This window comes from Indicator indicator, chromosome 17, assembly GCF_027791375.1.
Source record: "Indicator indicator isolate 239-I01 chromosome 17, UM_Iind_1.1, whole genome shotgun sequence".
NCBI classification, from domain to species: Eukaryota; Metazoa; Chordata; class Aves; order Piciformes; family Indicatoridae; genus Indicator; species Indicator indicator.
Window position 1 is genome coordinate 21,412,887 of NC_072026.1, and position 141,373 is coordinate 21,554,259.

General features: G+C 51.2%; 3 protein-coding genes across 3 annotated transcripts; 2 read left to right on the forward strand and 1 right to left on the reverse strand.

Moving 5' to 3' along the window:
* Window positions 1-6,066: 6,066 nt before the first annotated feature.
* RAP2C (RAP2C, member of RAS oncogene family) lies at window positions 6,067-16,160 on the forward strand. The gene is made up of 3 exons (XM_054388889.1): window positions 6,067-6,339; window positions 8,112-8,431; window positions 15,915-16,160. The coding sequence occupies exons 1-2, from the start codon at window positions 6,067-6,069 to the stop codon at window positions 8,388-8,390; spliced, it is 552 nt and encodes a 183-aa protein (XP_054244864.1). The 3' UTR covers window positions 8,391-8,431; window positions 15,915-16,160.
* A 19,618-nt stretch (window positions 16,161-35,778) lies between these two features.
* FRMD7 (FERM domain containing 7) lies at window positions 35,779-52,912 on the forward strand. The gene is made up of 12 exons (XM_054388724.1): window positions 35,779-35,835; window positions 43,453-43,557; window positions 43,860-43,902; window positions 46,280-46,358; window positions 47,085-47,182; window positions 47,329-47,443; window positions 48,156-48,303; window positions 50,503-50,598; window positions 50,850-51,013; window positions 51,441-51,509; window positions 51,590-51,665; window positions 51,884-52,912. Exons 1-12 carry the CDS (start codon window positions 35,779-35,781, stop codon window positions 52,910-52,912), a joined length of 2,079 nt encoding a protein of 692 aa, XP_054244699.1.
* Window positions 52,913-61,405: 8,493 nt separating this feature from the next.
* On the reverse strand, window positions 61,406-102,847 carry STK26 (serine/threonine kinase 26). Its single transcript, XM_054388434.1, has 10 exons — window positions 102,816-102,847; window positions 80,754-80,984; window positions 73,624-73,680; window positions 70,450-70,558; window positions 70,199-70,356; window positions 67,054-67,202; window positions 65,644-65,737; window positions 64,197-64,259; window positions 63,968-64,104; window positions 61,406-61,885 (listed from the first exon to the last, which is right to left on the reverse strand). The coding sequence occupies exons 1-10, from the start codon at window positions 102,819-102,821 to the stop codon at window positions 61,861-61,863; spliced, it is 1,029 nt and encodes a 342-aa protein (XP_054244409.1). The 5' UTR covers window positions 102,822-102,847; the 3' UTR covers window positions 61,406-61,860.
* Window positions 102,848-141,373: the final 38,526 nt, after the last annotated feature.

The following is a 141,373-nucleotide window of genomic DNA, read 5'->3' on the forward strand; positions in this document are numbered from 1 at the left end:
TGGTACCAGAGCTCTTCCCAAGACCAGCACAAGCACAAGAGGAAGCTTTGGGAATTTCCAGCCCAGGCAAGGTGGTACCCCCAAAACTCCTGGGGCTCTGTGCTGGTGGCCAGGGCCTGCACAAGAGGGACCACAACATTCAGGGTGCCACCTTCCCTGTGGGCACAGGTGCTTGATGCTCCCAGTTTGGGTCAGCACCAGAGCCCTCCCCAGGGCCAAGCCAAGCAGAAGATGAAGCATTGGGGGTTCCCCACCCGAGGCAAGGTGATACCCCCAAGACTCCTGGGGCTCTGAGCTGGTGGCCAGGGCTTCCACAGGAAGGACCACAGCATTCAGGGTGGTCCTATCCTCCTGACACACACCCTTTAAGTATTGATCAGCGTTGATGAGAGCCCCCTCAGGCTGCTCTTCTCCAGGCTAACCAGTCCCAGCACTCTCAACCTCTCCTCATCAGAGCTGTTCCAGTCCCCTCAGCACTTTTGGAGCCCTTTGCTGTACCCTCTCCAGCAGGTCCCTGTCCCTCTTGAACTGGACACAGTATTCCAGACGTGGCCTCCCGAGCAGAGTGGGAGGAGAACAGGACAGACAGAACCCAGACAGACAGCAGTGTCTGCTTCACTCAGGCTGTCAATCAAGCAGGAGATGCAGACAGGAACAGGACCAATCCTGCATCTCACACGTGCCTGCTGCAATCCTGCAGACACTAAGAAGCAGCAGCCTGGTGCCCAGAAATAAATTGGGCTGTGTTAGAGGGCAGCCTCCCCTCTGGGTGGGAATGCTTGATGCAGACCAGCATCCAAGACAGCCAGCATGGCCTTACTAGGGGCAGGTCCTGCCTGACTAACCCTGTAGCCTTCTATGATAGAGTGACTATGGCAGTAGATCAGGGAGGACCTCTGGATGTGATCTCTCTGGCTTTTGACTCTGTCCCCACAGCATCCTGCTGCCCAGGTTGCAGAGATGTGGATTTGCTGGGTGGATGCTCAGTGGATAAGGAACTGGCTGGATGGTCACATCCAGAGGGTGGTGCTCAGTGGCTTGAAGTCCAGCTGGAGAGCAGTGACAGTGATGTCCCTCAGGGGTACCATGGGACCTGTACCATTCCATATTTCTATCAGGGCTATAGACAGAGGGATCCAGGCACCATCAGCACATGACCCCAAGCTGAGTGGTGCTGTTGATACACCAGAGGGACAGGAGGGCATCCAGAGGGACCTGGACAGGCTGCACAGGTGGTGCCCAGGTGAAGCTCCTGAGGTTCAACAAGAGCAAGGGCAGGGTTCTGCCCCTGGGCTGGAACAATCCTCACTGTCAATACAGACTGGGGGAGGAGGGGAGAGAAACAGCCCTGAGGAAAAGGACTTGGGGGTGCTGGTGGGGGAGAAGCTGGCCAGGAGCAGGCAGTGTGAGACTGCAGCACAGAAGGCAAATCACAGCCTGGGCTGCATCCAAAGCAGCACTGCCAGAGAGCCAGAGAGGTGATTCTGCCACTTTGCTCTGCTCTGCTGAGACCTCCCCTGGAGTGCTGTGTGCAGGTCTGGAGCCCTCAATACAGGAAGGACCTGGACCTGATGGAGAGGGTCCAGAGGAGGCCACAAAATGCTCAGGGGGTTGGAGCAGCTCTGCTCTGAGGACAGGCTGAGGGAGCTGGGGGTGTTCAGAATGGAGAGGAGAAGGCTCCAGGTAGACCTCAGAGCAGCCTGCCTGAAGGGGCTACAAGAAGGCTGCAGAGGGACTGTTTGCAAAGGCCTGCAGGGACAGGACCAGGAGCAATTGTTTGAAATGAGAGTAGAGCAGATTGAGATTGGATGTGAGGAACAAGTTCTGCACCAGGAGGCTGCTGGAACACTGCAACAGGTTGCCCAGGGAGGTGGTTGAGGCTCCATCCCTGGCAATCTTCAAGGTGAGGCTGGACAGGGCTCTGGGCAACCTGATCCAGTGGAGGATGTCCCTGCTGAGTGCAGAGGGGTCGGACTGGATGACGTTTGGAGGTTCCTTCCGTCCCGGACCATTCTTTGATGCCATGACCACCGCGACACCCGAGCTCGTCCCGGCGGCTCCTGCTCCGCGCTCGGTCCCCTGCTGACCTCTGCTGTCGGGCGGCAGGACCGAGCGAGCCGCACGGGGCCGCCGCGCATTGCTTCATCGGCTGGAGGAGTCAGCGTCGCTCCTCGGAGGCTTTTCCCAGTGCTGAGAGCCCCGAAGGAAAGCAAACTGCAGGCAGAGGCTGTGCAGGAGCACAGCCAAGCAGGCTGGAGCGAGCCTGCACACTGCCACAAGCAGCCACCGGGAGCCAGCAATGTCACCTCGTGGCCAGAAAGGACAACGCTGTTCGGGGCGGGGCATGAAGAAGAGTGTGGACAGCAGGTCAAGGGAGGTTCTCATCCCTCTCTACTCTGCCTTGGTGAGGCCATACCTGGAGTATTGTGTCCAGTTCTGGGCTTCCCCGTTCAAGAGGGACAGGGAGCTGCTGGAGAGAGTCCAATGGAGGGCCCCAAAGAGGGGCCTGGAGCATCTCTCTTACAAGCAAAGGCTGAGAGACCTGGGGATGTTTAGCCTGGAGAAGAACAGCCTGAGAGGGGATGTGATCAATGCTGATCAATAGCTACAGGGTGGGGGTCAGGAAGATGAAGCCAGGCTCTTCTCAGCAGTGCCCAGTGACAATGGCAATGGACACAAACTGGAACCCAGGAGGAAAAAACTTCACTTTGAGGGTGGCAGAGCACTGGACCAGGCTGCCCAGAGAGATTGTGGAGTCTCCTTCTCTGGAGGCATTCAACCTGGATGTGTTCCTGTGTGGTTCACTCTGGATGATCCTGCTTTAAGCAGGGGAGATGGACTGGATGATCTGCAGAGGTCCCTGCCAGCTCTTACCATTCTGTGGGCTCTGCTGCCTTGCTGCAGCCAGGAAGGTCTGCAGGGCAAAGTCTGTAAGCAGAGGCAACATCTTTTATGAGACCTCTTTATCCAGAGCAGACTCTCAGGTATGTACAACCATGCATGTTCCCTCCCCACCCTCCCTGCCACACTGTGCCCCAGGCTGTCTCCCTACCCTGGCAGAGCCTCCCCACCAGCCCTGCCTGCAGAGTGCCCCAGCCAGCAGGCTCTGCCCGGCAGGGAGCTCAGATGGTAGCTCTCCAGTTTGCAAGTGCTGAGCAGGGGCTGCCCAGTCCACTCCCCAAGGGAATTCCCTTTTTTTTTTTCTTTTTCTGGAACCTCTGCCATGAGCCAAAATGATCTATTATTTGGGATGATTTCTTACTTATTCTGCTCTGTGATGGTATTGGTGAATTTAATTTACTTTCCTAGTCACTGTATCAATCAAAATTTTAGATTAGTAGACCTCACCCAGGCTTGCAACCAAGGAAATTAAATATTTTGCCTGTTTTTGATTTCCACCGAGACCCCTGGAGCAGGCTGCCTGCAGCAGAGAGGTTGTGGAGTTTCCTTCTCTGGACACATTCAAAACCTGCTTGGATGCATTCCTGTGTGGACTACCCTGGGTGATCCTGCTTTGGCAGGGGGGTTGGACTGGATGATCTCTGGAGGTCCCTTCCAACCTCTAATGTTCTGTGATTCTGTGATTTATATGCTGGGAGGCTCCAATTAGGCTCCAGTGTCACCTGAGCCCAGAAGCAGCTCAGTCCCACAGCAGGTGAGCAGCAGCTAGCTGAGCCTGACTAGCCACAGCATGAGCAGAGGGCTGGAGCTGCTCTGCTCTGGAGACAGCCTGAGATAGTTGGGTTTGTGCAGGCTGGAGAAGAGAAGGCTCCAGGGAGACCTTCTTGTGGCCTTCCAGGATCTGAAGGGGGCTACAAGAAAGCTGGGGAGGGACTTTTGAGGGTGTCAGGGAGGACTGGGAGGAATGGAGCAAAACTAGAAGTGGAGAGATTCAGATTGGATGTTATGAAGAAGTTCTTCCCCATGAGAGTAGTGAGACACTGGCAGAGGTTGCCCAGGGAGGTGGTGGAAGCCTCATGCCTGGAGGTTTTTGCAGCCAGGCTGGATGTGGCTGTGAGCAACCTGCTCTAATGTGAGGTGTCCCTGCCCATGGCAGGGGGGTTGGAACTGGCTGATTCTTGAGGTCCCTTCCAACCCTGACAATTCTATGATTCCATGCTCAGGTGGATGCCTGCTCTGAGACCAAGCGGGGAGGAGAAGCAGCTGAGGGGATAGGGGGTTGTTTAGCCTGGTGATGCAGTGAGGTGGGGTTGGTCTCTTCTCCCTAAGCAACAAGTAGTAGGACAAGAGGAAACGGCCTCAAGTTGCCCCAGGGGAGGTTTAGGTTGGATATTAGAAGAAACTTCTTCACCGAAAGGATTCTCAAAGCCTGGCACAGGCTGCCCAGGGAGGTGGCTGAATCCCCAGGCGTGGAGGTGTTTCAGAGAGGCTGAGATGTGTGCTGAGGGCCATGGCTTAGCCCCAGGCATGGCAGTCAGGGAAGGGTTGGGCTGTGAGGAAGGTTCCGCCACTAGAGGGCGGTGCTCACACAGCAGACAGAGGAGAATCACAGCACCACAGAACTAACCAGGCTGGGAAAGACCTTCGAGCTCACCGAGTCCGACCGATCACTCAACACCATCTGATCAGCTAAACCATGGCACCAAGTGCCTCAGCCAGTCTTATTTTAAACACTTCCAGGGTCGGTGACTCCACCACCTCCCTGGGCAAATCTCTCTTTCTGGGAAGAATTTATTTGTTACATTCAGTCCAAACCTCCCCTGGAGCAGCTTGAGGCTGTGTTCTCTCCCTCTGTCACTGGGTGCCTGGGAGAAGAGACCAACCCCCCCCGGCTACAACCTCCCTTCAGGGAGTTGTAGAAAGCAATGAGGTCTGCCCTGAGCCTCCTCTTCTCCAGGCTGAACACCCCCAGCTCCCTCAGCCTCTCCTCATAGGGCACAGCAGTCCTGCAGAGCTCGATTCGAGGCAAGGCAGAGTCCATGGGCAGATCCCTGTGGTTCTCACATCGCCTCCTTTTATTCTCAGCCCCCGGTCCCAAGCGACTCTCGTCCTTTCCTCGTTGGTACTCAGAACGTACAGACTACCCAGGCCACCTACTCCATGTCCCCCCTACACGTGCACCCCTCTGTATCATACATCACACATTCACTGAAGTGAGGCTTTTACCCCTCTCTGGGCACACAAGTCGGTATTTATTGGCCTGTTTGGCTTGAACACTATCCTAAAAGTTCCAAAGTTGTAGCGGTGTCCAGCGGTTTCTGCTTTCTTCCAACGTCACTTGTTAGCTTAAGGAAAGAGAAATGGGGAAGTTTCAGAGATGAGATGCAGCGACTCTTTGGTAGTCACAGGCCACAAGGATGAGGTCAAACTGCTGAGACAACCCCAGCCGTCCTAGCCCAGCTTCCCCATAAACTGCTACTTGCAAGGCTACCTCCTGGTCCTCCCTGTGTTATCTCAATTCTCGTCAGCATCATGCCCATTTGCAGAGCCACAGTCTACGTCTGCCCCATGAACTTGATGATCTTAAAGGCCTTTTCCAGCCGAAACGGTTCTCTGGCGCCAGACTCAAACCTGGCTGTCACCCTATGACAGCCGGCGGCGGAGCTTCCCCGGTGCCACACCTAAAGCAGTCCCCCCCACGCTGCTTTGGCGCCGCACTAAGCGCCCGGGCACTGCGTGAGCGGGCGGTGACGCAGCACGTCGGCAGTGACGCGACACGTCGCGGGCGTGCTCAGCCCGCGCTGCCGGAGCCCCGCCCCGGAAGTGCCCGGGGAGAACGGCGGGGAGGGGCGCGCCTCCGGGTGCCGCAGCATAACCCTTCCGGGCGGGGGCGGCCGCTGCCGGGCGGTTCCCGCGGCCGAGGCGCGGCGGGATGAAGTGAGAGGCGACGGTAAGAAGCGGTGCGGTGAGCAGCGCGGCGGGGCCGAGCCGAGCCGGGCCTTAACAGCTGTTTCTCTCCCTTCAGGACGGCGCGGGAGCAGTAGGGCCTCGCCCTTCTCCTCAGACGGGCCGGGGCTATGCACGGGCCGCGCTGCCGCCTGCCCTAGGCCCGGGCCGCGGTGGCGGCGGGCCCGGCGGGGGAGCAGCGAGTGGCTACGGGGCCCGATGCGGGAGTACAAAGTGGTGGTGCTGGGTAGCGGGGGGGTGGGGAAGTCCGCCCTGACGGTGCAGTTCGTCACCGGGACCTTCATCGAGAAGTACGACCCCACCATCGAGGACTTCTACCGCAAGGAGATCGAGGTGGACTCGTCCCCTTCGGTGCTGGAGATCCTCGACACGGCGGGTACCGAGCAGTTCGCCTCCATGCGCGATCTCTACATCAAAAACGGCCAGGGCTTCATCCTCGTCTACAGCCTGGTCAACCAGCAATCCTTCCAGGTAACCTCGCCCCGGCCCTGGGCGGGGGCGGCAGCTCGGTGGGGCGGGGAGGTGGCTGGCCCCGGCATCCCCTCTTCAGAGGAAGCCGTTCCTGGCCTGGGGAAGGCCCTGGGCTGAGGAGGAAGTTTTAGGGTTAGCTCTGCGTGTGTGTATAAGCCCTTTATCTCTGAAAGGGCAAAAGTTGAAATACCCTGCTGGAAAATGGATTTACCAGCCTTGCTTCCTGACGGAAAACTGCTTGCTTTGCAGGTACTTATCAGGGTGCCACCATTGTTAAGTCCCACGCAGTGGTGGAGAACAATGACCCACTCCCACTTCCCCGACAGAAATCTTTTGGCAATCCCTTTCTATGAAGAAATTACTGGATATTAGAATCGAGACTTCCCCTTCCCTCCCCTTTCCTCTTTCTTAAAAAGCTTGGTTCTGGGGTTGCTCTGAAAGAGAGTCTTATTGTTCTGCAGTTGTGCCTTGTTAAGTGAGGAACTATTTTCCACCCCTTCTCCCCCAAAACATATTCCTGTCCAGCATAAGCTCCCTGCTTTCAGGGCGTAGGTGGTGTACTAGAGAGGAGAAGCAAGCCATATGTGATAATTCATGGGTCTGGATTTCATTTCCACTATTGAAACTCTCCTGAAAAAAAAAAAAAAAGTAGTGTCAGTATCTCAGTCAGTAACTCATCTGAGATGCCTCTGCTTTATTTGTGGGGAAGGAGTGGATTTAGCAGCACTGCATGCAGCTCAGGGATTTGCAACTAATGCCTTGGCTTCAGTTGCTGAGCTGGGTGTATTCCAGCTGCTTGGCAAAACCTTGCACACCCCCACTGGAGCAGTGTGCTTACTTCTGCTGAGGCCTAAACCTTAGCTTAGCAGAGGCCTTGAAATAACTGCAGGACGAGCAGAAGACACACACTGTCTTTGGAAAACAACAGCAGTGCCATTGGGATGCTTCTCCCCTTGCTTCTGGCTTGTTTTGGGAGTTAGTCCTCCAGCCTCTTGGTAGTAAATTCTCTTTGTCTGCCTGTGGCATATTTGCTCTGAAGCCTGTAGGGGTAAACCACTCTCTGCAGCTCTTTTGCACAGCAGTGACTTCAAACACTCAGTTTGTTTTGTCTCCGAACTCTGCGAGGATTTGTAGGGCTTACTACTACTGATAGTAGCTGAAAGCACTCGGGAGGGGGCAGAGGCTGACTCAGACTTCAAGTGTAACCGCTTGTTAGCTCAGCCTTGAGTAAGTGCATCTCTAGGTAACAAAATCTCTCTACAGCTCCTAATTTGGTTACTTACAGGTGATTAAGCGTGGTCCCCATGAATTATTCTAAGCATTCCAGGGCTGAGAAGGCTTCATTTAAATTGCTGGCTGTAAACTGAACACAAGCTCCCTAAATGATGGGGTCGTGGTGTGCTGCTGCTAATGTAGCAGCTTGGTTGACTGGAGACAATGTTTTCAGGCAGCTGAAACCAACTTCCCAAGCAGCTCTGCTGTCTCCTCCGCCTCTAGCTGAACCAAAAAGTTCCCTCATAAAGGACAGTAGTTGCTTTCTGTTTGTATAGAGGCATGCATCCTGTACTATGTGTGTGCTTCAGTGTGATTGCAGATGGGTGGCAAACTTCCTCTGGAGTTCTAGATCTGCCTGAATGTGACTTCAAGAAGCCTTCTGATGTCTTTGGAGTGTTGAGTTGCGTGGGAGAGCCACTACAATGTGTTTCTGTGGTGCTTCTTAGCAATTCCATGTGGTGGTTTCCATGCACTAACCAGCTGGATTGTTTGATCAGGACATCAAGCCCATGAGGGACCAGATTGTCCGGGTGAAGAGATACGAGAAGGTTCCTCTGATCCTAGTGGGCAATAAAGTGGATCTGGAGTCGGAGAGGGAGGTCTTATCTGCAGAAGGCAGAGCCCTGGCTCAGGAGTGGGGCTGCCCCTTCATGGAGACATCAGCCAAGAGCAAAACGATGGTGGATGAACTGTTTGCTGAGATTGTCAGACAAATGAACTATGCCTCCCTGCCTGAGAAACAAGATCAGTGTTGTACAACTTGCATCGTCCAGTGAGAGAAACTAAGGAAAACCTCAATCATGGCCATACAGAGCAGGTGGGTGGAACACTCATAACAAACTGAGGGGCATCAGCATGATGAGAGAAAGGCTGACAGGGAGCCTGAAATTAAGTAGCCTCACCTGGAGGTACTCTGAGGGAGGTGGAAGCTTGGGCATTTGGGTGAGTCAAGTGGACTTCCTGTGTTCCTTAGGTAGAGGTGGTCAGGGAACACTGCATTTACCTGCAGCAGCTTTACAGTGAGACAGATGAGATGATCTGCTGGAGAGGATCTGCTGGAGTGCAGCCCTGAGGAGAAGGAGCTGGGAGTGCTGGTGGGCAGCAAGTTCTGCATGGCACAGCAATGTGCCCTGGGGGCCAAGAAGGCCAAGGGGGTCCTGGGGGGCATTCAGAGGAGAGTGTCCAGCAGAGCCAGGGAGGTTCTCCTCCCCCTCTGCTCTGCCCTGCTGAGACCTCACCTGCAATATTGCATCCAGTTCTGGGCTCCCCAATTCAGGAGGGACAGGGATCTGCTGGAGAGAGTCCAAGGGAGGGCTCCAAGGATGCTGAAGGGCCTGGAGCACTGCCTGGGGAGGAGAGGCTGAGAGCCCTGGGGGTGTTTAGTCTGGAGAGGAGAAGGCTGAGAGGGATCTGATCAATGTCTATCAATAGCTGAGGGCTGGGGGTCAGGAGGGAGGGGACAGGGACAGGCTCTGCTCAGTTGTGCCCTGGGATAGGCCAAGGGGCAATGGATGGAAACTGCAGCACAGGAGGTTCCACCTCAACATGAGGAGGAACTTCTGCACTGGGAGGGTCCCAGAGCCCTGGAGCAGGCTGCCCAGAGAGGTTGTGGAGTCTCCTTCTCTGGAGCCTTTCCAGCCCTGTGTGGATGTGTTCCTGTGTGACCTGTGCTGGATTCTCTGCTCCTGCTCTGGCACAGGGGCTGGAATTGAGGATCTCCAGGGCTTCCTTCCAACACCTAACATCCTGGGATTCTATGATCCTGTGATGATCTCACCTGCAGCTCTTCTGCCTGTCAGGGCTGTATTTGCCATTATATTGCCCTTATAAGTGCTTTGTGACACTGCAATGGTTTCACTGTTGGTTGTAGTTGGTATCTGGATCCTTTCCAAGTAACTGGCACTACCTTGGTGTTCACTGGGACCCAATTTCCCAGAGTTTTGCTGAGAGGTCTAGGCTTGTTTAAAAACAACAAAAAAGAAAAAAGAAAGAAAAACAATTCTGTGGTGCAGAAACTTGAATGTACTTGGAGTACATTTCTGCCTTATCAGTGGAGTGAAGTGTAGGAGAACCACCCTGAGCCATGAGGAGTGGCATGGATCCCACACACACTCGTCCAGGGTGTGTGCAAAGTGATCTTCATTTCCCAAGTCCAGAGCAGAGAACACACTGCAAAATGGCTTCCCAGTGCAGGACTCTCTTCTTTCCCTGTGACTCATCCAAGGGGTGTGGCAAGAGTGTGGTGTTCAGAGGGGCTTCTCTAAAGCTTCCCTTCTCCAGGGTATTGCTTTGAGGTTTGTTTTTCCCTGCAAGGGTAGCTGCTTGGCCCTTCACACACGTGATGGGCTTTTGCAGTACTGTTGTCACCTGGTTGTGCAACTGAATCTCTGCTTCCCCTGCATCCTCTCATTCCTCTGCAAGGTGGTTTTTGAGTTCCCCCTGCTCTTGTTTCTCCACGTAGGCCTTGCAGGTCTGGTTTCACCACCAGCTTGAATCCTTGTTGCTGCAAACAGCTCTTCTACCTCACTGGTGTGCCCTGCATGCAGCCAGCTGGTCCATCAGACCTTCCCTTCTCCACTGGACCTGCCTTGGCAAGCCACTCATTGTCACCTCTGAAAATTCAGGGACAGGGACTGCCCCTCTTGACAGCTGACAGAGCTTGGGCTCTGCCTGCCACCTTAGTAACTCTTGCTGGAGCCAAAGGAGCTGTTTGTGTCTGGGTGACAAAGAGGTTATTACTGGGAGCTTGGGGCTTTAACCTTGAGGGCAAGGTCAGAGAGTGAAGTCTTAAAGCTTGGCTTTGAGATTGTTATCAGCTGCTTTGTGAATGTAAAATTGTAGGTGCTCCTGACCCTAGCACTGTGATCCTAAAGATAATACAAGGATGGGTTTGTCTCCAGTGCTGTGAACCACAGAAAGGCTGCACTCACCCTGTGAGAGGTGAGCTGAAAGAGGAGCAGATGGCTTGGGTTGGAGCAGAGAGATACAAATCTTTCCTTGTACACTAATCCCTGATACCTGCAGGACCTTACAGGAGTAGATCAAAGGAATCACTGCTTTTTAAACTGACTGCTTACAGGCTTCATTAGTGTCTTGGCTGCATCCAGCTCTGGAGCCCTCAACACAAGATGGACATGGACCTGATGGAGAGGGTCCAGAGGAGGGCATTGAAAATGCTCAGGGGGTTGGAGCAGCTCTGCTATGGGGACAGCCTGAGGGAACTGGGGGTGTTCAGCCTGGAGGAGAAAAGGCTCCAGGGAGACCTTAGAGCAGCCTGCCAGGACCTGAAGGGGCTACAAGAAGGATGGGAGAGACCTTTTACAAGGGCCTGCCATGATAGGACCAGGGGCAATGGCTTCACACTAGAGCAGCTTTGCTGTGGGGACAGGCTGAGGGAGCTGGGGGTGTTCAGCCTGGAGAGGAGAAGGCTCCAGGGAGACCTCAGAGCAGCCTGCCAGGACCTGAAGGGATCCTGCAGGAAGGCTGCAGAGAGACTGTTTGCAAAGGCCTGCAGGGACAGGTCCAGGAGCAATGGTTTGAAATGAGAGCAGAGCAGATTGAGATTGGATGTGAGGAACAAGTTCTGCAGCAGGAGGCTGCTGGAACACTGCAAGAGGTTGCCCAGGGAGGTGGTTGAGGCTCCATCCCTGGAGCTATTCAAGGTGAGGCTGGACAGGGCTCTAGGCATCTGATCCAGGGGAGGATGTCCCTGCTGAGTGCAGGGGGTTGGACTGGGTGAGCTTTGGAGGTATCTTCCAGCCCAAACCATTCTGTGATTCTGTGATCTTGAGACACTTGCAGTAAGGCAAAGCTTCAGCTAGTTCTAAGGCAGCTTCACAAGTAAGAGTATCTGAACTTAAAATACTATGGCCAGGGTTGCAGATGGTTCATCTTGTGCAGGCTGCTGTCTTCAACCCTGGCCAAATCAGTTCCTTGATGCATGAACTGTGTCCTTCCAGAACTGGTTACTTCTGAGGGAGGCTTCCTGGTGCCCTGGCTAGGTAGGATTCAAAGGAACCTCTGCCCTGTGGTTCAATTTCACCTTGAAGATGAAACTTGACATTTAAGGTTAGGGTAACACTGAGCCAGGGGCAGGGTTCCTTTGAATCCTAACTTACACCCAGATTGAATGAGTTTCCTAAGCAAGGCATCATCCTGTTTCAGAAGTAACATCTGTTGGGTGTCTTTGTGATCTCTTGAGAAGACCCCAAGCTTCTGAGGGTTTCTGAAGGAGAGATTTCCTGCCCTCCATCCTGCCTAGCTCATGAATGTCACAGCAGAATACTTCCTTACCTCTAGGAGATGCTGCTCCTGCCCAGTGTGCCCTTGCCAGCTGTGCCAAGCAAGGCTTTCCTTCCCAAGCAGCTTCCTCTTCAGTCCAGATCTTAATGTCTGGAACTTCCATTACTCATCTGGATCTTCACAGCCTTCATGCTCCCTGCCTTTCATTTCAGCCTCACACTTCTGGGATATTTTCTTCTTCCTGGCTCCCACTCTGCCCTTGCTCTTTGAGGAGGTGTAGGATCTCATTAACTTCATGATAAGCCTTTGCTACCTGCTAATTTCTGTCTGATGTGCTCCAGTGTAGGAGAGCTGCTGATGGTGTCTGCTGATAGCTGTAATCAGCTCTGTAATTCTTCTGCTTGTCTGTGATCCAGGGAACAATTGCTGCCTCTCAAAGATCTGCTGTAGCAGTGACCCCTCCTAGGTAAAGTGAAACTGAGGAAGTGGAGCTAGCTGTCTGAGAACCCAGGTGGAGGCAGTGGGCTTCAGTTACAGCTCTGTGCTCCTGTGATCACTGAGTTCTGTTGCCTGCCTGTGCCCAGGAAGAGTCTTAGCTCTGGGTCAGTTCAGAATGAAGTCTGTAGAAACAGTTTGTGTCTCTACAGCTCTGACAGAGAAGCCAAGGGGAGGTGGATTATATCCACCTGGATTTATCTAAGGCTGTTTCAGTGTCACTTTAACTCGCAGGTACCACTCACCTCCTTTTGGTACTTAGAAACATAAAATTGCTTCAGCAGGAAAAGGCCTTAGAGATCACCCAGTCCAACCAGCAACCCAACCCCACCATGGCCACCAAACCATGGCCCCAAGTGCCACAGGGTTCTGGAACACCTCCAGGGATGGGGACTCCACCACCTCCCTGGGCAGCCTCTGCCAATCCCTGACCACTCTTGCACCAAAGTCATTTGTCCTAATCTCCATCCTAACCCTCCCCTGGCACACTTTCAGGCTATGTCCTCTCCTTCTATCACCTGATCCCAGGGAGCAGAGCCCAACCCCCACCTGGCTGCAGCCTCCTCTCAGGGAGCTGTAGAGAGCAATGAGGTCTCCCTCAGCCTCCTCTTCACCAGACTGAACACCCCCAGCTCCCTCAGCTGCTCTTCTCTGTGAAGCATGATGTTGTGCAGGTGCTTCCATGGCATGTTAGAGCAGCACTTGCTTCAGTTCCTGCTCAGTCAGCCCCCTTGGGTGGAATGAAGGATGGAGCACAACTCTATCATTGGGATAACCTTATAGCTCCTCTTAAAGATGTGCATTGTTCCTGCATGCTGCTTACCCTCTCTCCTTTCCTGCTTCTGCAGTGCTCTTCTGTCCCCTCATGGCATTCAGAGGTGAGACTGCCAGCAGCTCTTCCTTGCTGTAGTATTTGTCTTGAATTATCAGTCTGACAGTGTTAAATCAGTAAACTCTGCACCTCTTACAGTGCTGGTGTGCTAAAAGCTTTCTGTAGAAGTATTAACCTTGGAATCATGGAATGGCTTGGGCTGGAAGGGAGCTCCAAAGCTCACCCAGTCCAACCCCCTGCACTCAGCAGGGACGTCCTCCACTAGATCAGGTTGCCCTGAGCCCTGTCCAGCCTCACCTTGAATAGCTCCAGGGATGGAGCCTCAGCCACCTCCCTGGGCAACCTGTTGCAGTGTTCCAGCAGCCTCCTGGTGCAGAACTTGTTCCTCACACCCAATCTCAATGTGCTGAAGTTTGAAATCAGATTTGGAACACCTGAATATTGGGGTGAGAGATTGATGTTGATGAGTGATTTCTGTCCATTCCCGAGTCATTGATTTTAGCAAGTGCTGCAGGAGTGGTCCTCTTCTCTAGGGGTAAAGCCTGATAGTCCTCTGGTCAGTGTGGCTGTGCACCACACTTTTATCCTACTAGATTGTCAGACATCCTCTTCTCTCCTGCCAGCTTGCAGAATCAGCTAGGGAGTGCTGTAGAAAGGCCATAGGAGAGTGAAGCCAGACAGGGTGCAGATCCAGGCTGGGTGAGGAGCGGTTTGAGAACAGTCTGGAAGAGAAGGCCTTGGGGGTGTCAGGTGGTGAGAAACTGCCCAGGAGCCAGCACTGGTCCCTGGCAGCCCAGCAGGCAGCTGTGTGCTGAGCTGCATCCAGAGCAGGGAGAGCAGCAGCACAGGGAGGGGATTCTGCCCCTCTGCTCTGCTCTGCTCACACCCCACCTGCAGCACTGCCTCCAGCTCTGGGGCCCCCAGCACAAGAAGGACCTGGAGCTGCTGCAGAGGCTCCAGAAGAGGCCACCAAGATGATCAGAGGCTGGAGAAGCTCCCCTGTGGGGACAGGCTGGGAGAGTTGGGGCTGTTCACAGCCTGGAGAAGAGAAGGCTGCAGGGAGACCTCAGAGCAGCCTTCCAGGACCTGAAGGGGCTCCAGGAGAGCTGGGGAGGGACTTTGGACAAGGGCTGGGAGTGCCAGGATGAGGGACAATGGCTTTGAGCTGGGAGAGGGGAGATTGAGACTGGAGATGAGGAAGAAATTGTTGAGAGTGAGGGTGGGGAGAGACTGGCACAGGTTGCCCAGGGAGGCTGTGGCTGCCTCCTCCCTGGAGGTGCTGAAGGCCAGGCTGGATGAGGCCTTGAGCAAGCTGGGCTGGGGGGAGGTGTCCCTGCCCATGGCAGGGGGTTGGAACTGGATGAGCTTTGAGGTCCCTTCCAACCCAACCCATTCTGTGACTCTGAATGCTGAGAACTCAGTTGTCAGGCCTGCATCACTTGGCTGCTCTGCCTGTTGCCAGGGCTTGTGCACAATTGCTTTAGGCTGCTGGGTGCTGTGCTGCCTCCTCACCACTGATGCCAGCCCTGTAGTGTGACTGTAGAGAATTGAAATCTCCTGGTGTTGTTCTATCTAGAAACAGTTTAGTGTCCCACAGGGACAGCTGCTACAAAGTTCATAGCAGGCTTGGGGGAGTCCTTATCCCCATGGAGCAGGACACAGAGGGTGGCTGCCAGCAGGATGGAGACTCCCTTTGTACAAGGAGTGCCATGGAACAGACAAGGGGGATGGGGACAAGTTACAGCTGGGGACATTCCCTTTGGAGTGCAGGAGAAAATGTTTGCCATGAGCACAGTCAGAGCCTGGAATCATCTCCCAGGGGCAGCAGTGGAGTGCCCTGCACTGGGCAGTTTGAGACTCAGCTTGCCAGGGTGCTGAGCCAGCTCATGGCAACTGCACTGCCACCCAGAAAGGTTGGAGCAGAGGATCCTTGGGGTCCCTTCCAGCCTGGCAGTCTGGGAGTCTGTGAGTATGTTACCTGCTGGCCTCTTGTATTAGCAAGGCTGCCCAGGAGCCAGCAATGTGCCCTTGTGGGCAAGAAGGCCAAGGGCAGCCTGGGGTGGATCAGAAGGGCTATGGTCAGTAGGTCAGAGAGGTTCTCCTGCCCCTCTGCTCTGCCCTGCTGAGGCCACAGCTGGAATATTGTGTCCAGTTCTGGGACCCTCAGGTCAAGAAGGACCTCAGGGAACTGCTTGAGAGAGTCCAGCACAGAGCTGCTGCAGGCAGTGGAACATCTCCTGTGAGGCCAGGCTGAGGCAGCTGGGGCTTGGAGCAGAGGAGCCTGAGGGCTGCCCTCATGGCTGGGGATAAAGATGTGCAGGGCTGGAGCCAGGCTCTGCTCAGGGATGGCCAAGGACAGCACAAGGGGCACTGGGGGCAAGCTGGAGCAGAGGAGGTGCCAGGGGAACAGGAGGGAAGACTTTGTCCCTGTGAGGGTGCTGGAGCCTGGAGCAGGCTGCCCAGAGAGGTTGTGGAGTCTCCTGCTCTGGAGACTTTCCAAACACATCCAGGTGGGGTTGTGTGCCCTGCCCTGGGTGAATCTGCTCTGGCAGGGGCTTGGACTTGATCTCCAGAGGCTCCTTCCATTCTGTGATGAGCAGAATTAGAGGTGAACTCCAGTGCTTTGGAGCTCAGTATTGCAGAGTTGCTGCTCCCCTCTGTGGGAGCAGCAGAGCTGCCTCTGCCTGTGTGTTGAGTCTGTCTCTCATCACTCCTTTTGTTTCAATTGCAGATATAAAACTCAGAGGAAACTTGCACAGATGCTGCTTTGGAGAACTTTCAGCCCAGGTTGCAGAGCTGAGCCTTGGTAAACCTGTCTCTATTACAGCACATTTGCCATCCATCTTAAGTGCAGAATAAGGTTGGTGGCCTGCAGGATCCACACACCTTAACCAGAATGCTTAGCATGTTTACCATAAGTTTAAAAACCTCTTCTTTCTCTATCAGTCCTTTTCTAGCTTTCTAAGTTCATCTAATGGCTAATATGCAAAAGTTCCTTTCTTTTTTTTCCTTGTTGTTCTTTTGTTTTATTTCTTTTCCTTTCTCTCTTTTTTTTTTTAATATTTTAATTGATTTCTTCAATCAATTTTTTTGAACTTGTATTTATTAAATACTTAAAACTCAGTATTACCTTACTCAATGCCTTTTAAAGAAAAAAAAAGAAAAGAAGAAGAGTTTTAATGGAGAATAAATTGAGCCTTAAAGAAATGGTTACTTCTGTCTATTACCTCGCATCAGTGCTTAGTTCTCTTTGCTAAAGTCTTCTCCTCCGATGTAGTTGGTCCCCATTTGAGACTCTCTTTGTGTTTACATGTGACAGTGTCATGCCAAGATACTGAAGGCACCTCTCTTGTCTGGATGTGGTATCCCTTTTCTGGGCAAAGGCAGCAGCTGGGCTGATGGTGTTTGTAACCTGCTCCAATCTGACACCCAAGGGGTGCCTTGGCATTGGGATCTCAAGTGCCCAGCTGCTTTGTTGCTCGCAGTCATGGGGGGGTCTCCTAAACTCACTTCATGACAACTGTAGCATGGAAAAATGGCAGCATACTTTTTGGGTTTGGGTTTGTTTGTGGTTTTTGGTTTTTTTTTTTTTTTTTTTTTTTTTTTTTTTTTTTTTTTTTTTTTTTTTTGGTCCTTCTACTGACTTCCCAAACTTTTGCTTGTTTACAAACTGGCTCCTTTCTGCCTTTTGAAAAGGGATAATTTATCCTTCAGAACGAGCTGGCTCCCTCAGCTCAAGCTTTGCCTGCCACATGGAGACATCCAGTAGACCTCTGCACATGGAAATCTAATGCAAATAAGATCACTTTACATTATTGTTTTTTCCTAGTTCCTAATATTTGTCTTTCCGAACAATATTTTAAAGCAATATTTGTTAAAGTTGGTTGGTTGGTTGTTTATTTTTTTTTTCCTTGCACTGTCACAAATTGCTTTTAGTTGTTGTTGTTGGGGTTTCTTTTCATCCTTGTTGGGGTTTCTTTTCATCCTTGTTGGGGTTTCTTTTCATCCTTGTTGGGGTTTCTTTTCATCCTTGTTGGGGTTTCTTTTCATCCTTGTTGGGGTTTCTTTTCATCCTTGTTGGTTGGTTGCTTGTTTTTTATTTCCCCAATAAACAAGTTTTAATATTTAGAGACACGTTGGTGGTAAGAAGGAGGGGAAGGAAGGAGGGAGGGGAAAACCAGCAGGTTTCAGTGATCCTAACTGCAAGTGTGCTTTTAAACAAGCCATTGCCTTTCCTTATTGTTTACCTGAGCAACAGTTTGTTTTGTTTTGTTTTCTCTGAATACTTGAAAAAAAAATAACTTGTAACAATAACACAGGTATTAAAAAACAAACAAAAAAAAAAAAGCAGAGTGGAAATGTACAAAGAACAGATTAAACCATTCTGTTGTTTGCTGTTCACTCTTGATTAACAGGAGAGCTTTTTTGTTTTCCTAGCAGTGGTTTCCAACCATGGAATTTGGTTTAGTGTTTTTTGGTTGTGGTTTTTTTTGGTTTTGTTTTTTTTTTTGGCAGAGATTTAATAACTGCAGCTCACCTACTGCACCAAAGTTCTAGGTTTGTTAGGAGCCCAGCCTAAGTCATTTGAACATGCTTCTAGAAATGGACAGTTCTTAGGGTTTTGGGTTTGATTTATATATATCTTTTATTTTTTACCCTGTAATAGCTTAAATAACTTGGAGAAAAGCTCCAGTATAAGCAGTGATGGAGATATATATATGTGAGGTTAAAGCAGTTTCAAACCACTCAGCAGTTGTATTGTGGATGATGGCATTTCAACCAATAAAAGCTCACCAGTACAGTATCACCATTAATGTGTTTTATTGGGCACAAAGCAAGGCTGACTTGGCACTCTTGGTAGCAGAAAGAAACATCCTGAGGCTGCACTCAGTCTTCAGTTGCAATCCTGAAAAGAAGAGGACACCAAGTTTTCAGCTTGGGTATTTGAAACATCTGATTTTGATTTTTCTTTTCCCCCTGGTGGGGTTACTTGAATTTTATTCTTTTTTTTTTTTTTTCTTTTCCTTTTGCCCTCTCATCCCCTATTTGTACAAAGCTTCTAAACAGGCTGAGGCTGACACTTAGGTTTGCACCTTAATAGCAAAATGAAACCAGACCTTGGATTCAAAGGAGGGGTTTGGGGGATTTTTTTAGGTGGTGGTCATTGATCTTTTTCTTTTTTTCTTGTAGGTTGTAAGGAAGTAATTTGGAATAAAAGAAATGGATAAAGAGCTTGGGACTAAAAGAAATTGGGAACAATATTGGGAATAAAAGAAATTGGGAACAGTGTGGGGACTAAACCAATTGGGAACAGTGTGGGGACTAAACCAATTGGGAACAGTGTGGGGACTAAACCAATTGGGAACAGTGTGGGGACTAAACCAATTGGGAACAGTGTGGGGACTAAACCAATTGGGAACAGTGTGGGGACTAAACCAATTGGGAACAGTGTGGGGACTAAACCAATTGGGAACAGTGTGGGGACTAAACCAATTGGGAACAGTGTGGGGACTAAACCAATTGGGAACAGTGTGGGGACTAAACCAATTGGGAAAGAGCTTGGGATTTAAAAAGTGATTGGCCAATACTTTGAGATGAAGTTATTGATCAGGAATTTGGGATTTTAAAAGTGATTGGTCAGGATCTTGGGATTAAAGGAGTGATCAAGATCTTTATTTTAAAAAGTGGTTGGCAAGATTTTGGGATTAAAAAGTGATTGATCAAGATCTGGGGATTCAAAAAGATTGGCCAGGATCTTGGGATTCTAAGAAGTGGTCAGGATTTGGGGATTAAAAGAAGTGACTGATCAATATTTTGGGATTAAAAAAGTGATTGGTAAAGATTTTGGGATTTAAGAAGAAGTGCTCAAGATCTTGGCATTAAAGTGAATGGTAAAGATTTGGGGATTAAAAAAAAGAAATTGATCAAGATCTTAGTTTTCCTTTGTGTAAGGGGGAGGGGAAAATTGGTTAATATTAAAAAATTGGTTAATATTAATAGTGATATTAATCAGTGAATATTAATCAGTGATTCATTCCTATGGGTAGTTATCAAAGCAGTTCATTTTCATTGACCTCAGCACAGACAAAAAGAAAAGGGAAAAAAAAAAAAGGAAAAAAAAAAAAAACCAGAAAAATAAAGAAGGAAAAAAAATAAAGAAAAACTGAAACTTGAAGTAGCTTAGAGTGACAGGACTGGGAAAACAAGAGATGATGGTTTCTTCAGCACACTTTTGGGGGGAAAAAAGGGACCAAAAGTTATTTTAGGCTTCCTCAATAGATTGCATGTGAAGTTGCTTATTAGAGTAAGAGGCTGATACTAAATGCAAGATGTAATTGTCTTTACTATGGCATCTGGTTAGGAGTTGTTCAAATCACTGCAGTAGGGCTCTACAAAGGACAATGTAACCTCCCATCCTCTATCTAATGTACTGTATCTCTACCAGTGAGAGGTGACATCTGGAATAACAAGTGCAAAAAAAAAAAAAAACAACCACAAAACCCCAGAATAATGACCTGTAATGCTTTGTAATAAAAAAAAAAAAAAAAGTTTTTTTCCAGTAGAATTCATTCTTGTCATTTTGTAAGACAACCCTACAGTCCACCTCTTTGTAACTTTTTTAATAAAATAGATACCTGTATTACCAAACTGGCCTCAGCTGATCTATTAACTGTCTTCCAAAGAGGGCTCAGCTCACAGGATAATGCTGCTGCTTCTTAGTCTTTGCTTTTTCCTTTCCTGTTCTTCTGTGGCCCCTTTCCTGTTCTTCTATGACCCCTTTCCCTTCTTTTGCCTTGCCTTCATCTAAGCACAGTAACCCCATCCCAGGCACAAATCTAGCCTGGGTGCTGAGTGTGTTGAGAGCAGCCCTGCAGAAAAAGCCTTGGGGGTGTTGGGTGCTGAGCAGCTCCCCAGGAGCCAGCAGTGCCCTCCTGCAGCCCAGCAGGCAGCTGTGTGCTGGCTGCAGCCAGAGGAGTGTGGGCAGCAGGGCAGGAGAGGGGATTCTGCCCCTGGGCTCTGCTCTGCTCAGACCTCACCTCCAATCCTGCCTCCAGCTCTGGGGTCCCCAGCACCAGAAGGACACAGAGCTGCTGGAGTGAGGCCAGAGGAGGCCACAAAGATGCTCCAAGGGCTGGAGCAGCTCTGCTGTGAGGCCAGGCTGAGGGAGCTGGGGGTGGAAGGGGAAGACTCCAGGGGACCTTATTGCTGCCTACCAGTACCTGAAGGGATCCTGCAGGAAGGCTGCAGAGAGACTTCTCCTGAGGGTGTCTAGAGACAGGCCAAGGGGGAATGCCTGGGGTCCAGTGACCACAAAATAATTGAGTTTTCAATATATGGTGAAACCAGGAGGGGCAGCACCAAAACCTCCACCCTGGACTTCCGAAGGGCAGACTTTGGCTTATTCAAGGAACTAACTCGGAAAGTTCCTTGGGAAACAGCCCTTAAAAACCAAGGGGTCCAGGAAGGCTGGACTGACTTCAAGGAAGAACTCCTGAAGGCAGAGGAACAGGCTGTGCCCACGTGCCGGAAGAGGAGCCGACGGGGGAGACAGCCGGACTGGATGAGCAAGGAGCTTCTAAAGGAATTAAGGGAAAAAAAGAGGGAGTATCGCCTTTGGAAAAAAGGGGAGGTATCCCAGGATGAGTTTAAGGACATTGCTAAGTCTTGTAGGAAAAAAAAATTAGAGAGGCAAAAGCCCATTTAGAACTTAGACTGGCCACGGCCGTAAAAGAGAATAAAAATTATTTCTGCAAAGATATTAATGGCAAAAGAAGAGGGAGGGACAACCTCCACTCCTTATTGGATGTGGAGGGGAATATGTTAACAAAAGATGAGGAAAAGGCAGAGGTACTCAACACCTTCTTTGCCTCAGTCTTCAATAGTGGGACAGGCTGTCTGCAGGACAACTGGCCTCCTGAACTGGCAGATGGAGTCAGGGACCAGTATAGTCCCCCTGTAATCCAGGAGGAAGCAGTAAGGGACCTGCTGAGCCACTTGGATCCTCACAAGTCCATGGGACCTGATGGGATCCATCCTAGGGTGCTGGGAGAGCTGGCAGATGAGCTGGCCAAGCCACTCTCCATCATTTATCAGCAGTCCTGGCTCACAGGTGAGGTCCCTGATGACTGGAGGCTGGCCAAGGTGATGCCCATCCACAAAAAGGGCCTGAAAGAGGAACCAGGAAATTCCAGACCTGTCAGCCTGACCTCAGTGCCAGGCAAGGTTATGGAACAGGTCACCCTGAGTGCAATCACACAGAACCTGCAGGATGGTCAGGGGATCAGGCCCAGCCAGCATGGATTCAGGAGGGGCAGGTCCTGCCTGACCAACCTGATCTGCTTTTATGATCAGGTCACTGCCTGGTGAATGCAGGGCAGGCTGTGGATGTAGTCTGCCTGGACTTCAGCAAAGGCTTTGGCACTATTTGCCACAAGAAGCTCCTGGCAAAGCTGGCAGCTCATGGTTTGGAGAGATTCACTCTGAAATGGGTCAAGAACTGGCTGGAGGGCTGGGCCCAGAGAGTGGTGGTGAACGGTGCCACATGCCAGCTGGCAGCCAGGCACTAGTGGTGTCCCCCAGGGAGCAGTGCTGGGCCCCATCCTGGTCAATATCTTTATTGATGATGGAGATGAAGGAATTGAGTCCCTCATCAGTAAGTTTGCAGATGACACCAAGTTAGGAGCAGGAGTTGATCTGTTGGAGGGTAGCAGGGCCTGCAGAGGGACCTGGCCAGGCTGGCTGGGAGGGCAGAGGCCAAGGGGATGAGATTGAACAAGGCCAAGTGCAAGGTTCTACACTTTGGCCACAACAACCCCAAGCAGTGTTACAGGCTGGGCACAGAGTGGCTGGAGAGCAGCCAGGCAGAGAGGGACCTGGGGGTGCTGACTGAACATGAGCCAGCAGTGTGCCCAGGTGGCCAGGAGAGCCAATGGCATCCTGGCCTGGATCAGGAATAGTGTGGCCAGCAGGACAAGGGAGGTTGTTCTTCCCCTGTGCTCAGCCCTGGTCAGGCCACACCTTGAGTGCTGTGTCCAGTTCTGGGCTGCTCAGTTCAAGAGAGATGTTGAGGATGCTGGAAGGTGTCCAGAGAAGAAGGCTGGGAGGGCGAGCACAAGCTGGGGAGGGGTCTGGAACACAAACCCTGTGAGGAGAGGCTGAGGGAGCTGGGGGTGTTCAGCCTGGAGAAGAGGAGGCTCAGGGCAGACCTCATTGCTCTCTACAACTGCCTGAGGGGAGGTTGTAGCCAGGTGGGGGTTGGGCTCTTCTCCCAGGCAAGCAGCAGCAGAAGAAGAGGACACAGTCTCAAGCTGTGCCAGGGGAGGTCTAGGCTGGAGATTAGGAGGAAGTTCCTCACAGAGAGGGAGATTGACCATTGGAATGTGCTGCCCAGGGAGGTGGTGGAGTCACTGTCCCTGGAGATGTTCAGGAGAGCCTGGATGAGGCACTTAGTGCCATGGTCTGGTTGATTGCTTAGGGCTGGGTGATAGGTTGGACTGGATGAGCTTGGAGGCCTCTTCCAACCTGGTTGATTCTATGATTCTATGATTCCATGATTCTATGAATGGTTTGAAGCTGAGGCAGAGCAGGGTTAGACTGGAGCTGAGGAAGAACTTCAGTGTGAGGTTGGTGAGACTCTGGCACAGGCTGCCCAGGGAGGCTGTGGATGCCTCCTGCCTGGAGTTGTTCAAGGATGAGGCCTTGACCAACCTGTTCTATTTGAGAGGCATCCCTGCCCATGGCAGGGGGTTGGAGCAGATGATCTCTGAGGTCCCTTCCAACCTGAGCCATTCTATGATCTGTGTTGTCATGCCTGACCCCTCCCAGCCTGGGGGAGCAGGGGGCAGAGCTGTGCTGGGGCTGGGTGTAAGGCTGGGTGCCTCAGGTGCTCTGAATAGGACAGCAAGGGCTGTGTGTTGCCTTCCTGTGCAAGGCTGGGACTCCTCTGGGAGCTGGAGAGCCTCTATCCTCACAGGCTGCTCTGACAAAGCTTTGTTCAAAGAAAGTATATGTGTTTGTCCTCTCCCAGTTGTAAAGTTCTTACTTTTCATGCAGGCCAGGGGGTGTGAGGGAAGGTGGAGACAGTGGCTGTGGATCCTGGCATCATCTCACAGTGTCTCTGTAGCTGCTCTCCAGCACAGTCATCCAGAGGATCATAGAACCATAAAATGTTTGGGTTGGAAGGCACCTCCAAAGGTCACCCAGTCCAAGCCCCTCTGCAGTAAGCAGGGGCATTTTCAACTAGATCAGGTTGCCCAGAGCCTTATCAAGCCTCACCTTGAATATCTGCAGGGATGGGGCTCCACCTGGGCAACCTGTGTAGGTTTACTTTATTTTTGTTTGAGTATAGTTTGGTTTAATACGAAGTTTGTTGGTTTTGCTAAGCCTCGTTTACAAAGGACTGGAAGGAAGCTGCCATCTGGGCAGGTGGGGTCTGCAGGGGACCTGCAGGCAAGCTGGGCAGGGACTGCTCAGGAGGGGCTGTGGGGAGAGGACGAGAGGCAGGGCAGGTTTAGGTTGGACATCAGGAGGAAGTTCTGCACAGCGAGGGTGTTGAGGCACTGGATCAGAGTGCTTGTGGCTGCCTCCTCCCTGGAGGTGTTCAAGGCCAGGCTGGATGAGGCCTTGGGCAACCAAGTGTAGATGAGAGGTGTCCCTGTCCATGGCAGGGGGGGTTGGAGTAGATGATTTCTTAGGTCCCTTCCAAACTGAACCATTCTGAGATTCTATGATCCACATCATGGGATGGTTTGGGCCAACCCAATGCATGCAACAGGCTGCCCAGGGAGATGGCTGAGGCCCCATCCCTGAAGACATTCAGCCTGGCTGTGTCCCTGTGCAGCCTGCTCTAGCTGGAGGTGTCCCTGCTGCCTGCAGGGGGGTTGGACAAGATGCTCTTTGAGGCTCCCTTCCAGCCCAATGCAATCTCTGAATCTTTCCACCATGCTGGCCAAGCCAAGCACTCTTGGAGCTCTGCTGCAGGAGAGACAGAAGATTTCTCTGGGAAGCCTTGACCCAAAGCTATTTGGGAGCAATGATCAGAAATGCTCAGGGAAAGCCTCGAGTTTGCAAATCCCTGGTTGTCATGGGGGTTTGTCACAGAGACTGCCTCCTTCAGAAGGTCTTGGTCCTGACCTGTAGTACTGCTCTTGCTCCTGAAGCCATCTGTTGATGTCAAATAGGGTTTCAAGTTCTCCTAAACTTGCTCCCTTAGTCCCTTCAGTCCTCAGTGAGGTGGCAAGAGGCACAGCCACCAGCACACTTAGCACCCCTCCTCCAGCTAAAAACCATCTCTGTGTGCTGCTGCTGCTGCTGCTTCCTGCTCACTCTTCCTTCCCTCAGCTGGAGGAGGAGGAGATTCTGTGAGAGGAAAATGACAGAGGCCCTCTGACCTCCTGGCTGACCTTGGGTGAAACTTCTGCTTCCCTTCCCCCTGCTGAGAGGCTGGGGGTGAAGTATGCTCTGCCCTGACTCATGTCACTGGGTGTGGGAGCAGACACCCCAGGGCTGATGTGCTGCCAGATCACTCAGCCTGGATCCTCGTGGAGTTTAAAAGAAGTGCTCTGGCAGGGGGGTTGGAGCTGATGATCTCGAGGTCCCTTCCAACCTCTGATTTACTGTGAGACTGTGTAATTCAGCAGCAATACTCCCAACCCCTTATGGCACTCAGTGTAGCCAAGCTGCTGCCTGCTCCCACCTGGAGGCTGGGCAGCAAATGCAAGCACAGCCAGTGAGTGCCTGTGGCTTTGCACCACTGCTTTCTGTTTGTCTCAAAGTGACAAGAAACCACAGCCTGGGTTGAGGGCTCTGAGGAGGTGTGTAAGAGCTGTGCTTGTACTGCACCCAGCTCCAGAGCCTACACACAGCTAGGACAGAGACCTGATGGAGCAGGTCCAGAGGAGGTCAGAGATGGACAGAGTGGATTCTGCTCCTCTGCTCTGCTCTGGGGAGACCTCACCTGCAGTGCTGTGTCCAGCTGTGGGGCCCCAACACAAGAGAGACCTGGAGCTGATGGAGAGGATCCAGGGGAAGCCACAAAGATGACAGGAGGGCTGGAGCAGCTCTGCTACAAGGACAGGCTGAGGAGCTGGGGCTGTTCAGCCTGGAGAAGAGAAGGCTCCAGGGAGACCTTAGAGCTGCCTTCTGGTACCTGAAGGGGCTACAAGAAGGCTGCAGTGGGACTGTTCCCAAAGGCCTGCAGGGACAGGATGAGGAACAATGGTTTGAAATGAGAGCAGAGCAGATTGAGATTGGATGTGAGGAGCAAGTTCTGCACCAGGAGGCTGCTGGAACACTGCAACAGGTTGCCCAGGGAGGTGGTTGAGGCTCCATCCCTGGAGATCTTCAAGGTGAGGCTGGACAGGGCAACCTGATCTAGTGGAGGATGTCCCTGCTGAGTGCAGGGGGTCCCTTCCAAGCCAGACTATTCTGTGATTCTCTGCCTGAGGCCACTGCCTTTGAACAGCCCTGGTGCTGAGTGAGCTCAGCTGCTGCTGTCCAAAGGGGGAGCAGCAGCCTTGGTGCAATAGGTGTGAGAGCATTGTGCTGCTCCCAGCCCAGGCTGTCTGAGGGCTGCACAGCCAGGGTCCCACAGGCAGCTTTCTCTCTTCTGCTGATACTGTATCACAGTACCACAGGACATCAGAGGTTGGAAGGGACCTCCAAAGATCATCAGGTCCAACCCCCCTGCCAGAGCAGGGTGACCCAGGGTTGTCTTCACAGGAACACATCCAGGTGGGTTTCGAATGCGTCCAGAGAAGGAGACTCCACAACCTCTTTACCAGTTCTTGCTGTCAAAGTGCACAGGCTCTGCAGAGAGCTCCCCAGCACCTCACTTCCCCTGTGTGTGCCCTCCCCCAAGCACTGCTGGAGAAGCAAGAGGCAACTGCAGCCCAGCCCAGAGGACTCTCCTCCCCTCCTCCCCGCTCCCATGCAGCATGGGGGACACGTCCTAAGGAGGGCAGAGGTGGCCCTGGAGGCCTGACTGTGAACCACCAAGTGCATGAACCCTGCCGTGGGGACAGCCCCAGGAGGAAGTGCAGCAGATAGCCTGCGTGGGTGGAGGGTGAACTGCTGGCCACACCCTGTGCCCTCTGCTCTGAGCTGCCCTGGGAGGCTTGGCTGTTAATTACAGTTGGAAGCTGTAAGTGGAAGTGTCTGGTCTTAATTAAAATGAGATGTGGCTGCTCAACCAAGCTGCTGACCTGCTGGAGTGATCTCTGCTGGGGAGCCAGCAGGTGCTGGTGGCTTGGTTTGCTTGGGTGAGTCACTGCTGGCTTCCCAGGCAGCTGGAGGAGATGTGTGGAGAGCTACCACAGCTACAGGCAAGTCTGCTGAGAGAGGGGAAGTGGCCCTGAGCTCTGCTCTGTAGAGGTGCAGTGATCAGAGAATCACAGAATCATGGCTCTCCACTGGACTCTCTCCAGCAGGTCTCTGTCTCTCTTGACCTGGGAAGGGAGCCTATGAAGAATGGTTTGACACAACTGCAGATCACCTTGGAGCTACATAACTGGATTTTGGCAGGCCTTGGTAGGACTGAAGGCTGAAAAAGGTCCTTTGAGGAAGAATAAAAGGAAAAGGAGCAGAGGAAGAGAGGCTGTCTGGGAGGGCAGTGTGCTAACAAAACTCAGACTCAAGATCCATGTGCTGAGATGGGTCTGAGCCTGCAGGCACCTGGGGAACAAAGGCATTTCTTTGCCTGGATGCAATCACACAGAATCATCAGCGTTGGAAGGGACCTCAAGGCTCAGCCAGTCCCAACCCCCCTGCCATGGGCAGGGACACCTCACACCACAGCAGGTTGCTCACAGCCACATCCAGCCTGGCTGCAAAAACCTCCAGGGATGAGGCTTCCACCACCTCCCTGGGCAACCTCTGCCAGTCTCTCACCACCCTCATGGGGAACAACTTCTTCCTAACATCCAATCTCAATCTCCCCACTTCTAGTTTTGCTCCATTCCCCTCAGTCTTATCACTGCCTGACACCCTCAAAAGTCCCTCCCCAGCTTTCTTGTAGCCCCCTTCAGATCCTGGAAGGCCACAAGAAGGTCTCCTGATGTTTGGGGTTTATTTAAGCAGCCAGGTTTGCCTCTGCAGGGTCCACACAGCTGCAAGGAGCAGAGAAGATGCACTTGGAGCTGTTAAGGCAGCACCAGGTTCAATGCGAAGGTCAGGTCCTGCCTGTAGTAGTTTGTTGGTGCTGCTGAGGGCAGCATTTAGCTTATGATGGTTTGGGTGGCACTGGAGAGCTACTGAGGTGCTGAGGGGACTGGAACATCTTAGCCTCAGAGGAGAGGCTGGGAGATCTGGGGCTGTTTTACCTGGAGGAGGCTGAGAGGGCATCTGAACAATGCTGCTAAAGAGCTGCATTCAGGGTGGGTGTCAGGAGGATGGAGCCAGGCTCCTCTCACTGGTCTCAGTGACAGGACAAGGGGCAACAGGCACAAGCTGGGGACAGGAGGTTCCATGGAAACATAAGGAAAAAATCTTCACTGTGAGGGTGAGAGAGCCCTGGAGCAGGCTGCCCAGAGACATCATGGAGTCTCCTTCTCTGGAGACTTTCCAACCCCACCTGGATGTGTTCTGTGTGCCCTGACCTGAGTGCCCCTGCTCTGGCAGGGGGTTGGACTGGATGATCTCTGAAGGTCCCTTCCAGCCCCTAGCATTCTGTGATTCAGTGATGGCTGCTTGCAGTGGGAGGCAAGAGCAATCACTAGAGCTTTCAGCAAGGCTGATTTCTGTTGGCAAAGAGAGACTCTTGCCAAGAGCTGGAGCAAGCTGCAGTTGTGTGGAAGTGGTGGAGAATGTTCAAAGATGACACTGGATAACCACTGCAGGAGGAAGGAGCATCTGAGGGGTGCATAGTTCCTGCACTACACTGGCTGGCCCTGTGTGATGCCCTGAAGCCCCTTGCAGCCCTGTGTCTGCCACCACCTTCACATTGGTGTTGGGTTCTATTTGATGTGCCAGGGGTAACACAGCCTTGCCAGATGCCCTCTGCCTACTGGCAGAATGCTGATGCATTTTGGAGTAGGTTAGAAGCAAGATTTTAGCCTGAGGGCCTGCCCAGTGGCAGACTGTGGTCAGAAGTGCTTTGGAGTCCCCCTGGGTTCCTTTCCTCTGCACCAAGCTGTTTCTGCAGTAGCTGTCAGCAGGGCATCTGAGGCCATCCAGCTTGTCTGAGCTTGGGGCTCAAATTCATATTTCAGAAAGGCTTTGTGAATGTATCCCTGAACCTTGGGACAGCAGGATGTAGGAATGTCTGTCTGCTAGCTACTACCATCTGCCAGAAGGCCTTGGAAGAGGAACCATGAGAGGGAAGTTTGCCTTTAATTACTACCAGCAGCACCACGCTTGCAGCTTCAGGTGGATGCTGCTCTGCTGTCACAGTGTCACAGTACACCAGAGGTTGGAAGGGACCTCCAGAGATCATCAGGTCCAACCCCCCTGCCAGAGCAGCATCACCCAGGGTAGGTCACACAGGAACACATCCAGGTGGGGTTGGAAAGTCTCCAGAGAAGGAGACTCCATGATGTCTCTGGGCAGCCTGCTCCAGGCCTCCAACACCCTCACACCAAAGAAGTTTCTCCTCATGTTGAGGTGAAATCTTCTCTGTTCAAGCTTGAACCTGTAGTTCCTTCTCTTATCACTGAGCACCACCCAAAAGAGCCTGGCCCCCTCCCCTTGACCCCCACCATCAGCTATTGATAGACATTGATCAGATCCCTCTCAGCCTTCTCTTCTCCACACTAAACAGCCCCAGGGCTCTCAGGCTCTCTTCACAGAGATGCTCAAGACCCCTAAGCATCCTCATGGCTCTCCACTGGACTCACACCAGCAGGTCTCTGTCTCTCTTGACCTGGGGAGAGAGCCTGTCCTTCACCTTGTGCTATGAAGAATGGTTTGACACAACTGCAGATCACCTTGGAGCTACATAACTGGATTTTGGCAGGCCTTGGTAGGACTGAAAGCTGAAAAAGGTCTTTTGAGGAAGAATAAAAGGAAAAGGAGTGGAGGAAGAGTTTTCTGTATCTCTCTGGCTGGCAGTGTCTGAGTGCTGTGGGGTGCCTGATGCTCTGCAGGAATCACTGCTCCCTTGGCCCCATCCATTCACAAGGCTTTCTTTTTTTCTGCCCATTTGCTTTCTTCAGAGTGATCTGTTTGAATAAAACATCACTGAGTGCTTTTTGCAGAGCTGTGCCAGCAGCAGGGCACAACTGGCACCTTCCAACTGAGGTGATGTGCTCTGGATACTACCAGGGGCTGCTCCTTATTTCATTTCCTGGGTAGCTTCATTTGCATCACCTTACACAAACTGCCCTCTTGTGAAGCCTGAGAAACAGAAGTCAAGTCACCACTCAGCATGGACCAGGCTGGGCTCTGCTGTGGCTGTGCTGAGCTGCTCATCCCCCCAGGTTTGATGTTTTCCTCCTGGGTTTGTCGTTGGGTTCAGGCACCACGAGAGGGAGTGTGGAAGCCAGGAGCTGGCCGGTCAGGGAGGCACAAATTGCTCTGGGTTAGAAGGGACCCCCCAAAGGGCATCTTGTCCAAGCCCCCTGCAGGGACACCTCCAGCTGGAGGAGATTGCTCAGGGGTAACATCAAGTCTGACTTTGAATGTCTCTATGAATGGGGCCTCAAAAACCTCCCTGGGCAACCTGTGCCAGTCTCTCCCTACCCTCACTCTCAACAATTTCTTCCTCATCTCCAGTCTCAATCTGCCCTCTCCCAGCTCAAAGCCATTGTCCTCATCCTGGCACTCCCAGCCCTTGTCCAAAGTCCCTCCCCAGCTCTCCTGGAGCTCCCTTCAGGTCCTGGAAGGCTGCTCTGAGGTCTCCCTGGAGCCTTTTCTCCAGGCTGAACAGCCACAACTCTCTCAGCCTGTCCCCATAGCAGAGGTTCTCCAGCCCTTTGATCATCTTTGTAGCTTCCTATGGACCCTCTCCATCAGCTCCATGTCCTTCCTGTGTTGGGGCCCCAGAACTGGCCCCAGCCCTGCAGGTGAGGTCTCCCCAGAGCAGAGCAGAGGGGCAGGATCCTCTCTCTCCAGCTCTGGCCACACTGCTTTGGATGCAGCCCAGGCTGCCACTGGCCATAGCCTGGCACCAGCCTTCATCCTGGGGCTGTATTCTGCCCCTGGACATCAAACATGGCTCTGCACAGGTTAAAAACTAAAAGAAAAGTGGACAAACCCCTGTCTGGCAGCATGATCTGATCTTTGGCAGCATGATCTGAGCATCTCTTAGTAGGACTTCAGGGAAGGTTGGGCACTTGCAGTGCATTTGTCTCCGGGTGCCTGCAGTGAGGGTCATAGCTGGGAGCTACTGGGCATGACTGAGCTTAGCTGAGATCTCCTGCTCTGGCCTTACAGGTGGCTAAAAAGAGTCACAATCACAAGATTTGATGTGATTCTACCTCCTTGAGCATCAGAAACTTACCAAAAGAGAAATAAACATCAGGTAATGAGCAGAGCTGGAGGCAGGATTGGAGGTGAGGTCTGAGCAGAGCAGAGCCCAGGGGCAGAATCCCCTCTCCTGCCCACACTCCTCTGGCTGCAGCCAGCACACAGCTGCCTGCTGGGCTGCAGGAGGGCACTGCTGGCTCCTGGGGAGCTGCTCAGCACCCAACACCCCCAAGGCTTTTTCTGCAGGGCTGCTCTCAACCCACTCAGCACCCAGCCTGGATTGTTGTCCTGGAATGGCCTCCATGTGTCAGGAGACCATTGCTGTTCCACTTTTATTTTCTATTTTTAAGCCAAACAAACTCAGGTCTTTCAGGCTTTGGGCTTGGGATTTTTTGTTTGTTTGTTTGGGTTGGGGGTTTTTGTTTGTTTTGTTGGGGTTTTTTCTTCAGTATCTTTTGGGGGGCATATTTTTGGGAAGGGCAACAAAGCTGGGGAAGGGTCTGGAGAACAGGGCTGGGGACAAGCAGCTGAGGGAGGTGTTTAGTCTGGAGATAAGGCTGAGAGGAGACCTCATTGCTCTCTACAGCTCCCTGAGAGGAGGCTGGAGTGAGGTGGGGTTTGATCCCTCCCTAGTAACAAGTGACAGAAAGAGAGGAAATTACCTGAAATTGTGCCAGGGGAGGGTTAGGTTAGAGATGAGGAAAAATGTCTTTGCTGCAAGAGTGGTCAGGGATCAGAACAGGCTGCCCAGGATGGAGTCCCCATGCCTGGAGGTGTTGCAGAACCCTGTGGCCATGGCACTTGGGGATGTGGCTTAATGGCCATGGAGGTGCTGGGTTGCTGGTTGGACTGGGTGAGCTTGGAGGGCTTAATGATTCTATATTCTCCCAGCAGCTTTGGCTGAGGAAGAGGAGGTGTAATGCAGATATATGGAAGGTCAGCACAAACCAAAGCCCACCTGGGTGAGTCCCTGTCTCCAGCAGCTGCTGACAGCAAATGTTCTGAATGTGGGGACCAGGGTGAGTGCTTCTGCTTCCCAGCAATCAGCCAGGTGCAAATCCTTGCACTGTGGTGTTTGAAAGCCCCTGCAGGGTCTCTGCCCCATGACCTTATCCAGCTGCCCTCTGTTCCTTTCCCTCCAACCCAATTTGAAGGTGAATAGCCAAAGCCCAGGGTACAGCAGTGTGCAGAGCTGCAGGAGGAGCATCTTACACCTCTCTTTTGCCACTTTGCTCCCTCAGAGCCTGCTCATCTCTCAGAGGTGACTCAGAGAGGGACTGAGAGGTTTAGGGCACATGTCCAGGGGGCAAAGTGAGTCCTTTTGGAGGACAGTGGCTGAACACTGCCCAGTGCCCATGGCTCACCTTCTGGGAGGCTCTGTGGAGCATAATTGCAGTGACTCAGCTCTCCCTCAGATACTCTGCATGCCACCACTTCTGGGGCCAGCAAGGGAATGAAAGAGCAAGCACTAAAAACCAGCATAGACATTAACCTTGGAACAGGGGCAACAGGAGAAGGAGGCTTCTTGTTTCTGGCTCTGCTCAGCCCATCCTGGCAAACCCCAGGGTGTTTGGGAAGCTAAAGAAGATCCTGATTCCAGGCTGTGCCATGCAGCCTAACAGGGCCAGATGCACTCAGTGGACAGAAGTCCTTCCCAGGAGAGCTGATGCAGTGCTGGATGGTCCAGAACATCACCAATCAAGGGGTGAGCTGGCTGAGCAAACAGCCCTGGTGCAGTGCTCTCATAGAATCAGCCAGGTTGGAAGAGACCCCCAAGCTCATCCAGCCCAACCTATCACCCAGCCCTAAGCAATCAACCAGACCATGGCACTGAGTGCCTCATCCAAGCTTCTGCTGAACATCTCCAGGGATGGAGACTCCACCACCTCCCTGGGCAGCACATTCCAATGGGCAATCTCCCTCTCTGTGAAGAACTTCCTCCTAACATCAGCCTATACCTCCCCTGGCACAGCTTGAGACTGTGTCCTCTTGTTCTGCTGCTGCTTGCCTGGGAGAAGAGCCCAACCCCCACCTGGCTACAGCCTCCCCTCAGGTAGTTGTAGAGAGCAATGAGGTCTGCCCTGAGCCTCCTCTTCTCCAGGCTGAACACCCCCAGCTCCCTCAGCCTCTCCTCATAGGGCTCTCTCCAGCATGCTGCTGCTCAGCCCCCACCATGCTCAGGTGCTGCTGCCCAGGGTGCCCTCCCTGCCTGCTGGGGTGGCTGCAGCTGCCCTTCACCAGCTCTGTGCTTTCCCACACCACTGTCACATTACCTGCATGGATAAGAGATGGCTGTGCCTGGCTGAGGTCAGCACTGCTTCAGGCTGGGAGGCAGGATGGCTCCTCCTGGGATGTTGCTGCTCCTTGTGTGCTGCTCCAGCCAGCCTCAGAGTCTCCTCCAGAAGGAAGGAGGTGGATGAGAGGGAGGTGAGTCTCTGGTCTGTGGAGGTGGTGGATCTCCTCTGCTCTCAGCAACAGTTCTCATGTCCCAGGTGGGCTTTGCTTGTCCCATACCTCCTCTGGTTCTCCCTTACTCTCCTATCCCCCAAAAGTCCTCATTTGCTTTGTTACCCTCCACTGGCTCCACATGAACGCTTCTGTGGCTGGTGGCCCTGGAAAACCCAACACAGTCCCCTTCCTTCACACCACAGGAGTGAAACAAACCCAACACAGTCCCCTTCCTTCACACCACAGGAGTGAAACAAACCCAACACAGTCCCCTTCCTTCACACCACAGGAGTGAAACAAACCCTTTCCTTCCACCCACAACTCAGCTAGCCAGTGCTCAGCTTCTGATAGAATCACAGAATCAACCAGGTTGGAAGAGACCTTCAAGCCCATCAAGTCCAACCAATCACCCAACCCTAACTAATCAACTCACCCATGGCACTAAGTGCCTCATCCAAGCTCTTCTTAAACATCTCCAGGGATGTCAACCCCACCACTCCCTGGGCAGCCCATTCCAAGGGGCAATCTCTCTGTCTGTGTAGAACTTCTTTCTAAGCTCAAGCCTAAACATCCCCCTGCACAGCTTGAGACTGTGTCCTCTTGTTCTGCTGCTGCTTGCCTGGGAGAAGAGAGCAACCCCCACCTGGCTACAGCCTCCCTTCAGGGAGTTGTAGAGAGCAATGAGGTCTGCCCTGAGCCTCCTCTTCTCCAGGCTGAACACCCCCAGCTCCCTCAGCTGCTCCTCATAGGGCTGTGCTCCACAGCATCCATAGGGTCCTGGGCCGGTGTCCCTGGCATGCCAGGGAAGCCTGTAGCAGGGAGTCTTGGCTTCTTCTGGGGGTCAGGGGCTCCTTCACCTCACTCCTGTGCATCCTGCCTGCTGGTCCGGGGCTCCTGCTGCCTCCCCAGCGCTGCCATGGCAGGGCTGTGCCTGTGGCATGTGAGACACGGCCAGGAGTGCTGCTCTGCTCCTTGCCGCCCACCAGTGCCTGACGGCAGGCACGTTTCAGACTGCGGAGGGGAAGTGCCCTCAGCCCTTGCGGATGGTCTGTGCGTGACGCTGCCCTTCTCCAGCCGCACGAAGAGCTCAGACCCGGGGGCCAAGGGCAGCGCTGGAACTTGGGTTGGCACACTGGCTCCAGCCAGCCCCTCCCAGCCGCTGGTGGCCGATGAGCTCAGCTGCTTTCTGGAGCAGAGTCACATGCAAAAGCAGCCTGCCTTTAACGAGTTGTTAAAAACACAGCAAGCTGGAGCAGGCTTCTCTGCTGCCCTGCTTAGCAGAAGACACCGCGGGTTGGTGTAGCTAAAGAGCTCCCGGGGTTTCCTCTCTGCACCCCGGGGGAGCAGCTGTGGGTGTGCCCTGACAGGCTGTGTCCTGACACCCCCAGCAACACTTGGGGAGTGTAAGAGGAACCACAGCAAACAGCCTGGAGTGGCATAGAGTGGATGTTTCACTGGAAGCTGGGATACAGAGCATCCAGCAAGATCTCTGCAGCTCAGATCTGCTCCTGTCGCTCTGGGTCCCACCAGCCCCCGGGGTGTGGTTGTGACTTCTTCCAGCAGGGTCCTCTAAGACAGCCCAGTGCCTGCCTTTGGGCACTCTTCAGTGCATTTATCCCTGCCCAAAGCTGCCTTCATCCAGATGCTCAGTGCAGGGGCTCTGCTGGCTGAGAGTGCCCAGAGAGGTCACACAGTGGTTGGGACAGACAAGCAGGGTGGGTACAAGCACCAAGAGTCCACCACCTGGCAGCCTGGGCTGAGCCCCAGGGAGTCTGGGGATGGGCAGCTGGCTCTGGTACACTGGAGCACATGAATATGGGCTTCTCAGGTGTGAAATGGAAACCAGGTTGTCTCAAAGGCTTGTGAGACTTCACTCAGCTGCCAAAGCAGGGTGCCAGGCAGGAATATTCCTCTCCCTCCCCAGGAAGGACTTTCTCCTGGCCTCAGGTTCAGCTGGAAGCATTTCATAGAATCATACAATGTTAGGGGTTGGAAGGGACCTCCAGAGACCATCCAGTCCAACCCCCTGCCAGAGCAGCCTCACCCAGGGCACAGCACTCAGGAACACATCCAGGTGGGGCTGGAAAGTCTCCAGAGCAGGAGACTCCAGAACCTCTCTGAGCACCCTGCTCCAGGGCTCCAGCACCCTTATAGTGAAGAAGTTTGTTCTCCTGTTGAGGTGGAACTTCTGTGTTCCAGAGCATCAGCCTGTCTGCGTGGCCCTGCTCAGCAGCTGGGACCTTATCTGCCCACCTTGTGGAGCAAGGACACCTCCCAGGTCTCTTGGTGCCCTTTAACCAGAGCAGAGAAGCAGCGATGCTCACTGCTCCACGACTTTGGCAGAAGAGCTGCTCAGCTCTTCTTCCCTGCCCCCTGGTAGGCAGTGTGGGCTTGCACTGCTCACCCCCAGCTGTAAAACCTCAGCGTTCAGCCCAGCTCCATTACTCCACTCGTGCAGAGCTGCTGCACAGCCTTTCCCCCTGCTAACAGACCCAGACCTCGCGGGGGGAAAACCTCCTTTAACGCAGTGCTGATCTTTACACCAGGGGAGGTATCAGTTTGCTGGGGGTGTTTTTTAGCTTGCTTTGAGTGGTTCAGTTCCTTTGCTGCAGCCTCTGCTGCACATCTCCATCCAGCTGAGAGGAGAATCATTATGTGTGCAAGAGGAGCCAGGGCTCCCTGCCTGGCACGCCACTCACAGCCCTAGAAGCCCTACGCCTGCTGCACGCTCAGCCACATGCTCCAGGATGCTGCATCTCAAAGTCCAGTTTCTGGATGACTCCCAGAAGATCTTTGTGGTGGATGTAAGTGGGTTTCATGTTCTTACTGGGTTTGAGGGGGTAATTGCTGAGGTGGTTGATGCTCTGGATACTTGTTTGAAGTCTTTGCTGCTCCGAAGGTCTGCGTGGCCTCTGATATCTTCTTGGTTTCGGCTTTAAACAAACAAAAAAACCCCAAAACAAAATAAAAAGCCAAGATAAAAATAAACCTCAGATCCATAACAAGAGGTTAGAGCACTGGTGGCTGGGTGTCTTTCAGCACCAACACACTCCTGCTCTCTCCTCTTATTGGCATTACTTCCAGAGAAGCAGAAATGGCTTTTGTTTGTCTGGGGTCATCTTTTGGAAGTCTGCTAACAGGACAGGATGCTCTTGACGTGTTGAGTTCTTCTCTCCTTTGTCTGGCTGTCAGTATGAGCATTGAACAAAGAAGAAAACATCTGGGGACAGGCTTAGAATTGAGTCTTTAACCAAATTACCAAACATCTGCATGCATCTCCACCTGGGCATTCAGCTGAGAAAGAAAAGCAGCTCCTGAGAACAGCTGAGGAGGAAAAAACCCTTCCTGGCTCTTGTTTTCTGCATGCTGTCATCAATCACTCACCCTTGATAACTGCTAGTTCTGAATATTTGCTGCTGAAATAGAAGTTTTTTTTAATGCAAAGAGCTTTATCTGTGGGGTAGGATACAGAGCTGTGTGTGGACTGCTGGAACTGCATCTGCACTGTGTGTTGGGACCAGCTCTTTGCACAGCTGTGACCGAGCGTTTTCTGGAGGGTACAACCTGATCATCACAGCAGCTAATTGCCTTAGATAATTTGAGGAGATCCATTCTAGCACTTGCCTGCATCTGCTCTGGGAGTTTCTTTCCTAGGGTTTGTTTTTTTGCAGGCTCTCTCAGGTTGCTCAGCCCTGGGTTGCCAGCACAGCCTGAGCACTGCCTAGTCTCAGGCGTTCTGCTCAGCAGCGATTTCACTACAGAGAGGAGAGCTCTAAAGCAATCCCATCCCTTGGCACAGGAGGGAACTCATGTGATTTACTTTAATTAATGTATCCTCAGCTTAAGAATGAGATTTGTCCTTTAAAAATGCCTTTTTTTTTTTTTCTTTCTCCATATTGATTAGCTCAGGCTACAGTGAGAGACCATTTGAGACACTGCTGGTACAATGTTGCTGCTTTCTCCTTTTCCCTTCCCATCTCTGCTTTCTTATTTGCCCCAATCACTTCCAGCACTGTGGCTCTGCAGGACAAAGAGCTTCCATTAGAGGAACTCCTGGGCATTTCCTTTCTGAGCCTGGCACAGTATTGGAAACCCCTTTCAGGCATTTCATGCATTTGCTGCAGCAAGGGTAGGATAAATGAGAGGCTGAATGAGTGACTTCTCCAGCATAAAAGGACTGCTCTGGGCAAAGTTTTGAGTGGATGTTTCAAGTCATTCTTCCTAAACCCCTCCTGACTTTGGAAAGCTCTTGTGAATGTGCAGAGCTTCAGTGTAATGGGAGGGAAAAGGACAAGAGAGACAGAAGGCAGCAGGCCTGATTCACCCTCTGCCTGTGCTTGGCACACAGTGTGGTAAGGTCCCATTGCCAGCCTGAGTCCCTCTCCTGGTGCTGGGTGCTGGCCTGGCAAGGTTTTTGCCTCCATCCTCATCCTCACCAACAGCTGGGACCTGGCACCCTCCCCACAGCCACTGAGCTCCCAGGATTTCCTTTAGCTGGTACCCAGGGTGGCACCGACAAGCCAAGTCTGAGCCCCCAGGATGAGGGAAGGTTGGCACCTCTTTGAATGTGCCCTGTGAGCCCTCTCAGCTGAACGCCCCAGAGTTGAGCCAGGGCATGGAGGGGACCTTCGGTGTAAACTTTGTCACTCTGAGGGTGCTGGAGGCCTGGAGCAGGCTGCCCAGAGAGGTTGTGGAGTCTCCTTCTCTGGAGACTTTCCAACCCCACTTGGCTGTGTTCCTCTGTGCCCTGCCCTGGGTGCCCCTGCCCTGGCAGGGGGGTTGGACTCAGGGGGGTGATCTCTGGGAGGTCCCTTCCAACCCCTGATGTTCTGTGAAACAACTGTGAAAAGACTGAGATGCTGCCAGCCACCCCAGTGAGCCCTGGGCCTTGCACCAGGATGCTCTGCCCCAGTGCCTGAGCACAGTCAGGGGTCAGCCTTTGATGGGTTTCTCTCACTGCCAGGAGATTCCTTCCCCCCACCCTGCATACCTGGAGCTCTGACCTCTCACCACAAAGTCCCTGCTCTGCTCTCTGAAAGGGTTCATACAGAGCAGCCCTGAGCCTGAGCAGCCTTGGGACCCCCCCCCCACTCCAGCAGCACAGCAAGGGTGAACCACTCTGCAGCCTGGGCAGACAAAGCCTGGATGTCTCTGCTGCTGCAGTGTGCTCCAGGGCAAGATTCAGTGGGAAGGAAAGGGAAAAAAAAAAAAAAAGAGGGAAAAAAAAAGGCAAACCAAACAAAGCCAGAAAAACTAATTGCTGGAGGGCAAAGCCTCCTGTGGTCCTGTGTCCCTTCTGGAGAACAAACATAGTGGGATTCATTGGCAGGAGATGTGCACAGCTGCCTGCACAAATGCTGGTCCCAGGGAGGGCACAAGGAGCAGGAAGGGTGGCAGCTTTTGGTGCCTGGCTTCTGGGAGATAGTCATAGAATCATAGAATCAACCAGGTTGGAAGAGGCCTCCAAGCTCATCCAGTCCAACCTATCACCCAGCCCTATCCAATCAACCAGACCATGGCACTGAGTGCCTCATCCAGGCTTCTGCTGAACATCTCCAGGGATGGTGACTCCACCACGTCCACCACCACCACCTCCACCACCACATCCCAATGGGCAATCTCCCTCTCTGTGAAGAACTTCCTCCTCACACCCAGCCTGTTCCTCCCCTGGCACAGCTTGAGGCTGTGTCCCCTCATTCTCCTGCTGGTTGCCTGGGAGAAGAGCCCAACCCCCACCTGGCTACAACCTCCCCTCAGGTAGTTGTAGACAGCAATGAGGTCTGCCCTGAGCCTCCTCTTCACCAGGTTGAACACCCCCAGCTCCCTCAGCCTCTCCTCACAGGGTTTGTGCTCCAGACCCCTCCCCAGCTTCGTTGCCCTTCTCTGGACACCTTCCAGTACCTCAACATCTCTCTTGAATTGAGGAGCCCAGAGCTGGACACAGGACTGACCAGGGCTGAGCACAGGGGAAGAATAACCTCCCTTGTCCTGCTGGCTACACTATTCCTGATCCAGGCCAGGATGCCATTGGCTCTCCTGGCCACCTGGGCACACTGCTGGCTCATGTTCAGCCTTCAGGTCACATCCTCATCCCTGGAGGTGATTCGGAGCTGCAGAGAGGAGGTGCTGAGCGCCATGGGTTAGCCCCAGCCAGAGTCAGAGGATGGTTGGGCTGGGTGATCTGAAAGGGCTTTACCAACCAGAACTGTTCCATGATTCTGTGCACTGTATGCCAGCTGCAGCCCTGCAGAAGGCACCAACTGTGGGACAAGGATTGAGAACTGGTTGAAGGGAAGAAATCAGAGAGTTGTGGTCAGTGGGACAGAGTCTAGTTGGAGGCTTGTGCCTGGTGGAGTCCCTCAGGGGTCAGTGCTGGGACCAGAGCTGTTCAATCTATTCATCAATGACCTGGATGAGGGCACAGAGAGCACTGTCAGCAAGTCTGCTGATGGCACCAAACTGGGAGCAGTGGTGACACAGGAGGGTTGTGCCAGTGAGACCTGGACAGGCTGAGAGCTGGGCAGGGAGAAATGGAATGAAGTTCAACAAGGACAAGGACAGAGTCTTGCACCTAGGAAAGAGCAACCCCATGGTCCAGTACAGGTTGGGGACAGCTGCTGGACAGCAGTGAAGGGGTAAAGGTCCTGGGGGTCCTGGTGGGTGGGAGGTTGACCATGAGCCAGCAATGTGCTCTGGTGGCCAAGAAGGCCAAGGGCAGCCTGGGGTGGATCAGAAGGGCTGTGGTGAGTAGGTCACAGAGCTTCTCCTGCCCCTCTGCTCTGCCCTGCTGAGGCCACAGCTGGAATATTGTGTCCAGTTCTGGGCCCCTCAGCTCCAGTCACAGAGCTTCTCCTGCCCCTCTGCTCTGCCCTGCTGAGGCCACACCTGGAATATTGTGTCCAGTTCTGGGCCCCTCAGCTCCAGAAGGACCTCAGGGAACTGCTTGAGAGAGTCCAGCACAGAGCCACAAAGATGCTGCAGGCAGTGGAACATCTTCCTTAGGAGGAGAGCCTGAGGGAGCTGAGGGCTCTGGAGCTTGGAGAGGAGGAGCCTGAGGGTGACCTCATTGCTGGTGCTAAAGATGTGCAGGGGGAGTGCCCAGAGGCTGGAGCCAGGCTCTGCTGGGGGGTGCCCAATGCCAGCACCAGGGGCAGTGGTGGAAGCTGAGCCATAGGAAGTGCCATGGGAACAGGAGGAAAGATTTTGTCACTGTGAGGGTGCTGGAGCCCTGGAGCAGGCTGCCCAGGGGGGTTGTGGAGTCTCCCTCTCTGGAGATATTCCAACCCCACCTGGATGTGTTCCTGTGTGAGCTGCCCTGGGTGATCCTGCTCTGCAGGGGGTTGGACTGGAGGGTCTCTCAGGGTCCCTTCCAGCCTCCAACATTCTCTGATTCTCTGATTCTGTGACATCTTCTGAGCTGGTGAGAAAAGACCACAGCAAATCCCACAGGCAGTTGCTCCCCTGTAACCCACAGTCCTGAGCACTGCAGGAAGGTGTCTGTGCCATTGGAGCTGAAGTGCTGCCTGTGTCCTGTGGGGCTGGGTGTGCACAGCCCCTGTGGCACTCACGGTGCTCTCTGCCTCTTGCTTTGCTGCCCTCCTTGCAGTCCAAGCTGTGAGCAGCGTGGGGAGGAGGAGCCAGCACACTCCCTTCTTCCCACACAGCTTTCTGCCTGGGGGTGCCAGCCTGGTGCTGCCACATCACCAAAGGCACATTTAGGGCCAGATGAGGGCTGCCCAGTCCCACACATCATGCTCCTGCCTCTCTCTCTGCCCCTCCAGCACATCCCCACTGCTCTTGCCAGCTGCTGTCCCAAGCACAGCTGTCCCCTGGTGCTTGCAGCACTGCAGGTCAGGGCCTTGAGACAGGAACCATCTTCAAACATTGGAGAGTTCCCAGCCTTTGAAGATGGGTTTGGAGTGTGGGAAAGGAAGATGGAAGAGCAGTTGGAGATAACACTGTTGTGAGGGCTTACAGATTAGAATGAGGTCTGCAGGGGCTCATGGGAACATTTCACCCAGCAGCAGCTGAGGGAATACCTCTGGTGGTTGTTCTTCTCCTACCTTGTCTCACACATGGTGACACAGCCCCAGGATGGGACACCTGCAAGCACCACTCTGCAAGAAGAAAATCTCTGCTTTTGACCCATCTTCTGCACCCCAGGGCTGTGTCTCCCCAGCCAGCAGGTTTTCCTGGGAATGGGGCTTGCTCTCTTCCCTCAATGCCTGCCCTGGGCAGTGCTGGGCTGGGAGCAGAGCAGGTTGTTCCCAGCAGACATGTGGTGGGTAATAAACCAGTAAGCAATGCTTGTCTCTCCTGGCTGCCTGACAAAGGCCAAAGCCTTTCATGCTAGGCAATGCTGAAGTCCCTCTTTGTAATAGTTTTAATCACCCTTGTGAGCTGGTGATTTCCAGGAGAAGCAGGAGTGCTGCAGAGCCAAGGCTGTTATTACTCTATCACTTCTTAGCAGCCTTTCAGGGTGGATCCAGCAATTTCACTCCAGGAGGAGCTGTGCAAGGTGGTTATTAGTGTGCAGCAGCAGTAGCCAGGCTGCTCTCATCATCCTTGGGCTGCTTTGCATGAGCTGATAAAAGGGGGCAGCAGGGCTGATGCTGGGGTAGGACACAGAATCAGAGAATCAGAGAATGCTAGGGGCTGGGAGAGACCTCCAGAGATCATCCAGTTCAACCCTGGAGCAGGATCACACAGGAACACATCCAGATGGGGTTGGAATATCTCCAGAGAGGGAGACTCCACAACCCCCCTGGGCAGCCTGCTCCAGGGCTCTGCCACCCTCACAGTGACAAAATCTTTCCTCCTGTTCCCATGGCACTTCCTATGGCTCAGCTTCCACCACTGCCCCTGGTGCTGGCATTGGGCATCCCCCAGCAGAGCCTGGCTCCAGCCTCTGGGCACTCCCCCTGCACATCTTTAGCACCAGCAATGAGGTCACCCTCAGGCTCCTCCTCTCCAAGCTCCAGAGCCCTCAGCTCCCTCAGGCTCTCCTCCTAAGGAAGATGTTCCACTGCCTGCAGCAGCTTTGTGGCTCTGTGCTGGACTCTCTCAAGCAGTTCCCTGAGGTCCTTCTGGAGCTGAGGGGCCCAGAACTGGACACAATATTCCAGGTGTGGCCTCAGCAGGGCAGAGCAGAGGGGCAGGAGAAGCTCTCTGCCCTACTGACCACAGCCCTTCTGATCCACCCCAGGCTGCCCTTGGCCTTCCTGGCCACCAGAGCACATTGCTGGCTCATGGTCAACCTCCCACCCACCAGGACCCCCAGGGCCTTTTCCCCTTCACTGCCCTCCATCACCAGATTCATTCTTCATGCTTTCTGGAGCAGTTGGGAGCCTCTTGGGTTGCTCCCTAGCAGTGCTACACAGCAGAGCAACAAGTCAAGCAAAACACCCTCTGTCTCTGCTTCCTGGGGGGAACTGCTGCCTAGGCTCCCTTATCAGCATGCAGTGCCACTTACTTAATGTTGCTAATAAAGCACAGGGCTGACCCAAGGCCCAGGATCTCCACGGGGTCCTGTTGCTGTTGCTGACTATGAACCAAAAAAGCAGCTTGTGCCTAGCACTGCCAGGGCACACAGGCCTGCTGTGCCATTTTGGGGTGTGCTCCCCAGTGCTCCTCATGGAACACATCTGTCACAGGCAGATGCTTGTCCTGGGAATCACTCACTGGTTTGCCAGGGATAGAGCTGGACAGTAATGGCTGCAAAAGGTGAACCAAAAGCTAGATAAGGCTTCTCTTCTCCTCTTCTTTCTTCTCTCTCCTCTCCTCTCCTCTCCTCTCCTCTCCTCCCCTCTCCTCTCCTCTCCTCTCCTCTCCTCTCCTCTCCTCTCCTCTCCTCTCCTCTCCTCTCCTCTCCTCTCCTCTCCTCTCCTCTCCTCTCCTCTCCTCTCCTCTCCTCTCCCTTCCCTTCCCTCTTCCCTTCCCTTCCCTTCCCTCTTCCCTTCCCTTCCCTTCCCTTCCCTTCCCTTCCCTTCCCTTCCCTTCCCTTCCATCTTCCCTTCCCTTCCCTTCCCTTCCCTTCCCTTCCCTTCCCTTCCTTCCCCTCCTCTTCCTTCCCTCCCATCTCCTCCCCTCCCTCCCTCCCTCTCCCTTCCCTCCCTCCCTCTCCCTTCCCCTCCCCTTATCTCCCCTCCCCTCGCACCCCTTCCACCCCTTCCCTTTCCCTACCCATGAAGTAATTTTCTTTCCAGGAGCAGAGGTAAGGGGCACACAGTGTGCAGCTGTCCTGTCCCAGATGCCAAACCCAGCAGCATTTGTTGGTTGAGGTTTGGGAAATCAGAAGCCAGGAAAATCCTTGGGGTGAAGTCAGGAAGTGAAAACTCCTCCCCTGCCCCCCTCTGAAACGCTGCCACTGCTGCTGGCAGCAGTGCCTAACCTGCTGCCTCTCTGCTGTGTTTGTCTGGCAGCAAAAGTCCTGCGGGAAAGGGCTCTTCAACCTCACCTGCAGCCACCTCAACCTTGTGGAGAAGGAGTACTTTGGGCTGGAGTTCCGCAGCCAGGCTGGCAACCAGGTGAGTGCAGGCCCGGGGCGGCACCCTGCCGCGGCCGCCCGCGCTGCCTGCGGCTTCCGAACGCCTCCCTCAAACACCAGGTGGAAAACGGCAGCAGAGAGGTTGGTCCCGATGCCAAAGCCCCGCGAAAAGGGGAGTTACAAAGGGAGCCAGGAGCTGGTTGCCATTTGTGCAGGACGCCCTGCTGCAGCAGCTGAGCTGCCCGACGTCTGTGTGCTGCCTGCTGGCATCACCCTGCTGCTGCTTTCCTTGCCCCTGCCTGCCCTGCCCTTTAGTCACCCAGCTCTCAATTGCTTTTTCAGGTCTGGTTGGAACCTCTCAAACCCATAACAAAGCAAGTCAAAAGTAAGTATTTTGGGGATAAGATTCTCCTTAAGCACTGCCAGTGGCAGGCCAGTGCAGGCACACTTCTGCTTGGGGACAGGGCACTGCTTGGGGACAGGGCACTGCTTGGGGACAGGGCACTGCTTAGTGACAGAGCTCTGCTTGGGGACAGGGCTCTGCTTGGTGACATAGCTCTGCTTGGGGACAGGGCACTGCCTGGGGACAGAGCTCTGCTTGGGGACAGGGCACTGCTTGGTGACATAGCTCTGCTTGGGGACAGGGCTCTGCTTGGGGACAGGGCACTGCCTGGGGACGTAGCTCTGCTTGGGGACAGGGCTCTGCTTGGGGACAGGGCACTGCCTGGGGACGTAGCTCTGCTTGGGGACAGGGCTCTGCTTGGGGACAGGGCACTGCTTGGGGACAGGGCTCTGCTTGGGGACAGGGCACTGCTTGGGGACAGAGCTCTGCTTGGGGACAGGGCTCTGCTTGGGAACAGGGCTCTGCTTGGGGACAGGGCACTGCTTGGGGACAGAGCTCTGCTTGGGAACAGGGCACTGCTTGGGGACAGGGCTCTGCTTGGGGACAGAGCTCTGCTTGGGAACAGGGCACTGCTTGGGAACAGGGCACTGCTTGGGGACAGAGCTCTGCTTGGGAACAGGGCTCTGCTTGGGGACAGGGCTCTGCTTGGGGACAGGGCTCTGCTTGGGAACAGGGCACTGCTTGGGGACAGAGCTCTGCTTGGGGACAGGGCTCTGCTTGGGGACAGAGCTCTGCTTGGGGACAGGGCACTGCTTGGGGACAGAGCTCTGCTTGGGGACAGGGCACTGCCTGGGGACAGAGCTCTGCTTGGGGACAGGGCACTGCCTGGGGACAGAGCTCTGCTTGGGGACAGGGCTGCCTGTGTGTGTGAGAGCACTGCTGTGCTGGCAGAGAGGCAGGCCCCGCTCCTGCCTGCCCTCCCATCCCCTCTGCAGTTATCCCTAAATTGGGGTGAGCCATGAAGTGGGATGAGCCATGACAGCTGTATGAGCTGTGGAGTTATCCATGAAGGGAGGTTATCAATACAGTGAGGTTAGCTGTGAAGGGAGGTTAGCCATGAAATGGATTATCTGTGGAGGGAAGTTATCCATACAGTGGGGTTATCCATGGAGTTATCCATGAAGGGAGGTTATCCATGCAGTGGAGTTATCCATGGAGCTACCCATGAAGGGAGGTTATCCATGCAGTGGGGTTATCCATGAAGGAAGGTTATCCATGAAGAGAGGTTGTCCTTGTAGCAGAGTTAGCTGTGAAGGGAGGTTAGGTATGGAGATATCCATGAAGGGAGGTTATCCATGAAGGGAGGTTATCCATGAAGAGAGGTTGTCCTTGCAGTGGGGTTAGCTGTGAAGGCTGGGGCTAGCACTGTACCTCGCAGGCTCTGTCACTCCTCCCTAGCCCCCCAGCCCTAGCCCCCCAGCCTGCCCCATGCCACTGCAGGGAGATGCTGCCTGACCTGAATTCAGGCCCAGTATCTCCTGCCATGCCCATGCCCAACATGAACAAGGTGCCTCTTTCAGCTGATGCCTGCTCCCCCCCCTGCAAACAATAATTTCCCCAAAGCCATGGTGATGAGGAGGTGGTTGAGGGCATGAGGCCACAACTCCAGTACTTGCCAGGGCAGGGGGCTGCAGGACAGTGTCTGCAGGATTTTCCTTGTCCAGGGAAAGCCTGATGAAGAGTCTTCCCTTTCTGGGTGCAGGAGAAATGGGATTATGTCAGGCACTGATTTTCTTCTCCATCTTCCTTCTGACCTGAGCCTCCAGGAGCACCTGAAGATGTGGTGCTGAGGGCCCTGGTTTACCACCAGCCTTGGCAGAGTTAGAGTATGGTTGGACTGGATGACCTGAAAAGGCTTTCCCAACCAAAGAGATTCTATGACCCCACAGCATGCCAGTGCCTGTGAAATTGCCTCCCTCCACGCTCTTTGCCTTGGCCTTTGCTGCCTGCCCTCACTCATCCCACCACAAAGCTTTTCCCAGCCAGCCTCCTGTGGAGCTGCTGCATCCCAAGTGCTTGGAGGGCAAGGTGAAGGTACAGCCATGCACTGGGGCCATGCACCTTGGCACTGCTCCCTGCAGACCCCACTCCTGGCTCCTTGCAGTTTGCAGCATTACTGGGACACATTCTCTTTAGTGTTGTTTTGGTATCCCTGGGAACACTGGGTGGGGGCTGGGCAGGCTGGTTTGTGGGGGCAGGCTGGTTTGTGGGGGCAGGCTGAAGTCCCTGAGGTTCAGGGCTTCCAGGCCTGATTTTCAAGGGTAATTCACTCCATAAGGGGACAACAATGTGTGAAGAGAGTTGTAAATGTTCTCAACAGCCACAGAAAAGAAAACTTATGAAGGTGTTGTGTTTTAAGATCCTAAGGAGGTTCTTTTCAAATTTATGGTGAAATTTTTCCCAGTGGACCCCGGCCACCTGAGAGAAGAGCTGACCAGGTACAGTGCTTGTTCTGTTGCTTTCTTACCACCCAGTCCTGTGTTTTGACAGCTGTGAAGGATGGATTCAGTTCCTCATCTTCACCCACCTGAACCTGCCTGTGAGCTGGGATTACCCCAGGCACTGAAAGAGCTCTGTGCTTTACAGAACCACTCCAGAGAGTGTCTCTTCCTGATCCTCTGTTGTTAAACAAAATCCACTTGAAGGATCAGCTGTCTTAAGGGGCTGCACTTTGTTTCCTGACAAACACTTTAGGGGCTGAGCACCAAGCCTGGCTTTATTCAGTCTAGCTCCTGACTGAAGCTGCCTTCTGAAAGAACTTTAGTTTTTATTCTTAAAAACTACCTTGTTAGCTCTTACATTTTAGAGAAAACTTTGTGTCCAGGGATGGAGACTAACACTAAGTGCTTCTGCAGAACCTTAGCCCCAGGCAATGCAAAGGCCCTCGAAAGCACTGAGGAATGTTAAACTCTGGAACCTCCCAATGGGTGCTTCAGTGGCAGGAACATCCTGGTCATGGTGGTGCCCAGCTGCAGCCTTCTGCCTGGGCTGTGCCCTCCCCCTACGACCCCGCGGACCTGCATCCTTTGGACTGAAACCTGGGCCGAGTGCAGGGAGAGGTGCGGGGGCAGCCTGCAGCAGAGCCCTCGCTGCTCAGCCCAGCCCCTGGCTCTCTGCTGAGCCCTGATCCCCCCACCAGGGCATGCTCCTGTCCCCCTCCACAGGTACCTCTTCACCCTCCAGATCAAGAAGGACCTGGCCCTGGGGCGGCTGCCCTGCAGCGACAAGAGCGCGGCGCTGCTCGTCTCCCACCTGCTGCAGTGTAAGGGCAGGGCAGCGCCTGCAGGCTGCTGCCTCCTCCTGCGGGACAGCTGGGGGCAGCGGGGCTCTGGCTGCATTGCCAGGGGCCCCCCGAGACAGCCACCCCTTACAGCCTCACCCATGTCCTCCTCATGTCTTCCCCCACAGCCGAGCTAGGTGACTTCCACGAGGAGACAGACCAGCAGCACCTGGTGACACACAGGTACCTGCCCAACCAGGAGTATCTGGACAACAAAATCCTGCACTACCACCGCAGGCACAGGTAAGGGCTGACCCCTGCCACAGCTGCCACCCACAGCACCTGCTGGCTGACCCCTGCCACAGCTGCCACCCACAGCACCTGCTGGCTGCCTGCTGAAGGAGCTGTTCCCATAGTAGGCAGGGCTGGCAGCGGGGAGATGGGGGTGGGAGGGGAGTGGGGGTGTGATGCCAATGCATGCAAACCCAACGTGATATTTTTGCAGCCCATCTCAGCAGCTCCCTTCTCCCTCTTGTTGCTGGAGCAATTCCAGAGAATGGCAACAAAGCTGGGGAAGGGTCTGGAGAAGAGGGCTGGGGAGGAGCAGCTGAGGGAGCTGGGGGTGTTCAGTGTGGAGAAGAGGAGGCTGAGGGAGACCTCATTGCTCTCTACAGCTCCTGAGAGGAGGTTGCAGTGAGGTGGGTGTTGGGCTCTGCTCCCTACTGTCAGGTGATAAGAGGAGAGAAACTGGCCTGAAATTGTGCCAGGGGAGGATTAGGTTGGAGATGAGGAAAAATGTCTTTGCTGCAAGAGTGGTCAGGGATTGGAACAGGCTGCTCAGGGAGGTGGTGGAGTCCCCATCCTTGGAGGTGTTCAGATAACCTGTGGCCATGGCACTTGGAGCCAGAGTTTGGTGGCCATGGAGGTGCTGGGTTGCTGGTTGGACATCAACGTCTCGCTGACGTTTCCAGCCCTAATGATTCTCTGCTGGTCCCCGACACGTGTGTGCCTGCAGCGGGAAGACGCCGGCCGAGTCGGACGTGCAGCTGCTGGACGTGGCCAGGAAGCTGGAGATGTATGGGATCCGCCCCCACCCTGCCAGCGACGGCGAGGGCACGCAGATCAACCTGGCAGTCACACACATGGGGGTGCTGGTCCTGAGGGTGAGCACAGGGCTCAGGGCGGCGCCCAGCGCCCGGGCAGAATGGGGCAGCACCTGCAGTTGGTGGGGAGGGTGTGGTGGGGTGAAAAATTCACACACACACACCCCCCAGCCAGACCAGGTCAGGTGAAGCAAATGGCAGCTGTATTTACAAGCACAACTACAATCCCCAATGGAATGCAATGAGTGTGTACAAATATACAACAGTTACAGGGATTGACAATTGATAAACAGCACAAGGACCCCCCCTGGACAAAGACCAGGGGAGCTGCTCATAGCTTCTCTGTCCCTGCCTCCCCCCTACCCCCCTGTACACAAAGGGAGAAGAGAAAAGAGCAGAGAGCCATTAGAAACAGCCAAAACAATGCAGCCAAGGGCAAGCAGAAGCCACTTAGTGCCTCCCAGAGTGAGGACGCAAGGAGAGAGATTGTTTTGTGCAATTAGTTCCAGTCCTTTATCTCTTCCAGGGGATTATTTAGAACTGTCATCATTTTTCTTTTTTACACCCAATAGTGATTTATTTACATTCTGCTACTTTCTGCTCAACATCTGTGAAAAATTTTTACAGGCATAACCTAAAAGTACCGCAGGAGGGACACCAAACCCTCCCAAGGAGGGAGCTTGCCCTGGCAGCCCCCGGGTGTGGAAGTGATGCTCCGGGGCACTGCCCAGGGGCTTGTCCCCGGTGCCTCCCGCCGCGCCGGCTGCCTGCTGCCAGAGCTGCTGTGGCTCTGCTGTCTCTTGTCACAGCGAATGTGGCTGTGTAAGCACCGCGGGGGACAGGGCTGTGTCACATGTGTCCCCTGTATAATCTCCCGGTGCAAATAGCCACCTCCTGCCTGGGTAATTAGAGAAGGCTGCAATCCTGGCGGGGCTGCAGCGTAAATACAGTCAGAGCCGGCGTGAAGCAGCGCTTGCCTCTCACACCACCTCGTCTCACGTCTTACCAGAGCAGAAAAAGGAAAGAAAAAAGTAATCCTAACCGTGGGTCTGCTGCTCCTGATTAGCACTGCCAGCCCCAGCAGTTCAGAGCCATAAACACTCCTCAGGCAGCACTAGAGCAGCTGTGATCCTACTCAAATATGGTCTTGCTCAGAAAGATGAGAGGGTCTCGGGACCACAACTGTACCTTTCCTGCTGGGACATCAGTGCTCTGTGGCTGAGGCTAAATGGATGGGGAATGCTAATGAGGGGCAGGGTCCCCTTGCTGCCTGCTCAGGCTGGCACGGGGGGAGCTGAACTCTGCTGCGCTTCCCAGCAAAGGAGAGGAGAGTCTTGCTTTCAACAGGGAGCTCATTTCACATTAATTCCTGTGATGTTTGAGCCAGCAGAGATGAGACTTCCTGCCTTGATGTCTCTAGGGTTCATCTGAGGCTCCCAGAGTTTTACCCATAGCTTCAGTACTTGAGAGCAGTGTGGAGGAGAAGAACTTGGGGGTATCAGTTGGTGACAAACTGCCCAGGAGCCAGCACTGGTCCCTGGCAGCCCAGCAGGCAGCTGTGTGCTGAGCTGCATCCAGAGCAGGGAGAGCAGCAGCACAGGGAGGGGATTCTGCCCCTCTGCTCTGCTCTGCTCACACCCCACCTGCAGCACTGCCTCCACTGCTGGGGCCCCCAGCACAAGAAGGACCTGGAGCTGCTGGAGAGGCTCCAGAGGAGGCCACCAAGATGATCAGAGGCTGGAGAACCTCCCCTGTGGGGACAGGCTGGGAGAGTTGGGGTTGTTCAGGCTGGAGAAGGAAGGCTCCAGGGAGACCTTAGAGCAGCCTTCCAGTACCTGAAGGGGCTACAAGAAAGTTGTAGGATGACCTGGAAGAAGGGAGATTTAGACTGGAGATTAGGAAAAAATTGTGCAGTACAGGGGTGGGGAGACACTGGCACAGGTTGCCTAGGGAGGCTGTGGATGCCCCCTGCCTGGAGGTGTTGAAGGCCATGTTGGATAAGCCCTGGGGAACCTGGGCTGGTGGGAGGTGTCCCTGCCCATGGCAGGGAGTCAGAACTGGATAATCTTTAGGGTCCCTTCCAACTCAAACCATTCTATGAATCTATGAGTTAAACTCTGAACCTCAGTTCCTACTTTTGGAGACCAAATAGCAAGTCCTGTCCTCAGCAGCAGCAAGAACCATGTCAACATCTTGTGTCATGCCCTGCAACTCTTGCTTGCCCCATCCTGCTCTAAGTGCTGTGCCCACCCTTTGCAGGGCAATACAAAGATCAACACATTCAACTGGTCCAAGATCCGCAAGCTGAGTTTCAAGAGGAAGCATTTTCTCATCAAGCTCCACCCAAACATCTCTGTGAGTACCATGCTGCAGGCAGCTGCCAGGCTCAGGAGCAGCTGGGCAGAGGACTAGCCACCAAGGCTCCTGATTTTGAGTAAAATCCACTTCTGCAACTCATGGGTAACTCTCCTTGAGCGTGGCATGTGCCAGCCCTTCGTGTCCCCAGAGGTTAGAGGCACTGCAGCCCAGTGTGATCGCTTGGGGGTGAGGAGGGCAGAGTCTGCTCCAGGCTCCCAGCGTTGGCTCTCTTGTCTCTGGCCACGCAGGCGCTGTGCAAGGACACGCTGGAGTTCACCATGGCCAGCCGGGATGCCTGCAAGGCTTTCTGGAAGACCTGTGTAGAGTACCATGCCTTCTTCAGGCTGTCTGAAGAGCCCAAGTCAAAGCCCAAAGCCCTTCTGTGCAGCAAGGGCTCCAGCTTCCGCTACAGGTAACTCAACATCGGAGGGGAGGAAGGGCTTGGGGATGGCTCCGAGGCTTCCTTCTATTTTGGACCTGTCTGGATGTGAGGAGACGATACCCAACAGCTGCTTTTCCTGGAAAGACCACTTCCCTGGTCCTGCCTTGCCTCCCCTGGGATGTGGCAATGAGAAGTTTAGGCTTGATCTTAGAAAGAAGTTCTTCACAGCAAGAGTGACTTGCCATTGGAATGGGCTGCCCAGGGAGGTGGTGGAGTTGACATCCCTGGAGGTGTCTAAGCAAAGCCTGGATGAGGCACTTAGTGCCATGGTCTGGTTGATTAGTTAGGGTTGGGTGATCAGTTGGACTTGATGAGCTTAGAGGTCTCTTCCAACCTGGCTGATTCTGTGATTCTTTGATTCTGTGATTCCGCTCATACCTCTCCCCCCTTGCTGCAGTGGGAGGACACAGAGGCAGCTGCTGGAGCATGGGAGGAAGGCAAAGATGAAGAGTCTGCCCTTCGAGAGGTACCTGTGGGGGGCATGGAGGGGAAGGGTGCCTGGGCTGGGGGCTGGTCATGCACCCACCTGTGCCCTTGTCCTTGCAGGAAGCACTACTCATCCCGCTATGACGAGAGGCAGTGTCGCTCCTCCCCGGACCTCCTGACTGACGTCTCCAAGCAGGTATTTCCCCTCAGCACCACCGAGAGGGTTTGGGGCTTTTTCTTTTTTTTTTTTTTTAGGGGGCGGAGGGGAGTCTTGGTGTTGTAGCCCTGGGTGGTGGAGCAGACTGGAGGTCAGACCAGACCCCCAGCTCTGCTGGCTCATTCTGCTTGGCCCCTCTGCCCGGTTGAAGGTCTGGGCAGCCACTCACCCACCCCCCACCCTCTGCCCCTGCCCAGGTGGAGGAGCTGCGCCTAGCCTACGGCAGCCGGGGGTCCTACCACGCCAACGGGGTGCACGCCTCCGAGCCCACGCTGGACAGCCGGCGCCGCAACTCTGCCCTGGAGGTGACCTTCGCTGCCGAGCTGGAGCGCTCCAAGCCCGAAGCAGCCCTCTCCTTCCTGCCTCACTCCAAAAGCTCCTCTGCCTTCCCCCTGCTCTACGCTGAGCTGGAGCTGGAGCGGGCATGGGAGCCGGCTGACCCCTTCAGTGCCAGGAAACCCCTCACCTCCTTCCGCCCCCACCACCAGTTCTCCGGCAACAGCAAAAGCACCTCGGTGGGCAACATGCGGGAGGTGAGCTCCCGGCCGCTGGTGTACACAGATGTGCCATGCCCCCAGCCTGCAGCCGCCACGGCCCCGCAGATCCTCTTCTACCTGGACAAGCCCCCGCAGCCCCCGTGCCATGCGCCGGTGCCCGGCGAGGAGGACGCAGCCAGTGGGTACAGACCTGTGGCTGCGCAGCCCCTCAGGCGGAGCCCCAGCGGTGCTTGGGCCAGGGAGCTGCACCGTGAGGCGGCTGGCACGGCGGTGGGCACGGCGGCGAGCACAAGCGTGGCCCCAGCGGGGGAGAGCAGACCGCTGGCTCGCTCCTTCGATTACGGCCTCCAGGAGCAGCCTCCCAAGCGGTCGTGGAGCCAGTCGGACATGAAAGCCATCCGCTTCCCCTACGGCTCCGAGTTCAGGCCCCTGGGCCCGTGCCCGGCGCTGAGCAGCCGCAGGCTTGGCCTCTTTCGGCCGGGGCTGGGGCCGCGGCGCTGCGCCGAGCGCTACGTGGGCAGCAGCACCGAGTCCAGCGACTCGGACTCTGACCTCCTGGCCGCCGACTACTGCTCGCCCTACGGCCACCGGCTCCGCTCGCCCATGGCCCGTGTGCGCCTCTCCTCCGGCAGCCTCCAGCTGGACGAGGAAGAGGAGGAGGTGTCCTTTGCCACCGGCGCTGCTGCCCAGGAGAGGACTTCCAGGGGCACCGGCAGGTATTTCACCTAGGTGCATGACCGAGGCCGGAGGAAGCAGAGGTGGCCAGCGCTGGCCAAGGGCCACGGAAGGTGACACTCTGGCTTTCAGGGCTGCTTGTGACCCAGTGGTGGGGCTTGTGTTGTGTGAGTGCTCCTAGCTGTAGAGTTAACCGGCAGCGGGCAGAGTACCCATCCCCTGCCCCCTGCTGGGAACCTGCTGCGTCCCTCAGGGGGTCCTGCTGCGGGGCAGAGGGGCTCTTTTAGAGCCCTGCACAGATCCTGTGTCCTGCCTGAGCCGGTGGCTGCTGGAGTCTTCACTGGGGGAGATGGAGCACAACAAAAACCCATGAGGTGCTCTGCCAGCTGCAGGGAAGCACACTGCTGGGAAAGGGGTTTGAGGCCAATCTGGTGAGGAGCAGAACCGGGAGAGGAGGCTCCTCCTGGACCTGCCTCCTCACAGACATGGCTCATGCCCCAGCACAGAGCCCATCCCCTGCCGCTCCTCCTTCCAACACTGCCGGGACTGCCTGGCTGCCCCCGAGGATGCCGTTGCAGCTGTGGTGTGCTCCTTGTGATGCTTGGAGCCATGGAGAAAGCAAACTGCTCTGTCTTCTCCCTGCCCACTTCAGGGCTTTACCCTTCCCCAGGAAACATCTCAGCGGTGCTTGTGAATCATTTAGCAGCATCCCAGAGTGAGCTCTGGCAAGTGGGTCACTGAATCTTGTACAGCTCCTCTTTCTTGCACCCCATAGCTGCCATTCTCTGGCAGCACCTGCACAGCCCTGGTACCCCAGTGCCCTGCTTAAATTTAGGGGAGCAAGGAACATAAGGGGGGCCTTTGCTCTACCTCAGTTAAGCAGCCCAGGGAAAAAAAAGACCTGCTGAGGGGGCAGTGAAAGGACAGGCAGCTGGTGCTCACCCTTGGCTTTGGGAAGTCTGCTGTAACCATAGTGCTTCCAAACGTTCCTCTCTGCTGCACCAGCACAAGGTGAAGGAGCAGGAAATGGGGTTGGTAACCATCCCTGGGACAGCTGGAGGGGAATTCCTGACTTGCACATTGCTCCCTCAGGGAGAAAAGGTACAAAGATACTTCCTGGGACTACTTTTACCCTAAACCCACATGAAATCCCCTCAGAAATCTGGAGGGTGGTGACACCTCTGTAAGCTTTTAGGGCAGGGTTTTGTTACTGCTCTTTTAAGACCAACCCCAGAAATACCTATGAAGATACTTGACTGTAAAGATAGGGACAGCCCAGCAAATCCACAGCTGAGAAACCATTGCAGCCTGCTGGGCTGGATCCCAGAAACCAGGAAACTGGGAGAAAGACTGAAAACAGAAGAAAACAAACAGAGCTGGGCTGATGGGTACTGCTCACTCTGTGCATCACTGCCCTTTGGTTTAGAAGCTGGACAATACAACTCAATTGTTAACACCAGAGGTTCAGGTTCCTCTTTTTGCCCTGTGGCATCTGCATCCCTAGCCTTGCAGGCACCCCCAGCCCACCTTCCCTTGTGCCTCCCAGCTGCCAGGCAGCTCTCCTTGCTCTGTGGACTTGCTGGGCTGGTTTTCCTCTCCCACAACAGCTTGTTGGCTCCCTCTGTGCCTGCACTGTCTCAGCAGCCGGGGAGACTCACAGAGATCACAGGATGTTAGGGCTTGGAAGGGACCTCTGGAGATCATCAAGTCCAAACCCCTGCCTGAGCAGGACCAGAGAATCCAGCACAGGTCACACAGGAACACATCCAGATGGGGCTGGAAAGTCTCCAGAGTAGGACACTCCACAACCTCTCTGGGCAGCCTGCTCCAGGGCTCTGGGCCCTTCACAGTGCAGAAGTTCCTCCTCATGTTGAGGTGGAACCTCCTGTGCTGCAGTTTCCATCCATTGTCCCTTGTCCTATCCCAGGGTGCAACTGAGCAGAGCCTGTCCCTGTCCCCTCCCTCCTGACCCCCAGCCCTCAGCTATTGATAGACATTGATCAGATCCCTCTCAGCCTTCTCCTCTCCAGACTAAACACCCCCAGGGCTCTCAGCCTCTCCTCCCCAGGCAGTGCTCCAGGCCCTTCAGCATCCTTGGAGCCCTCCCTTGGACTCTCTCCAGCAGAACCCTGTCCCTCTTGAACTGGGGAGCCCAGAACTGGATGCAATATTGCAGGTGAGGTCACACCAGCAGAAAGCAGAGGAGGGGGAGACCCCTGAGTGCTGCTGTGAACAGCCACATTCTGCTCCATGGGTTGCACCAAGGAATACATCAGATCAACACGAGGAGATGCTCTAAGGCTTGTTTTCATTGCTGGACCCTGTGCTGGAGAAGCTGTGGACTGCAGGGCCCCCTGAGGCTGCCCTGGCACATGTTCTACTGGAAAAAGAGACAACCTCCGTGCTTGGAGAGTTGGTTCCTACCTTTCCCAAAGCTCTGCATTTTGGATAGAGCAAGGGCCTCCACTCACTACAGCACTTGGGTAGGGGCAGACCATAGGCATCATCATGGGGAGGAGCAGTGTGACGGATACAGAGGGGGCACAGAGAACATCAGGGAGCCACAGAATGGTTCAGGATGGAAGGGACCTCAAAGCTCATCCAGTGCCAACCCCCTGCCATGGGCAGGGACACCTCCCACCAGCTCAGCTTGCTCAAGGCCTCATCCAGCCTGGCCTTGAACACCTCCAGGCAGGAGGCAGCCACAGCCTCCCTGGGCAGCCTGTGCCAGTCTCTCCCCACCCTCACTCTCAACAATTTCTTCCTCATCTCCAGTCTCAATCTCCTCTCCTCTAGCTCAAAGCCCTCATCCTGGCACTCCCAGCCCTTGTCCAAAGTCCCTCCCCAGCTCTCCTGGAGCCCCTTCAGGTCCTGGAAGGCTGCTCTGAGGTCTCCCTGGAGCCTTCCTTCTCCAGCCTGAACAGCCCCAACTCTCTCAGCCTGTCCCCACAGGGGAGGTTCTCCAGCCTCTGATCATCTTGGTGGCCTCCTCTGGAGCCTCTCCAGCAGCTCCAGGTCCTTCTTGTGCTGGGGGCCCCAGAGCTGGAGGCAGTGCTGCAGGTGGGGTGTGAGCAGAGCAGAGCAGAGGGGCAGAATCCCCTCCCTGTGCTGCTGCTCTCCCTGCTCTGGATGCAGCTCAGCACACAGCTGCCTGCTGGGCTGCCAGGGACCAGTGCTGGCTCCTGGGCAGTTTGTCACCACCTGACACCCCCAAGGCCTTCTCCTGCAGGCTGCTCTCAAGCAACTCCCAGCTCCTGAAAGCATGTGGGGACACAGCTAAATGCTGGCCCTGGTCTACCTTGAGCACATCCCAGGACTTGCAGTCCCCCAGAGAGGGACTGGGACCAACATGCAGCCACACTGCCCTGGGCTCTGGGAGCTGCCAGCTCTGCCGTTTGGGGCTGTGCTGGGAATCAGCCCTGGGAAGGAGAATCAAGGACTCAAGGACTTGGGAAACTATTTTTGGATGTTTCCATTGAGCAGAGAGCACTGGGGCACAGCATGTGCACTGTGCCTGAGCACATCCTCCTACCCCATGAGCAGCAACAGAAGAGGAACAAAGCAGCTCATGGCTGAGGCACAGAAATGAACATCTCCAAGCTCCAGTCACTGCATAGCTTTCTTGGGACTGACTGAAAGGAACCACATGAACTGAAATAAGCATTGAGTGAGTCCTGCCCCACAGTCCCTGCTCAGCTCTCTTCATTCTAAACAGGTCAGGACATGGATTGAAGTGACCCTGTTACCCTAGGGGAGAAGAGAAGGATGGGGAGAGGACATGGAGTGGTTTGGGCTGCTGGCAGTGAGAGGGAGGTCAGCAGCACTGGAAAATGGACACTTCTACAGCCCTCGCACAAGCAAGGATTAGCAGAGGGGAAGGAGGCAGAGCAGCATTAGGGTCAAAACATTGAGCAACTCAGTGCATCTGGGCTGAAGTACATGGGGTTCACCTACCACTGCCAGATAAAGCTGATCTTGAAATGCAGATGCAGGAGAGTTTCCTGATGTTGGTCTAGCAGTAGAAAAGCAGGTGTCCTCCAGGGTTGTGTGAGGGTTGGTAACTGCTTCTACAAGTGAGGATAAGGAGGGAACAGGTCCATCTTCTCTCATGTGAATACCTACAAGGTGACCCAGAGCACATGGTTGGGGAACTGGCAGTGTCCCTGGATGCTGGCTCTGGGCTTCCTGTACTCTGATGCAGAAAGGCTGCATCTATACAGAACCTTAGGGGTTGGAAGTGACCTCAAAAGATCATCCAGTCCAACCCAGGGGCACCCAGGGCAGGGCACACAGAACACATCCAGGTGGGGTTGGAAAGTCTCCAGAGCAGGAGACTCCACAACCTCTCTGGGCACTCCAGCCCCCTCACAGGGACAAAGTTTTCCCTCCTGTTCCCCTGGCACCTCCTCTGCTCCAGCTTGCCCCCAGTGCCCCTTGTGCTGTCCTTGGCCATCCCTGAGCAGAGCCTGGCTCCAGCCCTGCACATCTTTATCCCCAGCCATGAGGGCAGCCCTCAGGCTCCTCTGCTCCAAGCCCCAGCTGCCTCAGCCTGGCCTCACAGGAGATGTTCCACTGCCTGCAGCAGCCTCTGGGGCTCTGGGATGGACTCTCTCCAGCAGTTCCCTGAGGTCCTTCTTGACCTGAGGGGTCCAGAACTGGACACAATATTCCAGCTGTGGCCTCAGCAGGGCAGAGTAGGGGGCAGGAGAACCTCTCTGGCCTACTGACCACAGCTCTTCTAATCCACCCCAGGATGCCCCTGGAACAAATCCATTTCTCTGTCCTGCAGCTCAGACTCTGCTAAGAACAGTTCAGCATCAATTCTCCAGCTGCAGTGGGAGCCTAGCAAAGCCAACAAGGCAGACAAAGTTCCTGCAGGAATATTTTGGATGTATCTTTCCATTAGCTGTCAGCCAGCAACAGAATCCTGCTGATTGAGTTACACAGCTCATCAATTACTAACAGAGGGTGGGGAAAACCACAGCTGTCCTCTGGCAAGCAGGAGCACAGCCAGAGGGTGCTTCTGCAGTGGGTGACAGCCTCACAGTGCACAGCAGCTCCAGGAGCAGAGCTGCCAGGTCCAGAGCAGGGGAGCCTGGCATGGGCTCTGCTGTGGGAGAACCAGGCTGTGCTATGCACACCTGCAGGAGTGTTTCCCCTATGCTGTCCCATGAGGTAGGAACACATCCCACCCATTTCACAGGAAAAGAGGAGGCCCCAGAGCTCAGCAAGGTGTCACTGTCACAGCACAAACAGGAGAGGTTTCAGTTCCTCTCATCACTCACAGCCCTACCTGCCCAGAATGGTTTCTAGAGTGGCAGGGGTTAAAGATCCTGTGTCAGCAGGGTGAAGCCACTCCTTAAAGACAGGGCAGGAGGTACACCCAAGCACCTCTGCCCTCAGCCTCCCATGGGAAAAGAGCAGCTTTAGGGAAAGGATGTGGAAGCAAAACCATGTTTGTGATCCTGAGATATGCATGGAGCTCTTTGAGATGAGATTTGGGTGAAGACTACCAAAGAGAGAGCTGAGGTATAACTGTCACAGATTCATAGAATGGTTTGGGTTGGAAGGGACCTTGGAGACCATCCAGTTCCAAGCCCCTGCCATGGGCAGGGACACCTCCCCCCAGCCCAGCTTGCTCAAGGCCTCATCCAGCCTGGCCTTCAACACCTCCAGGGAGGAGGCAGCCACAGCCTCCCTGGGCAACCTGTGCCAGTCTCTCACCACCACGACTCTCAATTTCTTCCTCATCTCCACTCTCAATCTCCCCTCTCCCATGCTCAAAGCCATTGTCCCTCATCCTGCCACTCCCAGCCCTTGTCCAAAGTCCCTCCCCAGCCCTCCTGGAGCCCCTTCAGGTCCTGGAAGGTTGCTCTAAGGTCCCCTTGGAGCCTTCTCTTCTCCAGGCTGAACAGCCACAACTCTCTCAGCCTGTCCCCATAGTGGCAGCCCTCTGATCATCTTGGTGGCCTCCTCGGGACCCTCTCCAGCAGCTCCAGGTCCTTCTTGTGCTGGGGCCCCCAGAAGCGGAGGCAGTGCTGCAGGTGGGGTGTGAGCAGAGCAGAGGGGCAGAATCCCCTCCCTGTCCTGCTGGTCACACCTCTGTGACCATGACTCTGTCCCTTCACTCCACAGTCAGTGCTCTGATACCTCAAACCACACTGTCACTGGCCACACACACTGTCCAAGCACACAGAATCACAGAGTGTCAGGGGTGTAAAATGACCTCTGGAGATCATCCAGTCCAACCCCCTGCCAGAGCAGGTCACACAGGAACGCATCCTGGGTGGGTTTTGAAATTCTCCAGAGAAGGAGACTCCACAACCTCTCTGGGCAGCCTGCGCCAGGGCTCCAGCACCCTCACAGGTCCTGAAGACTCCTCTTCAAGAACAAAATCAGACCACCCCCTGGGGCTGCTCCATCCATGGGGTGCTGCAGCAGCTGGTAGGGGCTCTCCAGGTAAGAACAGCATGGGGAGGAGTAGGGGGGACACAAACCTCTTCAAAGCAGCCAGGCAGCTCTGTGCAAGGCAGACCTCTCCTTACTTGTACAGAACACCAGGTTTGCAAGAGGCACCCTCACACCTCTGAGTACTACTGAAACCCAGAAGGAAACTCACATCTCTGAGCTTTTACTGAAACCCAGAAGGCAATGCAGGACAGAACAAGCTGGTCAAAATTTACAGAACTTAAATATTTTATTTCATTTTTGTTTTTAAACCATTTAAACCCTCCCCCTCCCCTCCCACCTCCCCAAACATTGAAATAAGCTTCATCTATAAACAGATTTACAGACTAACAGCTACAGAAGCTAGAGAGGAGCACTACGATTGGTTTCTGTGATGCAGTTACCTTGTAAAGCTTCAGATCAACTCTATTTACAATTCTGCTGCTTTGACATTTATAAAAATATTTATTTCATCCATAACTTTTTTGTTTGTTTGTTTTCAAAAACTATTTCCAGGCTTCTTTTTTTTTTTTTCTTTTTTTTTTCCCTAACCTCTTTTCTCAGATATAAATTTCTAATTGAATTTCAGTTATATAGCAGAGAAAAAAAAAAGTTTGAAACAAACTTTTTTTTTTCTTTAAATTAAAACAAGGAGTTAAAAGTAATTTATTTAATTTTTTTCTCTTTACAGTGTAGGCACCATTGAAAATAATTGTCCTTGGCATATCTAACCACCACCTCTCACCAAGTGTCCTTTATATATATAAAAAAAACCCACCCCAACAATGTAATGGCAACATTTTGACTCAAAATGCAGTTATTTCCTTGCACACCATTACTGTTTTCATATTTGGCAGATGAGATTTTTTTCTGATTCTTTAAAATGACTCTTCTTTCTTTTTTTTTTTTTTGTGCAAAATCAAAAAACAAAACAACAATGTGCAGGTTTGAACCATAAAATAAACACACCCAGCCTTTATCAAAAATAAATTTACACCAACAGTTCCACAGCTAAGTAGTGAAAGACAAAAAAAAAAAAACAAAACAAAAAAACCCCCAACCAACAAACCAACCAAACAAAAACCAAAACAGAACAATCCCAGTTGAAAAACTTCAGCATAATATACATACTGGGTTGGAAAAAAAGGGGGAGGGGAGGAGGAATAAAACCCCAACAAAATAAACCAGAAATGAAGATATTACTCACCTAGCAGTACCATAAATATAGAACTGAAAGCTTTAACTAAATTTTTTTTAAATGAATAAAAACAAACCAACCCTAACCCTGCCCTTCCCCCCCCCCCAAAAAAAAAAAACCCAAACAATCACTGCATACTGCACAGTACTACCTTGGTGTGAGAGAATATCTATAACTCAGTTGTTTGCATATTGAACTGGTAAATACACATTGAAAATACACTTCCAGGAAATTATAAACAAAACCAAGGCTGTTGATGTATACTTAATGTCTTCCAAGAACCAAACAGAATTCAAAAGCCTCCCCCCCCAACCAAAAGTGGATCAATTATCTTACAGGAGAAACAAGCCCACAGCACACCAAGGGCTGGTGTCACTTTGCTACCTGCTTGGGAGGTATTCTCTGGCTCCCTTCCACCCAGAGGGAAAGCAAAACAAAACAACAAAAAAAAACTATTAAATTAAGTTGAAACTGGACTTCAGGTTCTGTCCATTATTGCCAAAAGCCCCACCCCCCCAACTGTATTGCTCTAAGTTTGTTTTTTTTCCCCCCTACCGTGACACCTAAAAGATTGAATTCCTACTTCCAAAGCTGTTTGTAGAAGGTAAGAGCTAGGACTGTACATCAGGATCTAACCTGTTGCTACATATCACCTGCAGACTAAGGACATATTGCTCTCAAACAGACTTCTTCATAGAGCTGCCTAAAATACTGTACCAATGAGAATCACTGAAGAGCTGCTCTTTGCAGGTTTCTCTGTCAGGGCAGGGTAACTACATGCTGGTTGAAGCAGGTGCTACAGCAAGACCCTTGCTGCTAGGTTGCATGTTGTGAAGACAAAAAACAAGAACCCAAACCAAACAAAACACCACCACCCCACCCCCCCCCCCCCCGAAAAAAAAGCTGATTTTCTCTGAAGCTTTGTTAGTGATTTACAAAAGGTTTTTTGGAACTCATTAATACAAAAGAAGACCCTGTACAGCCCCCATGTACAGGAACAAAACAGCATCAAAAACCAGACTGCACTTGCACATTCCTAGAGGAACTAAAGGTCATGGTCCTATTCCTAAAAGCAAAACTGCACCTGGACATTTTCCTCAGATTCCAAACAGGTGAAACTACAATATTAAAAGTTGTCCTTTACAAAATAATCTCCTGAAAATATAGAAAAACCATGTGCACTGCCACAAAATAGTTGAGAGGAGGTTCTTCCAAATCCTCGAATCGCCGTCAATAATATGTTGCAAAGATCCAAAAAGGCACAAGGAGCTCATGAGCTAAGCACTGCCAAGCTTGAAGTAGTTTTGGTGGGTTTCACTGGGTCCATATGAAACAGCAGTCACTTAGGGGAAGGTTCTTAGGATGAGTCATTAACAGAAAACCTATGGAGAAAAAAAAATACAAAAGAGAATGGTGCTGATTCCATTCTTTCAGCCTGGCAAGCAGCACCTGGTTGTTACTGTGGCACTGACAGGGACACGCCTGCAACTCAACAGCTCACAGGGAAAGACCACCAGAAGGGACATTCCCAAGAAAATAGTCCCTAGAAGGGTAAACTTAAAGATTCACAGAATCACAGAACATTAGGAGTTGGAAGTGACCTCAAAAGATCATCCAGTCCAACCCTGCCAGAGCAGGGGCACCCAGGGCAGGGCACACAGAACACATCCAGGTGGGGTTGGAAAGTCTCCAGAGCAGGAGACTCCACAACCTCTCTGGGCAGCCTGCTTCAGGCTCCAGCCCCCTCACAGGGACAAAGTTTTCCCTCCTGTTCCCCTGGCACCTCCTCTGCTCCAGCTTGCCCCCAGTGCCCCTTGTGCTGTCCTTGGCCATCCCTGAGCAGAGCCTGGCTCCAGCCCTGCACATCTTTATCCCCAGCCATGAGGGCAGCCCTCAGGCTCCTCTGCTCCAAGCTCCAAGCCCCAGCTGCCTCAGCCTGGCCTCACAGGAGATGTTCCACTGCCTGCAGCAGCTCTCTGGCTCTGTGCTGGACTCTCTCAAACGGTTCCCTGAAGTCCTTCTTGACCTGAGGGGCCCAGAACTGGACACAATATTCCAGCTGTGGCCTCAGCAGGGCAGAGCAGAGGGGCAGGAGAACCTCTCTGACCTACTGACCACAGCCCTTCTGATACACCCCAGGCTGCCCTTGGCCTTCTTGCCCACAAGGGCACATTGCTGGCTCCTGGGCAGCAGGACCCTCAGGTCCCCTTTCCCCTGTGCTGCTCTCCACCAGCTCAACCCTACACCTCCACTGCTCCATGGGGTTGTTCATTCCCAGATGCAGGACTCTACTCTTGTCCTTGTTGGATTTCATTCAATTTCTCCCTGCCAAGCTCTCAGCCTGTCCAGATCTGGTTGAACGGCAGCAGAGCCTGAGGGGTGTCAGCCACTGCTCCCAGTTTGGTGTCAGCAGCAGACTTGCTGACAGTGCCCTCTGTGCCCTCACCCAGGGGTTGATGAAGACACTGAACAGTGTTGATCCCAGTACTGACTTCTGAGGGACTCCACTAGATAGAGGCCTCCAACTAGACTCTGCCCCACTGACCACAACTCTCTGACTTCCTTCCTTCAAGCCACCTTGGAGTGTCCTGCTCCCCTACTGGTTCTAAGCATGCTTAGAGCACAGCTGCAGGCTAAAGGAAAGGAAGCAAGGTGAAACACCTGCAGTACCAAAGCAGCCCTGAAGACCAACCCCACTCTAACTGGTGCTGTGTTTCAGCCTCCATCAGCAGTGTTACACACAACCAAACTAAGTGTAAAGCACGTGGGCAGAGCTTCCACTTGGCACCACATTTACCCACCAGAGGAAGTTCAGTGTCGGCTAAGGGAGACCTTCTTGCTCTCTACACCTCCCTGAAAGGAGCCTGGAGCTGGGGGGGTGGTGTTGCTATCCCTAATTCAGTGACAATTTGGGAAAACTACTTGGTACATCACACCTACACCAGTGAGAGTAAACCTGCAGGTGTCCATATCCTGTTTGGAAGGGGTAGAGGCAGAGGACAGGGAAAACAGGGGCTGCTTTGTCTGGAGAAAAGGAAGATGAGGGGAGATGCTCTCCAACTCTGACAGGAGGTCACAGTGAGGTGGGGGTTGGTCTTCTCCCTATTATCAGGTGATAGGAGGGGAGGAAATGGCCTGAAACTGTGCCAGGGGAAGGTGAGGTTGGAGATTAGGAAAAAGTTCTCTTTCCTGAAAGGATTCTCAAAACCTGGCACAGGCTGCCCAGGGAGGTGGTTGAATCCCCATCGCTGGAGGCGTATTGAAGAGGCCAGAGATGTGGTGCTGAGGGCCATGGTTCAGCACCAGGCTTGGCAGAGTTAGAGAATGGTTGGACTGGATGACCTTTTCCAACTGAACCACCTCTATGATTAACCCTTGCTGTCCATAAGTACTTTTCTTTTAAATGTAAGCTAATTATTTTTTTCATCAATGAATAATTAAAAAAAAAAAAATCCTGAACTTACTTCTGAAATTTCTCCATGAGTTTCTTCACCATCTTATCTGTGATTCCTGGGCACGTTGCTTCTGCCATGTTGATGCTTTTCTCAAGTTCCTCAATTGCTTTCTTTCTGCTTGCATTGTTTGTGTCCTGCTGTTTGAGCTGTGAAGAAAACCAAGGCAGAGAAAATTTAGAGTAGGTATCAGGCACTTGGATAATCATTTTCAAGGAGGTTTCTTAAAGTCAAGACTTACCTCAGCAAACACAGGGGTGATTATCATGGTTAAGCAACTCAGGGTTTTAACAAGATCCTGATCCTAAAAGTTGACAAAGAAGGATTCTATTAATTAGCTGATTCCTGCACAGTGCCTGTGCTGCATTTAACACAGCACATGGCATTTGGAAAGTTCATGGCATTCAACAGGGTCCTTGAAATACAGCACAAAGTAATGAAGGCACAGAACATCTACAGTCATTATCTGACGTGGAAGCAGATGCATAATGACATATCTGAAACAGTATCATAGATCATCAGGGAAAGCTTGGGGTTTCCTCTCTAATATTGTACGAGTCCTTAAAGTTCCCATCTCCATGGCCAGATCTATTAGCATGCTCTGCCTGTTGTACTGAGAGCTGACATGGCCATAGGAAATAGCACCACAAAAAGGACACTGAACTGTTGGAGCAGGTCCAGAGGAGGCCACCAAGATCATCAGAGGCTGGAGAAGCTCCCCTGTTGGGGCTGTTCAGCCTGGAGAAGAGAAGGCTCCAGGCAGACCTCAGAGCAGCCTTCCAGGACCTGAAGAGGCTCCAGAAGAGCTGGGCAGGGACTTTGGACAAGGGCTGGGAGCGCCAGGATGAGGGAGAATGGCTTTGAGCTGGGAGAGGGGAGACTGAGAGTGGAGATGAGGAAGAAATTGTTGAGAGTGAGGGTGGGGAGAGACTGGCACAGGTTGCCCAGGGAGGCTGTGGCTGCCTCCTCCCTGGAGGTGTTCAAGGCCAGGCTGGAGGAGGCCTTGAGCAAGCTGGGCTGGGGGGAGGTGTCCCTGCCCGTGGCAGGGGGTTGGAGCTGGATGAGCTTTAAGATTCATTCTATGAGTCTATGAAACATTCCTATAATCCAGCAGTCCTGTGACAAGGTCTCTGGCTGCTCAGGCTCTGTCCTTCCAAGCACTGTCAGGAAGCTAAACAAACCAAGCCCCTCACTAAGGCTCTCCATGAATCACATCCAGATCTTTCCTAAGTTCTGCCCCAAAGGGTAAGACACATCCACAGGTGGGCAGTGTCTGTTCTGCTCACACAGCTCTGGCAACAGAGTTAGGAGCCTAGGAGCAGCAGCAGCCCTTCAGAAGGGGATGGTGGAAACATTTTCTAGGCATCATCGAGAAGGATCCCACAGCCCAGTCTTCGTGTGAGGAAGCTGCCAGACTGAGTCTGCAGTGCAGGGTGAAGAGAGAGGATCCCAGGGCCAGGATGGGGTTCTAAGGCATCATGGGGCTTGCTTTGGTGACAGCAGTGCTTTCCCTCTGGCTCAAGGCAACTAACTCTGGTTGGGGAAGCCTCGACTGGGCTGGAACACCTCTCCTATGAGCAGAGGCTGAGAGTTGGGGTTGTTCAGTTTGGAGAAGAGAAGGCTTGAAGTACAGAAAGCTGCTCAGGTGGCAAGCTTCAGGCCTGACAGTGCCCCCAGGCTGTACCTACCGTCCCGTTCTGCAGCTTCTTTGCATCCGGCTTCTTCCGAACTGTCGTGAAGCTCCACTCAGGGTGAGAGTTGTTTTCCTTGTTACTGGACTCCCTGAGGGAGAAAGGATACCATGTACACAACCCTAGCCAGCACACAGCCCTGCACAACATGCCTGACCCAGAGACATCACAGAGCTAACCTGGATTAGTTCTGGATTCCTTAAAAATAAGGAAACCTGCATTGAAAGATTAACTGAACTGTAAACCAAACAACTTCAGAGGCTGGATAAGCTGAAATATGATCCAAGAGGAGATGTTATCTCCCCACAAAGCTTACCTTCTCCTATGGTAGACAATTTCAATCAGTTATCTGATAGCCAGACAAGCAAGAGACTTACAGCACCAGTGTTGCTGCCCAGGCACTGTGCAAACTTCAGCCTTGCTCTGCAACCTCTCTAATTGTGACTCAGGGCTTCTGCTGCAAGCTCTAGCCTCAGACTGGGAAATACTCAGCACTTCAACACAGCTGAAACTGAGCTCAAAGTGAACCTTCAAAGAGGCAATGAGCTTGACTTAAGCACTGCTCCTCAGTTTCATGCAAGAGGATTTCTTGAAAGAAGCCAAGGCCCCGACCTGGGGTGTCAATTGGTGAGAAACTGCCCAGGAGCCAGCACTGGTCCCTGGCAGCCCAGCAGGCAGCTGTGTGCTGAGCTGCATCCAGAGCAGGGAGAGCAGCAGCACAGGGAGGGGATTCTGCCCCTCTGCTCTGCTCACACCCCACCTGCAGCACTGCCTCCACTGCTGGGGCCCCCAGCACAAGAAGGACCTGGAGCTGCTGGAGAGGCTCCAGAGGAGGCCACCAAGATGATCAGAGGCTGGAGAAGCTCCCCTGTGGGGACAGGCTGGGAGAGTTGGGACTGTTCAGGCTGGAGAAGAGAAGGCTGCAGGCAGACCTCAGAGCAGCCTTCCAGGACCTGAAGGGGCTCCAGGAGAGCTGGGCAGGGACTTTTGAGAAGGGCTGGGAGAGACAGGATGAGGGACAATGGCTTTGAGCTGGGAGAGGGGACATTGAGAGTGGAGATGAGGAAGAAATTGTTTGGAGTGAGGGTGGTGAGACACTGGCACAGGTTGCCCAGGGAGGCTGTGGCTGCCTCCTGCCTGGAGGTGTTCCAGGCCAGGCTGGATGAGGCCTTGAGCAAGCTGGGCTGGTGGGAGGTGTCCCTGCCCATGGCAGGGGGTTGCACTGGAGGAGCTTTAAGGTCCCTTCCAACCTAAACCATTCTGTGAAAAGCACATGCACCAACAACAGATGGTTGTTGGAGGAGTTATTCAGACAGGGAAACTGCCCCAAAGCTGCTTTAGCAAGCATTCTTTAAACAAAGAATTAGAGAAGCAGCCCAAAAGAGACTAAACTGAGAAGAAACTTACGAGTCTGACCCATCAGAGTCACTTTCATCACTACTATGTCCCTCTGCTTTCCACCTCTTAAACCTATCGATCAGCTCCGTCAGGTAGGAAGTCTTCTTGGCGTTCTTCATGATGAACTTGTGCTTCAGGAGCTCCTTTGCAGTGGGGCGCTGCAAGAAACACTTTCAATCTTTAATGGTCTGCTACCATTTCAGCATTTGAAATGTTAATAGGGGAGATTTTCAATGAGACAACTGCCTTCTGGAGCTAAGTCAGCCAGCAGCAGGAAATGAGTGAAACAGGAAGTCGAGAGAAGGCAGCGATGCACATTTACAAGCACTCTAAAAATATGCTCCTGTCTCACACAGCCCCTGGTGCTTATCCCTTCTGTGCTGGGAGGTACACACCCAGGAAAATGACTAATCAAAATTCTCCAATGCAACGTTTCCTTGTAAGCAGAATTCAAACAGGGAGCAAAAGTTCTGCTGGAGAAAGACCATTTAAGATCCTCTCCCCTCTTAAAGCTTCTCTTCCGATATTACCCCAAAGTTTGAGTGCACTTTAGGAAGCTGCCTCTGGCACCAGCATTTCTTTCTGCTTTCTCCCTCCTCCTTGCAGTATTTTATATTAAAAGAACAAACAAAAACATTAGGAGGGAGACCCAGCTATTAAAAAGCACCATGACCATTTACAGTGGAAAGTACAGTTGCTAAAATTGTTTCAATCAACTGTGATGCTAAAATTATTTCAATCCTCCATGATGCACTGCAGCAGCAAAATACTTCCAAAGCATGAGAAATCAGAAAACAACCCCCAAACATCTAGACACACTCCCCACAGGTTATGTACTCACAAATGTTGGGTCCTTATTCAGACATGCATCAATGAACTCTTTGAAAGGTTTACTGAACTCTCCCAGTAGAGTTGGAGGATTGTTTTTTGGAATGAGGAAGAGAACTCTCATGGGGTGCATGTCAGAGTTGGGAGGCTCCCCTTTGGCTAATTCAATTGCAGTGATTCCCAGCGACCAGATGTCAGCCTGAGAAAGGGAAAAGTCACTTTCAGTACAAAATGAAGGGCTCCTGTGCCCAAGTGTTACTCAAGAACTGAAAATCTTCACATCTGTGGAATGAAATTAATTCTGGTCGACAAAGATAATGCAGAAAGATTCCTTTCTAACAACTGAAGGCAGTAATTCTGGGCCCCTCAGTTCAAGAGGGGCCTCAGAGAAAGACCTCTGTGCTTGAAAGAGTGCATGAAAGAGTAGAATCCTGAGTCTGGGTATGAACAACCCCATGGAGCAGTGGAGGTGCAGGGCTGAGCTGGTGGAGAGCAGCACAGGGGAAAGGCAACTGGAGGTCCTGGTGGACTGAAGGCTGCCCATGGGCCAGCAATGTGCACTTGAGGACAAGAAGGCCAAGAGCATCCTGGGGTGGATTAGAAGAGCTGTGGGTCAGTAGGCCAGAGAGGTTCTCCTACCCCTCTACTCTGCTCTGCTGAGGCCACAGCTGGAATATTGTATCCAGTTCTGGACCCTTCAGGTCAAGATGGACCTCAGGGAACTGCTGGAGAGAGTCCATCCCAGAGCCCCAGAGATGCTGCAGGCAGTGGAACATCTCCTGTGAGGCCAGGCTGAGGCAGCTGGGGCTTGGAGCAGAGGAGCCTGAGGGCTGCCCTCATGGCTGGGGATAAAGATGTGCAGGGCTGGAGCCAGGCTCTGCTCAGGGATGGCCAAGGACAGCACAAGGGGCACTGGGGGCAAGCTGGAGCAGAGGAGGTGCCAGGGGAACAGGAGGGAAGACTTTGTCCCTGTGAGGGTGCTGGAGGCCTGAAGCAGGCTGCCCAGAGAGGTTGTGGAGTCTCCTGCTCTGGAGATATTCAAGACCCTCCTGAATGTGTTCTGTGTGAGCTGCTCTGGGTGCCCCTGCTCTGGCAGGGGGTTGGACTGGATGAGCTTTCAAGGTCCCTTCCATCCCCAAAAATTCTATAATCACAGTATCAGAGTACAGGAAGCCCAGAGCCAGCATCAAAGGACATTGCCAGTTCACCAACTTTGTGCTCTAGGTCATCTTGTAGGAATACACATGGGAGAAGATGGAACAGGCTCACAGGATGTTAGGGCTTGGAAGGGACCTCTGGAGATCTTCCAGTCCAACTCACTTGCCAGAGCAGGACCACAGAATCCAGCACAGGTCACACAGGAACACATCCAGGAGGATCTTGAATATGTCCAGAGAAGGAGACTCCACAACCTCTCTGGGCAGCCTGCTCCAGGGCTATGTGACCCTTACATTAAAGAAGCTCTTCCTTATGTTGAGGTGGAACCTCCTGTGATGTAGTTCCATCCATTGCCCCCTTGTCCTATCACAGGGCACAAGTGAGTAGAGGCTGTCCCTGTCCCTTCCTTCCTGACACCCAGCCCTCAACTGTTCCCTCCTTACCATCACTTGGAGCAGTAGTTACCAACCCTCACAAAGCCATAGAGAAGATTTGCTTCTCTACTATTAGTTCAACATCAAGAAACTCTGCTTGGCAATTAGTCATCCATCAACAGCTCTCATGACAAAGCAAGGTACCATAATGCTACCACAGCTCCCCATCCTGAAGTTCCCTTTTTCCTTCTCAAGATCAGTTACTTGTGCTGAAATCTTCAGCACTACAAAGAAATACCACTAAAGAATTAAGAAATAATAATAAAATCAGAGCTATTCATAAAAATCTGAGATTAAAAACTTCAGCCACCACCTTGGCTTTAAAGAAGACTGCAGGATCTGGCGGCATTCTAATTTAGGAGAGTTTTATTACTGTTTTAATTAGTGCAAAAAGATTGAATTGAAATTAAAACCAGATCAACAGAACTGAAAACACTGAGGGAGTTTCTCTGAACGAACCTTAACATGAAAGCACCAAGTTATTTGGTGAGTTTGCATGGCCCTGGCATGTGAGCACAGTGATGTGGAACTACTCCATAAAAGCAACTTAACCTTACTTACAACTGATTATTTGAAATTCTAATTATCTGAAACCCTGGAAATCAAAGTCTGTATTTTTTCCCCTCCATGCTGCCAGGGTTAAAAAAAAAAAAAAAAAAAAAAAAACAAAAAACCACAAAATCTAAGCAATTTCTGCTGCATCTGCAGATACAAACAGAAGCTCTCATACTTACTTTAGAGTCATAGGCTGACTGCTGAATAACTTCAGGGGCCATCCAAAAAGGAGTTCCAACAAAGGTATTCCTCTTAATTTGTGTGTCTGTCAGCTGCCCAGCAACTCCAAAATCAGCAAGCTTAACATCACCTTGTTCTGATAACAACACATTGGCAGCTGCCAAGGGGAAGTAACAGCACATCAAAATGACAATACAGCTCTTAGGATGTGTAAAGCCTGTTTAGAAGTGCCACTTCAACTATTACAAACCTTTGATATCCCTGTGAATTTTCTTCTCTGAGTGTAGGTAGTCAAGACCTTTCAAGATTTCCTTTAGCATGGTAGCAATCTGGAACTCGTCAAAGGGGCCAGCACGCAGCTGCAGAGAAAAGACATTAAAATCATGTTAGACTTGGACCACTTTTTGACCCTGCTATTGATTTAATTCCAGCTGAAAAGGTGAAAGATTGTCTGAAAGAAAAGAATTATAAGAATTCATGACAGCTTCAATTATATGTGTCTACCTTCTATCAGAAGTAGGTGCCACTGGAATGAGCACCTTCACAGAGTCACAGAATCAGAGAATGTTAGGGGCTGGAAGGGACCCTGAGAGACCCTCCAGTCCAACCCCCCTGCAGAGCAGGATCACCCAGGGCAGCTCACACAGGAACACATCCTGGTGGGGTTGGAATATCTCCAGAGAGGGAGACTCCACGACCCCTGGGCAGCCTGTGCCAGGGCTCTGTCACCCTCACAGTGACAAAATCTTTCCTCCTGTTCCCATGGCACTTCCTATGGCTCAGCTTCCACCACTGCCCCTGGTGCTGGCATTGGGCATCCCCCAGCAGAGCCTGGCTCCAGCCTCTGGGCACTCCCCCTGCACATCTTTAGCACCAGCAATGAGGTCACCCTCAGGCTCCTCCTCTCCAAGCTCCAGAGCCCTCAGCTCCCTCAGGCTCTCCTCCTAAGGAAGATGTTCCACTGCCTGCAGCATCTTTGTGGCTCTGTGCTGGACTCTCTCAAGCAGTTCCCTGAGGTCCTTCTGGAGCTGAGGGGTCCAGAACTAGACACACTATTCCAGATGTGGCCTCAGCAGGGCAGAGTAGAGGGGGAGGATAATGGGTTGGGTTGGAAGGGACATTAAAAATCATCCAGTTCCAACCCCCTGCCATGGGCAGGGACACCTCCCCCCAGCACAGCTTGCTCAAGGCCTCATCCAGCCTGGCCTTGAACACCTCCAGGGAGGGGACATCCACAGCCTCCCTGGGCAACCTGTGCCAGTGTCTCCCCACCCTCACTCTTAAGAATTTCTTCCTCATCTCCAGCCTACATCTTGCCCTCTTCACCCTTCACAGCTCCTGCTGTCATACCCTGAAAATGCTGCTCTCTCTCTACCATATGCAGCATGCACTCCCCTCAGCATGCAAAGCACAGGAAAAGCCAGAACTGACATTCCACAAAGTTCCACTTTCCTCCAGACAGACTGCACTTTGCATTTCACATGAAGTTACTTCAGCAGCTTAAGTTTGTTTCCAAATAAATCAGTCTGTTTGATGTGGGGCTTAAATTTAATGATGCTTTTTTTCCTCTTGTGCCAGTATTTTTGATTCCATGGCTGCTTTTGCATCCACCATGCTACTATAAAGCTGCTAGTGTGGAAGAAGTGTAAGTTTTGCACATCAGGAAACTGTGTAAATAAAAAAAGAAGCAATTAAGGTTGGTGATTCTGCTATAAAATAAAATGACCATCACTGCAGCACTGAAACAGAGAACACCATGAAATTGGAGTAGCAAATGAGGCAAAACTGGGAGGTTTATTCCTCCTGAGGTTCAGTTGTTCCAGTTGTCACTAGTAAAAGCTGCTTCAGTATTTCTGACATTCCACAGAAGATCAGGAATTACCCAAAAGCATTCAAGAATATGTATCTCACAGGACTTTTCTCAAAAAGCTCCAGAGCTGCAAACTACTACATGCTGCACATCATTGTTGTGCCCTTGTTTGCCTGTAGCTGAGCTGATGGGATGTAAATTCATAGAGAAGTTTATGTAGAATCACAGAATAGCTCAGGTTGGAAGGGATCTCAAAGCTCATCCAGTTCCAACCCCCTGCCATGGGCAGGGACACCTCCCACCAGCCCAGCTTGCTCAAGGCCTCATCCAGCCTGGCCTGGAACACCTCCAGGGAGGAGGCAGCCACAACCTCCCTGGGCAACCTGTGCCAGAGTCTCACCACCCTCACACTGCAGAACTTCTTGCTCAGCTCCAGTCTAACCCTGCTCTGTCTCAGTGTCAAACCATTCCCCCTTGGCCTGTCTCTAGATACCCTCAGGGAAAGTCCCTCTGCAGCCTTCCTGCAGGATCCCTTCAGCTATTGTAAGGCAGCTCTAAGGTGCCCCCCAGAGTCTTCCCTTCTCTTTTCCAGGCTGAACACCCCCAGCTCCCTCAGCCTGGCCTCATTCCAGGTTTTAAAGCCCAGCATGTAATTCAGCTCTTGCAGACAGGCCCAGTGTTAGCACATCTGGAATCAGCACTGAAGACAGGACACCTGCCCCTCAGAAGCACACAAAGATTGAGTTCTAGCACCTTACAGGAAAAGGTGGGTCTCAGAGGTTCACAGCTGAGGCAGAGCTGTACTGAATGTAGGGGTAAACCACATCCACATCCAGGGGACTGTGCTCTGGTACTCTCTGAGCTACAGCCTCCATGAATGCTGCACCATCTCCAGGCAAAACCACTTTCACTCTTAGCTGAAAATACAAAACCCAACAGCTTTTAACCAGTTAATTTAAACTGGGCTCTGTGGGCACACGCTTCGTTCATTCTTGAGACCCAGCCCCCAAAGGAAACTTTTTTTTTTTTCAGTCAAGGGCAATGAGATCTATTTGGAGGAAGGGAGAGGGAATTGACAGACAACCTCAAACCCCACCACAGAGGCCAAGAGGCTGGAGAAATACTGCAACAGGTTGCTCAGAGATCTAGTTGAGACCCCATCCCTAAAGTCATTCAAGGTGAAACTTGATGGGGCTCATGAGCAACCTGATCTAGTTAAAGATGGCCCTGCTGACTGCAGGGGGGTTGGACAAGATAAGCTTTAAAGGTCCCTTCCAACCCAAACCTTTGTATGATTCTCTGAACAGCACTTTTCCTAACACTAACACCTCAAACATTGCCTTGCATTTGCCTGAGAACAAAGGGAGGCCTCCTACTGCTTGGAGACAAACGGAAAAAACAATAAAAAAAACAATCAACCCAAAAGAATCAACTTTGTTTCTTACCAGGCCTACCAAACTCACACTTTTTGGAGCACTACAATGTAGCACTGATGGGATATCAGCTGCCTCCGGGGACTACATTTTATGAAGCAATAGGAAAGCACAACAAAAAAAACCCAAACAAAATCAGCTGCACTGCTACCGAGAAAGGAAAAAACCAACATATACTTACAAGATCCAAAGCTGACCCTCCACCCAAATATTCCATTATTATCCATAGTTTTGTGCCCTGTAAAGGAAAAAAGGAGCTGTTAGAAGACATAAAAACATTCACTGCGTTTCACTGCATTTCAATGGATTACCAGCATAGTCAGAAGAATGCAAGGGCAGAATCCCATTAATCACCAAGTCACAAATGATCACAGAGCTCCTGTGCAAGATCTAAATAGCAGGGGAAAGTTTGATTGCTCTAGTTCAAAAAGCAACAAAAACAACTCCACCACCACTCACCTGCCACTAAGAAGTTTCTGTTAGCTGCTATCTGAAATGATTCCACTAAAGGAATAGAACTTACAGAGGAAAAAAGGTGCTTTGGTGCTGGTTTAAGCATAAGCTAAGTGCTTTAATTCCTAGGAAAAGCTGTCCCTGCATTGCCATGATTAATTCTGTGATACAGAAGCATTCCAATTTTAATAGGAAACCTTCCTTGTACCATCACCACACCTCTCATCTGAGGAAAACACAACTGAGAATTACTGTTGAGAGAAAGAGAGAAACTGCACCTGGAACCCTACCAAAATGTTCAGGTTTGCAAAGCTTTCAGATCAGAGGTTTGAAATCAGCCACTGAAAGGTGAAAGATAAGAGCAACACAGTTCAATAAAATCCAGGACTTAAGGTACCTGTCAAAGCAATATTTATTATTATTGTTTCTAGTAATACTGCAAAGTTCATGTGCCCCTTCACAATGTTACTGGAACAACAAATATGCTGCTGCCCCCAACACAAGAAGGACATGGAGCTGCTGGACAGGGTCCAGAGGGTTGGAAAACCTCCCCTGTGAGGACAGGCTGAGAGAGTTGTGACTGTTCAGGGAGATGCAGCAAACTCCATCTGTGCAGTGGTATAAAGCAGAAGGCTTCTGTGTGCTGCCCCATAGCCAGTTCCTGGCCCACTTACACATCCCAACAACAACAAGTGCTGCAGACTGGAAAAAAGACTGACTTGAGAGCAGCCCTGAGGAGAAGGCCTTGGGGGTGTCAGGTGGTGACAAACTGCCCAGGAGCCAGCACTGGTCCCTGGCAGCCCAGCAGGCAGCTGTGTGCTGAGCTGCATCCAGAGCAGGGAGAGCAGCAGCACAGGGAGGGGATTCTGCCCCTCTGCTCTGCTCTGCTCACACCCCACCTGCAGCACTGCCTCCAGCTCTGGGGCCCCCAGCACAAGAAGGACCTGGAGCTGCTGGAGAGGGTCCAGAGGAGGCCCCAGAAGAGAGGAGAAGGCTTCAGGGAGACCTCAGAGCAGTCTTCCAGTACCTGTAAAGATCTACAGGAGAGCTGGGGAAGGACTTTTGCCAAGAGCTGGGAGTGCCAGGATGAGGGACGATGGCTCTGAGCTGGGAGAAGGGAGATTGAGAGTGGAGATGAGGAAGAAATTGTTGAGAGTGAGGGTGAGGAGAGACTGGAACAGGCTGCCCAGGGAGGTTGTGGAGGTTCCCTCCCTGGAGGTGTTCCAGGCCAGGCTGAATGATGCCTTGAGCAAGCTGGGCTGGGGGGAGGTGTCCCTGCCCATGGCAGGGGATTGGAACTGGATGATCCTTGAGGTCCCTTCCAACCCAAACCATTCTATGGATCTATGAAGCAGCCCTGGTGAAGCACCACACAGGGTGTTTAAGTTTCCAGCAAATCTTGGCTGGTGCCAGCTCCTTCTATCAGCACCATCAGAAGCACTTCTTAAGGCCTCTTGATTTCTCCTTCCTATGCTTTCCCCTGCTGCTGCCTGACCAGTGACAGAACCCTGAGGAACACTCCCCAGGCAAACAAAGGTGCAGTTTCTGAAAGCACTACATCCAATGCCCCTCACAAAGGGTGCTCTATTCCCTTCCCTCTGAACTGCAGCCCCACACCATGCAGCAGAGGCTGTTCCAATATCATGAGGTCAGCAGGGAAGGGCTGCCTAATTTTAGCAGATTTTATAAAGCCTGACTTTGTCAGCAGAGGAGACCTGCAAGGAACTCCAGTTTAAGGCAAACACTGTGGTTAGCAGACAGGTTTGGAGGATTTGAGTGTGACTTGAAAACAGTCTAAGGTGACAATGAGTAAGTGTTTGTAAAAGAAACTGCTACTACCCACTGGAGCTGGGTGTGGACACTTCCCAGCCAGGCATGGACAACCTTTTTCCTAACTCTTTTAGGTCAGTCAAGTATAAATAGACAATGAAGAACAAGCAGTACCCTCTAGATGGTCTCCAAGCTTTGCTGCACACAAAGTGCTGTCTGATTTTGATGGATCCCTCTAGATGCTACCAGAGGGCCTCTCCAAAAAAACTGAGAACTCCAGGCAATAGAAAAGAGCAAGCCCAGGTGGCTCCAAGAGTGGCAAGGACAGATTTTGAAACCCCTTGGCTAGGCACTAAGAGAGAAAACAATCATGACATTGCAGGCACCAGGAGAAGTTGTCTCTGTGGGCTCAAGAGTTTTATCAACCTACACACATTTGTGTGGCCACAATGTACCAGAACTAGGAGAACTTTTAATGCCTTTCATCTTTTTCTTGCTTAAACTATGGTAGTAGCACATTTGGACAAGCCATTAGGCTGCATCAAAGGAAGCATGGCTAGCAGATCCAGAGAGGGGATTCCGCCACTTTGCACTGGTGGGATCTCATCTTGACTGCTCTGTCCAGCTGTGGGGCCTCCCACACAGGAAGGACATGGACCCGATGGGAATTGTTAATGTGGGAGGGGGATTTCAGCCCACCGCACTACACCAGTGGGGTCCAGAGGACTCCACAAAAATAATCAGGGGGTTGGAGCACCTCTGCTACAGGACAGGCTGAGGGAGCTGGGGGTGTTCAGCCTGGAGAAGAGAAGGCTCCAGGGAGACCTTGGAGCAGCCTTCCAGGACCAGAAGGGGCTTTAGGAGAGCTGGGGAGGGGTTGTTTTACGAGGGCTTGTAGAGCTAGAATGAGGAACAATGGTTTGGAATTAGAGGAGATTGAGATTGGATGTGTGGAACAAGTTCTGCACCATGAGGGTGGTGGAACACTGGAGCAGGTTGCCCAGGGAGGTAGTTGAGGTCCTATCCCTGGAGATGCTCAAGGTCAGCCTTGGTAGGGTTCTGAGCAACCTGATCTAGTGGAAGAAGTCCTTGCTGACTGCAGAAGTTGGACTGGATGACCTCTGGATGTGCTTTCCAACCCAAACCATTCCATGATTCTGGGATTACACTTGAGGAGAACAACCATTTTAGCTAAGGCAGCTCCCCTGCTGTGTCCCTGGGCTCTAGCACTGCCAAGGGTACCCTCCACAACCAAGGTTTCATTTCTTCAGATCTGATGCTAATTGCAAGCAGAGGGCAACATGGCATGAGGAGACAAATTTAGATTCTGTCTTTCCACAGATGTGAGCATCACAGACACAGGTGGAGTCCCTCAGAGGTCTCTCCTGACTCCAGTACCATTTGATATCTCTGTCAGCCACATGGGCAAGGGTATTGAGGCAGCCTCAGCAGGTTTGGTGCTGGCACCAAGCTGTGTGCTGAGCTGGACTCACTGGAGGGCAGGGATGGCATCCAGAAGGATCTTGACAGGCTTGAGAAGAGGCCAGGGCCAGCTGCAGGAGGTTCAGCAAGTCACAGGGCAAGGTCCTGCAGCTGGGTCAGCTCCAGGCACCAATCCAGGCTGGATACTGAGTGGGTTGAGAGCAGCCCTGAAGAAAAAGCCTTGGGGGTGTTGGGTGCTGAGCAGCTCCCCAGGAGCCAGCAGTGCCCTCCTGCAGCCCAGCAGGCAGCTGTGTGCTGGCTGCAGCCAGAGGAGTGTGGGCAGCAGGGCAGGAGAGGGGATTCTGCCCCTGGGCTCTGCTCTGCTCAATCCTCACCTCCAATCCTGCCTCCAGCTCTGGGGTCCCCAGCAGAAGGAGGACACAGAGCTGCTGGAGAGAGTCCAGAGGAGGCCACAAAGATGCTCCAAGGGCTGGAGCAGCTCTGCTGTGAGGCCAGGCTGAGGGAGCTGGGGGTGTTCAGCCTGGAGAAGGGAAGACTGTGGCAGGACCTCAGAGCTGTCTGCCAGGACCTGAAGATTGGAAGGCTACAGAAGGAGGCTGCAGAGAGACTTTTGCTGAGGGTGTCTAGAGACAGGCCAAGGGGAAATGGTTTGAAGCTGAGGCAGAGCAGAGTTAGACTGGAGCTGAGGAAGAAGTTCTTGAGTGTGAGGGTGGTGAGACTCTGGCACAGGTTGCCCAGGGAGGCTGTGGCTGCCTCCTCCCTGGAGGTGTTCAAGGCCAGGCTGGATGAGGCCTTGAGCAAGCTGGGCTGGTGGGAGGTGTCCCTGCCCATGGCAGGGGGTTGGAGCTGGATGAGCTTTAAGGTCCTTCCCAACCTAAACCAACCTATCCATCTATGGATAAGCTGTAGCTAACGAGTAGCAAGGCTGCAGAACATAAGAGCATCTTACATGGCATCAGCTGAGCTAAGTTACAAATGAGTGAGTGGAGTAACTGAAATAGAGACACTTTTCCATTTCCCCTTTCAGCAGCTGGAGCATCTGGAAGAGCCTGAAACGCTGCACCCCTATCAGCAACAAGGATGCCTCTGCATCCCAAAGTGCCAGCAAGCAGTGAAGCTGTAGAGTATGTACAGCAGGCAGTACAAAGTGAGTATCTCTCATCTAAAATGTTTGCAATTAAAAATCCTCCCAGTTAACATTTCCCCTTTTATGTTTGAGTCACAAACAACTTTTTCATTGTATCAAATCTGCTATCTTCCTGAAAGGAAAAACTGACTACAAACTGATGACAAGAATGATCTGCTTCTTCAAAGCTTACCTCAAATTGGTTTGAAAACTAAGAGCAAGCTATGAAAATGAGAATGTAGTATTTGGAGTAGAGAAATTCATACAATGGAGAACATGGATTCATACAATGCTTTGGGTTGGAGAGGACCTTAAAGATATCTAGTTCCAGCTCCCCACTTTCCCCCAGCCCAGCTTGCTCAAGGCCTCATCCAACCTGTCTTTGAACACTTCCAGGCAGGAGGCAGCCACAGCCTCCCTGGGCAACCTGTGCCAGTGTCTCCCCACCCTCATTCTCAACAATTTCTTCCTCATCTCCAGTCTCAATCTCCCCTCTCCCAGCTCAAAGCCATTGTCCCTCATCCTGCCACCCCCAGCCCTTGGCAAAAATCCCTCCCAGCTCTCCTGGAGCCCTTTCAGGTACTGGAGAGCCCAAAAACGTGACACTTTGGTGAGCAAAAGAGGGAGGTAGCTCCAAGGAACACTAAGTAAATTCTGCAAACATTTCTATAGTATCACTACAAAATACAGCAGAAGTGTGACACAGGAACCTTGCTCAGAGACCTGTCTTTGATATCCAAATTCCAACTATACTTTAAGGGACCAGAAATGCATAAGGAGGGAAAAACCAAACCAAACAAAACCCCAAAAAAAACTCACCACCACAACCAACACCACAAGGAAAAAAAAAGAATTTCAACCACCCAAACATCCAAACTCAAGTAAAAAAAAAAAAAAAAACTCAAAACAAAAAAACCCAAAGCCCCAAAACTACCAAGCAAAAAGAAATAAAATCCCACAAAGTTTAAGAGACAGCCCAAATGCAATCAAACCCCAAACCCCAGACATTTAAGACAGCTCTAACTAATTACCACTTCAGTTTTGATTCAAGGGGTCTAAGTTTTCTGTTGATTTTTAGGTCTTCTACACCCCATATGCACAGCAAGTTCTTTAAGCAGCATATCAAGGAGATCATACCTGGCCAGTTTTGCAAGTTGAAAACTCCACAGTTTGGATTTTGTAGCTTTTAATTTTTGTTTGTTTGTTTTTAAATGATGCCTTAGAGAACATTTCCCACAGTGGTTACATAACTCTGCTGATGTCAGTTTTTCTTTGTCTCAGCCCTACTATGCTGCATAATTAGAGAATCACACAGAGTCACACAATGGTAGGGGTTGGAAGGAACTTCCAGAGATCATCAAGTCCAAACCCCCTGCCAGAGCAGGGTCACCTAGGGCAGGTCACAAAAGATCAAATCCAGGCAGGCTTTGAATGTCTCCAGAGAATGAGATTCCACAACCTCCCTGGGCAGCCTCCTGTCCTCTCTGCAGCTCATTACAGCCCACATGGCTGCCTCAGTATCAATCCAGGCTGGGGGGTGAGGAGATTGAGAGCAGCCCTGCAGAGAAGGCCTTGGGGGTGCTGGTGGGGGAGAAGCTGGACAGGAGCCAGCAATGGGCACTGGCAGCACAGAAGGCCAAGGGCAGCCTGGGCTGCATCCAAAGCAGTGTGGGCAGAGCTGGAGAGAGAGGATCCTGCCCCTCTGCTCTGCTCTGGGGAGACCTCACCTGCAGCAGTGCCTCCAGTTCTGGTGTCCCCAACACAAGAAGGACACAGAGCTGCTGGAGAGGGTCCAGAGGAGGCCACAAAGATGATCAGAGGGCTGAGTGCCTCTTCTACAGGGAAAGGCTGAGAGAGTTAATGTTGTATAGCCTGGAGAAGACAAGACCTTAGAGCTGCATTTCAATATCTGCAGGGGACCTCCAGGCAGGCTGGGGAGGGACTGTTCAGAAGGGGCTGTGGGGATAGGACGAGAGGAAATGGTTTGAAAGTGGAGCAGGGCAGAGTTAGCTTGGACATCAGGAGGAAGTTCTGTAAAATGAGGGTGGTGAAATATTGGCTGCCCAAGGATGTGGTTGGGTCCCCACCACTGGAGACATTCAAGATGCAGTCTGAGAAGCCTGCTCTATTTGGAGGTGTCCCTGCTGCGTGCAGGGGGATTGGACAAGATGACCTTTGAGCATCCCTCCCAACCTGATGCCATCTGTGAATGTGTGCAATATTGTGTTAGGAGACTGTGAAGACTGAAGAAAAAAACCCAAGTCGCAAAGCAATAGGCATGGCAAGAGGAATACTCCATCAACTCTGGTCATTTTCCAGCCATTTTGTGTAAGTTCCAATCTCAAGGAGCAAGCAACAGAAGGAGCAAAACAAAGAGAAAAGCTTTGTTTAAAAACAAATCCAGAACCTGCTAAGAAAGGTGAAGCCAGCATAGTAACTCCTCCTCAGTGTCTGATTCTTTTCCTAGCTGCATTCAGCCCAGCTGGGTGCTGGCAAATCCCTGCAGTGCTGCACATTACCTTCAAATATGATCCATAGTACTTGGTTACATAGGGGCTGTCACACTGACTGAGCACAGTTATCTCTTGCTGGATGTCTTCTATTTCATCTTCTGCTTCCTCCAGGTCGATGATTTTGATGGCAACCACTTGCTGTGTCCGATTATCAATTCCTTTGAAGACCTCACCAAAGGAGCCTTTCCCGATGCGTTCCAGTTTCGTGAAGAGCTCTTCTGGGTCTGCTCTATGGTTCTAGAAACAAAAGGAGAAAAAAGAAGGCAGAAAAACAATGAAATAGACCAGTTACTTAATGTGTTTCCAGGTTACCAGCCCTCATTACTTCCCAAACACATCATGAAGATCTATCCTAGAATGGCTTGGGGTGGAAGGGATGCCGAAACATCATCTATGGTTTCCACCTGTGTCTGTGATGCTCACCATCTGTGGAAAGACAGAATCTAAATTTGTCTCCTCATGCCATGTTGCCCTCTGCTTGCAATTAGCATCAGATCTGAAGAAATGAAACCTTGGTTGTGGAGGGTACCCTTGGCAGTGCTAGAGCCCAGGGACACAGCAGGGGAGCTGCCTTAGCTAAAATGGTTGTTCTCCTCAAGTGTAATCCCAGAATCATGGAATGGTTTGGGTTGGAAAGCACATCCAGAGGTCATCCAGTCCAACTTCTGCAGTCAGCAAGGACTTCTTCCACTAGATCAGGTTGCTCAGAACCCTACCAAGGCTGACCTTGAGCACCTCCAGGGATAGGACCTCAACTACCTCCCTGGGCAACCTGCTCCAGTGTTCCACCACCCTCATGGTGCAGAACTTGTTCCACACATCCAATCTCAATTTCCTCTAATTCCAAACCATTGTTCCTCATTCTAGCTCTACAAGCCCTCGTAAAACAATCCCTCCCCAGCTCTCCTAAAGCCCCTTCTGGTCCTGGAAGGCTGCTCCAAGGTCTCCCTGGAGCCTTCTCTTCTCCAGGCTGAACAGTTACAACCTCTCAGCCTGTCCCCATAGCAGGATCTCCAGCCCTCTGATCATCTTGGTGGACTCCTCTGGGCCCTCTCCAGCAGCTCCAGGTCTGTCTTGTGCTGAGGGCTCCATATCTGGCCCCAGCCCTGCAGGTGAGGTCTCCCCAGAGCAGAGCAGAGGGGCAGGATCCTCTCTCTCCAGCTCTGCCCACACTGCTTTGGATGCAGCCCAGGCTGCCCTTGGCCTTCTGTGCTGCCAGTGCCCATTGCTGGCTCCTGTCCAGCTTCTCCCCAACCAGCACCCCCAAGGCCTTCTCTGCAGGGCTGCTCTCAATCTCCTCATCCCCCAGCCTGGTTTGATAACAACTGCTCTGTCTAAAAGGCACTTGAATGAGATAAATGTATTTCCTGCACACTAAATTCCAATGCAGCTATTAATTACAGACATGCATTATGCAATTAAGTCAAAGGTAAATGAGCCTAACCAGGGAAGGAGTCAGGTACAAAACTCATTTCACTTTCCTACATTATACCACTTTAAAATGAAAGAATGGAGCTGTTCTTCATATTTATCTTATCAGTGCAGTAATTCAGAAGAGTGGGGAATGCAATTACTGGCACAGCAGCACTAAAATCATCACCCAGGCAGAAAAGGCAGCACTTTCTAGCTGCCCCTGGGCAGACAAAGCATCCCATCCAGTCATACAGTGTGGAGCCAGCTGTAAAAGGACTGCACTACCCAGAATTTACCAGCAGATTCTGAGATCTGGTCAGATCCAGTATCCTCAGGGCAGTTAAAACTGCTGGCAAGGCATACAACGAGGGGCAATGGCTTTGAGCTGGAAGAAGGCAGACTGAGACTGGACATCAGGAAGAAATTCTTTGCAGTGAGGGTGAGGAGACACTGGCACAGGTTGCCTGGGGAGGCTGTGGATGTCCCCTCCTGGAGGTGTTCAAGGCCAGGCTGGATGAGGCCTTGGGCAACCTGGGCTGGTATGAGGTGTCCCTGCCCATGGCAGGGGGGTGGAACTGGATGATCCTTGAGGTCACTTCCAACTCAAGCCACACAATGAATCTATGAAAAGGGACTGAGAGATGTTCAATGAAGGAATAATAAGGCTGAAGGAGAATATTGAAACAGGGGTGCTGATCAGGACTGGCTGATAACACACAAACATGCCTTAAAAAGGGGAGCATAGCACTAGGCAGCACAGTACTGCTGAGGGCACCCATTCTGTTGATTAACTACACTTAACATCAGCAGGCTGATTATTATACAAATAGCTTCAATTTCTCAGCTCCAGTCAAGCAGTCACAAAGGAAACAAAAGGGAAGCAAAGTCTCATTTTCCTTGGACATCAAGCAGGCTGTGGCTGCTCAGAGAACCTCACGTATCCAAACCCCACAGCAGTGACTCCTGAAGGGTACAAAGGACTTGTTCCAGCTGAACACCACAGAAAAATAAGAAAGTTTCCAGAGTTTTTAAGAGGTGAGGCAGATGTGCTAAGCCTGTTTTGCAAAGCAACAGAATGAAACTGCTGTCAGAACCAGGCAGCTCACTGCACCAAATCAGTCTTGGACCCAGAAACAGCTGCTCCAAAAAGTCCTCTGGTTTGGTAGCAATGTTTGGAAAGAAGGAGAAGATGCTTTGCTTTAGAGCTTCCCCCCACTCCAACCCTGTGAACCAGAAGAAGTGATTGTGTTGGTAAAAGCAGACTCTCAACCCAAAGCTCAGATTGCCCAAATTACTCAAGTATCAACAAGAAACTGCAGAACACATCTTTACACTGGGGAGCTTGCAAATGGATGCAAAGATCTCTACTGGGGAAAAAAAAAAAAACAAACAAACCACTTGATGACTTGAACTTAGGGCACACTGGCTACTCATTTCCCTACTGGGCCTCAGACTCACGGAAGAGTTTGGGTTGGAAAGAACCTTAAAGCTCATTCAGTGCCAACCTCCTGCCATGGGCAGGGACACCTCTCAGCAGCCCACCTTGCTCAGGGCCTCATCCAACCTGGCCTTGAACATCTCCAGGCAGGGGCAGCCACAGCCTCCCTGGGCAACCTGTGCCAGTCTCTCCCCACCCTCACTCTCAACAATTTCTTCCTACAAGAGCAGAAGGCAGTGCTGCAGGTGGGGTGTGAGCAGAGCAGAGCAGAGGGGCAGAATCCCCTCCCTGTGCTGCTGCTCTCCCTGCTCTGGATGCAGCTCAGCACACAGCTGCCTGCTGGGCTGCCAGCGACCAGTGCTGGCTCCTGGGCAGTTTGTCACCACCTGACACCCCCAAGGCCTTCTCCTCAAGGCTGCTCTCCAGCCATTTGTGCTTGGGATTTCTCCAACCGCGGTGAAGGACCTTGCACTTGGCCTTGTTGAACTTCATGAGATTAGCTTGTGCTCACCTCTCCAGCCTGTCCAAGTCCCTTCTACCAGAACTTATTCCATAACATCATGAGATGAAACACAAAACAGATTTAGCTAAGAGTTAACCCTCTAATTTGTCAGCTTTATTTGTAGTTTAATCAGCTCACTGCTTATATATCCCTAGCTGTCACTTGGGCTATCACAGGAGGGGGGCTGCATGAAGTAGAATGCCAGATGCTGATATGTGGAGTGAAGATTCTCAGATCTGGACATGTACCAGACATGCTGCAACTCCTGAACAGCACCTTCAAGCAAGAAGTAGGGAGAATTTCCCCTTGGTCTTGAACATGCTTGCTGCTACTCTGCCTCATCGAAAGAAAACAAACCAAACCAAACCAAAAAAACACCAACAAAAACTAACAAAAAGAACAAACCCCCCCAGCTTCAGAGATTAATTGAGCAGAAAATGTTGTGTTTCCTTCTGCTGATATAAAATGTGAGCAAATATACAATCCAAACAAATGCAAAAAGCATGAGCACTATTTGCTCTGCAATCTGGGACAACTAATATTGTTTTAATGGAAAAAAAAACGACTGAAGTGTTTCAGGTGCTCAGAAAGAAAACTTTTAGTTAGAACCCCACCAAAACCAACAGGAAATCTTCAAACTACCTAAAGGTGGCCCTGCTGTCATACACCACTGCTTCAGCTCCTCCAGCATGGCCAGCAGGAGGAGGGCAGGGATCATCCCCCTGTACTGGATGCTGCTGAGGCCACACCTTGAATACTGGGTTCACTTTTGGGCCCTTCAATCCAAGAGAGACATTGAGGGGATGGAGCAGGTCCAGAGCAGGGCAACAAAGCTGGAGAAGGGTCTGGAGAACAGGGCTGGAGAGGAGCTGCTGAGGGAGCTGGGGATGTTTAGCCTGGAGAAGAGGAGGCTGAGGGGGGACCTCATTGCTCTCTACAGCTCCCTGAGAGGAGGCTGCAGTGAGGTGGGGGTTGGGCTCTTTTCCCTAGCATCAGGTGATGGAAGGAGAGGAAAAGGCCTGAAATTGTGTCAGGGGAAGGGTAGGCTGGAGATGAGGAAAAATGTCTTTGGTGCAAGAGTGATCAGGGACTGGAACAGGCTGCCCAGGGAGGTGTTCCAGAAACCTGTGGCCATGGCACTGGGGACCATGGTTTGGTGGCCATGGTGGTGTTGGGTTGGTGATTGAACTGGATGATCTTGGAGGGCTTTTCTAACCCAAACAATTCTATGATTCTGTCATCTGTTCATTTTTAAGACTAAAAAAAAAAAAAAGTAAGTCTATTTATCTCTCTAAAATCTATACTCACCTGTGTTTAAAAAACTTGTTGTAGGGACAGGTGTGGTAGAAGTAGCAAGGTCTGGCAGCCAGCCTGTCCCTCCCTGCTGCTAGTTAAGCTGCTGAACTGCCATTTAGCTCCCCATCTAAGTGTGTTCCTAGACTACATTAACTGCAAGAAGGAATAATTAACTGATAGTTCTTCATTTCCAATCAACAAAGACACATTTCCCCCCACCCCCCAAGGAACAGCAGAGTTAAGAGAGGCCTACCAAAAGCTGTCATCAACCCTAAAATGCTTATCTTCCTTTTGAGACCTTTGGAGCTGAGATCCCAGAAATCATTCAGGCTAACTAACAGCTGTTGTTGATTTGAGCTGAAACCTGTTTAACACTTCCAGACACAGAAGAGAACCAACAAGTTAATCACAGCCTAGTCAGCTCATCCAACCCTTCACAAGTGTTTGATAAACTCAAAGGACAAGACTTCACCATCTGAAGGGGACCTACAGGAAGGCTGGGAAGGGAAAGCTTATAAGGGCCTGTGCGGATAGGACGAGAGGCAATGGTTTGAAACTGGAGCAGGGCAGAGTTTGGTTGGACATCAGGAGGGAGTTGTGCACAGTGAGGCTGGTGAGACACTGGAACAGGATGAGGCCCCATCCCTGGAGACATTCAAGATCAGACTCAATGTATCCCTGAGCAGCCTGCTCTAGTTGGAGGTGTCCCTGCTGCCTGCAGGGGGGTTGGACAAGATGACCTTGGAGAGTCCCTTCCAACCCAATGCAACCTGTGAAGCTGTGAAACTTGGGTTTTGCTTGGGGACTAACCTCAAGCAGAAAATTGCTCGGGGCTCCTGGGTGGACACACCACTCAATCCTCTACACCTACTTCCCTGTCACCAACCACACAAGCAAGGCCTCCAAACTCTCCTTCAAGCTACTTCAGGTAAATCAGAGCTTTAAAACCTATTTTAACTTCCAACAACTCCTAATGCCATGAGATAGGAGTGCTGAAGTACAGGGAGACATGAGGGACAGATGGACTTTCCACCACTGTGGAACTCCACGTAGATCCCCAGGAGGGAGAGGTGGAACAAAGGGGCATCAGAGGAGAACAAACTGTGCAGGATTACTAGAGGGAAGAGTCACATCTTTCTATTCTGAGAAAATCCTCTCACAGCAAGCAAAGTCAGCTTTACACAGCCTCTGTCATTCACCAAGGCTGACAAGGGACTGCAGGACACTCAAGGAGAAGGGCAGATATTTCTGACCAACTATGGCTAAGAGTGAGATAATGTCCTCTGGAAAGGCTTCAAGCTCAGAACACAACTTAAAAGACAGCCTTAGAACAAAGAGTGCATTTGGAAACAGATTTGCTTCTGCTTTTCTCAATTTCCTTGCCTTTTGGGTGACTGCTTGACAGAATGTTTTTCTAGAACTAATTAGTTTGTTTGAACAGAGGTAAATGTATAGAATGGTTTAGAGGTCATGGTGGTCTTAGGGTGATGCTTGGACTCCATGATCTTAGAGAGCTTTTCCAACCCAAACACTTCTATGATTCTCTGTCATGAAGTAATCATAGAATTGTCAGGGTTGGAAGAGACCTCAGGGATCATCTAGTTCCAACCCCCTGCCAGGGGCAGGGACACTTTCCATTAGTTCAGGTTGCCTATCCTCCTCCTGGTATGGAAAAGGAAGGAGATAAAGCTCACAGAGATTAAAGTGTCTCTGTGTGTACACACCTCCAACATACACCAAGCAGTTTTTACAGCACAACTGCCAGCTAAGCTCTACTCTGGTAGCAATTCAGATTTCTTAACACTATTAAACACTCCTGAGCAAAACAACCAGTTGTTATTTCTTGGACTTTCACTGAATGGGAAAAGGGTTTTGAAGCTTTGAAAGCTGCCTGCACAAATAATTGTGTTTTTTTAAGAAAAACAAAGCAAACCAAACTGGTTTCCTATGGGGACTCTCCTGCTTGTTGGGCAGCAGATGGTAAAAACACAACAGACACTGCATGGCCTCCATCCTCACCTCCCCCAACACCTCTAAGCAGACAAAGCAGGAAGAGAAGCTCTTGCTCTTCCTCTCCCCACACCTGTTTGCACAGACAAAAGCAGCAGCAAATCTGACAAGCACAGGCACATTGGCATGGCCAGCTCCAGCCTGGCCAGCCTCAGCAGCAGCCCTGAAGCAAGGCCTCTGCAGAGCTCAGCAGCTCCAACATTTCACCAGGCCACAGCTACAGAGCCTGTGCTAGTGATCACAGCACCACAGCACATCAGAGGTTGGAAGGGACCTCCAGAGATCATCCAGTCCAACCCCTCTGCCAGAGCAGGATCACCCAAGGTAGTCCAGACAGGAATGCATCCAGGTGGGTTTCAAATGTGTCCAGAGAAGGAGACTCCACAACCTCTCTGGGCAGCCTGCTCCAGGGCTCCAGCACCCTCACACCAAAGTAGTTTCTCCTCATGTTGAGCTGAAACCTTCTGTTCAAGTTTGTATCCATTGTTCTTCGCCTTATTATTGCACACCACCCAAAAGAGCCTGGCCCCCTCCCCTTGACCCCCACCCCTCAGCTATTGATAAGACATTGATCAGATCCCTCTGTGGCAGTTTGGGCTGGGTGCCCCCTGCCACTGCTGCATGAGATACACCTCTGGTGTCCTGGGTGCCCACCCAATAGAGGTGGCCACAGGAAACGGCGTATTTCTACCCATAAATCCTGCACCCTATCAATCCATCTGCAGAGTCCTTCTCTTCCTCTTTCTTCCCTCTCTGCTCCCATGGGAGATGTCCTCTCTTATCGGATAATGCCGGGGGAGTATCCTCAAGGCCTCTTAGGCCTGACTAGGCCTAATGCCAGGAGGAGAATGGAGGGGGGGCAGTCTCAGACCTGGCCAGCCTGAGACTTGCCTAGCAGTAGGAGGGGGGAAGAAAGAGCCCTGGGGGGTTTGGGTTTACCCTCAGGTGGGAGGAAGGGAAGGATTGGGAAGCCTTTGGGAATTCTGTGAGGGGTTCTGTACGCTTTGGGATACTCTTTGTCACTATGCTTTGTAGTTTGTAGTTCTCTGTAGCTTCACCAATTGCTTTTCCATTTAAACTTTCCATCACTCTCCAATCCGTTTGTGTGAGTCTCATTCTTTTGTCCCTTTCAGGGCAAGACAGGATCTGTCTGGCCTCAAACCAGCACACCCTCTCAGCCTTCTCCTCTCCAGACTAAACAGCCCCAGGGCTCTCAGTCTCTCTTCATAGGGGAGGTGGTCAAGACCCCAGAATCAGCAGAATCTCTCCTCCTCTCTTACACAACCACAGGTCATTGCTGTCTGCATGGGTCCATCCATGTGCATAAACAGTCATAGGATCAGAGCATAACTCAGCTCGGAAGGGACCTCAGGAGGTCATTTCGTCCAACCACCTGCTCAGAAGCCCCAAATAAAAAAACAAACCATAGCCTAACACTAACACTGCAGCATCATTTTTGCCAGTGTACCTGCAATAGTTGCATCAAGAAAGCAGCAGCAAAGGACCCGGCGGTGTTGGCTGACAGCCAGCTGAACACAAGCCAGGGTGTGCCCAGGTGGCCAAGAAGGCTACCAGCAGCCTGGCCTGGATCAGCAATGATGTGAGCAGCAGGAGTAGGGCAGTGATCATGACCCTGTGCTCAGCATTGGTGAGACTCCACCTCAAACACCAGTTTCAGGTTTGATGAAGCATGGCTACATTTGTTATATATGTATCAGCTGCACATGTTTAGTCTGGAAAAGAGAAGGGTGGGAGGGGATCTTATGAATGTCTATAAATATCTGAGGGGTGGGTGTCAAGAAGGGGCCAGCCTCTTTTTACTGGTGTCCTGTGATAGGACAAGGAGCAGTAACACAAAGCGGAGCCCAGGAGGTTCCACCTTGACATGAGGAGAAACTTCTTTACTGTGAGGGTGCTGGAGGCCTGGAGCAGGCTGCCCAGAGAGGCTGTGGAGTCTCCTTCCCTGGAGGCTTTCAAGTCCCACCTGGATGTGTTCCTGTGTGACCTGCCCTGGCTGAGCCTGCTTTGGCAGGGGGGTTGGACTGGATGATCTTCAGAGGTCCCTTCCAACCCCTACCATTCTGTGATTCTCTGATCTCTTTCCATGCACTGCCTGCAGGTAGTTTCAGCTCTCAAACACGCTCATTAATTACACACCACACATTCTCTATTATCTAACAATTTACACTCATACACCCCCCACAGGGAGGGACAGATTCCTGCAGCTCCTCCCCACCTCCTCCTCCCACCACTTCTTTAAAACCCTCTTATAACTGAAGCACACAAACACTGCCACAGGCCTGTGTGTACACACAGGAAAATGCAAAGAGGTAGCAGGTAATGCAGGCTCAGGTGCAGACCCATTAGAATTTACACAAGGGAAAAAGCAGACACCCAAAACAAAGGTGCAACCTGGAGATTGGTTCTTCCTCCACACACACTCTTGCTTCTCAGCAACCTCCACATTCAACTCAACTGTGATGCTACTCCGCAGTCCTGGTCAAGACTCAGGTAGCACAACGAAGTCTCTGCTGTCCTGCTTCCTGCAACTGTCTGACACATGCTGGAGAGAAAATTGTTCTACCAACACCACAATTTCATTTCATAAAGTAACAAATCAGCAAGCTGGGACCAGACTTGTTCAATACCTTCATCTATGACCTAGATGAAAAGAGAGTGTACCTTCAGCAAGTTTGCTGAGGATACCAAACTCAGAGGGGGGGCTGCCACCCAGCCAGACCTGGACAAGTTGGGAGGGCTGGGTAGAAGAAATCTCATGAAGTTCAACATGGGCAAGCATGGGGTCCTGTACCTGGGGAGGAACAACCCTCTGCACCAGTACAGCTGAGGGGTTGGCCTGCTGGCAAGCAGCTCTGTGCAGAAGGACCTGGGAGTGCTGGTGGACAAAACCACTACGAGCCAGCAATGTGCCCTTGTGGTCAAGGCAGCCAACTTTATTCTGGGGTACATGAAGAAGAGTGTGGCCAATGGGTTGAAGGAGGTTCTCCTGTCCCTCTTCTGTGCCCTGGTGAAGCCACAGCTGGTGTATAGTGCCCAGTTCTGGGGTCCCCAGTTCAGGAGAGACAGGGAACTACTAGAGACTCCAATGGAGGCCACAAAGATGCTGAGGGGACTGGAGTATCTATGTGAGGAGGAAAGGCTTGAGAGACTTGGGGCTGTTTTAGCATGGAAAAAAGACTGAGGTGGGATCCTCTCAATGCTGACCAACATCTAAAGAGTGGAGGTCAAGAGGACGGGACTGGGCTCTTTTCAGTGGTGCCTAGTGATAGGACAAGGGGCAATGGGCACAAACTGGAACACAGGAGATTTCACCTCAACATGAGGAGAAACTTCTTTACTTTGAGGGTGGCAGAGCCCTGGAGCAGGCCACCCAGAGAGGCTGCAGAGTCTCCTTCTCTGGAGACTTTCAAAACCCACCTGGACAAGTTCCTGTGCTCTGGCTGATCCTGCTTTGGCAGGCGGTCGGACTGGATGATCTCCAGAGGTCCCTTCCAACTCCTACCATTCTGGGCAAGTCACAGCAGGTTCAAAAACTAGATCTAAGCTTTGCTGTCCTTAAATGGGACCTGACCTCCCATTACACACTTCATGAAGCATTTCCCTCATCTGACAAGGCCCAGACACAGAGCCATTTTTAGTGAGAACCTGGAGATCTTCAGTATAAAGCAAAAGCAAAAATAAGCCAACAAAAAAAATGTGGCTTTGTTTTTATCAAGTTTTACAGTGTCAGGTAGTGATAGGACTGGGTGGAATGAAGCAAAAATAGAAATGGGTAGATTTAGATTGGATGTTAGGAAGAAATTCTTCACCATGAGGGCAAGGAGACACTGACACAGGTTGCTCAGGGAGGCTGTGGATGCCTCCTCCCTGGAGGTGTTCAAGGCCAGCCTGGATGAGGCCTTGAGCAAGCTGGGCTGTGGGGAGGTGTCCCTGCCCATGGCAGGGGGTTAGAACTGGATGATCATTGAGGTCCCTTCCAACCCTAACAATTCTATAAGTTAGGTGAGCTGCTCAAAAATTCCTTTGGTTATCCAATCCCAGCATTCCAACCCATCCCCTGTCAGATTTTTAAGCAAAGAATCACCTTCAAACCATCTCTGACCTGTAGCAGATGCAAGCTGTCAAGTGCATATTGTGCTGAAAATGGAAAGCATTGAACTCACTTCTTCTATTCTTAGCCCTTCTTTCACTCGGGTAACACAGCATGAGGAAACAGCAGAAAGAATCACAGCACATCTCCCAAAGCTTAGCTCTTTGATGCAGGCAATTAGAAAACTTCACACAAATTATTTGTGAACAGGACTCTGCATTGAGAAAAAAAAAAAAAATCACCAAACTTCTCATGCCAGTGAGCTTCTCTGTCACTGAATATCCTTGCATTTCAAATGGAGTCCCATTTTGCTTCCATTCTCCCCTTACCCACCTAGGACCTGATAAAAAAACTCCTCCAATCCCTGCATGCAGCTGCACAAACTTCAGTCTGCTCACACCAACACCTACCAAAGCTATTAAAAGGATTAAGGAAGGAGGGGGGCACTAACTGCATGCCCAGGTTTTTACTGCATTTTCAGAAAGACATAAGTGGCTAAATGTTCTACAGCTAGAACGATCACACAATGGTTTGGCTTGGAAGGGACCTTAAAGAATTAACCAGGCTGGAAAAGACCTTTGAGACCATCAAGTGCAACCTATCACCCAACACCATCTGATCAACTAACCCATGGCACTGACTGCCTTGTTCAGTCTTTTTTTAAACACCTCCAGGGATGGTGACTCCACCACATCCCTGGGCAGCTCATTCCAATGGCCAATCTCTCTTTCTGGGAAATATTTCTTCCTCACATTCAGCCCGAACCTTCTCTGGTGCAGCTTGAGACTGTGTCCTCTCCTTCTGTCAGTGGGTGCCTGGGAGAACAGCCCAACCCCCACCTGGCTACAACTTCCTTTGAGGGAGTTGTAGAGAGCAATGAGGTCTCCCCTCAGCCTCCTCTTCTCCAGGCTGAACACCCCCAGCTCTCTCAGCCTCTCCTCAGGTGAGAGCTGTTCCAGTGCCCTCAGCATCTCAGTGGCCCTGCACTGGACTCTCTCCAGTAGTTCTTTGTCCTTTTTGAGCTGGGGGGCCCAGAACTGGACACAGCACTCCAGGTGTACAGAGTAGAGGGATAGGAGAACCTCCCTCAACCCACTGACCACACTCCTCTTGCTCCACACACACCTTCCACTAGAATAGATTGCTCAAGATGGACATTCTCAGATGGAGATAGAAGTCAGTTCAAGAAAGGTGTCCCTGCCCAGGGCAGGGGGGTTGGAATAGATGATCTCTGATGTGCCTTCCAACCTAAACCAATCTGTAATTCTATGATGAAATCAACAGGTTCTGGTATCCCAGAGCATTCCAACTCTTTTCTGCTGGTCTTTCAAAACCAATTTCATCTCATTTGTTGAGCAGCAGGGCAAGCGACTGCTGAGTGGAGTGCGTAACTACACCACCTCATTGATCTAGCTGCCTGTTCACCTGCATCAGAAGTCAGGAGAGAGGACTGCTGCCATTTCTCACTGCTGAAGAACACTGCTATGAGCTGCTTTGGGAAAATCTCATCTGCAGGGAGATCCCAAAAGCCACAGGGAGAACTCACCATGCCTGAGCTCAGCCTGCTTTCAGCAGCAGGCTTTTCCCCTCTGCAGCAGCCTGCTTATCAGCACACGGTGGGGCTTATTTTTGCCACACCCATTTAAAGGAACAGCTACAACAAAATTCTGCCAGCCAGAAACTAGATCCTGGCAGCATTCGGAGCATTCTCCTACTATTTAGGGGTTCTAAATTGTACAGGCATCCTCAATGCTCTATCTTAGAAGCCATTTTTATATCTTTTCCACACAAGTTAGAACCACAGAATGGCTCATGTTGGAAGGGACCTCAGAGATCATCTACTGCAACCCCTCTGCCCTGGGCAGGGATGCCTCTCAACTGGAATTGGTTGCTCAAGGCCTCATCCAAACTGGCCTTGAACACCTCCAGGGCAGGGGTATCTAAAATCTCCCTGGGCAGCCTGTGCCAGAGTCTCACCACCCTCACACTGCAGAACTTCTTGCTCAGCTCCACTCTAACCCTGCTCTGCCTCAGCTCCAAACCATTCCCCCTTGGCCTGTCTCTAGACACCCTCAGCAAAAGTCTCTCTGCAGCCTTCCTGCAGGATCCCTTCAGGTCCTGGCAGGCAGCTCTGAGGTCCCCCTGGAGCCTTCTCCTCTCCAGGCTGCACACCCCCAGCTCCCTCAGCCTGGCCTCATAGCAGAGCTGCTCCAGCCCTTGGATCATCTTTGTGGCCTCCTCTGGACTCACTCCAGCAGCTCTGTGTCCTTCTGGTGCTGCGGACCCCAGAGCTGGAGGCAGGATTGGAGGCGAAGTCTCAGCAGAGCAAAGTCAAGGGGCAGAATCCCCTCTCCTGCCCTGCTGCCCACACTCCTCTCATGGAGCCCAGGATATGACATAGATTTTTCCTCCTACAAATAAGATTAAACTTGTACTATAACCCATCTAGAACAAAAATGCCCATAAAATACAGCTTTTAACTTCAACTTTTTACCATAAATGAGAAAGTAACACCCAGCCCTTAAGTTTAAGCACACTTATCTTTGTTAAACCTCTCTGCTGAAGCAGTTATTACTTATTTACAGGCTAGACAGCATGAAAGCACAGCAGAACAACAGTAGCTGAAAAAGGATGTCTGCAAAACACAATGGAGTTAGAGAGCAGACCACAAGTTTATTTACCACAGATTAAGTCTCCAGGCATAATCACTGCCTGCAATGAAGCCCAAGTGGGAACCCATGGTTAGAGGACGTCACACCACTCCTTCAGCTTTGGCAGGGACCATTTTGAGAAAGGAAGATTTCTGTCCTCTCCCCAAGTCTAGAAAGCTGTGCTCACTTCTTGAACACTGGCCCTTGATCCTATCAATCACACTGGACCTGAGGCTACAAGGAGCACACAGTGAAAAAAAATTAAAACTGAAATACAACTACTCCAAAAGGAAGCAAGAAACCTTCCCTGCGAGCAACAACCTGCCCGTTGCAGGGAAGTCCTTTTGCAATTGCTTTGCAGCTCATTCACAGCATGGCAAAGCATCTCATTACATAAAAGGCCAGGGGAAGGGGGAAGGGAAGAAGAGAAACACCCTGAAAAAAAATTCAGATTCTTCTTGCCAACTAGGCTAGAATAAAGCTGTGCAGGAATGTAGAAATGTTCTTGCCACAACTGGTTGCCAGATGACACTTCCCTAGGTGAGAGCTCAACAGCAAGATCATCCTGCTCCCCTCAGAATTCTAAGGTTTTAATTCATCTACTTCAGAACAAATTCACCATTCAGGCTTTCACACCTTGCTTTACACTACTCGTGGTCATTTCATGCTGTAAAGTGTTTTACTTACTCTGCATTTGCTCCCAACACAGAAGCCTGCACTGAACTACAGCCTGATATCTAGCAAAGCACCTCAGCACCTCTCAGCATATCCAGTTGAAAGGAAAGCCTGCAAAGATTTGGGAGCAGGGAGGAAACAGAAAATACTCCAAGTTCTTCAGGACTGAACACACGGTTCCTGACTTCTGGCTCATGAAAGCAGTGAAGCCAACACTCTCAGACTCCTTCTTCCCCAGCTCAAGGGTGAAAGATGCAGATAACTTTTCTCATTCTCTGTTCTCTTTCACTGATGCATGCAGAATTCCTGCAGAACCAAGGCAGATCACATCAGAGAGCTTTTCCAGACAATGCTGCCTCAGCCAAGGCCATTCAAACTCAGATGTGGGTAAAACTTAGCTTTATACCTCTAAGTGTCACCTACACAGTTCTTCAAAGTTCACGCCATAAAGATTAAAGCTTGAAGCCAGGCTTTTCCCCAAGCTATGGACCCAATCAGCACAGCCTGCCTCTGCAAAGCCACATGCATAAGATCCAAGGAGGAATGTCATCACAAGGTGCTGCTAGCTTGTCATTCCTTTATTACTGCTTTCTCTGCCGGGGTCCTTTTCCCAGTTCATTTGGACAGCAACCAACACATCACAGAATGGTAGGGGTTGGTAGGGACCTCAAAAGATCATCAAGATCACCCAGGGCAGGGCACACAGAACACATCCAGGTGGGGTTGGAGAAAGCCTCCACAGGAGACTCCACAACCTCTCTGGACAGCCTGCTCCAGGCCTCCAGCCCCCTCACAGGGACAAAGTTTTCCCTCCTGTTCCCCTGGCACCTCCTCTGCTCCAGCTTGCCCCCAGTGCCCCTTGTGCTGTCCTTGGCCATCCCTGAGCAGAGCCTGGCTCCAGCCCTGCACATCTTTATCCCCAGCCATGAGGGCAGCCCTCAGGCTCCTCTGCTCCAAGCTCCAAGCCACAGCTCCCTCAGCCTGGCCTCACAAGGAGATGTTCCACTATCAGGAGCTTTGTGGCTCTGTGCTGGACTCTTTCAAGCAGTTGCCTGTGGCAGAATCCCTTTGTCAGGGTGGATTTCAGAGTGTATCACCGGATGGGCATCCTTCCCACAAAATTTCCAGTCTCCTTCAGAGCTCAGAGTGTGCTTTGTGATCCTCATCTAAGCAGCAGAACAGACTTGTTCTAGAAGAACTGACAGAAGTTCCAACTGAAAGAGCAAGTGACAGCTCTTGAAATGGAGTCAAAAGTGGTGAGGCAGTATTAGGAAGGAATTTAATATTCCATTATTTGAAGTTAGAAAGAAATTACAGGATTTGGAACAGTGTCTCCTGCTGTGATAGACACCTCACCAACTCTTTGTTTCTTCAGAAACAACATATGTGGAGCCACTAATTACAGCATGTCAGAAAATTGGTACAAACCCAACCGGGTATTGTTCATCTCCAACCCTAGCCCACCCAAAATTCATCCCTGTCAATTAAAGGTAGTCCCTAGGAATATCTAAAGACAAAACAATAGCCTCTTGTCACTTTTCAGAGCTCCTGATCCTTTCTTAAACCTGGAGGTAATCACCAAGGAGCAAACAAGTGGCACTTTTACTGATAGCTTTAAAAACTCATCCTTTCACTTGTGGAGATGGCTAAAAACCACATTTTCAAGACCTTCCAAACAAGGAATACTGAAGCTAATCTTCTTGCCTGTCTTCACTAAGATGTTTCCTGGGCCTCATATGACAAATACTGCTGCAGAGGCACATTCAGTCACAGGCTGACAGGCCTGAGGCTGGTTAGCCTAGAGAAGGGAAGGCTGAGAGGGGATCTCATTAATGTCTATAAATATCTGAAGGGTGGGTGTCAAGAGGATGGAACCAGTCTCTTTTCAGTGATACCCAGTGACAAGACAAGGGACAATGGACATAAACTCAATCACAGGAAATTCCACCTCAACATGAGGAGAAACTTCTTTGGTGTGAGGGTGCTGGAGTCCTGGAGCAGGCTGCCCAGAGAGGTTGTGGAGTCTCCTTCTCTGGAGAATTTCAAGCCCCATCTGGATGTGTTCCTATGTGACCTGCCCTGGCTGAGCCTGCTTTGAATCCAACCCCTCTGCCAATCTTCAAAGGTCCCTCTACCATTCTAGGATACATTCACAGTGTGCACAACGTTACTAGAAAGAAACAATCCCCTCCAAAAAAAATTGTTTCATGTTTTTAGCAACAAATTGCAATACATTACTGAGCTATTATTTGCTGTGTACTGAGGAAAAGGTGAAAAGAAAAATAAACCTTTACCAAGTCTTGTAAAACTGAGACACTGGAGTTCAAAAAACACCCAGTATGAATCACTTCAATATTAAATGCAACATAAAAAAAAAAACAGGATAGAATAAAATTAACTATTCTATATTTGTAGAAGTTAAAAGTCTGGTTTCTGATGTGATGTTTTTACCTTTTGGGGAAAATTATCCCCTGCCCAAAAGTGACAGAACAGCAGGTGAGAGGAGTTGAGTTGATGTGCTCTCTGCAGCTTCAGCAGATTTGCCTCTGAATTCCAGGTCAGTGCCCTTACCGTGTGTATAAAACTGGAAAATCTGCACAAAAAAATCCTAGCAGGAGACTGCTGTGAGTTTTTTTTCTTCTGCCTGATAAAAGTGTCTGCTGAATCCCAGGTGATTATAACTACCCAGCTACTAAACACCTTCCAAAGCTTGCTCTAGCCTCCTTTTTTGCCAACAGTAAGACAGTACAACTGAGCCCTGCTTTTCTTTCTCATCAGAGAACTTCTCACAGTGCCCAAGATGGAAGAATCCAGTTCAGCTGACAAAGCAGCCTGCTAACTTGGCTCAGGCTGTTAGATAGCACACAGCTTGTACATCAAGTACAACCAGGAAAGGAACAGCCCCAGTGTTGAATTCCACAAATACCTGAATGCATTTCTGCTTCAAGCAGCAGAGAGGCATGTTCTGCACAGGTCTTAAAATGCTATCTTCTGCAGTTTGCCTGCACTGTGGCTCCCAATACACATCAAGGACTTGAAATTGGACAAGGTCTTTATCACCTAACTCTGGAATCCATCCTAGCTCCATCATAAGAAATCACTGTCTTTTAGGCACTGTGGCAGTCTCCTGGCACCCTGCAAGTACCAAACTTCCTAGTTTCCTTTAGGAAAATCATGTCTCTAAGTAATAAAATGTAAAGCCTTTTCAAACTCATTGTAGAAGCACCTGGATACAGCTGAGTTCCTAGGAGAACAATAAATTAACAGATCTTTGAGTGAATCTTTCTTTGAAGGTTTAAGCTCCTCTAATGCCCACCCTCAAAACATTTAGGTATCTGCTCTTAGCAGAACTCATTCTTCTAACTACTCCTAAGGTTTACTAGAAATCTGACACTTCCAGACTAGCTTTAGGCACTACACATAAAGAGTCCAAATCTACAGGTACACCAATTGAAGAGAAAACTTTTTTTTCCAGGTCTATGTGGGTTCAGAGGAGGCCACAAAGATCATTAGGGGACTGGAGATGACTCCTGTGACAACAGGCTGAGGGAGCTAAGACTGTTCAGCTTGGAGAGGAGAAGGCTCTGAGGAGACCCAACAGCAGCCTGCCAGTGCCTGAAAGGGGCTACAAGAAGGCTGTAGATTGTTTGCAAAGGCCTGCAGGGACAGGACCAGGAGCAATGGCTTCAAACTAGAGCAGAGCAGATTGAGATTGGATGTGAGGAGCAAGTTCTGCACCATGAGGGTGGTGGAACACTGCAGCAGGTTGCCCAGGGAGGTGGTTGAAGCCCCATCACTGGAGCTATTCAAGGTGAGGCTGGACAGGGCTCTGGGCAACCTGATCTAGTGGAGGATGTCCCTGCTGAGTGCAGAGGGGGTTGGGCTAGATGACCTTTGGAGGTCCCTTCCAAACCAGACCATTCTGTGAAAATGAAACGGTACCTCTCCTTTGCTCTGCCTATACTCATCCAAGAGCCACAGGAACTGCTCTGTCTCTGAGCATGTTGCAGGAAGAGCCTCTCCAGCTGCCAGGCTGGCGGTGTTGAGCGAGCAGCACCCTGGCAGCACAGAGAGCAAGGCTCACCTTTACATCCAAGTTTGTCTTTAATCCAGCAATCCTTCAGCTGTGAATCAGAGTACACTGGCTGACAAGTCACATGTTCCTGGCTGCTCTGCTTTTAGAGGAAGTTAGGCTCTTTATTGCAAGACAATTTAAATGCCAATAAAAACAGATGCAGGTCAGGTCTGAACAACCTTCCCGACTGCACTCAAGACCACAGCCATACAGGAGCAGGACATACCAGCAAGCCATCAGAAAGAGAGCGAGAAGTGTTTAGATGAGTAGGAGAGCAGAGGTAAAGAGAAGTAAGTTTTGGGGTACTGTATGACAGAAGTGCATTAGAAACACATTTATCCAAAATGAATGACATACTTGAAACATTCCAATCACCTGAAACAAACACAACCCTCTGAACTATGCAGCCTGCCTGCTGGGCAAGGGAAATGGAGCACTCTAGGAGCGAACGCCCTCACTCCAGTTCTGTTTCCAGCACAAGTCCTGTGTTGGTGAACACCACAGGCAGGCTCAAACATCTCTCTTGCAAGCCACATGCAGAAATGCTGTGTATGAGTTCAGCTGGATTCCTTGGAAATAGCACCCAGAAGACAAGTTCCTCACTGTGAGATCTCAAAGCAAGGAACAAAGTTACAGTGACATTACTGAACAAACACTCCAACCTGATGTTCAAACTCACTGCAAACTGTGCTCTCTTAATTGTGCTCACATAGCTGCACCAACCTTCCATTTTTCCCCTCTCACAGAGCCATGTAATGATCTGGGTTGGAAGTGACCTCCAAAGCTCATCCAGTCCAACCTCCCTGCAGTCAGCAGGGACACCCTCCACTAGAGCAGGTTGCTCAGTCTTGCCAAGCCAGACCTTGATTACCTCCAGGGATGGGTCCCACACGACCTCCCTGGGTAACTTGGTCCAGTGTTCAGCCACCCTCCTGGTAAAGAACTTGTTCCTAACATCCAATCTAAATCTACTCTTTAATTTCAAACCATTGCTCCTCATGCCATGACTACAGGCCTTCGGAAACGGTCCCTCTGCAGCCCTCTTGTAGTCCCCCTTCAGTTACTGGAAGGCTGCTCTAAGGTCTCCCCAGAGCCTTCTCTCCTCCAGGCTGAACAGCCCCATCTTGGATTCTGTCTAAAATACCAGAATTTGGGAGTATGGTGCTCAGCTTCAGAGCACTCATTTGAAGCATCACTAAATACTTCAGCTTTATTAAATGGGCTTAGAAGTTTAGCAGCTGGGTTAAGTCAGCATCACACAACTGGATCAAGTGGAGGCTTTCCAAAGGAGTGAGGAAAATGAAGGTGTTTAGGAAGTTGTTTGCACTGGCAAGAATTGTTAGGTATGAAAGTTGGTTTTGTTAGGGACACAAGACAGGTTAAATAGAACACAACCACTACACAAACAGACGGTTCTGTAACTACTCATAAGGGCAACAGATAATGCTACCTTTGGGTCTTCCATTGTTGCCAGGGGACTACAAGTCAGACTCCAAGTTCACCAAAATAACTCTGTGACTTTCTGTAATTTTCCATGTTTGGATTTTTTTTTTTTTTCAGAGAACCTGATACTTCCTAAAGACCTTAAAATAGTCCCACAAAGTCTCTGTTATACTTTGGTGCTAACCTGCCAAAGTCCTCTTTTTGGAGTATGGGAATTATATAGCATGGTATTCCTGCGTTTTTTGTGTAACGAAATGGGAGGGCAAACTAGAAGATCACAATAAAACTGAAAACATCAAGCCTCTAACACACTCTCTTTGGGTATTTCAGTTTCCAGTTGTTACAGGCAATAAAATGCTTCCCTCAACAAAGACTACAAAACAAGGGGTCTGACACTACAGGCAGCACCTCCCCACAGTGCCAATTTTAATGTAACTAAAGAGAATAAACAGATTGTTCTGTGATGCAGGAAGAGCTTTTTTCGTGCATTCAGTTTAACACTGAGCAAAAGCAGGGTCAATTATCAGCACTTGGATGGTCCTGACTGGACCATTCAACTGCCTTAAGGAAAAAAAACCCAAACAAAACCAAATAAAAACCAAGAGAAGCAACCTTTATACTTCAAACTACCACATTCCTCTTGAACAAGGGGCTGGTTGGTTTGGGGTTTTTAATTAAAAACCAAACTTAAACCAAACTTGTATTATGACTCTTCTAAAAGAAGACTGAGCAGAATAATTTAGCAACAAATTCTATTTCTTCGTGTTTAAGACTTTCAGTACTTGTGTAATAGTCTTCATTAAAAAGGTCACCAAGGGAAAAAAATGTATTTTAATTCTATGCAGCTACCTAGCAATCAAAAAATGCTTTATAGATGTATGTTAAGGCATCAGGGTTGAAATAAGAACAGTAGTGTAACTGACTATGCTATTTACCTAAAGTTTATTGGTATGAAAATAGAAAACAGGACCTGAAATAATTTCCAGGTATTTTTGTGATGATAGGGAAGTTATGGAAAACAGGAGAGAAGTACATGAAGCAGAGCTCAAATTAAGAAACTCTCAAACTTGGGATTTTATGAAATAAGTCTTCCAAATAGAAACTCACCAAAACCCCTCAAAGGATGGATATAAAGAAGGTGAGGCTAAAGCTCTGAATCTTGTATCATGATATTTCTTCAGGATGTAACAATGCAACAGTAACCCTGACATGTTAATGGGGCAAGGAGGCTGCAGAAATGTGGTTTCTGTCCTCCTGTATCAACACAAAGTCAATGGCTGACCAAAATTTAACTTATTTCAGAAAAATCTCCAGATTATTAGAGACCAGAAAGATAAACCAAACCTTAGTATTGCAACCAGTCTTAAAATGCATATACAAGTGTTGAAACATCAACTCTGCTCTTGAAGATACATGACCAAGCAAACCTAACTTTCTTTTCTGAAACCTCCTGAGCTCTTTACTATATCTCTCTCACACACAGATGTATTGTAAAGTCTTCTAAGTTATTTGAACTGATAAAATTTCCAATGTCACACAGGCACTGCTAACCTAGAAGAGAAAGCTCAAAACTGACTGAGCTACCAGGGTCTGGGTAAGCAACAAATCAACCCTGAAACGTGTTTGGTCCTCAGCTCCCTTAGGTTTGATACTGACCAAACTTTTATTAGCTCTTCCAGCAGAAAGAGAATAAAGCAGCAGAGGTATTCCACCTTTCCTATGAAAATCAGTAACCTACAAGCTTGTTTATTTCCTAAGCAGTCACCACAAACACGCAGAAGTGCCACCAGGCCTCATTCCCTGCCGAAAAGAGGGGCAAAGCTCTGAGATGCCTGCTGCCTACAGCGAGCTGGCCGCTGTGCTCTACCACTCCCGGACCTCACCTTTAGCACCTTCCCATTAATGCAAGGTCTTCAGAGGAGCCCAGGCCCAGCACCAAGTGCAGGCTGGTGGGGAAGTCCTGCGGGAGGTTCGCTTTGCCAGCGAGCCTGATATGTCATTTACAGCACACCCACACGCCCTGCGATTAACTTCATTTCGTCTTTAATCGGTTTTAGAAGCTCTTACGTTCTCCTGTATGCAGAGTGGCCAGCCCTGAACAAAGAGGGAAGGGAGGGCGAACCCTTCGCCACCGAGGGGTTGGCTGCAGGTACGCGGCCCCCCAACCCCCACCGCGGGGCACGCTGAGGGAGCGGGGCCCCTCCAGAGCCTCCCTTCACCTCAGAGCACCCCCAGCCCGGCAACGGCTCCGGGCCGCGCTCCTCCCTAGGCCGAAGGAGGCCTCGCCGCGGCCAGGCTGCGCCAGCGACCCCTCTTCGCCCACCCGCTTGTCCCCCGGCCCCTGCGCTCCGGCGGCGGCCTCCACCCGGCGGGGCCGCAAGCGCCGCTTCCGGAGCCGGAGCCGAGCCCAGGCCCATGGCCTCCATTTTGGGGCCGGCGCGGCGCGGAGCTCACCTGCATGCCGGGCACTTGCACCGCCACGGGCGAGTGTGCCATGGCGGGCTGCGGCGGCCGGGCGCCGCCCGCTGCTCCCCTCTCTCGGCTTCCCTGCTCCTGGGCGGCGGCGACGGGGCCTGGAAGGACAAAGCGGCGGGGAGGCGGCTTTAGCGCGGGCCGCGCTCCCTCCTTCCCACCCCGCGGCCCGCCCTGCTCGGCAACCCCCGCCCGCCGCCGGCTCACCTCGGGGCCGCGGCCGAGCTGCGCGACGCGGGCGGGAAGGGGGAGTCCCTAGCACCGCTCTCCCATGCCCTCCGGGCTCCTAGCAGCGGCCCTGCCGGCTAGCGCCGCTCGCCCTGCCCATTCCCCCCCTTCCCGGTCCCGGCGCGGACGTGGCTGCTCTGGGCACTCCGAAGAAATGTGCGGAGCGGCGGCTCTCGGAACGGCTGGGGCTGGGCTCAAAGCGCCATGTCAGGCTCCGGCAGCAGGAGGAGACGTCGGTGGCTGCTGTGCAGCGGCTTCTTCCGTCTCGGCTCCGGCCTTGTGGGGCGGAGCCACCGCCGCACGGGCCCCGGCGTCACTGTCTCCACCTCCTGCCTCGGGTTGCCTGCGGCGGGCGGGCAGGGACCGGGGCACGGAGGGAGGGGCGCAGGCGGGCCCCGTAGTGCCGGCAGCCCTTCGGCGTGGGGTCGGGCCGGGTGTTGCGCGGCGCCGTGGGCCTGTCGGGCCGTGTCGCACCAGCCTGGGCACCTCGGGTGCTGTCACACTGCCCTTGACCCGCCTCAGGCCCCGTCTCGGGGTCCTGGCCTCCCACACACGTGCTGTACCCCCGGACACACGGCCCCAGACCCTCGTACCCCCAATACCTTGTCACCGCCATGCCTGCATCCCTCGCTCCCATTCTGCGCAGAGCCAGAGGTGCAGATCACCGAGTGGGTATTTTACGGGGTTTGTTTGCTTTTGTGACACAAAGAAGTGGTGTCTTAGGGCTGCTCCTGGCAGCCAGCCATGTGAGCAACTCCGATGTGGCTGTGGAGGTTCAGCTCCCAGTTTGGGGTGGCTGGATGAAGGATTTCCTCACCCACATTACCTCTTCACTAGTCCTCCCCCAGCTGCTGCAGGGCTCTTCCACTGCAGGCTTCTGTCCCTCACCACCACTTTTTTCCCTAGCGGGGTGGGATGCCTGGGGAGGGGAGAAAAATCATAGAGTCGTAGAATGGTTTGGGTTGGAAGGGATCTTTAAAGATCATCTATAGAGTTCAACCCCTTTGCAGAGAGCAGGGACATCTTCAGCTAGATCAGGTTGCTCAGAGCCCTGTCCAACCTGACCTGGAGTGCTTCCAGGGATATAACTACCAGGACCTGGGGAGGAGAAAATAACAGTGTTTTCCGGTGACATTTTTCCCATTCATACATGAGTCACCTATTAGCGTGCGTGAGTCACGTTCCTGTACGTGGAGGTTTTGCCAGTTACTCAAGCAAAGCCAAAACCCACAGCTTTTATGGCACTGGTCTTCCCCTCACCCCTCTGAGCAAGAATCTAGAAATCACACTATCACAGAAACATTCAGGTTGGAACAGACCCTCAGGATCACCAAGTCCACCCCATAACTCTGCTCTACAAGGGTCACCCCTACACCATATCCCCAAGCACCACATCCAAACCACCTTTAAACACATCCAGGGCTGGCGACTCAACCGCCTCCCATCAAATGGACCTCACTCCACATGGGCCCAGCAAATCCTCTTGTGTGTATGTGAGGACTTCTTGGAATCACTGAATCACTTGGGTTGGAAAAGACCTGTAGGAGAGAACCATAGAATCTCCTGGGCGAAAAAGACCTTAAGATCCTTGAGTCCAACCATAACCTAACATCTCCCTGCAACACAACTGTTAGACCACATCCCCAGGCTCCTCATCCAAACAGCTTTTAAACACCTCTGGAGGGATGGACTCCACCACCTCCCTGGGAAGCCTGTCCCAGTGCCTGATGACCCTATCAGTGAAGAAATTTTTCCTAATATCCAACCTAAACCTCTCCTAGTGCAATTTGAAGCCATTTTCTTCCATCCTATCACTTCTTACCTAGGAGAAGAGGCCAGCCCCCACCTGGCTCCAACCTCCTTTCAGGGAGTTGTAGAGAGCAATGAGGTCTCCCCTCAGCCTCCTCTTAATCACAGAATCACAGAATTAACATTCTGTGATTCTTAATGGATGGAATAAACACAGAATTAACAATCACAGAATTAATCCAATCTCAGAGGTTGGAAAAGACCACAGAGATCATCCAGTCCAACCTATCACCTAACACCATCTGATCAACTAAACCATGGCACCAAGTGCCTCATCCAGTCTTATTTTAAACCCTCCCAGGGATGGTGAATCCACCACCTCCCTGGGCAGCACATTCCAATGGCCAATCTCTCTTTCCGGGAAGATTTCTTCCTCACATCCAGCCCAAACCTCCCCTGGTGCAGCTTGAGACTGTCCCCTCTTGTTCTGGTGCTGGTTGCCTGGGAGAAGAGACCAACCCCCACCTGGCTACAACCTCCCTTCAGGGAGTCGTAGAGAGCAATGAGGTCTGCCCTGAGCCTCCTCTTCTCCAGGCTGAACACCCCCAGCTCCCTCAGCCTCTCCTCATAGGGCTGTGCCCCAGACCCCTCCCCAGCCTTGTTGCCCTTCTCTGGACACCTTCCAGCATCTCAACATCTTTCTTGAATTGAGGAGCCCAGAAGTGGACACAGCACTCAAGGTGTGGCCTGAGCAGTGCTGAGCACAGGGCAGGATGACTTCCCTGCTCCTGCTGGCCATACTGCTCCTGATCCAGGCGAGACTGAACAACCCCAGTTCCCTCAGCTGCTCCTCATAGGGCATGTTTTCAAGAGGGGTCTTGAGATTGTGGAGTCCAACCCTTATCTAACTCAAACTCACATGTCTAAAAGACAAAATAACATAGAGTGGGCTGGAGATGTTGGCTTGCTGGCCATAGCAGAGCTGCCCTGCCCAGCTCAGAAAGGATGTGACAGAAGACACTCTCCCTCCCTTAGAACTCAGAGAAGCACTGCACTGTGGCAGGGAGCACAAAGCACCTCTGTTCAAGGTAAGGTTGTGTTAGAAGGGACTAAAGCCAAGAATTTCAAAGCCAGGCAGCCTTTCCATCCTTAACTCACTGTGGTTTTGACCAAAAAACCAAACTCACAGTGGTGTTAGTTAAGGACAGGCTTGTGGCTCACACTGAAATATGATTTTTTTCCCCAATGTGCCAGTTTATTAAGCCTTTACTGTTATTAAAATATTTACTTTCTTCTGCACCTTTTAAAACATAAACAAGACTTCTGTATGCTAGTTCTGTGTCTGACTTGCCCAAGAGCCTAGAAGGAGTTCATTTGGGTGGGTGGAATATTTCAGGTCACTATTTTCTGCAAGTTTAGACCATATCCTTGAATTTTAGAAAGGGGTTTTTATTAATAAACCTCTGGGAGGGAACAAAGAGGGATTTCTGCTGGCAAAAAGCTTTCTCAGTTCTTGTACAGTGTTACAGTCAATAAATGAATGAGCATCCACTCATGGAACTCCTGCACCCTTCCCAGTTCATTCCGATCTAACATAAAATCATAGAATCATAGAATGGTTTGGGTTGGAAGGGACCTCCAGAGATCACCCAGTCCAACCCCCTGCACTCAGCAGGGACATCCTCCACTGGATCAGGTTGCCCAGAGCCCTGTCCAGCCTCACCTTGAATATCTCCAGGGAAGGATCCTCAACCACCTCTCTGGGCAACCTGTTCCAGTGTTCCAGCACCCTCACACTGCAGAAATTGTTCCTCACATCCAATCTCAATCTGCTCTGCTCTAGTTTGAAGCCATTGCCCCTGGTCCTATCATGGCATAACCTTGTAAAAGGTCTCTCCCATCCTTCCTGTAGCCCCCTTCAGGCCCTGGCAGGCTGCTCTAAGGTCTCCCTGGAGCCTTCTCTTCTCCAGGCTGAACACCCCCAGCTCCCTCAGCCTGTCCTCATAGTAGAGCTGCTCCAAACCCCTGATCATTTTGTGGCCCTCTTCTGGACCCTCTCCATCAGCTCCGTGTCCTTCCTGTATTGAGGGCTCCAGAGCTAACACACTTAAATAATTTCTCAGTTTACCTTTTAATGCTCTTTAGAATATGACCCGTGAAAACATCCTGACAAATGAATCAGGAGGATTTTTGTTTCACTCTGCTAAGGCATCACCATCCCTCTGCTCCCATTCTGCCCCTGAGGCTCTGCCTTTCTTTTTCTGTCCATTTGTTACCTTCATTTTCCTTCCCAAATCCTGCTAACTGCTTACCTCAGCCTTATCTGCACTTTACACTCTCCCTCAGGTATTTACTCTCAAAGGCACCTGATTGCTTTGTATCAGGGGAAGTACTAATTGCCAGTCCACTCTTCCTGATTTGGAACCAAACGTTTCGGCCTTTTTTGTTTGTATTTCTGACTTGCAGGCAGCTTAATGTCACATGGAAGGGACTCTTACAAATGGGTTTAACAGAGTAAGAGCAGAGCAATTGCTATGCATGGGATAAGGTATTCTCGAGTAATTATCATAGAGACATAGAATGGTTTGGGTTGGAAGGGCCCTTAAAGACCATCCAGTACCAACCTCCTGGTGGGCAGGGACACCTCCCCCCAGCCCAGCTTGCTCAAGGCCTCATCCAGCCTGGCCTTGAACACCTCCAGGCAGGAGGCAGCCACAGCCTCCCTGGGCAACCTGTGCCAGTGTCTCACCACCCTCACTCTCAACAATTTCCTCCTCATCTCCAGTCTCAATCTCCCCTCTCCCAGCTCAAAGCCATTCTCCCTCATCCTGTCCCTCCCAGCCCTTCTCAAAAGTCCCTCCCCAGCTCTCCTGGAGCCCCTTCAGGTCCTGGAAGGCTGCTCTGAGGTCTCCCTGGAGCCTTCTCTTCTCCAGGCTGAACAGCCCCAACTCTCCCAGCCTGGCCCCACAGGGGAGCTTCTCCAGCCCTCTGATCATCTTGGTGGCCTCCTCTGGAGCCTCTCCAGCAGCTCCAGGTCCTTCTTGTGCTGGGGGCCCCAGAGCTGGAGGCAGTGCTGCAGGTGGGGTGTGAGCAGAGCAGAGCAGAGGGGCAGAATCCCCTCCCTGTGCTGCTGCTCTCCCTGCTCTGGATGCAGCTCAGCACACAGCTGGCTCTGGGCTGCCAGGGACCAGTGCTGGCTCCTGGGCAGTTTGTCACCACCTGACACCCCCAAGGCCTTCTCCTCTGGAGCCACTCCTCACCCAGCCTGGCTTTGTGTATATTTCTGTAGTTAACTCCCACCCATGGCAGGCTGGCTGAGAGAACTTCAGGGACTAAAGCAAACAGCAGAGTGTCCTGCACATAGACAGTGCTTGTTGATGCCAGAGTGGCTCAGAAAGCCTGGGGATGATGTGGTGAGCAAAACCAGGGAGGAAAATCTGTCAGGGGAACCTTAGGTAATCAGCTGGTCACGTAGTGACTGAATCATGGAGCCAGGCTGTGAAGTGAGGTAGGCTGGCACCATAACATCTCAGGAAAGGGCTGTAATATTGCATGCCACTCTGTTATTAGCCAGCTCTAATTGGTGTCTTAAGAAACTCAGAGGGTCAGCTGCTGATATTGCTGGGTTAAAGACCTTCCCTGCCCCCTTGCAGCCTGCCCTGTGTAAATATCTGTTGCTGCTGTTTTCCAAGGCTCCGAATGTGTCTGTAATTCACTTAGGAGAGCTCACAGAGCCTCTCAGTAGCAATGTGACCCAACTCAGACCTCCTGATGTTTTGTGCATTTAATTACTACTGGTTTTGTGTGGCTCGTGTGAAAATAGAATTATTTTTCCATCAGAAGATTGCAAGCAGCTAATAAACACACCGAACTCTTTGAGAGTGCCTGTACCAGGTTACCGCCACAAGAGGTGGTAGGTTGCTCCAATTTCCAAACCTAAATGAACAAAAGTAAATTACTGACCCTGCTAAACAGAAAAATGCTGCACCTGACAGCAAGGGGGTTGCAGGGACTCCTCACAGTGATTTGCTGGGGTGAGGGGAGGGAGCCTGTGTCTGATGTGGTGCCAACAGAAATGGTGCAGACTCACACTAGGAAAGATCCCATCAGACTAACCCATCTGTCTAGGAAATGTGATGCCCAGTTCCTACAGATCTGGGTGGATCTGGGTGTTTGAAACCTTTAGTGCCTTTTGGCAAAGCTCAGCTGCTGGTGCAGCACTGACCCAGGCTTGTGGTGGCAGCCATGGAACCAGAGAACCAGAAAATGGTTTGGATTGGAAGGGACCTTTTTAAAGGTCATCCAGTTCCAACTCCCTGCCATGGGGAGGGACACCTCCCACCAGCCCAGATTGCTCAAGGCTTCATCCAAGATCCCTTGAACACCTCCAGGGAGAAGGTATCCACAGCCTCCCTGGGCAACCTGTGCCAGTCTCTCCCCACCCTCACTCTCAACAATTTCTTCCTCAGATCCAATCTCCCAGCTCAAAGCCATTGTCCCTCATCCTGGCACTCCCAACCCTTCTCAAAAGTCCCTCCCCAGCTCTCTTGGAGCCACTTCAGGTACTGGAAGGGTGCTCTGAGGTCTCCCTGGAGCCTGAACAACCCCAACTCTCCCAGCCTGTTCCCATAGGGGAGGATCTGCTCTCACTGCTTTGGATGCAGTCCCATGCAATGCATTTAGAGGCAGCTCCAGAATTCTCTGTGCCCCTTTCTCTCAACACAAGCAGCACAGCTAATAGATCATCACACAAAAGTGGAAGATACCTTCCCAAACTGGTAACATTCAATGCCTTTCATATTTTTGCATTCCAACACCTTGCCAAAGCAGCTGTGGAGGTGAAAAGTTGACTGGGATCAGGAGGAAAATGGCTGCATGTTTATTTTATTAATAAGAACATCAGAGACAGAAAAAGAAGAACGAAAATATTTTTACAAGGATATAATTTCTCCATTCTTCAACATAAATCAGTCTCTGGTGCATTGGCATTAGGGAAATCACTTTGTCTCAGAGACAACTTACCCAGCAGCTGCAGAATTCTGCACACTACCCCTGGACACTGCTGATACTGACATGGGAGAGAGATGTAGCTCACAGCAGTCCCATGTGTTACAGCTTTCATATTTCTGTGTCCAGTTAATCACTTTAAATGAGAATCCCTTGCAGCTGGACTAGAAAGAGTGCCATAGTTCAGCCACTTCTGCCTACCACTTTCCTTCCCACGTTCAACATCCATCCCCTTGACCTCTCCTTGTCTGACCTTCCCTGTTGCTCTTGATCTTTAGCATAGGGTCATAGAATTAGGGAATCATAGAATGATTTGGGTTGGAAGGGACCTCCAAAGGTCATCCAGTCCAACTCCCTTTGCAGTCAGCAGGGACATCCTCCAATAGATCAGGTTGCCCAGAGCCTTGTCGAGCCTAACCTTGAATATCTCCAGGGAGATATGGCATGGCTGTTTCCAGCCTCCTGGGAGCATGCAGGTGACTGCCAGGACAGAAAACAGAGGGTCTCCTTGTTCTAATATAGGAAGGACATGGATCTGATGGAGAGGGTCCAGAGGAAGCCATGAAAATGATCAGGGGGTTGGAGCAGCTCTGCTGTGGGGACAGGCTGAGGGAGCTGGGGGTGTTCAGCCTGGAGAAGAGAAGGCTCCAGGGAGACCTTAGAGCAGCCTGCCAGGACCTGAAGGGGGCTACAGGAAGGCTGGAGAGAGACTGTTTGCAAAGGCCTGCAGGGACAGGACCAGGCTTCAAACTAGAGCAGAGCAGATTGAGATTGGATGTTAGGAACAAGTTCTGCACCAGGAGGCTGCTGGAACACTGCAGCAGGTTGCCCAGGGAGGTGGTTGAGGCTCCATCCCTGGAGCTGTTCAAGGTGAGGCTGGACAGGGCTCTGGGCAACCTGATCCAGTGGAGGATGTCCCTGCTGAGTGCAGGGGGTTGGACTGGATGAGCTTTGGAGGTCCCTTCTGGCCTGGACCATTCTATGATTCTGTGATTCTCAGCAGAGTGACAGCAGCCCCACGCCACCAGGAGAACTGGCTGGCAAAAGCCTTCTCCAGCTCTGGACTCCCTTGGAGGAGTCAGCTCAGCTGTTTTGCTGGAGCAGGTGAAGGGAGCTCCTTCAGCACAGAAGGATTATTTAGAGAACTCAGCTGCCAGAGTCTGCCAGTGTTAACCAGCTGCTCATAAATGGAGATTTTCTTGTCAAAGGGGCAACCTGGGCATTTTCTCCAGGAGTCAGCAGTGGCACGTCCCTGATGCAAGGATGAGGACTTTACCAACATTCCACATCCTCCCTCCAAAGCAAAGGGGCAAAATGCTACTTCTTAGCAGGGCAAAATGATGCATCTTCCTGAGATCTTCTTAGAAATGGCTGAGCTATTTTTTAATTGACACTTCCTGTGCTTTTAAGGGACATAATCAGGCTGAGGTAAATGCCTAGGATGGAAAAGGTGGGTGAGGGCTGCTGCTTCACCATCTCATTCAGTGCAGGGACCAAGGATCATTAAATCAAACAAGCAGGTGCCAAGTTCAAAGCAAACAGAAGTAGGCACTGCTTCACACAGGGGATAGTTAAGCTGGTGAGCTCCTTCCTACAGGCCAAAAGTGCCTGGATGATGTAATGGAAGGGAAAAAAAACCAACCAACATTGGGAAATGCTATTTATAAAACTAGCACCTCTGGTTGAGGAAGTTTGTGAGCTTCAAATCCCTGCAGGCCAGTGCAAGCCCTGGCCCTGCTCACTCCTTTCTCAGATGCTCCCCTAAGCCCCTGCCATGGGATTCAGCCAGGGATCATAGCATCACAACATCACAGAACCACAGAATTGTTTAGATTGGAAGAGACCTCTAAGATCATTGAGTCCAACTATCAGCCTAACACCACCATGGCCACTAAACCATGTCCTGAAGTGCCATGGCCACAGGTTTCTTGAACACCTTTGGGGATGTTTCAAATGTTAGCAAAAATCCAAAGAAACCAGGAGAAATTTGAGGCAAAGCTGAATTTTGAACAGCTATCAAGCAGTTTAAACCCCATATAGGCAGATTGTGCTTTTTACATATCCACACAAGAATCTTCCTATCAGAGAATCACAGAATCATTTGGGTTGGAAACCATTCTCTGACTGTTCCAAGGCTGGGGCTAAACCACGGCCCTCAGCACCACATCTCTGCCTCTCTGAAATACCTCCAAGCATGGGGATTCAACCACCTCCCTGGGCAGCCTGGCCCAGGCTTTGAGAACCCTTTCAGTGAAGAAGTTTCTCCTAATCTCCAATTTAAACCTCCCCTGGTGCAACATTTCCTCTCATCCTGTCACCTGCCACTAGAGAAAAGAGCCCAACCCCCACCTCACTGCAGCCACCTTCCAGGGAGATGCAGAGAGCAATGAGGTCTCCCCTCAGCCTCCTCCTCTCCAGGAAATGCTAGAAGTGACTTCAGCAAATCCTCTGCCCCCTCAAAAAGCATCTTCACAAGTGGACAGCTGCACAGAGGAGAGAAGCTGCACAGTTCCACCTCTTACCTTAGCCACCTGAAGGCTTTAAGCCAAGCAATGACCTGCTGAGAGCAAAGGCTGTGTGTGGGAAATCTGAAGCTGAAGCAGGATTTTCTCTCTCCCTAGAGCTTTCTTTTAAATGAGCAATGCCTCAGTTTTTGAAGGGTTAGCAACATCAGCCACACAAAGGGTAAGGAACATAAGCAGCATGGCTGCAGAGTGCTCATAGCACCATGGAATCATAAAATAGAACCATGGAAACCTAGAATCATCCAACCATGGAACCATAGAACCATAGAATTATAGAATCATAGAGTCATACAACCATAGAATCACAGACCTCTAGAATCATCCAACCATGGAACTATAGAACCATAGAATTGTAGAATCATAGACTCATACAACCATAGAATCACAGACCTCTAGAATCATCCAACCATGGAACCATAGAACCATAGAATTGTAGAATCATAGACTCATACAACCATAGAATCATAGACCTCTAGAATCATCCAACCATGGAACCATAGAACCATAGATTATAGAATCATAGAATCATACAACCATAGAATCATAGACCTCTAGAATCATCCAACCATGGAACCATAGAACCATAGATTATAGAATCATAGAGTCATACAACCATAGAATAATAGACCTCTAGAATCATCCAACCATGGAACCATAGAACCATAGAATTGTAGAATCATAGACTCATACAACCATAGAATCACAGACCTCTAGAATCATCCAACCATGGAACCACAGAACCATAGAATTATAGAATCATAGACTCATACAACCATAGAATCACAGACCTCTAGAATCATCCAACCATGGAACCATAGAACCATAGATTATAGAATCATAGACTCATACAACCATAGAATCATAGACCTCTAGAATCATCCAACCATGGAACCATAGAACCATAGAATTATAGAATCATAGACTCATACAACCATAGAATCACAGACCTCTAGAATCATCCAACCATGGAACCATAGAACCATAGATTATAGAATCATAGACTCATACAACCATAGAATCATAGACCTCTAGAATCATCCAACCATGGAACCATAGAACCATAGATTATAGAATCATAACTCATACAACCATAGAATCATAGACCTCTAGAATCATCCAACCATGGAACCATAGAACCATAGAATTATAGAATCATAGACTCATACAACCATAGAATCACAGACCTCTAGAATCATCCAACCATGGAACCATAGAACCATAGATTATAGAATCATAGACTCATACAACCATAGAATCATAGACCTCTAGAATCATCCAACCATGGAACCATAGAACCATAGAATTATAGAATCATAGACTCATACAACCATAGAATCACAGACCTCTAGAATCATCCAACCATGGAACCATAGAACCATAGATTATAGAATCATAGACTCATACAACCATAGAATCACAGACCTCTAGAATCATCCAGCCATGGAACCATAGAACCATAGATTATAGAATCATAGACTCATACAACCATAGAATCATAGACCTCTAGAATCATCCAACCATGGAACCATAGAACCATAGATTATAGAATCATAGACTCATACAACCATAGAATCATAGACCTCTAGAATCATCCAACCATGGAACCATAGAACCATAGATTATAGAATCATAGACTCATACAACCATAGAATCACAGACCTCTAGAATCATCCAACCATGGAACCATAGAAACACAGATTATAGAATCATAGACTCATACAACCATAGAATCACAGACCTCTAGAATCATCCAACCATGGAACCATAGAACCATAGATTATAGAATCATAGACTCATACAACCATAGAATCACAGACCTCTAGAATCATCCAACCATGGAACCATAGAACCATAGATTATAGAATCATAGACTCATACAACCATAGAATCACAGACCTCTAGAATCATCCAACCATGGAACCATAGAACCATAGATTATAGAATCATAGACTCATACAACCATAGAATCACAGACCTCTAGAATCATCCAACCATGGAACCATAGAACCATAGATTATAGAATCATACTCATACAACCATAGAATCACAGACCTCTAGAATCATCCAACCATGGAACCATAGAACCATAGAATTATAGAATCATAGACTCATACAACCATAGAATCACAGACCTCTAGAATCATCCAACCATGGAACCATAGAACCATAGATTATAGAATCATACTCATACAACCATAGAATCACAGACCTCTAGAATCATCCAACCATGGAACCATAGAACCATAGAATTATAGAATCATAGACTCATACAACCATAGAATCACAGACCTCTAGAATCATCCAACCATGGAACCATAGAACCATAGATTATAGAATCATAGACTCATACAACCATAGAATCACAGACCTCTAGAATCATCCAACCATGGAACCATAGAACCATAGATTATAGAATCATAGACTCATACAACCATAGAATCACAGACCTCTAGAATCATCCAACCATGGAACCATAGAACCATAGATTATAGAATCATAGACTCATACAACCATAGAATCACAGACCTCTAGAATCATCCAACCATGGAACCATAGAAACATAGATTATAGAATCATAGACTCATACAACCATAGAATCATAGACCTCTAGAATCATCCAACCATGGAACCATAGAACCATAGAATTATAGAATCATAGACTCATACAACCATAGAATCACAGACCTCTAGAATCATCCAACCATGGAACCATAGAACCATAGATTATAGAATCATAGACTCATACAACCATAGAATCACAGACCTCTAGAATCATCCAACCATGGAACCATAGAACCATAGATTATAGAATCATAACTCATACAACCATAGAATCATAGACCTCTAGAATCATCCAACCATGGAACCATAGAACCATAGATTATAGAATCATAACTCATACAACCATAGAATCACAGACCTCTAGAATCATCCAACCATGGAACCATAGAACCATAGATTATAGAATCATAGACTCATACAACCATAGAATCACAGACCTCTAGAATCATCCAACCATGGAACCATAGAAACATAGAATTATAGAATCACAGAATCATACAACCATAGAACCACAGAACCATGGAATCATACAACAATAGAACACAGAACCATAGAACAACAGAACCATAGAACCATGGAATCATACAACCATAGAACCATAGAATTATAGAACCATAGAACCACAGAACCGTAGAACAGAACCATAGAATCATACAACCATAGAAACGTACAACCAAAGAACACAGAGCCATAGAACCACAGAATCATAGAACCATAGAATCATAGAACCACAAACTCACAGAACACAGAGCCCTAGAACAACAGAACCAAAGAATCATAGAATCATAGAGCCATAGAACCACAGAATCATACAACCATGGAATCACACAACCATACAATCATACAGCCATGGAACTATAGAATCACACAACCACAGAATCATACAACCATAGAACCATACAACCACAGAACCATACAACCACAGAACCCTAGAATCACACAACCACAGAACCCTAGAATCACACAACCACAGAACCATAGAATCATACAACCACAGAACCCTAGAACCATACAACCACAGAACCATAGAACTGTTGAGGATGGAAGAGACCTCTGAGATCATCAAGTCCAACTGCTCACCTAGAGCTCCCAGTCCCACCACTGCTGTGGCAGACAGGCTGTGTTCTCACGTGCTTGACCTGTTCTCATGTTCAAATTTCATCCTGGAGGGCTCACATTTGGCCAAACAGCACCCAGGCTAGTTGGGAAGAAATGTGCTGCAACAGTGGGCAGAGCTCTACTGCTGACAGGAAAAGCAGACGTGGTGCACTTGGCACTAGATGAGTCCACAGCACAGATTTGTTTCTTTCTTGGGAGATCTTCATGGATGAGTTCTTCAAAGGAGGTTCTTCTCCCCCTCTCCTCTGCTCTGATGAGACCTCACCTGCAATATTGCATCCAGTTCTGGGCTCCCCAGATCATGTGAGACAGGGATCTGTAGGAGAGAGTCCAAGGGAGGGCTCCAAGGATGCTGAAGGGCCTGGAGCACTGCATGGTGAGGAGAGGCTGAGAGCCCTGGGGGTGTTTGATCTGGAGAGAAGAAGACTGAGAGGGATCTGATCAATGTCTATCAAAGCTGAGGGCTGGGGGTCCAGAAGAAACGGACAGGGACAGGCTCTGCTCAGTTGTGCTCCGTGGTAGGCCAATGGATGGAAAGTACAGCACAGGAGGTTCCACCTCAACAGGAGGAAGAACTTCTTTATGGTAAGGGTCCCAGAGCCCTGCAGCAGGCTGCCCAGAGAGGTTGTGGAGTCTCCTTCTCTGGAGCCTTTCCAGCTCTGTGTGGATGTGTTCCTGTGTGACCTGTGCTGGATTCTATGGTCCTGCTCTGGCAGGGGGTTGGACTGGAAGGTCTCCAGAGGTTCCTTCCAATGTCTAACATCCTGGGATCCTGGGATCCTGTAATCTTTAGTTTTCCATAACAGGAAAATTAAAGAAACCAGTGAGTTGTCTTTGCACAGGTGCTGAGCTAACAACAAACTGTGTTGTGTGGTGTGGTAATGGTGAGTCACTGCCTGACTAAGGATTGTGATAAACTGAGTGGACTGCTCACAGGTTCAAGGGCAAGCTTTCCACCTTCACTGCAAAAAAAAATATCTTTGTCCTGGTGGACTTCCAGTTTCCATATAGTATTTGGCTTAAAGAAGCCAATGTCCTGTAGGACAGTCTGTGCTTCTAAGGTTGGAAGCCAAGTGAGCAAGCTCAGGAGGTGTGGGATAGAAGAGCAGTGAGATGGATTAGGAACTGGTTACAAAACAGAGTGCAGAGTGGTGGGCAGTGGTGCCCAGTCCAGCTGGAGAGCTGTAACCAGTGTAGTCCCCCAGGGATCAGTGCTGGGTCCTGTCCTGTTCAACATCTTCATCAATGACATTGATGAGGGGCAGACAGACAGACAGAGTCTGCTCAGCAAGTTTGCTGAGGATGCCAAACTGGGAGGCTTGGCTGAGACAGCTGAAGGCTGTGTGAGACTTGGACAGGCTGAGAGCTGGGCAGAGAGGAACCTGATGAGGTTCAGCAAGGATAAGAGCAGAGTCCTGCACCTGGGCAGGAAGAAGAAACTGCAGCAGGACAGGTTGGCAGGGGATCTGCTGCAGAGCAGCCCCAAGGAGAAGGAGCTGGGAGTGCTGGTGGGCAGCAAGTTCTGCATGGGACAGCAATGTGCCCTGGGGGCCAAGAAGGCCAAGGAGGTCCTGGGGGGCATTCAGAGGAGTGTGGCCAGCAGAGCCAGGGAGGTTCTCCTCCCCCTCTGCTCTGCCCTGCTGAGACCTCACCTGCAATATTGCATCCAGTTCTGGGCTCCCCAGTTCCAGAGGGACAGGGATCTGCTGGAGAGAGTCCAAGGGAGGGCTCCAAGGATGCTGAAGGGCCTGGAGCACTGCCTGGGGAGGAGAGGCTGAGAGCCCTGGGGGTGTTTAGTCTGGAGAGGAGAAGGCTGAGAGGGATCTGATCAATGTCTATCAATAGCTGAGGGCTGGGGGTCAGGAGGGAGGGGACAGGGACAGGCTCTGCTCAGTTGCACCCTGGGATAGGACAAGGGGCAATGGATGGAAACTGCAGCACAGGAGGTTCCACCTCACCATGAGGAGGAACATCTGCACTGGGAGGGTCCCAGAGCCCTGGAGCAGGCTGCCCAGAGAGGTTGTGGAGTCTCCTTCTCTGGAGCCTTTCCAGCCCCATCTGGATGTGTTCCTGTGTGACCTGTGCTGGATTCTCTGGTCCTGCTCTGGCAGGGGGTTGGACTCGATGATGTCCAGAGGTCCCTTCCAACCCCTAACATCCTCTGAGCCTGTAAGTGAGGTGGGGTTGGAGCTGTGTTTCTGACATCTCCATTACCAATACACCTCATTTACACTTCCACCTGTAAAACAAACCACACACACAAATAGATTTCTAGGTAATTGTGTCCAAATTCAGCAGTTTAACATCACACAGCATGGAGCCTCTCAGATCAATGGTCTCATAGATTCTCCTCCCTGCTTGCATTAGATTTCATTCTTTCAAATAACTCTTCCTTGCTCTTAGTTTGTCCCTTAACAGGAAACTAAACTTTCAGCAAAGCTTGTGCTCTTGAAATACCAAAAATAGTTTGGCCACAAGAGTGGAAGGGGTGAAGGAAGTGAGTGAGAGGCCCTGCTAGTGGGCAAGCACAATGCCAGCCCCTTTAGCACCCTCTCTCTGCAAAGCTGCTCCAACCATGTTTGGTTTTAATTGGGATTTGTTGGTTTGCTGTTTGGGTTGGGTTTTGATGATCCACACATCTCTGTATAAAGGCAGCAGGAAGAAGAAGCTGGAATTCCTGTAACAACACAGCACCTGCTCCAGAGAGGCACAGGCTGAGAGCCTCAGGCAGGGCTTTGAGCAGGGTACTTGTAGGGGCAGGCTGCACCCAGCATCTGCTTCTACCAGCACCAAGAAAAGGGTGGAGAAAAAGAGGGACAAGATATGTTAAAGAGAGGGGGGAAATACATACAAAAGAGACTGGTTTAAAAGATTTCAGCAGGAAAACAAGGGGGAAATGAAAGGAAAGGGGGAAAATAAACTCAGGAAGAAATACTCAGGACTGCTCTCTCTCCTCAGCAGTGGTCTCTCTCCTCAACAGTGATATCTCTCCTCAGTACTGGTATCTCTCTCAGTAGTAATCTCTATCCTCAATAGTGGTATCTCTCCTCAGCACTGGTATCTCTCCTCAGCAGTAGTATCTCTCCTCAGCACTGGTATCTCTCCTCAGCACTGGTATCTCTCCTCAGCAGTAGTATCTCTCCTCAGCACTGGTATCTCTCCTCAGCAGTAGTATCTCTCCTCAGCAGTAGTATCTCTCCTCAGCACTGGTATCTCTGCTCAGCAGTACTATCTCTCCTCAGCAGTAGTATCTCTCCTCAGCAGTGGTCTCTCTCCTCAGCAGTGGTCTCTCTCCTCAGCAGTAGTCTCTCTTCTCAATGAGACCTACTGTCCTAAACAAAGAGCCTTCCTTACCTTTTCTGCCAGGTCTCCTATGTTTATTTTCTGTCTGGCTTCTGTTGCTCTCGAGGACGGTCTCATCAGCTCAGCCCCCAGTCATGTTGGTCCAGGGCTGCAGTAAGGCAGTGATCATCTGCTGCAGGTGACTAGGAGGGGGGAAAAAAAGAGACAAAAGAAGTGCTGGGAGCCCTAACAGCAAGCAGAAGACTGCTTTGCCCCAGCCTTACCAGGCTGTCAGCACCAACAGGGCCATGCAACCCTATGGAAGTACACACAAAGGAGCAGTCTCTGCAGAGCCTCAACCATTCCCCCTGGGAGGCCAGACCCTATCAGCTTGCTTTGTGCTGCTCTGCCACAAGCCTCTCAGCCCTGCTCCCTTCCTGAGGAGCCAGGCCCTAGCAGCTTGCTTTGTGCTGCCCTGCCACAAGCCTCTCAGCCCTGCTCCCCTCCATGCTGGCTGCCTGTAAGGCCCTGACAATGCCTGGCTCCTGGGAAGAAGCATTCACACAGGATGGCAGCTCCAGAGAAAAGTTGAGAAGGAATCAAAGCCATCTCTGTTGAAATAAACATCTGCTCTGCCTCCAGTATCGTGGCAACAGGGCTCACAAAATGCATGGGCAGCCCTCCAGGGGTTCCTGGCACATCATGGCTATCACTACCTGCTGCAAACAGACTGGCAGGGTGGCTGTGGCACAGGGGGGGAGTGTGGATGGGGGACAGGCAGAGGAGAAAGCTTTGATCCAAGCTAGGAATAACTTCCCAGATCCCTTGGAGCTTGGAAATGCCTGCAGCCATGCTGCCAGATGGGAAGAGCCAGTGACACTGTGGTTCCTGCCACCAGGCTGGGGGTGTGCTCATCACTGCAGCCCACAGATGGTTTCTCCCCTGCTGCCTCGATGCAGGCAGAGGAAGCAAGCAGTGGGATGTGGCTGTGGAAGTGCACTCATCCCTGGGAGCCATGCAGGGAGAGAGATACCTGTGCTGGTTCTCAGCTAACATGCAATTCCCTGAGGAGCACTCAGGGGAGGCAGTACATCAGAGGTCGGAAGGGACCTCCAGAGATCATCAGGTTCAACCCCCCTGCCAGAGCAGCATCACCCAGGGTAGTCTGCACAGGAATGCATCCAGGTGGGGTTGGAAAGTCTCCAGAGAAGGAGACTCCACAACCTCTCTGGGAAGCCTGCTCCAGGGCTCTGTCACCCTCACTGTAAAGTTTCTCCTCATGTTGAGCTGAAATCTTCTCTGTTCAAGCTTGAACCTGGTGTTCCTTGGCTTATCACTGTGCACCACCCAACAGAGCCTGGCCCCCTCCCCTTGACCCCCACCCCTCAGCTATTGATAGACATTGATCAGATCCCTCTCAGCCTTCTCTTCTCCACACTAAACAGCCCCAGGGCTCTCAGGCTCTCTTCACAGGGGAGATGCTCAAGTCCCCTAAGCATCCTCCTGGCTCTCCCTTGGACTCTCTCCAGCAGCTCTCTGTCTCTCTGGAACTGGGGAGCCCAGCCCTGGACACAGGATTGCAGCTGTGGTCTCAGCAGGGCAGAGCAGAGGGGGAGCAGAACCTCCCCAGCCCTGCTGGCCACACTTTTCTTGCTGCCCCCCAGGATGCCATTGGCTCTCTTGGCCACAAGGGCACATTGCTGTCCCATGCAGAACTTGCTGCCCACCAACACTCCAAGGTCTTTCTCCATCGAGCTGCTCTCCTGCAAGGCCAAATTGGGACTTTAAATGCAAACGTCTCCACTCCCTGTTTGTAGTTTTGCCTTCCTGTACCCCTGCAGAGCAGCACTGGGACACAACACTGAGCTGAGTCCAAGGAGGGCAGTGAGCTCTGAGCAGGGTTGGGATGGTGTCACAGTCACAGGCAGCAGACCCAAGCACTGCAGTGCTGTGTACAGCCTTTGCTACCAATGCCTTAGCAGGGGACAGGCTTCCAGGTGGAACTTAGTAATGATGGCAAAGAGTCTTTTTAATGAGTGCATTGGATGTGGCTGAGGCAGGAACCAATGTGAAGGGGCAGGCTGATGACACTGCTGCTACTGAGCTCCTGCTCAGAGCAGAAATGCAGATGAAAGGCAGGAATCTGATACCTTCCTGGATAGAGGGGACAGAAAGCTTTTTGTCTCCAGTGAAATTCACTCAAATTCCTCCCAGAGCACTGCGTGACAGCCAAGCAGAGCCTTCACTGGGAGCTTCCAAAGGGAAGGACTGTCTGCATAAAAGCCACACTAAGTGGAGCTGGTTGTTAAAAGGGAACTTGAGCAAGAGGAGAGGATGGAACAAATTTCTTGGAAAAATGTCCAGAAGCCACTGGATTGTGGGAACTGAGGCTCAACATCTGTGTCCCAGTCAGGCTGTCACTTGACAGGAACAGCAAGCACCCTGCTTTGGGTGTGCTGCTTAGATGTCACAGGTGGTGACCCTGCACAAAGGAATTAGGAGATGCTCCAGACTCCAGCCAGGACAGTCAGAGGGAAAGGGAGGGCAATGTGAAGCTGAGGTGAGGGCAGCTCAAAGCTTTGCTAGGCTGGCAGCAAGAAGGCAGGTTCATCTCCATTTGAATATGCAAGTAGGCTGAGCTGGATAATTTCCTGCTGTCAGGATTCTTGCTTCTAGGAAATGAACCTTCAAGCAAGGCTACAAACCAACCCAGCTGCCAGCACTGCTGTGACTAGCTGGGGGGGAAAGGGAGTGACAGCAGAGGTGACAATCCTCAGCCCAGGTTCAGCAATCAAATCAGCACAGGCAAAGCCTGGTAAGTAAGATGTAATTCCAGGCAAGGGCTGGGGGCTCTCCAGGTCAATGTGTGAGTCCAAGGCACCAGCACCCTGAACTGTATGGACCTGAGTGGCTTCAGTGACAGAGGCTGCAGCAAGAAAGGGACATTTCCACTCCTGCCCTGTGTGTACAGAGTCACTTTTCTGCCAGCTAGGAGTAACCCAAAGAGCAGCTGACTCCTAAGCACACATCACTGCTGCCTGCTCTGGGAGCTCTCCTCTATCTGGTCCAACTGCTATGTACACTTAGCCTTTGTGCTGACCAGCAGGTCACACAAAAATATGTGGATGGAGGCCAGCAAGGCTGCTGGTGAGACTGTAAATGCTCTGCCAGTGACAAGGTCACCTGTGTGCTAGAGGACACCAGCTGGTGTGTCCCTTGTGTGTGCTGCTGCAGGAACACCTTTGCTTCCAGGAAAGTGGGTGTAGCTTTCACTAAAACAGAATCACAGAATCATAGAGCCACAGACTGGTTTGGGGTGGAAGGGACCTTAAAGTTCATCCAGTTCCAAGCCCCACCATGGGCAGGGACACCTCCCCCCAGCCCAGCTTGCTCAAGGCCTCATCCAGCCTGGCCTTCAACACCTCCAGGGAGGGGACATCCACAGCCTCCCTGGGCAACCTGTGCCAGTCTCTCCCCACCCTCACTCTCAACAATTTCTTCCTCATCTCCACTCTCAGTCTCCCCTCTCCCAGCTCAAAGCCATTGTCCTCATCCTGGCACTCCCAGCCCTTGTCCAAAGTCCCTCCCCAGCTCTCCTGGAGCCCTTTCAGGTACTGGAAGGCTGCTCTAAGGTGCAGCCTTCTCTTCTCCAGCTGAACAGCCTCAATCTGCCCTCTCCCAGCTCAAAGCCATTGCCCCTTCTCCATGGTCAGACCTAGCTGAGTACCACTTCCTAGCAGCAGATGTTGACCAGCACTGTCTGCCCAGGAACCTCCCCTGCAAAGGTTAAACTGTGGGGAGGATGAGGGAGAAAGGGGAGGGAAGAGGAAGCCTCGCAGACCCTATTAGCATTCACTGGTAACGAGCTGCTGAATTCCTGGGCCGTGGGTTCCCCCTTCCTTGATGTGTGAATGAGGAAGGACAGCAACACAACCTGGCAGCCAGTGCCTAAGGAGCCCCGGGAGATGTGTCAAGAGTGCACTCCGGAGCCTGATCTTCCTGTTAGATTTGGAGAGGCTGCCACAGTGTGAAATGTGCACTAGGCTGATTCAGACACTGATGGGAATCGGGGGGTAAAGGGGACAAGAGGGAAACAAAGAAGTGAGTGCAGCAGAAGAGGGCTGAGCTTTCACAAGAGGGAAGTGAGGAAAGCTTGTTTGTGAGCTGCCCTGCCAGGAAGTCCTGTGACTAACCTTATTTCACACACCAATTTTAGGGACCAAAACTCTACTTCTGGCATGCAGGACAAAATGCACAGCAGGGCTGAGAAGAGGTGGGCTCAGCACTCCTTTGCAAGGCTACAGCACCCTCCCTGAAAGGCCTCCTGCCATGAGAGCATCCCACCAGAGCACAGCATTGCCTTTGCAGCTGAGAGGGGCACACAGGGGCCTGGGAGCAGATTTTGTAACCCTGGAGAGGAAACAAACTCAGCAGAGCTGTGCATGCTTGCAAGAAGAACTCTTCTTCTTGCAGCTTAAAGAGAGGAGATTGGGTGTGCTGTAGTTCTGCACTCTGCCTGGCTGATTGCTTCCAGGCACTGCCACAGGACATCTCCTTCCAGCTGAACAGGAGCCAGAAGTGGGCTCAAGTGGCCAAGAAGGCCAATGGCATCCTGGCCTGGTCAGCAACACTGTGGCCAGCAGGAGCAGGGATGTGATTGTTCCCCTCTAATCAGCACTGGTGAGGCCACAGCTTGAGTCCTGGATTCAGTTTTGGATCTCTTATTCCAAGAAGGACATTGAGGGGATGGAGAGTGTCCAGCGAAGGGCAACGAAGCTGGGGAAGGGTCTGGAGAACAGGGCTGGGGAGGAGCAGCTGAGAGGGTTGGGGGTGTTCAGTGTGGAGAAGAGGAGGCTGAGGGGAGACCTCATTGCTCTCTACAGCTCCCTGAGAGGAGGCTGAAGCCAGGTGGGGGTTGGGCTGTTGTCACATGCAGCAAGGGACAGGACAAAAGGAAACAGCCTCAAGTTGCACCAGGGGAGGTTCAGGTTGGATATAAGGAGAAATTTCTTCCCATCAAGGGTTCTCAGGCATTGTCCCAGGGAGATGCTGGGGTCACCATCCCTGGGAGGGTTTAAAAGCTGTGTGGATGTGGTGCTGAGGGATGTGGGTTAGTGGCAGTGGCTTAGCAGCAGGGGTGGATTGTGAGCTCTGGGCAAGCTTGGGCTTGATGATCTCAGCACTTCTATGACTCTGTGATTCCATTGCACCTCTCCTGCCCTTGCCCTCTCTTTTTTGCACAGAAAGGGAAGCAGGACTCTACAGCTGCCACAGCAACTTATGGATCACATGGGAAACACCTGGGACTGCACAGGAGCCTACTCTAGCAGATCTCTCCACTTTCCAGCCATACCACAATGTGGACATGAAGTACAGTGGCTCCTGGCAGAGCAAGTCAAGGAAGATGCTGAGAGAAAGGAAAAAAAAAAATCAGGGGAGGAGAAGAGGGAAGGCTCAAGGGCAACAGTGCCAATGCAGAAAGAGTGTAACAAAGTCCTGCTTGATTTGGTTCACCATCAGCTGACAGAGAAGAGGACAAAGACAGACTCCTGACAGGGTTTGTACAAGCCAAAAGGATGAAATGTATGGCATAGACCATGTAGACCTGTAACAAATACAGAGACCTTGCAGAAGCAGGCTGAGTACCAGACAGGAGGCCACAAAGATGCTCCAAGGGCTGGAGCAGCTCTGCTGTGAGGCCAGGCTGAGGGAGCTGGGGGTGTTCAGCCTGGAGAGGAGAAGGCTCCAGGGGAACCTCCGAGCTGCCTGCCAGGACCTGAAGGGATCCTGCAGGAAGGCTGCAGAGAGACTTTTGCTGAGGGTGTCTAGAGACAGGCCAAGGGGGAATGGTTTGAAGCTGAGGCAGAGCAGGGTTAGAGTGGAGCTGAGGAAGAAGTTCTGCAGTGTGAAGGTGGTGAGACTCTGGCACAGGCTGTCCAGGGAGGCTGTGGATGCCTCCTGCCTGGGGGTGTTCAAGGTCAGATTGGATGAGGCCTTGGGCAACCAAGTCTAGCTGAGAGGTGTCCCTGCCCGTGGAGGTTGCAGTAGATGATCTCTGAGGTCCCTTCCAACCTGAGCCATTCTGTGACTCTCTCATTCTGTGATTCCATGATGGAAAATCTGGTGGTGACAGGAGGCACTAGCCTGGGTGTTGGGACCCAGTGAGGGGAATGTGGTGTGCTTGATGTCTCACCACTGTCCATCCATGCTGTCTGTACCTGTGGCACTGCCACAGGGACAGGGGACTGGCAGAGCTGTTGCTGGACAGTGTGAGCAGACACCCCCAGATGTCTTCCCTGCCCCACATCAGGGAAAGAAGGGTCACAGGTCTGCAAGTGTGAGGTCAGAAAGGACAAGCCATGTACCCAGACTGGCCCAACATGGTGCCAGGCTGCAGAAGTTCACACTTCAGCTGCTTCCCCACAGTCTTTCCTCAAGCCTGTGAGCTGCTCAGGGCAGTACCCAGCCCTGAGGAACAAGCCCAACTCTGAGATAGTTGCTCTGATGCCCCCACAGATTGGGTAGGTCCCACCTGGCCAGTTCATTGTTCTAGAGGTATTCTCTGGCACATCCTCCTGTGCTGTGGTTTGGTGGTTTATAGCTGCTGTGATGGTTTGCCCCAATGCCAACCTGATGAGCAGGGTTTGACCTGCCTGCTATTGACAAGATCATGTTATCCTGCAGGGAGGGAAGACCACTGCCCTGTGTCTTGATCTGTAGTGCTTTCTTGTCACCTCTCCCTGCTGTGAGGGACAAAGAGGGTGGAAATCTCCTTTTCTCCAGTGAAGGGCTGTAGAGGGACTGGGGACACGGCCAGCAGCAGTGGATCACCCCTGGCAGAGACCATGGCACTGTTCCACAGGGGCTGCAGGTGTGCCCTAACCAGGACACTGGGGTTCCTCATGCCAGTCCCAGTGCTTCCCCTGCCTGTATCCCTCCTGCCCCTCCTGCTCCTGGCACAGGCAGTGCCACCAGCAACTTGTCTTGCCCAGACTAGCTGGGCACGACGCTCCTGCAGCCTTGAGTTCATGGTTGCATTCACCTCCTAGCTGGTGAATCATGGCTGGTGTAGACTGAAGCATCTGCTGATGCTTCCCCATCTGCTATGGCACATCTTGGTGGGCAGGTAAGGCTCTGGCAGCATATCCTGCTTCCCCCCCATCTCCTTACACCCCTCTACAGCCCTGACCAAGGGGCTGTGCAGTGGCCCTTGCACAGGATGAGTGGCGATGGAGACAAACTGGAGCACAGGAGATTGCACATTAACATCACCAAACGTTGCTTCACCTTGAGGGTGGCAGAGCCCTGGAGCAGGCTGCCCAGAGAGGTTTACATGGAACCTTCTGTATTCCACTTTGTGTCCTTTGCCCCTTGTCTAGTCACTGGACACCACTGAGTTTACCCCAGCTGATGCCAGGGCAAGAGCTCAGTATGTTCCAACTCCCTCCACATTTCTGCCGCATCTCCAGGCTGGAAAAGGAAAACACAGCCTGGGCCAGCACTCTGCAGGCTGGAGGAGAACAAGGGTCAGAGTCAGACCTTACTCAGAGTCAGGTGAGATGGAGATGGAGCATTCCTATGTGGGATAGTCCCCAAGCAGGGGACCGGGGTCCAGTTTTGGGCTCCTCAGTTCAGGAGAGATGTTGAGATGCTGGAAGGTGTCCAGAGAAGGGCAAGAAGGCTGGGGAGGGGTCTGGAGCACAAGGCTGGGGAGGGGTCTGGAGCACAAGGCTGGGGAGGGGTCTGGAGCACAAGGCTGGGGAGGGGTCTGGAGCACAAGGCTGGGGAGGAGTCTGGAGCACAAGGCTGGGGAGGGGTCTGGAGCACAAGGCTGGGGAGGGGTCTGGAGCACAGCCCTGTGAGGAGAGGCTGAGGGAGCTGGGGGTGTTCAGCCTGGAGAAGAGGAGGCTCAGGGCAGACCTCATTGCTCTCTACAACTCCCTGAAGGGAGGCTGTAGCCAGGTGGGGGTTGGGCTCTTCTCCCAGGCACCAGTGGCAGAAGGGAAGGACACAGTCTCAAGCTGTGCAGGGGGAAGTTTAGGCTTGGTCTTAGAAAGAAGTTCTTCACAGAGAGATTGCTCCTTGGAATGGTCTGCCCAGGGTGGGGTTGATGTCCCTGGAGGTGTTTAAAATAAGACTGGATAAGGCACTGGATGTGTTGATCAGATGGTGGTGGGTGATAGGTTGGACTTAGAATCATAGACTCACAGAATTGTCAGGGCTGGAAGGGACCTCAAGGCTCAGCCAGTCCCAACCCCCTGCCATGGGCAGGGACACCTCACACCACAGCAGGTTGCTCACAGCCACATCCAGCCTGGCTGCAAAAACCTCCAGGGATGAGGCTTCCACCACCTCCCTGGGCAACCTCTGCCAGTCTCTCACCACCCTCATGGGGAACAACTTCTTCCTAACATCCAATCTCAATCTCCCCATTTCTAGTTTTGCTCCATTCCCCCCAGTCCTATCACTCCCTGACACCCTCAAAAGTCCCTCCCCAGCTTTCTTGGAGCCCCCTTCAGACCCTGGAAGGCCACAAGAAGGTCTCCTGGGAGCCTTCTCCTCTCCAGACTGCCCAAGGCCAACTCTCTCAGGCTGTCTCCAGAGCAGAGCAGCTCCAGCCCTCTGCTCATCCTCATGGCCCTTCTGTGGACACCTTCCAGCACCTCCAGATCTTTCTTTGCAATAGGGCTCTAGAACAGGATGCAGTACTTGATGATCTCAAAGGTCTTTTCCAACCTGGTTAGTTCCATGATTCTGTGATTCTTCTCAGAAACTTCATGTCCCTGCACAGGTCCCATTCCCAAAAATACCACTGCACTGTCCTCTTCCACCCAGAGGTCTCCATTCTCCTCTGCTTTGGGGGAATAAGGGGAAAGGGACTCGGGGCAGCAGGCTGCCCAGCTGTGGTTAGCTGGGAGAGGCAGCTGAAGCGCAGCCAGACGTCTGGAAGAGGTGGAGAGCACCTGGTGAAGCCAGGCAAAGCCTCTCCCTCGGGAAGATACTTATCAGCTAGCACCGACACCTGCTGCGGAGCCTCTTTGAAGCCGGAGTGTTGAGGAAACAAAATCCCAGAGAAGCTAAGCGAGTCACCCGAGGTGTCTGAGCACCAAAAGGAAGCTCGAGAGTCAATTAGCTTCCCTCTGATGTCTGAAGTGGATGGGGATTCGGGGGCGGAGGGGAGATAAGGCAGCAGATTAGCTGACATGCAGTCCCTGCCCGTCGGGCCGGTTGGGCAGCATTGCTGGCGCCTGAGATCAGAGCTCCCCAGCAGACAGCAGGGCAAAGCCAACCCGGGAAGCTTGCAGGAAATGCCAAAGAGCTGGTCATTAGTGGCTGATTAACGAAATGGCACCCTTCCCTGGCACCTCGGGCTTTCAAACAGGACACCCTGCTCTGCTCTCTGGCCCTCAGGGACTTCCCAAGTGTCATAGAATCACAGAACTGTCAGAGTTGGAAGGGAGCTCAAGGCTCATCCAGTTCCAACCCCCCTGCCATGGGCAGGGACACCTCACACCATAGCAGGTTGCTCACAGCCACATCCAGCCTGGCTGCAAAAACCTCCAGGGATGAGGCTCCCACCACCTCCCTGGGCAACCTGTGCCAGGCTCTCACCACCCTCATGGGGAACAACTTCTTCCTAACATCCAATCTCAATCTCCCCACTTCTAGTTTTGCCTTCTCCAGACTGCAGAACCCCAGCTCTCTCAGTCTGTCTCCAGAGCAGAGCGGCTCCAGCCCTCTGCTCATCCTCGTGGCCCTTCTCTGGACACCTTCCAGCACCTCCAGATCCTTCCTGGAACAGAGGCTCCAGCACTGGACACAGAGCTCCAGGTGTGGTCTGAGCAGAGGGAGAGAATCCCCTCCCTGGCCCTGCTGGCCACACTTCTCTTGCTGCAGCCCAGGCTCTGCTTGGCTCTCTGGCCTGCAAGTGCTCACTGCTGGCTCCTGCTGAGCTTCTCCTCCCCCAGCACCCCCAAGGCCTTTTCTTCAGGGCTGCTCTCAAGCCAGTCCCTGCCCAGCCTATAGCAGTGCCTGGGATTGCCCTGCCCCAGCTGCAGGACCTTGTCCTTGGTCTTGTGGAACCTCCTGAGGTTGGCTTGTGCCCAGCTCTGCAGCCTGTGCAGGTCCCTCTGGATGGATCCTTCCCTCCAGCTGTCAGCAGCACCACACAGCTTGGTGCTGAGGCTGCCTCAATGCCACTGTCCATGGCACCAACAAAGATGTTGAACAAGCCTGGTCCCAGTGCTGATCCCTGAGGACTCCACTTGTCACTGATCTCCATTTGGCCATGGACCCACTGACAGCCACTCTCTGGTTGTGGCCCTCAAGCCACTCCTGTATCCACTAAATGGTCCATCCAGGGAGCTCATGTCCTTCACCTTTACCACTTCAGGCTGTGCTGGTGCAGCAGCCCCAGGTTCTTTCCTATTTATCTGTCCCATTGCACTGATTTCTCTTGACCTGGCAGGAGCAGAAATCCTCTTTGTGTTCCTCCAGGTGCCAGCACTGCATGCCCACCATCCCATGGGAAGCCACGGTAGTTTCAGCCTGTGCCTAGAAAATTTTCCACAGATCCTGAACAGATAGTAGAATGTAAATAAATCACCATTGGGTGTAAAAGGGGAAATAATGATAAGTTCTAAACAATCCATTGGGCAGAAAACTGCCATAAAACTTAGACAGGTAAACTAACTTTCTCTCTTTTCAGCTTCCTTTCTCTGGGAGACACTAACTTGTGCTTTCTGCTGGCTTTGCTGACCTTGGCTGTGGTGTACAGGGTGGGGATAGGGGGCAGGGAGTGGAGAAGCTCTTGCTGGCTCTCCTGGTTTGTCCAGGGGGGGGTTCTTGGGCTGCTTATCAATTGTAAATCCATGTAAATATTGTATATTTTGTACACATTCATTACATTCCATTGGAGATTGTAGTTTTGCTTGTAAATACAGCTTCATTTGCTTCCAACTGAGCTGTTCTGGCAATTTAATATTGGGGGGGGGGGGGGTTTCAACCCACCACAGAAGCCCATGGTGCAGAAGTAGCCTGCCAGCTGTGGCAGCAGGGGTGGCTTCCTCACTGCCACATGCTGCATGACCACAGCATCCCATTTTCATAGAACCATAGAATCAGTCAGGGTTGGAAGGGACCACAAGGATCATCCAGTTCCAACGCCCCTGCCATGGGCAGGGACACCTCACACTAGATCAGGCTGGCCAGAGCCTGACCTGCTCCATTTCTGCCATTTTCAGCCATTTTCTGCTCCTTCAAGCCCTATAGCAGGGTGCAAGCATGTGGTAAAGCATCCAAGAGTGGCTGGTCACAGTCTGCTCAGTCCTGCTTGTTAGAAAACACAGATTCAGTTAAACAAAGAAAAGAGATTGTGTTGAAGCTCAGAGGTTGGCTGCTGCCAGTTAGAAGGGGTTGAAAGGTGACTGCAAGAGCCCTCTCTGGAAACCAGAACAAGAGACCTGCTGCTGGCAGCAGGAAACTCTTGGCCTAATGTAGCTTTCATCCACTGCACTCACTTGAAAATAAAAGGAGATGAATCTGTAGGTGGTTTCTGGCAGGTGCACACCATGAGGGCCCCATCACAGCATTATGGTAAGGGAGAGGTTGGAAGGGACTTCTGGAGATCATCAAATCCAACCCCTCTGCCAACTCAGGGGCACCTAGAGAAGGTCATGCAGGAATGCATCCAGGGGAGTTTGGAATATCCCCAGAGATGGAGACTGCACCACCTCTCTGGGCAGCCTGCACCAGGGTTCCAGCACCCTTAAGTTAAAGAAGTTCCTCCTCACATTTAGGTGGAACTTCTGCTGTTGCAGTTCCATCCATCCATCTTCTCTCTTCTCGGCCTTGGGCTGACATTTTGCACCCTGACCAAAGTCTCTTTTGGTCTCTCCAGGTGCTGCTCAGTCTGGGACCAGGGCTGTGGCTGAGTGGAGAAGTGGGAAGAGCAGGAGGTTGGCAGGAGGCTCTCACACAGAAGCAGGAGGTTGGCAGGAGGCTCTCACACAGAAGCAGGGAGTTGGCAGGAGGCTGTAGATTTGGGTCATTCCCAGGTGGAAGGTCCTCATGCTCTGAGAAGTTCTTGGAGCTGTTATTCCTTCAGGGCTAGACAACCTCCAGTTTATTGGAACAGCTGGAGGGATGCACTCCTTCTGCTCCCCTGCCCAGCCCAGGTGCACAGCCCTGGCCGTGCCCTGGAGTAGGTGGTGCGGGAGCACACCTGCACCCCCCTGAGCAGTGCTGCCCGCCCAGGGGCACATCTGCACACCTAGCCCCCTGGGGCTGCCGGCTGCCTGGGCATGCATGGGGCTGGGGCTTGGCGTGCACGGGGGGTGCCAGGGCCTGTGCCGGGGTGGCCGGATGTGCGTGAGGGGTCCTGGGCATGTCCAGGTGGTGCGGAGAGAGCTCGGTGCCGGCGGTGACAGACTGGCAAGGGACGAGGGAGCCCAGGCAGGACCTGTTCGCGGGAGGCTCCTGCCCCCCAGTGTCGGCTCCAGAGAGCGCCGCGCTCCCTGCGCTGCCTGTGCTGTTTGCGTTCCCTGCCCTGCCTGCGTTCCCTGCCCTGCCTGCGCTCCCTGCGCTCCCTGCCCTGCCTGCGCTGCCTGCGCTCCCTGCGCTTCCTTCCCTGCCTGCGCTCCCTGCCCTGCCTGCGCTGCCTGCGCTTCCTTCCCTGCCTGCGCTGCCTGCGCTCCCTGCCCTGCCTGCCTCCCTGCCCTGCCTGCTCTGTTTCTGCTCCCGGCTGCGAGCTGCGCTGCACTTTGCGGGCACAGTCACAGCGGTTCGGCTGGAGAAGACCTCAAAGTTCATCCATTCCAACAGTTCTCTAACAAGTTCAGCTCAGCACATCTCTGCCTCTTTGAAACACCTCCAGGGGTGGGGATTCAAGCATCTCCCTGGGCAGCCTGTGCCAGGCTTTCAGAACCCTTTCAGGGGAGAAGTTTCTTCTCACGTCCAACCTAAACCACCCCTGGGGCAATCTGAGGCCATTTCCTCTCCTCCTCTCATTTGTTGCTAGGCAGAAGAGCCCAACCCCCACCTCACCACATCTTTTTAAACACCAGTTAGCAAGGCAAAGGAACCCAGAACCCACTGCCACCTCCAAAACACCAGAAACCAAACAAAGTCACAACAACATCCCCCCCCTTCCCCCAAAAAATCCGATCTCAAGACAAACCTTATAGCCTTAGAAGCACCCTGAATCCCATACATGACAGCAACCCATGGGTGACACCAGCCCTTGTCCCCCGTTGCTGGTTGTGCCTTCTGGTCTCATGGCTGGTGACAGCAGCATGCCTAGGCCTGGCCTGCTACTCCTCGGCCATTAGTCACCCTGGTGTCGTGGTGAGGAGGATTAGGGATGGAGGATGATGATTATTAATTATGAATTTTAAAATATGAATTATGAAAATTATTATTTATTAATTATTAAAATTATGAATAACTATTAATCACTGCATATATATCGATTCAAATGCACGGTTGTAAAAATATAGTCCATAACTGGTTCAGTATATATAATTTTACCAAATTATAATATTTACAGAATCGATTTCTAATTAGGGGAACGAGAGGTGCAGTTCCACCACTAGATAGAGACTCGACAAGACACTTGGCAGCTGTGGCTATGTACAGAGATATTTATAATGTTATCACGCGGCAGGTTAAGCTGGAAATATCAACGTGGCTACACGCGGGCGCTTTGAATAGAAGGTTACTGAATGTTGTACACATGGAAAGATACATTCTGTCTTTCTGTGTAGTGAGACAAGTTACTGGGTTACGCAGGCTTGCTGCTTGTCTGCCCAGGACTGGTCCCATCCAGGCGGTTCCCTTCTTTCTCCTTCCGCCTCCACGGGTAGGGGCAAGGCTTGCTTTCTCCTCCTGTGGCCACAGAGGGGTGAGGCTTTCCTTTCTCCTCCCGCAGTCACGGGGCGGGACGGCTTGCTTCTGCCGATCGGCGGTTTCCCTTACCGGGTTGGCCCTCGTGATGGAGGTGGCGGTTCCCGGTAGGCAGGTTTCAGTGGGGGGTGCGGTGAAGCGACGCTTCCCCCTCGGCTCGGCTCGAAGTGAGCTGGCTCTGCTGAATATCAGCGACTGCTTTCCATTAAGGTTACAATGCTGCAGTCTTTGCCTTGATCTCAGTGGAGAGGATATCTTCACTCTCTCCTTCCCTTGGGGAAATCCCAGGTGCTTTGCCCTGACGGCACAGAGCTGCGGAGTGGCGAGGGTAGGCGGCTCCTTTTCTCTCCCACAAACGGCGGGGATTGCGCAAGATGCGTTTCTGCTTGATTAGCTGCTTAATTAGCTTGCAGCAGATCTGGACTGCTAGGCTTGGGCTTAGTCCTTCCCCTTCTGGGCTAGAGCTTACCCTCTCTCGGGGCTTCCTCAGTCCTTCCGACTGGGATGATGATGCCGGTTCGGCGAAGGGATCATCCTTTGCTGGTTCCTCGAGCAGCTCGGGGCTGGCTTCTGTCCATATGCAGAGGCCTCTAGTGCGCATGCATGTGGGAGTGAGAAGACTTAGGGGTTGTGAGCTTCTGTGGCTCAGCCAAAGCGAGGGAAAGCAAAAGGAGAGAGCAAGGTAATAAACAAATGGAGTAGTACTTATAGATTTCTGGAGGCTGGATCTGGCCAATGGGCACACTTATCAACAACCTGCTTCCACCTATAGAAAGGGTGAAGCTAGAATTATGCCCTTAGATGGACAGAGCAAGAGCATGCCATGCGATGGGTGCATGCAGTTGTTTACTCCTTAGGAGACAGGTTGGTGCCTGGGCCTTTGTCCTCCTCTCCTGAAAGGAGGGTGGAAGGGGGACTTACCAAAACATGTTGGGACAAGTCTGCTGGTATATGGGGGCGTAATTCTGGGCATATGGTGCCTTAACTACACCTGGCACCCAAATTTCCACTTCTGCACATGATTTTTTGGGGGTTTTTTTGGAGGTGCAAGGGAGTGGCTGAGTGCTTCCCTACCTCTCCAAACTGTCTTTTGGACTTTCTGGCCACTTTTGCTGTGACCCAAGTGCAAGACCTGGCACTTGGCCTTGTTGAACCTCCTCCTGTAAAAGTTGTCCATGGATCAAATCTGTCCAAGTCCCTCTGGAAAGCTTCCCTACCCTGGTGCAGAAAACTACACCTAACTAGGTGTCATCTGTAAACTCATTGCTGACACACTCTGTGTTTTCATCAAGGCCATCAATAAAGATGTGAAACAGAAGCAGTCCCAGCACTGAGCCCTGAGGAACACCACTGGTGCCTGGCCATTGGCTGACTTAACTCCATTGACCACCACTTACCACCACTCCTTGGGCCTGTCCAGGCAGCCAGGGCTTTGTCTAGCAGAGCATCGTTCACCGAAGCCACCAGCAGCCAGTTTGTCCAGAAGAACTCTGTGGGGACCAGTGTCAAAGGCGTTTCCAAAGGCTAGGTAGAAAATATCCACAGCCTTTAAACAATATCCACAGCCTTTAAACAATATCCACAACCTTAAACAATATCCACAGCCTTTAAACAATATCCACAGCCTTTAAACAATATCCACAACCTTAAACAATATCCACAGCCTTTAGACAATATCCACAGCCTTTAAACAATATCCACAGCCTTTAGACAATATCCACAGCTTTAAACAATATCTACAGCCTTAAACAACATCCACAGCCTTTAGACAATATCCACAGCCTTAAACAATATCCACAGCCTTAAACAACATCCACAGCCTTTAGACAATATCCAAAGCCTTTAGACAATATCCACAGCCTTTAAACAATATCCACAGCCTTTAGACAATATCCACAGCCTTTAGACAATATCCATAGCCTTTAAACAATATCCACAGCCTTTAAACAATATCCACAGCCTTTAGACAATATCCACAGCCTTTAGACAATATCCACAGCCTTTAAACAATATCCACAGCCTTTAGACAATATCCACAGCCTTTAGACAATATCCACAGGCTTTAAACAATATCCACAGCCTTAAACAACATCCACAGCCTTTAGACAATATCCACAGCCTTAAACAACATCCACAGCCTTTAGACAATATCCAAAGCCTTTAGACAATATCCACAGCCTTTAAACAATATCCACAGCCTTTAGACAATATCCACAGCCTTTAGACAATATCCACAGCCTCAAACAATATCCACAGCCTTTAGACAATATCCACAGCCTTTAAACAATATCCACAGCCTTAAACAATATCCACAGCCTTTAGACAATATCCACAGGCTTAAAACAATATCCACAGCCTTAAACAACATCCACAGCCTTTAGACAATATCCACAGCCTTAAACAACATCCACAGCCTTTAGACAATATCCAAAGCCTTTAGACAATATCCACAGCCTTTAAACAATATCCACAGCCTTTAGACAATATCCACAGCCTTTAAACAATATCCACAGCCTCAAACAATATCCACAGCCTTTAGACAATATCCACAGCCTTTAAACAATATCCACAGCCTTTAAACAATATCCACAGCCTTTAGACAATATCCACAGCCTTAAACAATATCCACAGCCTTTAGACAATATCCACAGGCTTTAAACAATATCCACAGCCTTAAACAATATCCACAGCCTCGAACAACATCCACAGCCTTTAAACAATATCCACAGCCTTTAAACAATATCCACAGCCTTTAGACAATATCCACAGCCTTAAACAACATCCACAGCCTTTAGACAATATCCACAGCCTTTAAACAACATCCACAGCCTTTAGACAATATCCACAGCCTTTAAACAATATCCACAGCCTTAAACAATATCCACAGCCTTTAGACAATATCCACAGCCTTTAAACAATATCCACAGCCTTTAAACAATATCCACAACATTTGGACAATATCCACAGCCTTTAAACAATATCCACAACCTTAAACAATATCCACAGCCTTTAAACAATATCTACAGCCTTTAAACAATATCCACAGCCTTTAAACAATATCCACAGCCTTTAAACAATGTCCACATCCTTAAACAATATCCACAGCCTTTAAACAATATCCACAGCCTTAAACAATATCCACAGCCTTTAGACAATATCCACAGCCTTAAACAATATCCACAGCCTTTAGACAATATCCACAGCCTTTAAACAATATCCACAGCCTTAAACAATATCCACAGCCTTTAGACAATATCCACAGCCTTTAAACAATATCCACAGCCTTAAACAATATCCACAGCCTTAAACAATATCCACAGCCTTTAAACAATATCCACAGCCTTAAACAATATTCACAGCCTTTAGACAATATCCACAGCCTTAAACAACATCCACAGCCTTTAAACAATATCCACAACCTTTAGACAATATCCACAGCCTTTAAACAATATCCACAACCTTTAGACAATATCCACAACCTTTAGACAATATCCACAACCTTTAAACAATATCCACAGCCTTTAGACAATATCCACAGCCTTTAGACAATATCCACAGCCTTTAAACAATATCCACAGCCTTTAGACAATATCCACAGCCTTAAACAATATCCACAGCCTTTAGACAATATCCACAGCCTTAAACAATATCCACAGCCTTTAGACAATATCCACAGCCTTAAACAATAACCACAGCCTTTAAACAATATCCAGAGCCTTTAGACAATATCCACAGCCTTAAACAATATCCACAGCCTTTAGACAATATCCACAGCCTTTAAACAATATCCACAGCCTTAAACAATATCCACAGCCTTTAGACAATATCCACAGCCTTTAGACAATATCCACAGCCTTAAACAATATCCACAGCCTTTAGACAATATCCACAGCCTTTAGACAATATCCACAGCCTTAAACAATATCCACAGCCTTTAGACAATATCCACAGCCTTAAACAATAACCACAGCCTTTAAACAATATCCAGAGCCTTAAACAATATCCACGGCCTCAAACAACATCCACAGCCTTTAGACAATATCCACAGCCTTTAGACAATATCCACAGCCTTTAGACAATATCCACAGCCTTTGAACAATATCCACAGCCTTAAACAACATCCACAGCCTTTGAACAATATCCACAGCCTTAAACAACATCCACAGCCTTTAGACAATATCCACAGCCTTTAGACAATATCCACAGCCTTAAACAATATCCACAGCCTTTAGACAATATCCACAGCCTTTAAACAATATCCACAGCCTTAAACAATATCCACAGCCTTTAAACAATATCCACAGCCTTAAACAATATCCACAGCCTTTAGACAATATCCACAGCCTTTAAACAATATCCACAGCCTTTAGACAATATCCACAGGCTTTAAACAATATCCACAGCCTTAAACAATATCCACAGCCTCAAACAACATCCACAGCCTTTAGACAATATCCACAGCCTGTAAAAAATATCCACAGCCTTAAACAATATGCACAGCCTTTAGACAATATCCACAGCCTTTAAACAATATCCACAGCCTTAAACAATATCCACAGCCTTTAGACAATATCCACAGCCTGTAAACAATATCCACAGCCTCAAACAATATCCACAGCCTCAAACAATATCCACAGCCTGTAAACAATATCCACAGCCTTTAGACAATATCCACAGCCTGTAAACAATATCCACAGCCTTTAGACAATATCCACAGCCTGTAAACAATATCCACAGCCTTTAAACAATATCCACAGCCTTTAGACAATATCCACAGCCTTAAGCAATATCCACAGCCTCAAACAATATCCACAGCCTTTAGACAATATCCACAGCCTGTAAACAATATCCACAGCCTTTAGACAATATCCACAGCCTGTAAACAATATCCACAGCCTTTAAACAATATCCACAACCTTTAGACAATATCCACAGCCTTTAGACAATATCCACAGCCTTAAACAATAACCACAGCCTTTAGACAATATCCACAGCCTTTAAACAATATCCACAGCCTTTAGACAATATCCACAGCCTTAAGCAATATCCACAGCCTGTAAACAATATCCACAGCCTTTAGACAATATCCACAGCCTTAAACAATATCCACAGCCTTTAGACAATATCCACAGCCTTTAAACAATATCCACAGCCTTTAGACAATATCCACAGCCTTTAAACAATATCCACAGCCTTTAGCCACTATCCACAGCCTTTGTTAAATAGCACTGGATCCAGGATCCTGATCAGCCAGTTTGGATTCTGTATTCATAGGATCACATAATCCTCATGGCTGGAAAAGAGGTCCAAGATCATCAACTCAAATCATCACCTAACTCTGCCAGAGTCATTACTGCAGCACATCCTTGAGCACCACAGCTAGACAGCTTTTAAATGCATCCAGGGATTGTGGGGTGTGTGTGAGATACAATATGCTACAGCTTTCAGTTTTACCTGGATTCGGTGTTTTGGGGGGACACAACATGCTGAAGAGATCAGTTTGACCTGGAATGGGCTTTAAAAATAGAGACTTTCCTTCCTCTTCCTCTTCCTCTTCCTCTTCCTTTTTCTTTCTTTTCTTTCTTTCTTTCTTTCTTTCTTTCTTTCTTTCTTTCTTTCTTTCTTTCTTTCTTTCTTTCTTTCTTTCTTTCTTTCTTTCTTTCTTTCTTTCTTTCTTTCTTTCTTTCTTTCTTTCTTTCTTTCTTTCTTTCTTTCTTTCTTTCTTTCTTTCTTTCTTTCTTTCTTTCTTTCTTTCCTTTCTTTCTTTTTTCTTTCTTTCTTTCTTTCTTTCTTTCTTTCTTTCTTTCTTTCTTTCTTTCTTTCTTTCTTTCTTTCTTTCTTTCTTTCTTTCTTTCTTTCTTTCCTTTCTTTCTTTTTTCTTTCTTTCCTTTCTTTCTTTCTTTCCTTTCTTTCTTTTTTCTTTCTTTCCTTTCTTTCTTTCTTTCTTTCCTTTCTTTCTTTTTTCTTTCTTTCCTTTCTTTTTTCTTTCTTTCTTTCTTTCTTTCTTTCTTTCTTTCTTTCTTTCTTTCTTTCTTTCTTTCTTTCTTTCTTTCTTTCTTTCTTTCTTTCTTTCTTTTCTTTCTTTCTTCCTTTCTTTCTTTCTTCCTTTCTTTCTTTCTTCCTTTCTTTCTTTCTTTCTTTCATCAATGGTTAGAAATATCTGAGGGGTGGGGGTGAGGGAGATGGGGCCAGGCTCTGCTCAGTGGTGCCCTGGGACAGGACAGGAGGCAGTGGGCACAAACCTGAACAGAGGAAGCTCTGAACATGAGGAGGAACTTCCTGACTTTGAGGGTGGCAGAGCCCTGGAGCAGGCTGCCCAGAGAGGTTGTGGAGTCTCCTGCTCCGGAGAATTACAAGGCCTACCTGGATGTGTTCCTGTGTGACCTGCTTTAGCTGATCGTGCTCTGGCAGGGGACTTGGACTGGGTGATCTTCAGAGGTCCCTTCCAGCCCCTCCCAGTCTGTGATTTTATCCCAGTTCCTGTAGAGGCCGCGCACAACTCATTTATAACCACGGCAGGGGCTGTGGGAGGAGGAGCTGCTCCCGAGCCTGTCCTGGCGTGAGCTGTGCGTGCTGGGGATGCTTCTTTTGCAAGCCTGGTTCACTTCTCTGACCTAGCAAGGAATGAGAGTGGGAACACAACTGACAAGGCAGGAGATACATGTAAAAGAAGGACAATAAGCACAAGTGCAGGGTCCTGCATCTGGGGAGGAACAGCAGGCACCAGGACAGGGTAGAGGCTGCCCTGCTGGAGAGCAGCTCCATGGTTAAAGATCTTGGAGTGCTGGTGGGCAGCAAGTTCTGCATGGGACAGCAATGTGCCCTGGTGGCCAAGAGAGCCAATGGCATCCTGGGGGGCAGCAAGAAAAGTGTGGCCAGCAGGGCTGGGGAGGTTCTGCTCCCCCTCTGCTCTGCCCTGCTGAGACCACAGCTGCAATCCTGTGTCCAGGGCTGGGCTCCCCAGTTCAAGAGAGACAGAGACCTGCTGGAGAGAGTCCAAGGGAGAGCCAGGAGGATGCTTAGGGGACTTGAGCATCTCCCCAGTGAAGAGAGCCTGAGAGCCCTGGGGCTGTTTAGTGTGGAAAAGAGAAGACTGAGAGGGATCTGATCAATGTCTATCAATAGCTGAGGGGTGGGGCTCAAGGGGAGGGGGCCAGGCTCTGTTGGGTTGTGCTCAGTGATAAGCCAAGGAACACCAAGTTCAAGCTTGAACAGAGAAGGTTTCACCTCAACATGAAGAGAAATTTCCTTACAGTGAGGGTGACAGAGCCCTGGAGCAGGCTGCCCAGAGAGGTTGTGGAGTCTCCTTCTCTGGAGACTTTCCAACCCCACCTGGATGTGTTCCTGTACCCTGGGTGATGCTGCTCTGGCAGGGGGGGTTGGACCTGATGATCTCTGGAGGTCCCTTCCAACCTCTAATGTACTGTGACACTGTGATACAGTATCAACAGAAGCATATCCATAAAAACACTCAGATAATGCCTTTGCTTTGCCATGCCTCCTATTTAAACATGAAGAATGATGGCTATATTCCAGATCATCCAGAAAGACCTGCACAGGAAGGGAATTTCTGCCTTGCACACTGCCCAGTACGGAGCAGAAGAAAAGCTGAAAACCTGGGAGCAGCTGTGCCCAGGGGGGAGCAGCTGTGCCCAGGGGAGAGCACCCTGGGAGATGCCCAGGGAGGAATTGCAGGGCTGCAGCAAGCAGAGACCTGCTGCCCCCAGATCCCTTGCCCTGGCTGCACCATGCTGCAGGCTGAGCAGACAGGATGCCTGCTGGCCCCTCAGCTGCTCCTCAGCTGAAGGGGCTTGGAATGCTGTAGATACCTCAGCTCTGAACCAGCCAGCACTACACCCCTGGCCTGGGCTGCCTACCCTTACCTGTGGGAGTGAAAAAGGTGGGCCCTGAAAGTCTGCAGAGAAGGAGACTCCACAACCTCTCTGGGCAGCCTGCTCCAGGGCTCTGCCACCCTCAAAGCCAAGAAGTTCCTCCTCATGTTCAGAGCTTCCTCTGTTCAAGTTTGTGCCCATTGCCTCCTGTCCTGTCCCAGGGCACCACTGAGCAGAGCCTGGCCCCATCTCAGCTCTGGTGAGACCCCACCTGGAGTACTGCATCCAGTTCTGGAGCCCCTATTAAAAGAGGGATATGGACGTGTGGAAGGTG

Excerpts from the sequence above, each read along its gene's own strand:
- RAP2C (XM_054388889.1), top strand. The coding sequence starts at position 6,067 with ATGCGGGAGTACAAAGTGGTGGTGCTGGGTAGCGGGGGGGTGGGGAAG. Across the intron at positions 6,340-8,111 it reads TCAACCAGCAATCCTTCCAG|GACATCAAGCCCATGAGGGA; the intron begins GTAACCTCGCCC and ends TTGTTTGATCAG.
- FRMD7 (XM_054388724.1), top strand. The coding sequence starts at position 35,779 with ATGCTGCATCTCAAAGTCCAGTTTCTGGATGACTCCCAGAAGATCTTT. Across the intron at positions 43,558-43,859 it reads GCAGCCAGGCTGGCAACCAG|GTCTGGTTGGAACCTCTCAA; the intron begins GTGAGTGCAGGC and ends TTGCTTTTTCAG. Across the intron at positions 51,014-51,440 it reads GGCTCCAGCTTCCGCTACAG|TGGGAGGACACAGAGGCAGC; the intron begins GTAACTCAACAT and ends CCCTTGCTGCAG.
- STK26 (XM_054388434.1), bottom strand. Across the intron at positions 73,681-80,753 it reads ACTATGGATCATATTTGAAG|GGCACAAAACTATGGATAAT; the intron begins GTAATGTGCAGC and ends TTTCCTTTACAG. Across the intron at positions 70,559-73,623 it reads GAGGGTCAGCTTTGGATCTT|CTGCGTGCTGGCCCCTTTGA; the intron begins GTAAGTATATGT and ends TTTTCTCTGCAG.